This window comes from Diplodia seriata (genome assembly GCF_021436955.1).
Source record: "Diplodia seriata strain FDS-637 chromosome Unknown scaffold_9, whole genome shotgun sequence".
Classification (NCBI taxonomy): domain Eukaryota; kingdom Fungi; phylum Ascomycota; class Dothideomycetes; order Botryosphaeriales; family Botryosphaeriaceae; genus Diplodia; species Diplodia seriata.
This window is the reverse complement of record NW_027117316.1, coordinates 738917-870598: the sequence shown is the minus strand read 5'-3', so window position 1 is coordinate 870598 and position 131682 is coordinate 738917. Positions and strand designations below refer to the sequence as shown.

The following is a 131682-nucleotide window of genomic DNA, read 5'->3' as shown; positions in this document are numbered from 1 at the left end:
TTCTCGCTGTTTCTCCGGTTCGACGAATTTGATCACGGTCTCACTCGTCTCTCCGCTGTCACCCCTCCTGACCTTGGACTCAGGGACATGGGTCTGGCGAGCAGCAGTGCGGCGAGTCTTGTCTTCGGTCCCGAGCAGTTTCTTGACCATCTGCGGATCGCAGTAGAGGCTGTTGGAAGTCGAGGGCGTGTGGTGCGCAGTAAACATGGCGTGCTCCGGTGGCTTGCGTGCACTCGGGGATACAACTAGTTCAGCCCTGGCTCGCAAGACGGTGTTGCATTCGTTGCAGAAGGCAAACCGCTCGCTACTAACGCCTATATCGATCGTCCACTCCTCTTGTTAATCGCAGCGCTTGCATCCTTTTTTTTCTTTTTTTTTCTGGCGGAGATGGCGGCGCCCGCGCCTACAGCCATCTCGGGTCCTGCGCGTGATGGTCACGCGTGCGACTTGAAGCGCCACAGACGTCGAAGACTGCAAGAGACGCAGTGCGCAGGGCAAGGGCGCTTCGCGCGGCGCAGTACTCATTGAGCGAGCGCAAACAAGAACAAAACAGACGAAACTCTCACTGGCTAACGTGAGCAATTGGACTGAAACTTCTGTGGGCCTTGGGAATCCTGGAATCGACCCCAGCAACCAGGTCCGTCTTTCGCTGGGCAAGGCCGAGCACAGGCCGTCTCGGAGCTCGGTTGTTTTCGTCTTATCAGATTTAGTGCCTATGCGCTCCCGCGGGCAACAGTGTTTCGGTGCCCCGCCATCTGCTGCCCGCATCGCCCACTGCCTCCTGCCCTTTTCAACCCAGCAACCACCCGCGAACACGGCCAAGCCCACCCCTCGTAAAGGCCAAGCTGTGCCTGCCCGATGTTCGGAGAATGGTCACCAGCCCCGGCATACGAGGGAGCCATGGCGCCTTCGTCATGTATGCAGAGCTGCTTCACGGCGGCAAAAAAAATCTGACCGTTGCACTGTTGCTGCTGCTTTAGCCGCCCTGCCGCCTTTCACACGGTCTCGATCAGTGTCGGAGACCGGATGACCGACTGAGTTGCGCCTTCTGTTGCTACTGCAGGTGCATTGGTGCACCCCGGATTCGACCACACGACAGGCGCCGCTGACAACAGCACAACCATGGCTGCGAAGAAGGTACGCGTCTTCTCCCCGCATTTCCCCACGTAGCTGACCTCTTGTCTTCCAGGTATCTGGCGTGGGCTTGCTCGCGCGACTGGCCGGCTCGCTCGTCGACAAGGACTTTTTCCCTCTGCTCCTCGCCGCCCAACCCGAGAAATTCGATGTCTTCCTGCTGGTCGTCGGCGTGGTTGGCGCCATGTGCGCTGGCCTGCCCTTCCCCTTCCTGGGCATCCTGTTCGGCAAGCTGGTCGACGACCTCAATTCCTCCTCGTGCGATGACGCCCCCGACCCGGCCCGGCTCGAGCATGCTGTGCGCCAGAAAGTCGTCCTCGTCGCCATCGTCGCCGGTTTCAACTTCGCTCTGATCTATACTTATATGGGCTGTTGGACCCTGTTCGGCGAGCGTCTCATTCGTCGCCTCCGCACCCGCTACCTCTCTGCTCTGCTGCGCCAGGAGGCCGCCTTCTTTGATGGCATGCCCGCTGGCGAGGTCGCCTCGCGCCTGGACACCGACCTACAGACCATCCAAGCCGGTGTATCCGAGAAAGTAGGCATCTATATCGCCAGTTTGTCTTACTTCCTGGCTGCATACGGGGTCGCCTTCGTCATGGACGCCCGGCTTGCCATTATCCTCTTCTCCATTGTGCCGACGTACTGGGCGATGACGAAGGTGGGCAACCACTTCACTGTGAAGTATTCAAAGCAGGTGACTGAAGCCGTCGCCGAAGCCAGCTCCATTGCCTCGGAATGTCTATCCAACATCCAAATTGTGCATGCTTTCCGTCTTGAATCTCGTCTGGAGGGCATTTTTGCCGGCCATCTGCTGAAGGTGCAGCCCGCCGCCATTGGCCAATTCATTACTGCAGCCCTCCAGCTGGGTGGTCTGTACTTGGTCGCTTACACTGCCAATGCCGTGGCTATCTGGCAGGGTAGCCAGCAGATTGCAGACGCAATTGTCGACCAGAGCAACTTCACTATCGGCAGGGTATACACATGCATCCTGGTCCTGGTTGACGGTAAGCTCCAATCCTCCCTTGCTCAACGCTAATGTGCTGACGTGCGTGGTAGCTTCCTTCATCCTTACCCGGGTCGCGCCTTTCCTGCAGATGTTCTCTGGAGCTGCCGTGTCTTCGAAGAAGCTCTTTGAGACGGTGGATCGCAAGTCCAAGATTGACGGTACCTCCGATTTCCACGGCCAGATCCCGCCCAGTTTCGAGGGTGGTTTTGAGCTGCAGGATGTCCGCTTCCGCTACCCCTCGCGCCCGGATGCCCAGGTCCTCGACGGTGTTTCTCTAAGCATCGAACCCAAGAAAATCACCGCTCTTGTTGGTTCATCCGGCAGTGGAAAGTCTACGCTCGCTTCGCTGCTCCCGCGCATCTACGATCTCGAAGATGGCGAGGGCTCCATTCTTGTCGATGGTATGGACATCAAGGAGATGAACACCCGATTCCTGCGTAGCAACACCGCCATCGTTGAGCAAAACCCCTCCCTCTTCGACGTCTCCATCCTCGAGAACATCGCCTTTGGCCTAATCGGCTCGCCGCGCCGTGACCATCTCTGTCTCCAGGACAACATCAGCACAGGTAGCCTAAACGAGTGCGTTCAGAAGGTCCAGAACGGCTCCACCTTTGATATCGCTGCCGATGCTGCATGCAAGAAGACCATCCGCCTAGTACAGGAAGCCGCCTCTCGCGCTGGCGTCACCGAGTTCGCGAACAACCTGGAACACGGCTTGGCGACGCGGGTTGGTCCTGGTGGCAGGCAGCTGTCTGGTGGCCAGAAGCAACGTGTGGCTATTGCTCGCGCGCTTATCCGCGATGCACCGGTGTTGATCCTTGATGAGGCTACGTCTGCTTTGGACTCGTTTTCCGAGCAGAATATCCAAAAGTCGCTGGAGGAAACATGTCAGGGTAAGACCATCATCGTGATTGCGCACCGACTGGCCACCATCAAGAACGCGGACAAGATTATTGTCATGGCTAAAGGGAAGGTCGAGGAAGAAGGTGGCTACAATGAACTCTTGCAACGGGATGGCCTCTTTGCTTCCCTTGTAAAGATTCAGGATATCCAAAAAGAAGAAGACAAAGCCTCCACTCAGCAGCTGGTTGATACCGGCGACAAGGGAGAATCCTCCGCGGCTGGCAGCGGCGACGGTTACTCTTATGTCGAAAAGAAGGATTCGGACATGGGAGATGTCAACTTGGATTCTGATGATGATGACGAAGACCTCCCGCTACTCGATGCCCAGGTCAATCCAGAGCTTGCCATTGTCAAGGACGGCAAAGGAAAACACCAACGCTCCTTCATCTCCACCTTTATTGCAGTCACCGGCCTTGCTCGCAGATGGCACCTGTACATCATCGTCGGTGTCATCGCAGCCGTCATTGTCGGTAGCTCTCACTCTGCCGAGGCTCTGATTTTCGGTAATATGATCTCCCATATCAATCCATGCGAAGACGAAGCACTTGTCCGATGGAGTGGCATCTTCTTTTCTCGCCTCTTCTTCCTTCTCGCCATCCTCGAGTTCGGCGCTTCAGTCACGCGCGGTTCCGCCTTTGGTTTCGTTTCTGAGAAGCTACTGGTTAAGACGCGGATTTTGACGCTGCGCTCGCTCCTCCTCCAGGATGTTGCATGGCACGAGTCCGAAGGTCGCACTCCTGACACACTACTCTCGTACATCACCACCGACACCAACAGTCTAAGCGGCATGACCGGTTCCGTGCTCGGTATTTCCTTCTCCATCGTGGTCAGCCTGGTCCTCGGCGTGACCATCTCCCACATTGTTGCGTGGAAGATTGCCATCGTTCTCCTGGCCACGGTGCCAATCTTGCTGATGTCCGGCTACCTGCGTCTCCGCATGCTTGCGCGTTTCCACGAGAAGCACGCCAAGGCGTTCAGCACATCTGTTGGTGTCGCTAAGGAGGCGGTGGACTGCATCCAGACAGTCGCCGCGTACTCCCTCGAAGACCTTGAACTCTCCGTATACCAACGCGCTCTGAAGGAGCCTTACAATGCAACGATTCAGGGTATCACGATTGGAAACTTCTGGCTGGCGCTGTCCTACAGCATCAGCAACCTCATCTACGCGCTGGCGTACTGGTGGGGCGCGAAGAAGACGGCCGACGGTACCTACACTCAGACACAGTTCTTCATCGTCTTGCCGGCCCTCCTCTTCTCGGCCCAGAGCTGCGGTCAGTTCTTCTCGCTCGCGCCTGACATCTCTCGCGCTGGGGTCGGTGCCCGTCGTATCCTCGATCTGATCGATCGCGCACCGCGCAACCCCTCCGCGGGTACATACCAGGACTCTCAGGGTGGCAACGTTCTGACGTCGTTTGAGGATGAGTACGACCCTGAGCAAGATGGCGACGAGACCACCGGACTTGCGATGAAGCAATTCGGAAAGTCGCAACGCAGCCAACACCAGCAAGGAATGTCGGTGGCGTTTGAAGACGTACGGTTCGCCTACCCTTCGCGGCCCAACGTCGAGGCGCTTAAGGGGTTGACGCTCGACATCAAAGCGAACCAGTTCGCGGCGCTGACGGGCCACTCGGGATCGGGAAAGTCGACGACGCTGGCGCTGCTCGAGCGCTTCTACCGCCCGTCATCCGGCACGGTCAAGCTCGACGGCCGCGCCATCAGCAACCTTTCCTCTACCGACATGGCCTTCCGCGATGATGTCGCGCTCGTGCCGCAGGACTCGTGTCTCTTTGACGGCACCATCCGCTTCAACATCGCCCTCGGCGCTCCGCCCGGCGTGCGTGTCTCCGACGCCGACATTGAGGTGGCATGTCGCGCCGCCAACATACACGACACCATTGTCTCGCTGCCTGAAGGCTACGACACGCGTTGTGGCACCAAGGGCTCTCAGTTCTCGGGAGGCCAGCGTCAGCGTCTCTCCATCGCGCGCGCGCTGCTGCGTAAGCCTCGCCTGCTCTTGCTCGACGAGCCTACCTCCGCTCTTGACGCAGAGAGCGAGCGCATCTGGCAGATGACTCTCGACAGCCTCATGACTGGCGACATCACTGTCATCGTCATCGCGCATCGTCTCGCGACTATCAGGAAGGCGGATGTAATCTTCTTGATTGAGGGCGGGACCTGTGTTGATAAGGGTTCGCATGAGGAATTGTTTGCAAGGAGTGAGAGTTACAAGAATAGCGTGATGCATCAAACGTTGAGATAAAGCAGTCTAAATGGTCAAAGGATGCATGCAAACTCTGGAAGGGGGACTGGATTGGTTGGCTGATGAAAACGAAAAGATAGGAGCAGGGGCCTTTACATGGTTGAATCTCCGTACCTCGCCTTGGAAGAGCCATGATGAATGAGAGTCAATTTCCTTAACAATCTGTTATAGTGGTGAGGTTGTGATATTAGGCGATGGTCATCATCTCCCGCATCCAATTGACCAAATTATACGCGCGCTACCCCAGCGGATGACAAAAGAAGTTGGCCCTCCCACAGATGGCGAATTGTATTCACAGGTAGTTGAATCTAAAGTCTGGACCTAGTTGTGCTTTTCCAAAGGTCGCATCTTCGTCCGGATATTGGATTCAACTGTCTACGTAGGAAGAGTGGTAATGATGTCGATGGGGCTTAAAGAGCTGAGCCAATTCTTGTTACCCGCTGAGCCACGATTATTTCGACCGCAATCATTGTCCACATCCCCTGGCTCAGCGCCCATATCCACAATATATCAGCGCCACATTGTCCCATACTCGAACCTTCAGCCGGTGCCGTCCACGAGTGCGAGCAGTCATCACTATTTTGGATCATGGATGTTCCCGACACGTGCGCATGATTGCTTGTGTTGTTTGATTTAGAAGGAGCGGATGGCCGGGCCGTAGTGCTCCCTGGTAGTATGGTGGTACGACTGTACCTTTTGTGGCTCGTGGACGGCTCTAGTAGCACGTTGCGTGGAAAGGCGTCGACATAGTGAGCGTAAATAACCTGTGTACGATTTACAAGCCACCGTGGTATCGAGAGTGAGAACTGGACAGGTTTTAGCTTCCTGATGTTGAGTGGGACGGTATTGTGGCATCCAGCCTCGGTAGTGGAACGATGGGATTGGATCGAGAGCCGTAACTGGAGGTGTGATAGGTGCTTGAGGCGTAGGGCTTGTGGCGCGGTAGGCACGTCCGGTGCCCGTCGTTGAGGCAGGCGCGCGCGACGGGCAGTGACCCAAAGCCAGCCAATGACGTAAGCGCTTGTCAGTCGCACTCGCGCGCCTGCCAAAATTGATGCTTCGGAGCTTTAGGCGCCGGTGCCGGAGCACTTTGGCTCTGGGAGTCATTTCGCCCGCGCCCGCCGCGCCTCTTCCTCTTTCTCTTCCTCTCCACCACACACACGATGTCGATTCAATACCCTCCAAATACGACATCCAAACACAACTCAAGCTTCGCCACTGGCGGAGGAGGCCAACCGCCTCAGCGCCCTAATGGCGGCGGCCCCCCACAGGGGCATTGCTCCAGACGGTCCCAGTAAGTTCTTGACCTCACTCCACTGACCAAGCTCACTCCTTCACTCACCCTTCCTCACTTCACCATCGACATGCGGTCCTGTTCCACTTTTCTGCACACTGGAATCCCCTCCACTGCTAGCACAATCCCCTACTATTCTCTAGTCTTGCCACTGACATAGATTCTAGGAATGCCGGATGGAGGAGAAAATGGGCCAACCGTTGCTGCCGGTGCGGCGGTAAAAGGCACGGTCGCGACACCACCTGGCGCGACTGTGATCGGCAATGTTATCATTGCAAAGGCTACGGACACGTAGGTCAGCGGTGCACCGTTAATAGCGCCGAATGGTGGAATGTTGTCGATGGACTAGACCCCAAGGCAGCGCGGAAGGCAGCAAAGCCACCTTCCCCGCCTCCACTTGATGACGTTCCTACAGTCTCACCTCCGCGCACACAGCGCCAACCTGCTCCTTCAAACACAGGTGAGAGATTCCCCGCATCAGGTCGTACATACGCCGGTGTTGCTTCGGGTCAGCAACCTGCTGCCCCAAGACAGTCGCAGCAAGCGCCTCATCTGATGGACGCGTTTGAGCAAGATTTCAGGACTGCGCGAGCGGCTTACCAAGCCGAACAGCGGCGACGTGCCAGTCAAGATCGTCCGCCGGGCCAAATGCCACTGCCAGGCCAAATGCCGTTTCCGGCCTTCACTCCTCTGCATCCTCAGCCTGGGATGGGGTACCCTCAATACCCGCAACCTGCCCCGATGGCAGGTTGGCCGATGGCGCCGCCCCCATCATTCATGGGCGCGCCTGCACCTTACCTCTACGGTGCCATGCTAGGTCAACCCCTGGGCTACCCTCCGACCGCCCAATACCCTTACATGGGCGGTATGCACTATGGCGCCATGCCTCAACCAGGCGCAAGTGATCACAACGAGGCCCCGATTCCCAGTTGTGGCCAAGGCTACGTGGAGAGTGAGGATTCTGACCGCGACTAATCTCACAGCGGTAGAAATTGCGGTAGATGGCGTAGGAATCGCCGCGGTGGTTTTACGAACCAACAGCACCACGACGGTGAACCCCCCTCCCACCTTGGGGAGCACCAAGTTGGTGAACAGCAGCAGCAGAGCAATCCTGCTGACGGCGGCCATGACCAAGATACTGACATGGACGTCGACCACGAGGTTGATGAATATCGTGATGGCCCGCGGCAGTAAGTGGGAAGCCTCGTGCTAGCATCCACTACAGGGTGTTTCTTCTTGTTCTTCTTTCCTTCTTTTCAACCATTTCGCCGGACGTAGAGCTTTGCTCCGTTCATCTGCTTTGATTTCTTGTTCTTTTTCTTACGTAGAGCTTTGCTCCGTTCTTATGGACGTAGAGCTTTGCTCCGTTCATCTGCTTTGATTTCTACTTGTTCTTTTTCTGTTCAAAACGGATCGCTGGACGTAGAGCTTTGCTCCGTTCACGATTAAAGCTTCATAATGGAGTAATTGCCTTAAATTAGGGGAGCACGCTTTCTTATTCTAACCGGCTGTTATTAAGAGTCTAGGGAATATTATTTACTTAAATACCCTACTTTACAATATATTTACCTAAACACCCAGTTTCGCCCATTTTATAATTTATAAGGAAATGCATAAAAAGTTATGCTTAAAAGTAGGGTATTTGGGTAAATTTTATGAAAACTAGGTATTTGGGTAAGGGTATAGGTATTTCAGATATTATTTTCGAGAAACTGGGTATTTCAGTAATTTGCCGGTAAATTACGAACTTTACTTTATGCAAGGTCTATTATTTACCTAAATACCCACCTAGGTATTTGGGTAAGGGTATAGGTATTTCAGATATTATTTTCGAAAAACCGGGTATTTGGGTAATTTGCCGGGAAGGTAGGCTATGTGGGCGAGATCCTGAGTTAAGCCCGAGAGGGACTATAAGGGACCATAAGCAGAGCGCAACGTATGCGCAATAAGAGACCTTAGACCTTTTAGGAGTCGTAAACTGGCGGTTATTTCTAGATGCGGCGCTAAGCGTGTGAGTTCAGCGCGTTAGACGTTCTAGACTGGCGCAGGGACTCGAAGCTGGCGATGAATGCGCTCGGCGCTACCAGTCTGCAGATTCCTTCTGCGATGACGAGAAGATGCGTTAAATAAGCTTGGAAGGGTCCTAAAGAAATGGCATGGCTCTAATCTTGCTGTGGGATGAAGCGCTAGATCGCGCCTGCTGCTGGGGGTGAGTGAGATGTTGGTGAGTTCGTGGCTGTGGTGATTTAAGCGAAGGTGTGTAGGCGGCAGAGGAAGTTATTGCCACTCCGGCCTTTAAACTAGCATCGATCTCACCACCTCTACCACACCCGCGATCCTTTACATCAAGCCCGTATAGCCCTAAAACACTAGCGCCATTTGCTTATACATCTTTAAGCACTCTAACGACCTTTACGGCACGGCCTCTCTAGATAAAGGTTACGTAAAGCGCCTAGCCTTACTCTTATCTTACTCTTAGATCTACCTCGTTACCGAAGACACCTAACAACGTAGTAAGAAGGTTCTAGAAGGCTAGCGACTTAAGATACTACTTACTACTTCTAATAGATACCCTCTAAGGCATGTCTATTTTAACTCTTAGCTTACGCAGCTTAATCTATAGAATAGGGCGTGCTTAAACGTAGCGCTTAATTTGCCGGCGCTTAACTATAATGCGCTGCGATAGTCTACGGGAAATAATTAGGGGTTTAAGTGTCTAAATAACTAAGTTATCTTTAAGCTAAATCTAATCGCACCTACCGTCTAGATTATTCTAGCTTTTTTCGCAAAACCTATCTTATTACCGAGCATAGTGCTTACGCTCCATAATACTAAGCCTAATCTATTCTAAAAACAATACTAATAACTCGAATACGCTTAGTAAAGCCTTACTAACATTTTTTTTAGGTAAGCGAGGCCTTTACCAAGGACCTTCGCTGCCTAAGGTGTCGTTAACCGGGCTGCCTAAGGTATCGTTAACCGGCTGCCTAGGGTGCCGTCAACTGGCTGCCTGAGGTGTCATAATCTCGCTGCCTAAGGTATCGTCACATGCTACCTCAACCGAGGGCCTGCCACCCACCCTCCTACCTTTAACGGGCTGCCTCAACCCGAGGCCTGCCACCTACCCTCCTACCTTGCAGGCACTTTCAACTTAACTTAACTCCGCGGAGGTCTGCCACCCACCCTCCTACCGTGCAGACACTCTTAACCGGAAGCCTACCACCCACCCTTCTACCTTGCAGACGCTCTCAACTCACACCCTAGCTCGAAGAAACCACCACCGTCATCAACAATTTCATCCTTAAACCAACAAGCACGACCCGAAGTGGCTCTTCTAGGCTTATACGGAACAGCCTAGGTGCATCCGGATTTACGTAACGGAAGCGGATGCGGATGTCTAAAGCAGTGTCAAATGCTAAACCTCGTTATTATAGCTGACGGGAGCAGAGGTTCAGCCTAATACGAAAAAACCATTATCTTACAGCCCATCGTGTCTAGGATTTCCAATTAATCCACCGAACTGGATGAGTCAAACCATGCTTTAGCCCTAAGTTTATTGCAATCAATTCGCCTAAGACACACAATGTCCCGCTGCACATCACATGCCGTTTTCTCTAGGAATGGTGTCTACAGAATTAGCGGGAATGAGTATAGAATGACATTCAGTATTCTTCTGTCGATTGGTATCATCCTGTGTGAAACCAACATTGATCCAATGTACATATTTATATCAACTATAGCGAATTTGGATACCCGGAAACATCCTATTTCCCATCATATTAGGCTCCAGAACACTTCGTTGCTTCTAGCGCCAAACGCAGCGCACCCTCGAAAACAAGCCCAGCATCAGATAGGCCTACAGCGGTGGAAGAGCGGCAGGCGACAATCACCCAATTACAATCGAAAAAGCTGGTTACAAAGCTTAGGCTCGCCAAACAGAAATCGAAGGCAAGGAAAGACAAATGCCGCGATGGCAAGGGCTTGTATCTGGTTGTGTCTCTCTTGCTTGTCGCTCAGGATCCCCAAGTGCCTCTCTGCCCACTAAGCTTGACACATGTGTTAGAAGGCTGTACGATATCTCTAATCCCCTTCGGACCGATTGATAGCTGGCAAGGACCCTGTCGCAATCAAATCGTCAGTAAACACCTCGTAAGCGGATCGGGACGGGGCATACCTTTTCGCTGAACAACCCTCGCCTCTCCAGTGGTTGTGCCTGTTCGCGAGAGGCACGCCTCGTGCTCGGATTGCCTGGCCTTAGGTTTCGACGCTCTCTTGTGAATTCTCCGACTTGAGAGCTGTGGTACGTGTAGATTGCTCGAGGACGTGGTGCAGTAGGCGACTGTTGAACGTTCACAAGCAGGGATTTGTTAATGCTGATCACTACGTCGAGTATGCGCAGTTAGCTCTAGATCCGGCCGGCAATCGGTGCACCGACCACTGAACAGATCCTGGGCGTTGAAGAGGCCCGCTGCAGATCGTCGGAACTGCATTGAGTGCCAACAGACGCGAATTGAGTGTATCCGTTGGAGGGCTTGAGTGACGATGACTGCGTGCGCATATGCTGTGTGTTGCAGACGTTGCCGAAGAGAGCGCCCAAGGGGTTTGGATTGAGGAGGGATGACAAGCGGCGAGTGCAGTGGCGCAAAGGAGCGTAGGTAGAAGCGCTGCGGAAGGCCGGGGGGTGTCGCAAGTCAAGCGCCGGGCTGGCGGCTGCCTGCCCTAGCCGGTTTAGGCAGCCACCAGCGCGGCTGCCTACCGACTCACCCAAGCTTCCGTTCAACTCTGCGAAACCAAATCATCCCAAAACCATGCCACCAGATCCGCCCGACCCGCCTGACGAGGCCGAGCGCTCAAGCCCTCGTCGGCCTGCTCCTACCGGTGATCTGGGCAGGTTCTCCTACCCTCAAAATCAAAGTAGGTCACCCACGCAGAGGCCGGCATGCAGTACTGACTAAAATGCTTAGAAGAGGCCTCAAACCTCCGCTCCCACCTCTTTTCCAGCAAGAACTTCCGGCTGGACAGCCCAACTCCTCGCCCCGATCCCAGCGATCCTTCGAAGGGCAAAAATCTGGACGCGGTATCCGATTGTACCTCGTCAGCACCATCCAGCTACGGCTCACCTCCATTGATGTATAACACAAAGGTAGGCCCGGGTGGTGGTACCAGACTGCATGAGTCCTCGGCAGACGCTGAGCTCGTGAATCAACTGCATGAGTCCTCGGCAGACGCTGAGCTCGTGAATCAATCGCATCGCGTTTCGACTGAAACGACGGTGGAAGGCACTGGAAACGCTTCGCGGTCAACAAAACGCACTCGTTTCGCAAGTGATGTACAAGTGCAGACTTTTGACACTTTTGACAATTTTCGTTTCCCAAGTTCACCGCCTCGTAACGTTCCCGACCTCGGCTCGGAAGACGAACTCCAAGTGGGTCACCCTGTTCATTCTGCCCACAAACAGCCCCAAAGTGAGCCCACAGACCTCATTGCTGAAGGAGTTGCACCGGATGTCCATGAAGATGACATGGAAGCCGATGAAGATGACATGGAACTTGATGAAGACAACATGGAACTTGATGATCTTCCAATGTTGAGTACATCCGTGGATGAGCATGCCGCAGCGAAAGCAGCGAAGCGTGATGACGATCTTCCTCTCGAAGAAGAAGACGATGAGTATTCTGTAGAGTATGAAGATGATGATGAAATCATCGGACCTGTTCCCGAGTCGAGCCAAGACCCATCAGAACCAGAACACCTTGAACCTGCGGTTCAACAAGGGAACAAGTATGCAAAGCTGCTGACAATAAGCTACAGAGATATGCTCCGTGCCGTCTGGGAAGACGAGCGGGAGAAAAGAAGTGCTCTGGACAGCTGTCGCCTCGGCGATTGGCTGAAATTGACCACCCAGATCATGTGCACTTTGACGGGACCCATGCTGAATGCAATTATCTGCGGCAACATCTCCAAGGCCTACCACCAAAAGGAGGAGCCAGTAGCCAGCCAGATCGGTTTCTACAAAGTGAACTGTGCCAATCGACCCTCAATCTACAACATCATGCTGGTCGACAAGAATGGCAATGCACCCTCCGCGGGTGATCATCTTCGAATCTTGCATATGATGCGCGAATACGCTCGTATGGGTGTGCAGTCCGATCAGGATGCTGCTGCAATTGACGGTGCCAGAATGAGAGCTGACAGGCGGCAATCTAGAAAGATCGCGCCTCCACCTGCCCAGTTAAGCGGTAATCGGAGATACCTTCAACGCGACAACAACACTTCGGTATCAAGGCAAGCCAAGATATTACAGTTTTGTGACGCGCTTGAGCAACGTATGGAAGACGTTGATGACAAGATGGTGCCCCTGGCCCGTCCGCTTCAGTATTTCGGATATTCGAAGGATTCCGGCGATCGGATCGCGCAGCATCTCGGCCACAATAGCTCCAACCCCATCATGGGCTTGACCGAGGCTTGTGCCATCTACCTTCACGAGACAAAATCACTGAAGAAGCTGTACAGGCTCGATGCCTTTCCCATTTGCGTCTTGGGCCAGCCCAGCTGGGCTGTGCCGGCGGAGATTATATTCTCATGTATCGGTGATGGCTACATTACATCCGGTGGGGGGTTCGCACACCATAGTGCCGGTGAGAGCAACGATAGCGTCAACAGCGTGCCTTACGCGCAATGGTCCAAGCATTGCAGTTTCATCCTCAAAAACACGCCCTATAACACAAACATGGCGAGGGAGATGAAGAGCCTCAGAGTCGAGTACGAGGAAAGGAAGAAGCTCGAAGCAGAGATTGCCTACTGGGACGACATCATAGCACGAGAACCAGAAATCCGCAGAGACTACGAAAAAGCTCTGAAAGAGTGGGAAGAGGTGCGCCCCATCTGGCTACAATACAAAGAGCACGGCATCTGGTTTAAGACCGGTGGAAGAAGGGAACTCGATGTTCGGAAGGCATTCGAAAGAATCAACAACCTGGACGAACATGACGACATGCCCGACATTGAGAGATATCTGAGTCTCGACCCCGATGCTTAAGGATCGCAGGATGCCGAGACTGAATCGTAAATCAGCTGGCCCTGGTTGCTCCGGTGGAGGTCCAAATGTGCACCTCACGGAGAATGCATTCGCTCGCCTAAACACGCGACGAGTGAGAATAGATAACTGTAACTAAATATATTGTCATACCCATCATTGCTGTCCTTGTAAATTCCGTCTTACAATGTGTCGTCTACGCATCCGGTAATAGCGGACGACCAAAATGTTATTGGATTGCTAATTTTAGTTAAGAGTATCATTTATAGTTAGCTCTCCAACTAAGTTTAAGGCATAATGATTCGACCAACTATATTTTATAAAAAATTTTCTCTACGTTTTGTGCCAATTCTAGCAGTGATTAACGCCTAGAAAATTATAAGCTTATAGTATAATGGCAGGGTAAGTTGTATAACGATACCTTACTACAAAGATTTATTAGAAAATAATTCGAGTAGGGTATTAAATAGTAGCGCTTAATAAGCCTAAGAGCAGAGAAGTATAAAATAATAAGATAGGCGCTCTACTATAATAATAAAACGAATATAAATAGATAAGCGTTATCTTTAAAGAAACGAACAACAGTAAGTAATAAAGAGAAGCATAACTAGAGAATAAGAGTAGACTATATACGCATGCCGTGTTAGGTAACGCCGCCCCATAATAATGCAAGTTAAAGAAGTTAGTAAACTCTTCGGCGGATCCATTAGCTGCACGCAGTGCCAGCTTTAACAGAAAAATCTTAATTTTAACCATCACAAAGCATAATTGCAATAATGCCGTGCTCGGTTATGTTGTAAGGCGACAATACCATGCTCGGTCTTACTATAAGTACGCCAATGTTATCGCGAGGCCATGTGGCGCGGTTCTTGTTCTTTAAGATGTCGGATGTCGTATTAAAACCATAAGAACGGCGAAGAGAGCCACTAGCGCTTGCATTGAATAAAGCGAGAAGTCGACACCAAGCGTTCGCCATGGCGCATAGTTATAAGATAAGAGTACGATGTCTTTGCAGCTTTATCGGCGAAGTCGTCGTCGGCGGCGGCGGCGTGGGCGGGGTGTGGAAGAACACATACAGCGCAATGCGACGTTAGGACGTTTAAATCTTAGTAGCCACTTCCTGCCATCGCTTTGGCTGCTTTTGTCTTTGCAGCTACCATCGAATAGTCCTGTGCTGGATTGGAGATGTAACGGACGATTGCATGGAGTGCAAAATCGGTAATAAAGCTCTGTCAAGTGCGCACTTCGACAACGAATACTATGGCCTGATTCGCGGTCGCTTTTATTGGGCGCTGGTGGTCGAAATTTAAATGCAGCGTTTTGAAGCGCAATTTTAGCCAGAAAAGGACATTGTAAAAACTGGTCACTTCTTTTTTGTGATAGCGGCCATTACGGCACGCTGATACCCCGCTTGGGGCTGCAAAAGTGCTTGCATGGCTGCGATTTGGATGGTCAATTGTTGCATTGTTGTTACAACAGCCGGGAGGTGACACCAAAGTTTCGACTTAACGGCGAGTGTAAAGCAAGATGATTGATTGAAAAAGGCCAGGACGTGTGTGCTGCAGCTCAAAAATTGGCGACACGGTTGTATTAGATGCGCAAGTTCGACCACGGGCACTCTGCTGTCATTGCAGTATCGAGGAAAAGAACCCACAGGTGCGGAAACATGGCTATGTGGAGAGGGTAACATGACCAGCCACCACTGTCTTTCGATCTCCCGGTCGCCCCATTGTCATCGCAGGAGCGCATATGATATGTGGCGAATGTCGACTGTGATTAATGTCGACTGTGATTTGTGCTGCATGCGTTGCATGCGAAATTTGATCGGAAGGATCTTTCATGTACGGTCGCTCTGTTGCCGGTACAGTAGCGAAGAAGCATTGCTGATATGTTGCATTCGTAGCGAGTGTTGACTTAAGTCTGCATAGGCGACATGGTTGCATCAAACGTGAAATGGTCAATTGTAGTCGTAGAGCTGTTATTGATTGATTGTTCTGTTCCATTACAAGTTGAGGGAAAATGCCGGCATCCAGTGGTAATGTTTTGTTGACCAAGATGCTTGCTGCATCTGTAGAACTCCGCGCCATGGCTGTGTCGAGCGCGATGTACCAGCTGCGCAGAAGCTTCATCAAGCATACGAATGGTCTGCAGGTACTTTGCGACAAAAGCTTCCTCAGGTCGCATATCTCTTGAAATTCCATCTCAACAAGGCCTTCTGGTAGTCGGTCCCCAAAGTCGATACGTCAGACAACGTCCCTAAGCAATCAATCCACCGACAGGACATTATGAAACATGACGATTTTTGTTGATTCGCCGACGTGGTTTGGAAAGGCTGGCAAGTAATGCAAATCAAGCCCTGTTGTTTGCGCGCAAGACTGGGTGGGTCAGCAACATCGTAAAAGTAGGGTTTCACAGTAAAAATCGTAGTGAAAAGCAGTAGAATACCGTACAGGGCCGTCGGTTGGTAGGGTAGTTGCTTCCGGCCATTGGTCAGAGCCAGGGGCGAGGCTGGTAGCCGACCGGTGCAGGAACCACCCAGGGGGCACCAAGCGCCGCCCAGAGCCACACAGAGCCACCAACACCTGACAACCACTTCAACAACCCATTCATGCCATGCATTCCACCCTTTATGCGTTGTTTTGTCGATTGAGGCCGTCAGTAATCCGTTGTTTGTCGATTGAAGCCGTCAATCATCACTGGTTAGCGAGGAATCCGACATGCGACCGTCCATTTGCAGCGAGATTGACGGCGGGAATGCGAGGAGGCACCGGACGTCGAATTCATCAGCACGAGGCGGAAATGTCCAGAGCTGAGCGAAGCGCGAGACCTTGAGGCGTTTGTGAGTGCGCGTCGTGAAACGCGTCATGAAACGCGGGCGCGGTTGTTGCAGAGGCGACGCCAAGCCACTAGCAGCCATGACTAATCTTCGCCTCCAGCTAGTCCCCGCTAGCCCCAACGCCAAGGCCGCCAGTCCCCCGCCAGTCGTGCCGTAGCTGTGCAGAGACAAAAGTCATGGCCAACGAATCACAGTTTCGCAAAAATGATTGCAGAGCTGAAACGGTGGCATCAAAACCTTTCTCGCGTACAGCTCATTCGCGCAGCCGATGGCTAGCGTGGATCTGTTTTTTGCTCATGTCATGGGTAGTTGAAGCCATCGTCCGGACGTGTACGTAGAATTTTTAGTTCGACATTCTCGTCCGGACGATAGCTTCAACTACCTACGTCTTTTTCTCTCTCTAAGAATAAGCTAAGGCATAGTTACGCCATGTTCTGCTATTCTTCGCGCTACCACTTATGCATGTCATCACAAATACAAGTCTCGAAGAAATCCAGTCGTCTCGTCATCAAGTAGCTTACCACAAACACCAAACGCCTTGCTATGAAAGATATGGCAGTCATGCTAGAACCAGGCCAGAGTCCAAAGTGCGGGGAGATTGGGCCACTTTTCTTGCCAACTGCCAAGAATATCGGGCACACGCTCGTCAAAACCGATTCTGGCACTGCCTTGGCCTTGATTCCAACCCTGCGGGCCCTTCAATGCTCTTTCTTCTCTGGCGGCATCGTTGAGCCTGGTAGCTAGATCGAGAATGGCCTTGCCACCAACGAGAGCCTCTTCATGATTGTCTTTGATATCGACGTTGAAGACGTGGACGGGACGATTGAGTGGACTGCCTCTGTTGAGCAAATCATCGACGACGGCATCCCAGCAACGCTCCTCGCAAGTGATGACGACATCCACCACGCCGCCCTCGACTCCAATGGCACCCTTATCTTCGTTGTGATTGACGCGAGGTACACCGACGCGCCAGTCTTGCCAGCGTTCGGGATAGCGCTTGGTGTTGCGGTTGCGATCCAGCATGTTGAGGATACCGTTGGCGCGGTATAGACGAGCGTCTTTGCCCTCGAGTTCGCGATACATGGCGTCGTAAGTGGTGTTGTTGAAAGCGTAGACGTTTGGCTGGGATATACTGGGACCAGGGAGACGCACGAGAGAGCCGGTACCGAAGGAGATGACGGGGTAATGGGCGGTTGAGAGTTGCAGATGGGCTTCCATGGATCTGTGGAAGACAGGCGCGGTCAGTTTTGAGCACGCAAGACGAGACACGGGAAAGCAGAGCACATGCGAATGGATGCACAGATGTGAATTGATGGCGTGGTATATCTACAGGCTGTTTCGACAGGTATCCATTGCGACAGCCTCCCCCCAGACAACTGTGGAACATACCTATTGTTGTTGCTGGCGCACACGGTACAGAATTTAAGCTTGTAGCTGCTGTCAGGATCATTGCTGGGTGCGGACTGCGTTACCGGCGGAGCACCGTCAACGGCCACTACGGAGGAGTCGGGCGAGTCATCAGGCGGCGGCGGTGGCGGAACAGGCGCAGCCTTACCGCGCAGCCGTGGATCGGCAGACATGACGCTGTGGGTGGTGAGGCTATGTGACTGCGTCAGCGTGGTGAAGCTTGCGCGGTTGAGAAGCCGGACGGCGTGTTGAGGCGTTCAGAAAATTTGCGTATACGGTAATGTTGTCTCCTCATGGGGGTAGGACAGCTCCAATAAAGGGTATCATCATGAAAGGGGCGCGTTGGGGCGGCAGAGGGCGATGCGGGGGTGGCGGGGACACGTACCTGAAAAAGCTGTTGACGCGCAGGAATGGGACGCGCAGACGGTGGTGAAGTTGAGCGGCAGCGGAAAGGTCACGTGCAATGGCCCGAGCGCGTCGCTTGGGCCGGGGCGGCAGCAGTTACAGAAGCCTTGAGACTAACGCCAGGCTAAGGCGGGCAGCTGCGCGGGAGCCGACCAATGACGGAAGGGGGCGTTGCATCATCGCGGGCGCTGGAGAAGGCGGTCGCTGGCTGACAAAGGCGGGTCTGGGCGTCGAGTCCGTGCCGGGGCGGCGGACGACGAGGACGAGCGGTGGCGGGCACGACGGGGCTGGCAAGATGGTTTTTGTGGTGTGCTGGTTGTCAGGCGGTACGGTGCTGCGAGGCTCCTGATCAGCGGTGCTCAGCATTCTGAAACGGCCGATCTATTATTAGCCCCCGAACAACACAAGCCCGCCTGCGTCTCGAAGTCTCGGGGCGTCTTGGTCGCATCGCATGCCCTCAGCGCTTTTCTCAGCACCACCGCTCGAGTCCCGGCCACGTCCAGCCTGCCCCAGCGCCCGCAATCCCCGAGCCTCGCCTCGCCGACAAGCCCGCGCGGCTGTCACTGCTAGCGCCCGGCTGGAGCGACCCTTGGCCGCCTCCGCTCAGGCCTGACAGCCCACAAATCCATCACCACCACCGCTCAACACCCACCCGAGCCCTGCTGTCTGCCCTCGCAGGCCCCGGCCAACCCCCCGGCGCCGATTCCATTGGCCCCGTCCGCCCGCCTGCGCGACGGCCACGCCCTCCAGCACCGCCCCGCGCCCCGCGCCCCTCGCGCGCTGTGCCGACCCCAAGCTCGCGCCGCCGACAACACGCGCCAACCCTCGACGCCTCTCTACCGCGTAGCTCGCCGCCGCGCTGCTGCCCGTTGTCCTCCCAACACCTCGCCGCGCCCGCCTGCCTCGGGGAGACGAGTCGCAGCGCAGCCCGGACACCGGCACCACACACGCTGCGCGCACGCGCCATTGCTGCGTCGACCCGGCGCGCATTCCCGGCGCTCTCATGGCTGCGGTTGTCTCCCCTCAGACCTCCAAGGACTCGGCTTCGCAGGAGATGGCCCCGCAGTCACCGCCGAATCCGCAATCGGCCAATGCGCTGCCTCCGTTGATAACGTCTCCGCCCTCGCAGCCGCCCAATGCATCCAGCTCAAGACCCACCTCGTATGCCAAAAACCGCCTCTCTACCATGTCACAAGTGTCCGGTCCTCCTCGATCGCGCCCGCAGTCGACCGCTTACCCAATCTTCCACTCCAGCCTCAGCTACACCCTCGTCCGCGACTTCGCATACCCGCCCTTCAGCCCCCTGTTCTACGGCCCGCTGCCCGAACAACGCTCGGAGACGTCAACCCCCGTTAGCGAAGCACAAAGCAGACGCGTGTCGGATCCATCGCTTTCGTGGGATGGTTCGCGAGGTGGCTGGTCACTGGCGTCATGGGAGCCCCGAGGCGAACAACTACCCTCGACCAGCTTTGGCGACGGGCCGCCATGGAGCGAGGACGAAGACCTCCACAGCCCAGTGGTTACGAGCGCGCGCCACCGGAAACACAAGTCCAATTTCGTCGGATTCGACAGCGATCGGGGCCGTAGTGTAGAGCGGGGTGTACGGCGGGGCTCTTATCACTCGACAAATGGCGATGGTACCCAAAACTTTTATGTTAGCGACTTCGACGAGGCGGCGAATGGCCCAGGCGGTGAATATATTACTTATTCGGCTGGCGACGAGGGCAACCCAGGCGGGCTATCGGTTCCATCCGCGCAGGGCCGGCGCCCGAGCTACACGGATGAGGATGGGTTGGTTTACGGATCGGAGGACGACATGTCCGAGACATCGTCCCAAGGGGGATTTGCAGACGAGAGCCGGTACTCGCGGGATTACCAGTTTACCATAGCCTCCCCTGACGAAGAGATGCACGGCAAGGCCGTTGCATTGTTTGACTTTGAACGCGAAAACGACAATGAACTGCCGCTTACAGAAGGACAGATTATCCTGGTCAGTTACCGCCACGGGCAAGGCTGGCTTGTCGCACAAGATCCACGCACCGGGGAGTCCGGCTTAGTGCCGGAGGAATATGTGCGGCTCCTGCGGGACATCGAGGGCGGCTGGAACGGTTTGATGAACGGGGCACAATTTGCGGAGGATCACATGACTGAAATCAACAACGAAGCCGATGCGAATCATGCCGGTCTCACGAGCCCGCAGGGCGAAGCCTTGACGCCGACCCAAAACCACCATCATCGCCGTGACGCGAGCGGTCAGAGCGGGACATCGGAATACTACACGCCTGTGGTGAGCACATTTTCCACCAGCTCCAGGGACCTGCAAAAGTATCCTCAACACCTGCTTGGCAGTCAGGCAAACACCCCGATAGGAGACGGATCGTTTCCACGGAGAGGAAGTAAGGCGTCGACGCAACCGAACAGTCCAAAGAAAGAGGACCCAGAAGAGAAGGAAGGCAACAAGGAAAAGCGCGAGGAGGAAGCCCAGGCTGCTGGAAGCACCTAGGGACTGGTCGACGACGGTGATACCCAAAGAAGGCGGCTGAGGCTGCCAGGCATTTTGGTCTTGTTTCGAGTTGCATTAGCCGGAGTATCTGCTTTCGGAGTGTTGGCCAATTCCGCAGCAATGCTGTCGGTTGGTTGGTTTATATCTTGTCTTGCTATGTTGCCTTCATCAACTTGTCTTCAATTAAACCCTCGTTTTGTTTCCCACCTGCCGTTATCAGAGCGTTGTCTCACTGATCGGCTAGCGTTCCACGTTTTGTCTTCCAGCCAAGCGAGTCTCGTGCACTCCCAAAATATATCCAAGGTGGATCTGGGGCTCATCTGTCAGTGTTCCCGCAAGACTTTGCCCAGATTATTTGTAGTATAGTACTGATCGAGAAGCACAGGGGGCTGCTGGTGAGTCCAGCATTCAACTTGACAAGACATCTTTTCGAACTCATGGGTCTCGTCTACTTGACATGTTGTATGCCGCCATCGACATCGTACGGGAGGCCCTTCATCCGGAGTTACCTCCAGTTACGGACGGATCACATGAGTGTCGACAAGGTTCCTATCATCTGTTTGTGGGAGCAGCCATGTTTTGGTAAGGCTGACATACCCGCGTCAAGGCATGCGAGGTTTCCGTTTCGCAGAGTGGACGGCAAGGCTACCAATCGGAGCAGTACTCACAGGGGGCTCAGTCGGGTGGAGAAGCACGACGGCAACCGCCTATGGACTCACGCTACGCCTTTCCACTCCCCTATGGCGGCGGATGGTTCCGCGGACATCTTTCGGGTAGGGATGGGGGAGAAAGGAGTGCATGACTGCCAAGGTTCATGATCCATGAAGGCACGGCGTTGACACCAGATCCGACAGCGCAATCGGATCGGATTAAGCCGGTTGGATGGTTGGGCGGATGATTGGTTGCATAGACCATGGAGGGGTCACTGGAGTGGAGGACGTGGGCCTTCCAAAGCGCGTTAGTCGGTCTCGCTTGCCACCCAAGGACGGTACGGGAAAGCCTGGTCACTGACTTTCTTAGCCACAATTTAACCTTAATCCCAGACAGTTCCCGGATATACCGTACCACGTTTCCCCGCATACCCACTGGTGCCTGCAAACAATAGACACAGCCTTGTGTATGCATGAAAGCCACTCGGCTGGTTAATTAATTAACAAACAGACGGCGCCTTCTGAGATCCGTCTGCTCACCGGCCATGCGTGGCTGTTCCCTCCCACTTTCGCGGACTCGGCAGCTCTGCCAATATCGAAGGGATTGTTTCACGCCCACCGGGTGGGCTGAAGGACGGCGGTCCGAAACGTGGGCGGTTCCTGCTGATGCTGACCGGCCCGAGGCGGCCGTCGGGTGCGGCGGCTACCACATTGTCTGATGCTAAATTCCTCCAATCGGCCGTTTCTGGGGGCCGGGGATCGCGGCTTGTCAAACATGTTCCACCAAGTGCATGAGGTTCCGGGCCTCCAGACGAGGGGTCGACGGACATGCAGTCCACCACGGGCCTTTAGTGGGCTCGTATCGGAGCATGTTTGGGACTGCCCACAAGCCACCCCGGCTCGAGTTCCAGCCCGCCGTCGTATGTATGCTTCCCGCAGGAAGGTAAATTGAAAGGATACCATTGTGGACGCATTCTGCGCCCAGCGCCACCGCTTCGTTTAGATGGCTGGTGTCACATCCTGCATGCACATCCGCACTGCCACGGCCGACTGCCAGCCATTGATAAACCGGCATCGCCTCGCAACGAAAGTCAATCTGAAATCCAAAAGTTTCAAATCGTTGCATCCATGTTCAACCTGAAGATCTTCGTCACATCCCTCCTCCCTCTCCTCCCTGCCCTGGTGAGCGGATATGCCAATCCCGGCGCCTGCTCAGGGACTTGCGTAAACACGCACGATCCCTCGATCATCCGTCGCTCTGACGGCACCTACTTCCGTTTCTCGACGGGTAAGGCATCCGTTCCTCCATCGTCGTCTTGAGTGCTGACCCGGGCCAGGCGGCAAGATCGCGGTGCACACGGCGCCGGATATCACGGGACCATGGACGTACAAGGGAGCTGCTCTCCCGGACGGTTCGACCATCGACCTTGACGGCAGCGACGACCTCTGGGTAAGTCACTCGCAGTGTGAGAGCCGGCGATGCAGAGGACTGACTGGAGGACACAGGCGCCGAGCGTCCACCTGGTCGGAAGCCTGTACTACCTGTACTACTCGGTGAGCACGTTCGGCTCGCAGTCGTCGGCGATTGGACTGGCGCGCTCGTCGACGATGGACGTGGGAAGCTGGACGGATGTGGGCAGCACGGGCATCAAGTCGGACTCGACCAAGCCATACAACGCGATTGGTAAGAGGGTGGGCGCCGCCGTTGGCTCGGGAGTGGTGACTGACGCGGTGCGCAGATCCGGCCCTGATCGAGGCCGACGGCACATACCTCCTGACGTTCGGGTCGTTCTGGAAGGACCTCTACCAGGTGCCGATGAAGGGCACGCCGACGGCAGCAAGCGGCTCGGCGTACCAGGTGGCGTACGACGCGTCCAACACGGCGATTGAGGGCGCCTTCATCTTCAAGTACGGCAGCTACTACTACCTGTTCTACTCCAAGGGCACATGCTGCGGCTACGACACCACCCGGCCGGCGGCGGGCGACGAGTACAAGATCCTGGCGTGCCGGTCGTCCAGCGCCACGGGCGGCTTCGTCGACGCGAGCGGCAAGGCGTGCACCAGCGGCGGCGGAACGGTGGTTCTGGAGTCGCATGGCACTGTCTACGGTAAGGCGCGGCCCCGGCCCCGTGTGGGGCTTTCAATTCAGGCACTTCGGCGACGCAGGCACAGGGCTAACGCGCGGCACCACCACAGGACCCGGCGGCCAGGGCGTCTACGACGATCCCACCCACGGCCCGATTCTCTACTATCACTACGGTAAGTGGCAGCGCGGTGGTGTGGCGAATGCAGCTGACGTGAATGGAATGCAGTCGACACGACGATTGGGTACTCGGACGGCCAGAAGCAGTTTGGATGGAACACGATCGATTTCTCCAGCGGGTGGCCGGTGGTGTAGGCGCGGCGGTGCGCACGTTGAGCCTTTCTATGTATATACTTGTCGAAATTACATTACTATTGTTCTGTTGCGTGGCCGGAAAAGGAAACATGCAAGGCCAGTGCGCGGCCGGCAGAGACTGATCGGGCGCAAGCAATACTTGAAACGGACACCCAGGATGCAGGCCCGAATGTGCTTCATGCAGCCATCGGAAAAGTACACAGGTCCGAGACAGGGCTCCACAAACGAAACATTATAGGCAGCTGAAACTATAACAGCGTCAGCCACTGGGCCGGGCCCTGCATGTGGCGGGTTTCAAACGCTTACCGACCGCGGCCCGCAACACCACACTTCAACACGACCCGTTCTGGTACAATGCGTCCACCTCGCTGTACGTCGACCCCCGCCGCGCCCGCTCCGGGTGCAGGTGCACCACCGCCGGGCCCTCGCCCACGCTCGCCTTTGCTAGCCTCGCCGCCATTGCAAACAGCGCCCTGGTCTTCCGTGCCGCCGCCCGCCCCGCCTTGCTGATGGACGGCGCCACCGCGCCCTTGAGTATCTCCAGCGAGTTGCGCCTCGGTCGCGGTCGTCTTTCCTTGCCGTGCAGCTTCATCATGTGTTGCGTCGCCCTGAACCGCAGGCAGCGACCCGACTTTATCTCCGCCGCGACGCGACAAAGAGATGCGCGCGGCAGCTGCATGCGAGGGCTCACATCCGTTTGCGAGGACGCGACAAAGGCCTTGTGGCCCGCCATCGCATGCGGGTGACGCTCGCCCTGCTGCCTGCCTATGCGCGCCTGATGGCCGCCCACCACCACCACCACCATCACCAGCACCATGCGTTCATCTGCTCTGCTCGCAGCCGCCCTTTGGGCCACGCTGTCATGCGCCGTGTTCGACCCGAATGGTACAAGCAATCTCTTCGTCTACTACGCACAGGCATCCGGCCGCTATGCACGCCTGGACGAGCTTTGCATGCAGCCAGCCGTCGACGTGGTGATCCTGGGCTTCATCCGTGATTTCAACGCCATGGCCGGCTATCCCACAGTCGACTTTGGCCCCTGGATCTGCCCTGCAAAGCGTCCGGCCAATGCCGCAGTAGCTCCCGGCCTCGCAACCTGCCCAGGCCTGGCCGCGCAGGTGCAGAAGTGTCAGGACTCCGGCAAGAAGATCTTCATCAGCATTGGCGGATCCTCCTCCAACACCTCTTTCGACGGTGACGGAGGCGGGCAGGATGCGCGAGATGCCGCTCGCATGCTGTGGCAGCTGTTTGGAGAGGGTTCGGATGCCCCGGAGCTGCGTCCCCTGGGTAATGTCACTGTCGACGGCTTTGACATCGGTGCGTGCCCTACCTTCACCCCCTTGCCTCGTGCTCACTGCCGCAGATCACGAAGTCGGCTCGCCTTCCAACTACGACACCTTTGCCAAGACTCTGCGTTCTTTGCTTGCTACCGCCTCCAAACCCATGTGGATCTCCGCTGCGCCGCTGTGTGCATTTACTAACCGCTCCATCGGGCCCAAGACTCTCGCCCTCGTTGACTTCATCTTCGTGCGCTTCTACAACTCCAAGGACTGCTCCATCGGAACCAAGGGCTTCGCCGCGAGTTTGAACAAGTGGTACACCTCGATGCCTGAGCCCGAAGCCGCCTTCCCCAAGTTCTGTCTGTCCGGCCTGTCGTTCGATAACAACAACAGTGGCTATGTACGCCCGGAAAACTTTGCCGGCGCCATAGAACAGGCCCGCAAAGCGAACCTGCAGCGTTTCAACCCAAGCAAGTTCGGCGGCGTGGCATTGTGGGATGGCTCGCGCGGCTTGGCCACCACTGCCGAGAACGGACTCGACTTCCTCGCCTACACGAAGAATGTCTTGGAAGCTGCCTAGACGCTGTTTTCCTCCACTCGATTCGTGATGTAGCATTCTTAATCTACTCTCTTTGCAGTCCTTGTCGCCGTCAAGTGCCCTCATCCCGTTACTCCATCAAACCTCAGATGATTTTGTTGAAGCCGGTGCACGGATTCCATCAATCGCGGGGAATTGATGAGCGCCTTGTCAGATGGAGTCTCTTCATCCGTTCGTAACTGCCACGAGCCCATCCATCGCCACAAGAAATGCCGACCAAGCACCCCCGAGCTGCTCCGTGCAGCTCAACCTACCCCGACCCCGTCTCTTGCGTCCACCCTCTACTTCGACCCTGTTGCACCTCTCGAGATTCCCGTTGAGCGGGGTAGGCCCACACATAGAAGCTACAAACCGCGTTGCCACGAGCATCCCAGGCTGCAACCTGCTTGTAGCGACGCCGGCTCCCAGGAATACTTCGATGCCCACTTGCAGATACCCGAACGGCCAGACCGTATCAGGATTGGTCGGAGCCCGTCAAGCACAGAAAACTCGTATGAAACAGGAAGCTCGACTCTGCCAACTTCGACGGCGACATCTTTCGTCACATGTACGCAGCATAGCCAGGAGGGCTATTTCACTGGCCCGGAAGACGCGGTCACAGAAACCGAGGAGGAGCCGCCAAAAGCCGTCCGTTTCGAAGACACGGTTGCCGGCTGTGGCTACCCAGAGATTGAAGACCCCGTGGATCCCGCCCGAGTCCTTGGCCCAAAGGACCTTCGAAACCAACGCATATTCTTCTTCACTGTGGTTTTATCGTTGAACCTCGGGTGTGCCGCCATCGCTCTTTTTGCCCACGAAGGCATGTTTGTGTTTGTATTCATCCTTTTCATAAAAAGCAAAGATTTCCTGTCCGTCCTCGTCTCTGCCCTCGGGCTCCTCTTCCGCAAGATCTACAGATACTTCAAACCGTTGGCTCCAGTTCCTCAGCAGTGGATCCTCACACTCATTCCCGCCTACTCAGAGAGCGAAGAGCAAATTGTCAAGACGATATACTCCCTTCGAGACAACGATGTCGAACCGCATCGCCAGGTCATGGTTGTTTTGCTGGACGGCAGGCACAGGGACGTCAAGAGCCACATGACCAGGGTAATTAGGGAGTTTGAAAGACCGTACATCTCTCTGAAGCATAAGCGTGGCGTACTACAAATCAAAGCAGGCTTCATGGAGGACGTGCCCGTCATCGTCATCGAGAAGGTCAAGAACAGCGGCAAGAAGGATTCACTGGTTCTCTGCCATGACCTTTTCAACCATCCACGCCATAACCTGTCGCTGTACACCCGGCTGTTGAGGGAAGAACTATGGAGAGACGTGCTTCCTATCTTGACAGAAGGAGAGGATTTCCAGAATTTCGATATGGTACGTTCAATCTCAGTGGCGGTGCGATTATGTTGCTCACACTTCATCGCAGGTGTTTTGCACCGATGCCGATAGCACAATATACAAAGGCGCCGTGGCCTCCCTGGCCAACGCACTTGCCAGAGACAAGGATGCCATTGCTGCATGTGGTCTGGTCTTGGTTGAACTCGAACCTGGCTTCGAATGGTCGTTCTGGAATCTCTACCAACAGTTCCAGGTAGGTGGAGCATGACAAGGGGCAAGGTTTCGCTGACCAGCTCGAAGTATACCTTCGGCCAATACGTTCGTCGGAGGGCAGAAGGCTTCATCGGAAAGGTGACTTGTTTGCCGGGATGCATCACAATGATAGCGGTGCGCGAGGAGATGGCCGGCGCGATTCGAAAGTACGCGGAACCGATAACGATATACCCGGTGATTCATCATCAGGTTCAATATCTCGTGAGTAGTCTTCGAAGCGAGCGCCAGCATAGACACTGAGACAGTAGCGTCTAGGGCACAGACCGGAGACTCACCTACTCGATGCTGTCGCAAAGCAAGAAACTCCACACTCTTTTCGTACCCGAAGCCGTCAGCGAAACAGTCGCCCCTCAGTCACTGCAGCATTATCTGAGTCAGCGTCGCCGCTGGGGATCAAATGCGTATTTCAACAATTACTTCTACTGGATGGGCGAGGAGATGATCCTCATAACGCGCATTGCGGCGTCAGTAGAGGTCATTCGCCTCAGCTTCGTGTACTACCGTATTCTGAACACGATCTTGTTCGTGAAGGGTCTCACGCAGGGCTTCAGCTTCATCAAGATCATCCCTTTGCTGATTGTGAGCCAGCTTCCCACCATGTGGTTCATGTTTTGCGTGTTCTGCCTCGAGGATGAGCTGAAGAAGCGAGCGCATAAACTTCTCATTGGATATTGCATCAACAAGTGCATATCGCCGCTGATATCCCTCACTGTATTTACAAAGGTGGCTAGAAACTTGGGAAGCCAAGGTACGCAATGACCGGACTAACGTGGGCAAAACATCAAACTGACATGATTCCTCTTAGTCTGGGGCATGAGCGGTGTGACGGCTAGTTCCGCGCCGGCCGCTACTTCAGAAGCAGAACAGGCAGCCGACCTTGCCGCTGCTGAAAAGGGAGAAGCGGGCATTCTGACGCCAGGCGAACGGGCGCAAATCATGGAAGATGAACTGGACGACCCGCACGACGCCATCCTATGACGTCTGGCGCTCTCTTACTCCAGCTCTTGCACCTTCGCTTTCTGTAGCTTCGTAACGACGTCGAAGTTAACTCCGGTCTGGCGGCTACATATCGCAATGGCGTCGAAGTTCGCATCGATGTACTCCGGGGTCCACTGACCATCCTCGAGCTTGTCCATCCAGTCCAGATGCCCCTTCGAAACCAGTGGGTCGTAGAAAGAAAGACGAGCACACCCGAGGCTGCATAGCTTCTCGGCAAAGGCAACACCTGGCGAACAGGAAAGGACTGACTGACCAGGCTTGAAGCCCATGCCAACGACAAGAATGCGCGGGGGAACACCCTTCTGAACGGCGCTGGTGCGACGGTAGAAGCCGCGTGCGATTCTGCCGGGGCGCTGCCACATCTTTGCGGTTGCCTTTTCGAGAACGGGGAGATTCCTGTTGTTGGCAAAGAGGTAGAACGGGTTGATCGGGATGCAGTGCCCGCCGACCCCGAGCCCGGGGTGGAACGGCGTGAAGCCGTACGGTTTGGAGGATGCTGCCGCAATCATCTCCCGTGGGTCGACACCATGTGAACGTGCTGCGTCGGCCATCTCATTGACGTACGCTATGTTGACCATACGGTAGCAGTTCTCAAACAACTTCGTCATCTCTGCAACCTCAGGCTTGCTGACCGGCACGACCGCGTCAAAGACTCTGCTATATACGGCCTGGATGGCGTCCAGTGACTTGGGTGTCAAGCCGGAGATGATCTTGGGGATCGCCTTGGCCGGTGGCGAGACTCGTCCGGGATCGACACGCTCCGGCGACATGCCGCAATGGAAAACACCCTTGTACCGAGCGAAGAGATGGCGAGTGGTGCCAACGGACACACTGGACTCGATGACAATAACGCACCCGGGCCGGGCGTACGAGAGGACCATCTTGACAGCCGAGATGAGGTGCGAAAGGTCCACTGTGCGGTCTTCCTTCAACAGTGTAGGGACGGAAATGAGGTAGTGAGTCGCCGTGGACAGCATGGATTTTTCGGTGGTCAGCGTCGTGTTCTCCTGGCTCTTGAAGGATGGTCTGAGCTCATCGACACGCTTTTGCGAGATGTCGAATCCAACGGAACGGAAGACACGGCCGAATTCCCGCAGAAGAGACTCGCCGACGAAACCCACACCAACAACGCATATGAAGGGCTCGCTCTTGGCGACGTCAACGAAGTCCCCGCTGGGAGTGACGCGGTGGAGCGCCGGGGGAGACCTGTTGGAGCGCCGACGACAGTGAGTGTACGGCATGTTGTCAGGGGCAGAACTCAGAGCAGCTTGGTTTCACACGAGCTCGATGACTATTGACGCCTAGGCCCAAGTAACTCGCAAGACGAAGTGGGACGTTGATGCTGGAGTGCTGCCTTCGGACCCGAATAAATACTAGGCCTGGGGCTCGGCCTTTCAAGGTCCGTTTTGGAAGATAGCCAAGCACAGTCGACGTGAGAACAATAGTGGTGCCGGATCCCATTTTAACATCGGCTGATGATATTCAAACAAGGCAACGCCGTCTCGTGGCTGACCCAAAGTTGGTGAGATACATGGGTACATGAAAAGCCTCAGCGTGAAACCTGCGACCACAAGAGCATTGATGGAAGCAGTAAGAGAAGAAGGCTGACGTTCGTGGGTTTCTTTGTTGTCCATGGCAGCCGACTCATCGCTCACTGAGTGGAAATGCGATGCTGGAGATCACCATAGGTTCTCCGAGACTCTCCCGCGTGACGAAAGGTCCTTTGCGTGTGAGCATGATCGATTGACGCACAAAGAGTTGAGTGGACGCTGAAAACAGTGGGAGCAGATAGCCTCGACATTCCGATTCCGTTGGTTTGGGTTTCCGCAGGCGACACAAAGCTGCAGTCAACGAAACCGGGCCCCGCCAAGGAGCCTTTGTCTACCAAGAGAGGAATCTTCTCATCCGACCCAGTCCTGCAGGGTCCACTTACCTTGACAACCTGCTACTTCCTGCGCGCGTCATACAATGAGTTTTTGTCTTCCGTTCCCAGAGGACTTTCTTGAGCCGGGTCCCAACGGCTGCTTTTATCAATGACCCGGGGCCAGTGCTGCTTGTTTCTTGCTCAAGCCACTTTCGCTCCAACGGCACAGTTGGACCATCTTCACGGAGATCTTCGCAGTTTTGCCGCCAGCTGACCATCCCAACCATGCTGCCCAACAAGGCCTTCCTCGTGAGCGTCTTTGCCACTCTCGCGATCGGGCAGACCTCCATTGACACCCGCTCGGCTTCTTCGACCAAGCACGCAAAGCACAGCGCGGTTCGCTCGGTGACAAGCTTTCCGAGCATCTCAAAGAATGCCACCGCCAAGGTTTCCAGCAGCTCGATCCATGTGACCACCGTCACCGAGACCGTTGCTCTGAGCCTTGTCCTCGATATTCTCGACATCTCAGTCCGGGTTGCCGAGTCTTCAGCTCACAAGGGGGAAAGCTCGAAAGCTCGCCACTCGAGCCGACAGCCGTCGCCGTCCAGCAGTTCGCACGGCTGCTCAATCACGACCACTCCGCAGCAGACATGTGGAGGCCCTGGTACGACCACGGTGATTTCGACAGTCTCTCAGGGGTTCACTCTCGGGACAGCCTCTACGACGAGGTCTTCGACTAGCTCGACCCCACCGATCCTTTCGGCCACATCTTCGTCGGGTTGACCAAGAACACCGTGTTGCAATGGAGCGGAGGGAGGAGTAGCCGCAGCAAGCCCTGCCTTTGTTAGTGTTGATCGAGTCTTTTCTTGGGAATGAGATATGCTTGAGATCAAAACCCTTCGTTCCTGATTTGTATGGTATCTGGGTCAGTGACGTGCGTGTAGCCAGATGTCAGGCTTGCGGCGAGGTGCAGCATCGGTGTTGACAGAGGACGGCATTTGTGACAAGCTGTCGACCCAGACTGCTTGAGTAGAGCTTCACAACGGCAGAACGGCTCGGAAATAGGGCGATGTGAAGTCCGGTGGGGAGCCGAAGTCCTAAACGACGGGGCGAAGTTGGTGCTAAAAGCAAAACGCCATGGAAGCGCACTAACACGCGGGATCTGTTCCCACGCACGACACCTGCCGTGCGTGCCGCCTTGGCTTCTTGCTGCTGATAGTCTCACCTTGCTCCCGATAGTGGCTGCTGAAAAGCCATGGATCATCTCCCGCGCACATGTACATGTTGAGATAAGGTTCGATCGGCTAGCAGATGCGCTAGCAAGATCACTGACTCAACACCGTGCGTCTTGTAGATAGTGCGGCGGGGCTTTGGGGTAGTTTTTTAGTGGAGTTCAGGCCAGTTCGTCTGCTCCCGCCGGACAGTTTTGGCAGCCACTAATCTGCGCCTCCCTCACAACCGACGGCATCATGAGCCACCAAGCTGTCCAAGCGTTGCTTGCTTCTCCACGAAACGCCGATCGTCGTTCCAATCTCAACGGACCCATGTCAAGCATATCCCCCAAGACGCTCCACGGCTGCCCTGTGAAGAATAAGCTTCCGCGGATCTCTTGCATTTCCTCCTGCTCCTGGGCCTTGTCGAGGAAAATGGACTGTGTCGACCTCGCACGCCTGACAGGCGAAACATACTTGCCTGTTGCGGACTGCTTCATACCCCCGGGGTCAATCCTCTTACAGACTACAGCATTTGGGCAGACGACAGCCCGTTGTTTTGGACAGGTGGAAATGTCTCCTGGCGATTGCTGCAGCAAGCCGTTTAGGCCGCGGCGCTGGCACTATTCTGATAAGTACGCAACCTGACCCCCCACCCTTCTGCGTACTCCAACCGTCTCTCACTTTTTGTCTTTTGTGTCTCGCTCGTTCCCTTGCCTTTCGTTTACGTTCCGATCGAGGCCTATGAGAGAGTCACAGTCCTATCCAACATGTGGTTCCTTTTCCATTTGAGCTTCTGCCTTTTAGCTCTGGGCTCGGAAGCTCTTGCTGCGTCCCTGATACCCAACTTCAAAGACATGTTCCCGCACTTGGCTCCGCGGAGACTTGGTTTCCACTTCGGCGTCGGAATTGGAAATCTCTTTCATGGCGGCGAGGAGGACTCCAACCCGCTGGTTCAGGTTGGAGAAAGGATAGATGACCTGAACCTCCCCTCTCTCAAGCTCGGTTGCCTTTTCTCCAAGGATGCGCGCAACTGCTGGCGCGATCACTTTAACATTCTGACCGACTTCGACGCCCAGTTCCCCAAGAATGGAAAAACGGTCACCGTAAGGAAGTCGGCCGATCTGGCGCTACATGCGAGAGTTGACATAAGTCGTAGTATGACCTGGAGATTACAAACACCACAATGGCCCCCGATGGAGTGGAGCGTCTCATCATGGCCGTCAACGGTCAATATCCTGGGCCAACTCTGATCGCAGGTAGGCTTTCGTTTGCCACTGGGGAGGTCGTATACTGAGTCTGGACAGACTGGGGAGACACTATGGTGGTCAATGTCAAAAACAGCCTGGAGAACAATGGCACAGGCATTCACTTCCACGGCCTGAGACAGCTGAACTCGAACGGAGCGGACGGAACCAACGGAATCACGGAGTGTCCTATCGCTCCCGGCCAAAGCAAGACTTACACGTTCCAATGCACGCAGCATGGCACTTCGTAGGGCTGCAGACACGTCCTATGGTGGAATAAAAGCTGACCTGTGGCAGGTGGTACCACTCGCACTACTCGGTCCAGTACGGTGATGGCGTCCTCGGAGGCATCATCATCAACGGCCCTGCGGACGCAGGCTATGATGAAGACTTGGGCGTTCTCCTGCTGAATGATTGGTATTACACGCCTTCGTTTGCATTGGCCGAGGCTGCGGCGCATTCGACGACGGGACCGCCGCGGGCAGACAACGGACTTGTCAACGGGACCATGAAAAGCCCCGATGGAACCCTCGGCGAGTACAACACGATCCAAGTTGAGAAGGGCCAAAGCTACAGGCTTCGCGTTGCCAATGTTGGCACCAATGACTACTACCACTTCTCGATCGATGGGCACAATCTGACCGTCATTTCGAGCGACTTCGTGCCAGTCGTGCCCTTTACCACGTCTTCAGTCTCCATCGGTGTCGGTAAGACAACCCACCCGACCGTTTCCTTGCTCGTGACTGACACCTGATGATCCAAGGTCAGCGGTACGACGTCATCATCAATGCTGACCAGGACATCGACAAGTACTGGATTCGCTCCGATCCGGACGGCACCTGCTCGAACAATGGGAATGCAGGAAACATCAAGGCCGTCCTCGCCTACAACATGGCCCCGGGTAGCGCCGAGCCCACAAGCACCCGGCATGACGACATTCCAGATGCGTGCGACGACATGGCTGTCACCCCGACCGTTGCCAACACAGTGCCTTCCGACCGATTCGCCGCCGCGGTCCAAGGTCTGGAGATGAGCGTGGACATTACCCAGCAGAACGGGCCTCTGATCCATTGGTACATCAACGGCTCCGCCATGGAGGTCGACTGGAGCTACCCAACGGTGCAGTACGTGCTGGACGGCAACACTTCATATCCGGAGGAAACCAATGTTGTAGAGCTGGACGAGGCAGACGAGTGGTACTACTTCGTCTTGCAGACCGTGCAAGGATCCCCGGTCAACCTGCCACATCCCATCCATCTCCATGGCCATGTACGCGACTCTCGTACCCATCCAAAGAAACCTCGGCTGACTTGTTCACAGGACTTCTACATCCTCGGGGCTGGTCCAGGCGTCTGGGATGGCAACATCGACGGGCTACAATTCGACAATCCTCCTCGTCGTGACACGGCAATGCTGCCGGCGGGCGGACACCTCATCTTGGCCTTTCCCGCCGACAATCCGGGCGCGTGGTTGATGCACTGCCATATCCCGTTCCACGTGGGGCAGGGCTTCTCCCTACAATTCTTGGAGCGGGTGGATGAAATCGAGGACACGTTGGACGTTGATACCTACTCCTCTGAATGCGCGGCTTGGAAGGACTATTACGACGGAAGTCAGATATATACCCAGACGGATTCTGGGTTGTAGTTGTGGTGAACAAGGACGTAGAAATATGTAACTATTAGCTTTTGTTAGCAAGCCAACTCTGTCGTTCTGAGGGCGTAATTTTGTAAAAACAACATCGATTCTTCCAATTGCAGACCGAAGAAAGGATACACCACAAGTCATGATGTCTGCGTGGAACTTAAGCGGCAAGTGTATGATAAATGCAAGATAATAAAGACGTGAGGATGCACAAGCAACATGGAAATTTCCTACCCCCCGATGAATCAGTATCCAATTAGATCAACCCGTGTGAGCAACAAAGTACAGATCCGTCTTCGAGGCTGTCGATAAACCAAACATCTAGCAGGCTCAATCATGTTTGGTGGTACCCTTGCTTACGGTTCCTTCGGTGACGAACTTTGCTCTTGGCTTGGGCATGATGCGAAGGCAAAGGGCACCGACCAAAAAGCCTACAGTGATAAGATCCAAAATATGCACTGCCCACCAGATATGCTGAACGCCAGCGCTACACATGGTGACGTCTGATCGCCATTCCCCAGTGCCCTCGTCAAACCATACGCTCACTAGACCGGCATATCCGCCGTACTCACCCATCATGCTCCGGAGGGTCAACTCTCGGATACCAGGAAGATCATGATCTTGCGTCAGGGCGGCAGAGTGCTCCCACGGTGCAGCCACCCAGGAATCGCCATCTCTCGGGCGGTGATGGTAGACGTCACAGCCTTCGTGGTCGTGACCGTTTATGATCAGGCCATTGCGACCGATCCCACGAGCCGGGGCGCCAGCGTCGCCACTCATGCCGAATATGCCCTGCAGAATGCCCCCGGAAGCCGAATCGCTCAAATGGTTCTGCTCCTTGACACCACCACCCTCGTCATCGTTGAAGAAGTCGAAGAAGGGAGCGTCGACGCACACACCGGCTTCCTTGTGCAGAGGTATGTGGGTGAGCAGGACTGTGAAAGTCGAGCGATCTTCAACGGGGCGAGAACGACCGATGGCGTCGTTGATGAAGTCGTAGGTCTGGGTCTGAAGATGCTGATCGGCGGCAGGAGTGTCGAGATTCATGCTGTTTAGGATGAGCAAGCGAAGCTCCGGACGCGAATCGTCGACAGACTGCGAGGCGGTGACGTTGGCGGCGGGGAGACGGAAGGTTATGTCCCAGTTGACAGGACCGAATTGGCGCTCAAAACGGCGGATGCGGTCCTCGTTGATATCACCGGCGTAACCAATGTCATGGTTGCCGGCAATGTTGATGATGCGGCGCTTCCAGGCAGCGTCCGCCCCCAGATCCTCAGCGCGTGGAGTGGCTGTGATATTGTCGTCGACGCGGTGGCCGTGGCGAAAGACCCTGTGCCAGAAGCGATCGCTCCTCCGTTCGAACTCGTCGTCGGCAATCCATTGGCTGCCCAACAGATCGCCCAAGACAGCAGCGTGGGTAGGGTCGGACCACCAGTACAGAGTGCGGTAGATATGGGCGAGGTAGTAATCGTTGCCAAAGAGGTCGATGCGTTTACGGTAGCCGTTCAGCAGCCGCGGCACGTCGTCGCGCACCAGGGCGGTAGCGGCGGTGCGCGCGGCTGCCGCAAGCCCGAATTCGCGGGCTCGTGGGCCGAAGTCGAGGAGACTCGGGAAGACAGGAGCGTCGGGATCAGGCAGCGAGGAGTCGCCCTCGATCTGCGGGTCTCCGAGAGCCAGCAGGCGGAAAGGGGCTAGCTGGAGGCCGGAGGGCGCTGTGGTGTCGACATGATGCGGGCGGGGAAAGTAGCAGCGGTGGAACAGAGGGTAAAGGTACAGATAGAGAGAGGCCACGAGGGCAACTGGGAGGAGGCCGCAGCCAATGCGGAGGGCGGCGTCATGAATTGACATGGAGAGACATGGTGGTTTAGGGACGGCGTGCGAGACGCGCAACAGAAGATGCGGCCGGCCCACAGGCCTGCCACTCGGCGGGCTCGGTAGTGCTGCGCGACGCGTCAACCGCTCCACCGTACTAGCCGCGCCTTCTACGGCCGCCCACGCTCACCAGTTGCGCAGTCACGACGCCGACCTGCTGCAATACGAGCCACACCACGGCAGTATTGCCTGAGTACCCCTGTCATGGCTCCGTCTCTTCTTTTCCATGATGCATTGTTGCATACGCTTCGGCCAGGCGCCCGGTCGTGCATTCCTTCCACGCATAGACGGAACCCTCTAAGCGTACAGAGGAGATGGGGCCAACGCGGCCTGTCTGGGCTACGTCGGTACTTCATTTCTGACAGCGACAGAGGCAGAGATCGGATGACTGGAAAGGTGGTACGTAGAAGATAAAGTGCAGAGTTCCACAGCCAGAGAAGAAGCGCTAGCCACTAGCGCTGCAGATCAGCCGTTCATCGCGCGCCAAATCTTGCTCAGCCCTACGTCTCGCCCGCCGCCAAAACCACGTCTGCACCCACACCAGAAGTTCTTCATTGCCTCTCTCGTCCTCCGCCCCGGCCCGTCCCGCCGCCCGCCGCCGTCGCAATGCCTCTTGACACGTCATCCTACTCGCTTGCCCTTCTGCGTCTCGACGGTCGCCGTTGGAATGAGCTGCGTCGCATCCACGCCCAGATCAGCACCCAGGCCGCCGCCGACGGCTCGTCTTACCTGGAAATTGGCAATACCAAAGTCGTGTGCACCGTGACCGGTCCGTCCGAGGGCCGCCGTCAAGGAGGCGTTGCTGCTGCCCAGCGCGAAGGCGAGGCCAAGATCGAGGTCGAGATAGGGTTTGCGGGCTTCAGCGGCATCGAGAGGAAGCGGAGGGGTCGTGGTGACAAGTAAGTCATTGGCAAGCCATGATCCTCGGAGCACAGCCGCGCTAACAATCGCCCAGGCGTACCTCCGAAATGCAGCATACTCTGGTCCAAGCCTTCGCGTCGACCCTGCACACCCAACGCTATCCTCACAGCACAATCTCCATATCGCTTCACATCCTGTCCCAAGACGGCTCACTGCTGGCCGCCTGCCTCAATGCCGCCACTCTCGCTCTCGTCGATGCCGGAATCCCCATGAGCGATTACCTCGTGGCATGCACAGCTGGTTCCACCGCCTCTTACGCCACCAACGATGAGCAAGCCGACCCATTGCTCGATCTCAATAACCTGGAAGAACAAGAACTTCCATTCTTGACCATCGGCTGCCTAGGCCAGAGGGAAGAAGTGAGCGTGCTGGTTATGGAGACAAAGGTGCAGATGAGCAGACTGGAGGCTATGCTGGCCGTTGGCGTCGATGGCTGCAAACGCGTGCGAGACATCCTGGATGGCGTCGTGAGAGCACATGGGAAAAGGATGTTGGAGGCTACTTCGAGCTGAGGATTGTGCCACGGCATAGGAGGGCAAATCCACCGCCAAGCGGAAGGAATTACCAGGGTCAAGTCGAAGACGTTTCCCAAAAGAAGCCATTCCACCAAGCCTGGCCACCGAAGAGCTTCGGCGGCAGACGGTCGGCTTGGACGGTGCGTTGGTGATGAAGATGACATAGCCACCGCTCCAGGCCAAGCTTTCCGCGTGGGCAACGGCACGCTCAAGAGAATGTTAGTGCTTGCGAAAACAGACTGCTTGCTGGCAAAGAAGATAGTACGCCCCGAAGCATGCAGAGATGCAGGGCGCCGCCGAATGAATATTCCAAAGTTTCCAGTTCCATTTCCACCTGCCTTCAGCAACCCCTAGACTACATAAACATCTAGCTGTGAAGCACAAATATGTTGCGGTGATGTACACTTCGTCGACTACTTGAGCGCGACTAAAGAGAAAAGAGAGGCATGAACAACAGTGTGAGGTACTAAGGCGCCCGCTAGATGCTCAGATATAAAATCTTTGTCGCGTCCGAAACTTTCATGGTATCATCAACGTAGATGGTGGAGAGAGAGGCAGAAGAAAACGACAGCAAAGAGAAAGCAGAAACGCCAATCCCGATGCGGACAAATGATCTGGGACAATGACCGCGTGGAAGAGAAAACACATAGAAACCACAAACGCAAACCCCACTCTTTCTTGCCAGACGCCAGTCCCCTGTGTATACATGGCCGTGTGATGATCGAAATAACGTATGCGCTGTCGCCAAGAATGACTCTCTACCAGTTCTTCCCGGTCGCCCTGCAAGCCGCTGCTAAGTTGCATCGTAGTACGAGGTAAGGCTTTTCGTGTCTCCGCTCGTCGAATAATTTGTTCGCTTTTGATCGGAGTTACTCTTCATGTTCTCGGCGTTCTCCAGGTGCCGTCCGCGACCGTGGCGAACTTGACTCCGCGGCCCTTCCTTTGGATACCACCGTTGTTGATCCATCGGCTCAGGTTCTTGCACTGGCTAACGTCGAGTTCCTCGAGATCGCTGCAGCCCTCGAGAACTGCTTCAACGCCGGTGCCCGTGACACGAACGCAGCCACGGACAGAAAGATATTTCAGTTCAAGGAGGTGCAGGCTAATGCTGCGGAGAGAACTGTCGGACACGGCCGAACCGCAGAATGCGAGATTGAGGTGTGTGAGCATTGGGCAGCCCAGGGCGAGAACTTCCGTAGCGGTGTCGGAAAGGGCACAACAGAAAGACTGAAAGTTGCATTAGCGGTGATGTGATGGAAGTGCAGGAGGCCTCTGGAAACTTACCAGATCAAGCTCCCTCAGAGCCTTGGCTGCATTCGTCAAAAACACAATCGCGTTATCTGTGAGGTATGTGCAGTCTGCAAGACAAATCCTGGTGAGATTAGGGAATGGGTAGACGCTCCAGTGCTGAAAACCTTGGTCGGTGATTGTGGTGCATCTCGTGAGATCAATCGATTCCAGCCGCGTGGAGGCATGGACAGCAATGTGTGCCATTGATCGGTCCGTGATGTGCTTGCAGTAGCTCAGCGTCAAGCGTCTGAGCTTCGGACATCCAACGACGGTTCCTGGAGGCAGTTGTTGTACCTGTTGCTGCTGCTGACCCTTGCGACCGTAGCGACCGTTCATTTGAGCTTGTTGTGCCTGCATGTAACCGGGAGGCAAGTCGGGCACGACCCAACCGACCACGCGTGCCAAGAGGTTATCACCCACTTTACGACAGTTGCTAAGGTCAACCTCCTGCAATGCTTTGGCCTTGTTGACCATTTCAAGCACGGCTTGGCCAGTGATGTCCCACACACTCTTCATCTTCCATCTCTTTACGTTGGCACCGCATGTCGTTGCCAAGGCCGTGAAGCCTTCGTCTGTGAGATGGAAGCAGTTGCTGATGTCGACATACCGAGGTCTCTGGCCAACGAATGGGCAGATAATATCCGTGAGAACCCGGTCCGTGATGCGCCGGTTGTAGGGAGCCAAGTCCAGGTCGTAAAGAATGCTGGGCGAAGAGGTCAGGATCTTGAGCCAGTGCATCGAAACAGTGCGGAGGCGCATCAATTCCGCAATGTCGAGATGCTGAAAGATCTTCACTAGAATAATGTCTGGAAGAATGCCCTTTCCTTTGCGGCTGGGTCGCCGAATGATCTTCTGGCGCTTGAAGGAACTCGATCGCTCTGGCGTAAGGCGCTCTTCTTGCGTGAATATGGGAGAGGGAAGAAGCCCATTTGGTTTGTGAGACTCATGGTGGAGCTTTGGTGCATCCTGCGACTTAGGTGTCTCCTGGGCTGGCTCTTGCACCGGGGGAGCGCCTGGTGGAGGCGGAGCAAGCGAAGCTCTCCTTGACCGCGAGCGAGCGTTGTCGAGATCAACGTTTAGGAACGGGTCAGGGTCAAAGGGTTCAACGGTCAGGCCGTCGTCTTTGGGTTTGGGAGGAAAGCCGTTTTCCTTTTCGGGAAAACTGTCTGTGAAGGTAACGGCGGGAAGGCTTTTTCTGCGCGACTCGGGGGTACGATCATTGATGACAAGCTCGTTGATTGCGGGTGTACCATCACAAATATCGGGCATCTCCGTGTCCCTCAGGGCGGCGGCATCCAACCGGGCTCTCGCAGTGTTTTCTATCTGCTGTCGCAGCTCGGGGGAGCAGCGTTGCCACAGCTCGTTCAGAACATCGCCGCCAATCGCCAGACACTCGACCGAGGCGATCGAGCGTACCGTTGCGGTGCGTCGCGGAGCCAAGTCCAGACTGACAACCTCTCCAAAATACTGGCCAGCCTTGAGGCGGGCGATCACGTGCTGGATGTTTTTGGGGCTGGATTGCTTTTTCCTGGTTTCTTCGTCCGGCGGCGTCTCGGACACGACTTCGACTTCACCTCGCACAATGAAAAACACGTCGCGCCCGTGCGAACCCTGCTGGATGACATCGGTGAATGGAGGGTAGGTGCGGGGCTGGGCGTTGAGCCCCAGGAAATGCAGAATGTCGGACGGCAAGCTGGAGAACAAGGGCAGCTCCTTCAACAGCTGGCGCACGTTGACGGTCCCGCTGCCGATGGCGCTCGACGCGGCCGCCTCGGCGAGGCCTGGACTGGGTGACTTCCTTTTCTTGTTACTAACCACGACCTCCCCGTCCCTGATCTCGCCGGCGTCGCCCATCTCCACGTCGCCGTCGGTTGTGTCTCGCGTCCGCTTGCCGCTGCGAGACGGCCCTCGGGCATGCTGCTTGGAGTCCCTGAGCTCCTTCTTCTTGCGCTCCAAGATGGCCAGGCGCTCCTTGGCCTCGTCCAGGATGGACTGCTCGACCTCGGGGAACCCGGGCAGCTCCTTCTTAAGGTCCTCCTTGTTCAGGCGGACCACCATGGAGCGCATCTTGGCGACAATGGTGGCCGTGCGCGGGATGTCCATCAGGATACCAATCTCGCCGAAGAAGGCGCCGGGACGCAGCTCGGCGAAGGTGCTCTCGCCGTCACGCGAGGTGACGCGGACGCCACCGCGGACCAGCCAGTACATGGCCTTGGCCTCATCGCCTTCGGCTATGATGGTGTCGTGTGGCGAGTACAGCTGGGGCCGCAGGTGGGTGCCAATGGCGGCGAGGAACGAGTCGGGAGCGGACAGGAACAGCGGAAAGGAGCGGAGGCGGTCGATGAGGTCGAGGGGCAGGCCCTGGATGGTGGAGGCCGTGAGCGGTGAGGGTCGCACCGGCTTGGTGGGATTCGTCTCGGAGTCGAAGGCGCGTATCAAGGCGAAGGGGTCGGGAACAGGACCGCCGTTCACCTTGCTGGCGTGGACAGTCGGGCCTCCGGACCTGTGATGGCGCCGCATGGTGGAGGAGCGGCGCCGGCGCGCGTGTCGAATGATGGTGGTGGTGGGCGACGGGTGCACGGGGAAGAGTAGTCAAACGCGTCGGCGACCTTCCACCCTTTTGTCGTGTCGGTGGGAGGAGCTGGGAATTACGTAAGGCAGGCGGGAGGCTAGAAAAGTCGCATGGTTCGCGGAGCGCGAGAGAATTGGGCGGTGCGGCTCCGGGGGGCGCTATATACTGGTGAGGGTTTGTTGGACAAGAAGCGGTCAACTCGAGGTGGAGCGCCACATGCGCGGGGGGAAAGACAGGCCTTGCGGGTGGGGAGACGGGAGCTTCGGCCAGAGGCAAATTGCCAATCGCGGACCACGACCTACACGGCGACAGCTAGCGCAGGCAGACAGCGGCGCGCAACAGGACAGCAGCGACACGGCTTTCGCGCGAACGAGCGGCTGCTGGATACGCGCCGCGCCGGCGTGGCTTTCTGATGGTGAAGTGTAGAGCCAGCCCCACCGTGCGCCTTGGCTCGTGCCTGCTGGCTGCCTTCGATTGCACTTTCGAGAATATCGCTAACGCTGCCACCACGAGCGTCGCTGCGCGTAAAGGAGCCAGCCCTGCGCCCGCCCCGTCGCCCGTCACCGCAGGCACGCTCGAGCGCCCACCCTGCGAGCTGGCCCGTTGAAAGGGGCTTCCCGGCGTCGGTGCGCGCGGGTATGGGATACGCCCGCAGAACGTCATGCACAGTGCCTGAAGCTATACAGGGTCCGCCGTTGCGTGCCCTCGCGCGACCAGGCAGCCCGACAAGCGTTGTTCCCAGATCTTCCTCAGCGCTTGGCGGGTTGGCTGGCTCATCACGATCCGCCCACGCGCCGAGGATCAGCAGGGGAAACTGGCCCTGCAGCTCGACAGCAACGGCTGCCAGAGAGCCCGCTGCATCCGCCGTCCAGCACCACACACGCGCGCCCGCCATCTGCACCCTGCTGTACGCCTGACTCGCCACTCCCCAGCGCCGGCCGACCGCTGCCAGCCCACAGCGAGCCGAAATCCTCATATCCAGCCCATCCTGCCAGTCGCCGCCGTGTCGCACTTCTGCGCCCGCGCGCAGCACGCGACAGAAGATTTTAGCCCCGAGATCGACACGCTCTTTCTGTGGATGGTTGAATATAAGATCCGGACGTAAATGTGGGCATTGAAAACTTCCATCTACGTCCGGATCCTGCATTAAACTACACCTCCCGTGTGAGTACGAGGGTGGGCCAATTTCTCTTGTCACCCGCTGTGCGCGTGCTCCCCGATCGCTCCCGCTGTCTCTGCAGGATCGCGCCTCGCGCGACGCCAGCAGCAATGAGTCACGCAGAGGCTGACCCTGTCTGTGGCGGTGTCCGCTTTCGTCCAGCCCGTTGCTGCTGTCTCGTCGCCATCACGTATGCTACATAAGAGCCTGCGTTCGCGACTGTTGCTGGTGTCCGACAGTCGCCCGTTGCTGCACGTTTCTTTCATCCGATCTTCATCATGGCCTTGCCCCCGGGCCCAGGCTCGCTTGCGCGCATCCTTTGCCACGAGCACTTCATTGTCCTCACTCTGCACAGCTCGTCATCTTCCGCACCTGTTCCAGCCGAATTCCTGACTTGGCTAGAACAGTGCTGCGCTTTACTCTGCCAAGGTGTGTTGTCCATCCGGTTACGCTATCCATAAAACACGTCCCATCTAGTTCCTTGCGTCGGTTCTAGATGGGGTTGCGTAGGTTTGGAATCTACACATACATCCTGATAGTTGTTGCTTCAATCAGCGACGGGGGAAGAAGGTGGCGTCCTTCGCGGCATGCGGAAGGAATAAGTCTCTTGCACCCCACTCACTGTGCGGGCGGACCGAGCCAGAGCCAGTGCTCCGAACGCCATGTACATAGGTAGGGCGTGCACCGACCCTCACCGTTCGCCGCTTCGCGTGCTACAAAGCCAGCAGCCACGTGAGCCGGGCGGCAGCAGGACATGAAGCACGCGAACCTACGGTGAGGCTCGGCGTCCGTGTGAAGGGCTGCGTAGCTGTCGGGCGTTTTCCACCTGCATGACGCCGTGCTTCTGCTGCGCTGGCCCCATCCACCTACCGTCTCGCACCGCCAGCACGCTCCTGCCTGCACCGCAAGGAGCCTGGCTCGACTCTGCGCCAGACTCTGCTCGCTACCTCGTCGGCGCCCAGTCATCGTGTGCGCCATCGCTAACCATCGTCATCACGTGCAGAAATCCACGCCGCCCTCCCCCAGCTGCGCCTTCTCCAGCATCCTTCGGCCCTCGCCCCTGCAGATCCATCGGCGCTGAATCCTCAAACACTGCGTTATCTCATCGGCGTTGCTCGACAGCAAACCCCCGACTCCCAATCGCAGCAGCTGCCCGGTGGGCATGACGGTCAGCCGGACGATGACGATGCTACGCTCTCCACTCGCCTGACGTGCGGGCTCCAGGCTTTCCTGAAGCAACTGCGCATCCATCCTGTGTTTTCAAAGACCTCCGGCCTCTGGCTCAATGTGCGCTATGTCACGCGAGCCGACCTGGGAGCAGCCGAAAGCCTTGCCAGCCATTCGCCGCCTGCCTCTGCAAACGACAACGGTAGTGTCGGGCATCAGCACGCCCAAACACCGGCGCTGCCCGCATCCGCACTATCGGCCATCGGCACGGCCCTGCGCATCGCACCTGAGCCAAGTGCTGCTCCCGCCATCGTCCCGCATTCATCGCTCCAGCCAACGGCGCAGCAGTCCGCCTCCTTCGCCGCTGGTTCGTCAGGACCGCGAGCCAAGCTGCGCCCTGTGTCGGACGTCCTCGACCGTCTGCGCTGGGACGACAGCTTGGGCGGGACCGCCGCCTACGTCGTCGGCTACCGTGACCGTTTCGACGGCGTGCTGGAACTGTCGCTGGACCATTGGGTTGCGGAGAGCACCGCCGAGGACTGGATCCCGTTGCACCGCGTCAGCTACGTCAAGCGCCGTCGGGACGGCGTGCTCGTCTGGTGGCGTGAGGGGAGGGTGGACCTCATCTACGGCAGCGGGAACGGTGCTGCTTCTGACGCTAATGTAGACTGAAGCCCGGCAAGGGCATCTCTTCAGCAAAGCACGCTTATGTAGTGGCTCGCCACAGTGCCTGTCTGACGTCTTGCCTTGCCTTGCCTTGCCTCGGTTGGTGCAGCATGTGCGGAGAACGTGCTTAATGCAGCTGTGGAGCAATATGGAGAGGAGAGAGAAACGCGGGGTGGCACGCTGCACGCTGCCCTCTGAATGGCGGTTCAATGCACCTTTCAACATCGTCGTGCGGATCCTGGCTAGGTCACCGTCAGGCACGGACGCCATCGTCAGCAGTCTGATAGGCGACGATGCTTGCTGCAGTCGAGTGGGCGGCTCACAAGCCCAGGATCATATTACCAGGTGGGGTTAGCCCGGGACACGATGTGTCGATCTGCATTTTCGAGAAAGAAATCCGGGGCTGCGGAAACGAGGCTATGTGCTGGCAAATGCTCCTACACGATCTGCAGCCCATTGCATTAGTAGGGTACCCATCCATAGTGCCGGAGAGAACCAGGTTTCTTACCAAGATTTGCAGCTTACTGCGTTCATGACATGGAAATCTGAACAGCTGCTGGCCCACAGGTGTATTTGCATTCATATTTTTACGTCATATGCGTCGTGATTTACAGTCTCGCAGCTTCTGGCGATAGATGATGCTTCCTCCCAATGCCTAAAAGTACCAGCCTACCGCCCGCAGCGCCATTCATAGTAAACAGAGAAAAAGAAAAGGCTTTCATCCAGTTGTCGTCAAAGTGGAAGGAGAACGAGATGCGTATGTCAATCCACATAGAAATATGCAAGCTTCTTTGAAAGACACCCTGAACGCAACCCTTCTTGAAAATATCGGCCACCCAAGACAACCAAGAGGGTGCTCAACTGGAAGACAAACTGTGAAATATCAAAGGGGAATGCTTCAGGAAAACGTATTTCACCAAATGTTTTAACTCCTTGAGAAGATCGTTCGTCCAAGTATCGAAGAAGTGAGTGAAATGATGGAACCATGATGGAAATATGATGAAAACAAAGGCATTGTCGTAGATCGTATCAAATTTCTTGAGATGCATCAGTGTCAGAAGGCAGGGTCCGGTCAACGGCTTCTTCTTCGCCTGCGCTCGTAGTAGTAGTCATCATCGTCTCCATGGGTTGACCGCTCGTTTCTCTCTTGTCTCCTCTCGTACTTCCTCTCTGCCTCGTGTGCACCCACTGCACCAACCACAGCAGCTGCAACGGTTGCCAAGGTGTCACCTTTGGTCAGCTCGGTCCCCAGGAATCCTCCAGCCAATGCACCCATGGCAGCTGAGGCGACGCCAGTGCCATGAGGTGATTTGCTGCGGCGCGGGCGTCTTGATGTCGAGCTGCGAACGCTGTCATGGCGGCGTGGCTCGCGGCTGTAGGAAGGGGCGTTTGAGTAGGCGTCCCGAGCAGAGTAGCTACCGCGATATTCTTCTGCACGTGCCATTCGAACAGGCAGAGGAACAGCGTTTTCATGGATAGAAACCGCCCGTGATCTTCGGGAATATGGATACGGTGGCGCAACGTATTCGTCTGCCGATTTCATGGCGCCGGTGGCGGGTAGGTCTTGGCCCGGTGGATACTCATATGTATCCCGCTGATCCCTGAAGCGGACGACATCGTACGTGTCCTGGGCATGGCTCCTGCGGCTTGCATGGCTGCGGATACTGCTGCTGCGTCGTCCGCTGTAAGCCTCAGACGGGGTGCTGGGGCCGTCGGCGTCCGGGTCGTTGAACGCCTCGGTATCGACGTAGGCACGTGTAAAATTCCTGCGAGAGCGGCTTATCTCGTCCTCGTCCTCCGAGTAGTCATCGGTATGCGTGAAGGGTGCGCGACCGCCGTGGAGACCGCTGGCCGAGAGGGCGCGGCGACTGTACTTGGTGCGGGGCGGCGGTGGTCGGTATGGAACCAAGTCTCGATTCTGACGATCGTCCCTGTAGCTGCGCGGAGCGTCTCGGTAATAGTCCTGGGGGCGACCATCCATGCTGTAGCGGTCGTAGCGGTCATAGCGGTTCTGCTCCCGCCTAGATCTCCCTCTTGGGCCGCGCGAGTCGGCATAGCCGTAGCCGTAGTCGTCGTCCTCGTCGTAGTTTCCATCATAGCCGTAGTTATGCTGGGCAGGCGGTGGCTCGTCTTGTTGCCTTGGGTGATCTACCTGGCCGGCTGATTTGCGCCTTTGCCTGAGCTTGGACAATCGCTTCTTCGGGTTGGGAATCCTGTCGTAGACCTTGTCGTAATACTTGCTGTTTGCGAATTGCGCAATGGCGCCAGCGCCGATGTCCTTTTGAAAGTCAGCCCAAGCATCAGACAAGAGGGCGGGATGGGGCCAGGCGTACGACAAGTGCAGGATCCATGGCGCGGGCGTGGAGCAGCCGATGGCAGCAGAAGGGGATTGAGAAAAGCTGGCGATGCTTCGAAGGCGGAGCAGCAGGCGAGCGGTGGAGAAGTTAGCGGGCGGAGCTATAATATGAAGGCATCCATGGCTGCCCGAGACGGCGTGCAGATGATGACAGGCTGCAGCAGGCGGCGGGGGCGCAGGGCTGTTCGCTGATGATCGGCGTCGAGGTGCAGGCGGATCTCAACACATCGACCGGACGAGCCACGAAATAGGTGCACGCAAAAAGGGGAGGCGGGAAAGGCGGAGAAATACAAGCTCTTGCGCCAGGACATGGGCGACGGGTTAGGGCGACGGGTCGCGGGAGTGGCAGGCTGGCCGCGGCCGCCCTCCATGCCGCCCTGTCCTGGCGGCCAATCAGGGTCCGATGACGTAGGGCGAGCGCTGGCCTCCACGTCAGGTCACCCGCCACGGCGGCCTGTCTCAGGCACAGCAGCGCCGAACCACTGCAGTCACCGGCGGGTATCGAGTGTATCAGCCAAAAGGTTTGCATTTCTACCGCACCATCAAAGCAACAAGCGCCCCAGCCCCGCCGCACCCGCAGAAGTCCAGTGTGCATCTCAAGCGTTGGCGGCCGCCTCGAGCAGCTTGTTCTGCTGCTCGGGGTGCGTCTTCTCGACGTTGCCCTTGGCCATCTTCTTGGTGACCATGTTGCCGTCAATCTCGACGTCCTCCTTCAGCTCGCCGTCGGCAACCCGCCACTTGCCCGCGATCTTGAGCGAGCCGACCGGCGGCTTCGCGTCCACGAGCGAGTCGACGCCGCCGGCCACGTTGGTGAGGGTGAGCTTGTAGGTGGTCTGCACCACGGTCAGCAGCCGCCGCCGTCACATGGCCATGTCACCACCTACCTGGCCAATGGGCTTCTTGTCGGTGACGTTGTAGGTCGCCTGGGTCGACGCGTCGCCCGAGTCGAGCTCGTAGGAGACGAGGGCGGGGCAGAGCGTCTTGATCATGAGGTCGTGGTTGTGGAGAGAGGTGATGACCTGCTCCTCGCTGACGCCGGCGGGCAGAGGGGTGGAAACGCTGGTGTTAGTCATGTTGGAGGTTTGGTGGGGTGTTGTCTGTCGGAGTCTGTCGGAGGGGCTGCTGCTGCAATGCCATCGCAGCCGTCGCCATTTATACGGATGGGCTGGGTTGAGGTCGCAGAGCCAAGCTGACGAGTCCGGCGCGCAGGCGCGAAGTCCGCGAGTGAGGTCGAGCGTCAGCACCAGCTGTGCTGAGCCACTCACGGCTCCCCATGGGGTGCTGACGGAAGCTGTGGATGGCTGAGGAGGAGCTCTGGTCGGCTCCGTTCGGCTCCGCACTCCTCGAGCACCACCCGTCGTACAAACGCTCCTCCAACAGCTGCCCAGACGTGCCCAGTGCCGCTCGGCCGACGAGTCCTCCAGTTCCTGCTTCCTGCTTCCCGCCTCCCGCTTCCCGCGCGACGGGCGTTTCGCGGCACACGCACCCCAAAAATAGCGATGCTGATCGGCCGACGGCACTGCGACGCCCTCACGCCGCGGGCCGCGAGGCTGAGTGTCAGCGGCTGCTGAGAGCTTACATACGCCATCCAGTTACCTACTTACACGCGGCCTGTTTCTCGGCCCAATTCTCCAGCTGGGTGAGGCCCTGCTTCCACTCACCACCAACAACCACGCCAACCCTGCAGCCTACCCCGCTCTCCGCCTCCGCCTCCGCCTCCGCCTCCTGTTTCACCATCACCGACACAATCCTCGAGCTCGCCGTCTTGGGTCGGACCGTTGCGGGTCATGCCGTCGGACTGCCGGTCCGTGAGATCATTTCGGGAGTATAGAACGGCACTCTTGTCTGTTGCAAAAATAGAAGGCTCTGCGGAAAACGGAGCCGGCTTGTGCTAGCCTTGACAGCCCCAACAATTGACCCACCAGCTCAGCGGTGGTGCTCGTGGCTGGTCTGTCGCCAGTTGAGCTCATGCGCTAGAATCTACTTGCGGGCGTCAGCACCTTCCACGGGCCGGCATTATTCGTAGATGGTGCTTACTGCGTCGCAATTATAGCTGCTGAGATAGAGCTCGCCGCGAGTAAGCCGTAGGTAGAGATATGCCCTTCCAGCCCTGCGCCATGTTCCAGGCTGATCGACAGACCCTGAAACTAAGGGCATCGACCGCCGCTTCGATGCTCTGACCGTTGACAGGCGTGCTCCCTATGTATGAGGCGCGGTGCATCAGCGATACCCACGTCAATTGTCTCGTTTTAAAAAAGCGGCGGCCACGTATCCAGCCAAGTCGTTGAGCATTTCAACCTCGTTGCGGCTGGCACTGAGGTCTGGATAAGCGCTAGGGAAGCCACCCACACAGCCGTCAGCGCCTTTCTCGTTACATTGTGATCCTGTCTCTATGCGGGATGGGCTCCGCTCTATCGCGTGGCAATGAACAGCAGGCATCAAACACTGTACACGTTAGCTGGACTGTCTCGTGTAAGTGGATGCTACATGGCAGCTCGTCAGGAGCCATGTGACCATTCTGCCTGACCCTCCGTCCTGATTGCACAGAGTGCTGTGATTGCTGCTGGCCCTCTCACACCAAGAAGTACCATCCCTCATACAGACCGCAGGGTCGCATGAACACTCTTGCAACAGAGCATTCAATGCTTCCCAACTGTACTCTGACTGCACTGGAGACCTGCGGTCCATCTCGCTCCAACAGGTGTGTCGACGGCCCCCGTCCACTGCGTTGGACCGCGGCGTTTTTCGCCATGTCTGTTTGCATTATCCTTCTACTTGTGGTTCTGCGCCGCTTCCCGTGATACCGAACGCAATGCCGTTCGTATAGCCTTCGGGGGTATTCTCGCCGGCGGAGCTGTTGGCGGCTCTTCGTGATACCGCGCTACTCGAGCGCTTGGTTTAGTTTCGCCATTCGATGCTGGCATGGGAGTTGCTTCGATGGAACAATAAGTGAGTACAACCGGGTTGGTGCAGTCTGTCTGAGGCATGCCGGCGGCGACAGTGATCGTTATGATAAAGCGGCGGCGGAAGGTGGGTGGCATCCTGAGAGCCATCGTTTTAGCGACCGATGCTCTGTCCAAAGCACTCAAAGAAGCGTAGGGGAAACATCATGGATATGCGCAAGGGCAAAATCTGAGATGACCTCGACGGCGTTCACTCGCCTTGCTGCCGGCGCCGTGACGCTTCATCGGCTATCCGAAAGGGCAGCCTCAGTTCTCTGCGCTCAACCAACAAAGCCCGCACCTGCTTAAGGCGGCAATGATTGCCTGAGATGCTGTCGGAGATGTCGATCGATATGATGGTATGCTTCTGGACACAGACCTCGATTGTGGGACAGCGAGCGGTGCTCACGCCTTCTGTTGGCCATCGCTGCTTCAATGCCATATCCAGTACGGAGGGTCTGAGCTCCGGCGAGACGCCTGTGCACATGGCTTGCACGGCTCTAGATTTGCAGTCGCTCCATCGGTCGAGGTCGGTCGCCGCTTAACATTCCCGAAACCGGTTGTATGTTTGTGGGTCTCCCCGCTCAAGGAACGTAGCGTTGGGTATGTGCTTAAGAGGTGCCTGGCGCTGCTGCTCGCAACGCACGGCCACATCTTGGAAATCGAGCGATGTGGAGATAACTGGCTCCGTCGGTGGGGTCTGGAATGACGCATTCTGGCAACTGCATGAAAGGCGATACCCGAACCGTTGAGTGGAGACCACCGCTTGGGCGTGGGACCCGGGCCTCGAGACGGTGCAACACACCGTGAAAAGGCATTTTGCCACCGCCCCTGCCCCATATGTCAATCCCGGCCAGCAACGGTATTGAAAAGCAAAGAAGCTTCATATCCCCGTGCCCTTTGCCTTCGGTTCTGTGAATGTACCGGCGCAAAGCATGACCTTTAGCTAGACAACCAATGAGAGTCATTGCCCACCGTCGCATCACTGCCCCATCTTATCACCCTTTCGATAGCTGTTGCTTTGTCTTTTGCTTTGAGTGTCTTTATAGTATCACTGCCTTCACCAAAGGATGGTCACTGCGGCGTGATGAATAGCAGAACAAGGTAGATTTCGATTAATGAGTTGGTTTGCGCAAAATCCGGCAGTTCACAAGCCAGGACTTGCTTTCCAGCAACTGCAAGACGTTGCTCTTTAAGTGGGAGCTTGAGTGGGGGGGCAATAGAAAGCTGTGCGGGCCTGCAGGAACGTATTCATGCTTGATATCATGGACTTTTTTCTGGACAGTTCCAGACGATCGGCAGACGCTCTCAGGTCAGGGACCCGATCCAAGCACAATCCACGGTGGATGGCTAGGAGCGATGAGCAATCAAGCTATATAGCCGGCATTGAACTGAAACAGGCTCTCGGCGCTTGCAACTCACCATACCCGAGGGCTCGGATACCGCCACTTAGAACTCTTGACCGCGCCTAAGGGGTATCAGATTCCTCACAGAGCACACACTTTAGATTTTCGTGCTCGTCCAGGCAGCGGAGTCTTCCACATTCTGCGTCATGTTCTATCGTTTGCTATAGTGTAAGCGTACTACCAGGAAGCCAATGGCCGGTAGACCTAGGACAGATGCTGCGACAACTCTACGCCGCCGGTCTGATTCTTTGGATCACGATAGAGATCATAAAAGAGGCCGTGCTTGAACGGGTCCACGAAAGTAGCAGACCCGGTGTTGCGAACGCCGCTTGTTTGGCTCCTAGGAACACGGGTGTTCTTGTTCGTCTGTTTCCTCTACCTCGATCGATCCAGACGCATGGGGGGACTGGCGATTGGAACGATCATATTACCGAAGTCGAGGCAAAGCCAACTCGCCGGAAGGAGCCACTGTGGAGCCCGAGTATCGGCCTGGATACCGGGCAAAGCCACTTCGGGGCGCCGTGTCCAGAAATGATGCTGGGCAGTAAAGCTATGACCGTGCAGCTTTCGGCGCGCGCGATCGTCTGCCTACTGAATCTAACGGGAGCACGGCCTACAGATCGCAACTGACCGAGTTGGCCCCACAGCAGGGCAGCCTTAGGGCCTGCCGTGTGCTGCACAAGCACGAGGTCGGAACCAAAACAACGAGACGGGCTTGCCTTGCGCGACGCCGAAGCCCGGCCCCTTTGGAGACTTGTAGCGTAGGAAGAATCCTGCTGTGGCAACGGCGCCCCCAACGCGGGTCGAACATACCGCTCTACCGTTGCATGATGCAGCATATCTCCGCGGATAGCCTCGCGTAGTACAAGTTGGATCGGTGACACTGTGCGGCAAAATCCAGATGCCTGTGGGCATTTGGGGTCTCGCGGCCGGCAAGGACGCCGCGCTGTAGGCCACTCTCGGTCTGGCGCGCATCTGGTCGAGCGACTGGGGGGATGTAGACGATTGCTTGCTCTCGAGGCCAGCGTAGACGCAGGAAGCAGCGAGACAGGCGAACAAGGCACAGATCGTAGGCAGATGACTCCGTGGCGTGGAACACCTCAGCACCGAGAGCGGAAGCGGTCTCCGGAGCACACTCCAGGCTCCCTCCAATTTGTAATTCTTTCTCAGTGGCGATAGAAGATCGCCAGCCCCTCTGATCTCGGTGGGCGGCCAACCATCGCACCTGGCTCCGTAGCAGATAAACAAGAGGGTGCCGTCAGTCGGAAGCTGTCCAATTGCTTGGCCGGCCGCGGAGCAGAGACTTGGCGTGGTAGCGGACGAAGTCCAGACGGAGACGAGGGTGATAGCTGCGCGGAGGGCAGGCACTGACAGCACTGTGCCCTGATAGAAGCAGCTGCTGGCCAGGCCCGCCATGGCACAGCGAATAGGAAGGCCCGGGAGAGGGTTGGGACTTACCGTGGGAATAGAAGACGCGCCGGTCGGCAGGGCGGCTGTCAAAGCTGTCCTCGGCCGCCCAGGACGGGGCCAGTGCCGGGGACAATATTGCGCGCACACGAGGGTACAGCTGCCACGCAGACAAGCTTTCCGGGCTGCCATGGTGCTGTACTGCGTGCGGTGCCGCGGCACGACCGGTGGGCTCCCGAGGCGAGGGCAGGCCGAGGGCGGGCTGCTGGACTCGGTCAGTACTCGTGCTAGCAGCGCAAACACCAGCGTTAGTAGGGGCCGGACCGGGCGTGAAACCCCGCAACAGCTCCTCTTCAAGACAACGGCAGAGCGATCGGGCGGCGGGCGCGGGCGTGGCTCCGGCCCTTCTTATCGTCTGGCCCGCCGTTGAGGCCACTGACGCGCGCCTCATACCGCCATCGCGCCCCACTAGCCCCTGCCGTCGTTCTCAGCGCCAGTGCCGGACCCAGCAGTGCCCCCTCCTGCCACCCGGCTCGTACCGCCCAAACAGATCCCTCCGCTAGCCTACCCGCCAGACAACCCTCGTTTGACGCGTGCGCGCCTGCTGTTGACCTGCTCCCCCCGTCGCCGTCTTGTTGGAGCCCGGCACCGCGGCCATGACCAGACGGTCGGCCGCTCATCAAAACTAATGCGACAGGCTTTCCGCCTGGGAACTGAGCATTGCTAAGCATCGTGGACCCCATTGCCTCCTTCTCTACCAAAGCCCGCCCCCACCAACACAGCTCGTGCTTCTTTGCCCAAATCATCCATCGCCCCGTCCCGTCGCTCCTGCGTCCATTCCCGGTGCCGTGCTGCGACCCAATCCAGTAGCCATTATACTTCTCTGCTGGCTTTCTCCTTGGGCCCGTTTGGCCGATGTCAGCCAGGGGATATGGAGCTGTGTGATGCCTGCTGCCATCTTCTGCCAGTGATCCCGCCGGTCGCCAAGGAGGGCTAAGGAAGTCTATTTTGATAACTTGGTCATGGAGCCTTTGGGGCGATCGGAATTGCGAACATCCACCCGCCCTGCCCGTGCTTTACTCCCCGACTAGCATCATCTGTACTGTTTGTCTGGAGGCACAGCATCGAGCTCGTCGTGCCGCAGTTGGCTCTGCGGCTGTTCCAGTCGCCAATGCCCCCACCCCTCGTCGCCCGGCGAGAGGAAGTCCATCTGCCCAGTGTGCGTGCTGCTCTCGGCAAACCCGGGGAAATGCGAGAAGCTCATTCGAGACGTGTCCGGCATCTGCGACGTCGCCGTAACCCATGCGTTCGGCGCCAAGTTGCCGTACATGGCAGGCGCGGACCCTGGCAAGGACGAGCCACCCACATCCAACTGGGTGTCCTGGCTCGGAAAGGGCCACGCGCTGAGATCGCCTTGCGGAGGGAAGAGTCCGTTAGCTTCATTGATAGCTGAGTCAGGATGACTGTCTGGTAGCGACGCGATACTACCCACGCTCAATCGCACTTGAGACATCGAGCCTGATCCTTCCGATCTTCGCATCGGCGGCGTTGGCCGGTGATCGGGTCGTTGCCTTCGTTTGGGGGCACTCTGGACCGTGTCCTCCTCAGTGCTCTGGCGCGATGCCGGCACGACCGAAGCCTCCCGCTGCGGGCTTGACTGTGATATCTCGGCTAAGACGTGCTGGAGGACGAGACACATGCGTTCCGCTGGCGCAAAGATCGCAGACATCTCTTGGAGCGACACGGCCATGCACTTCAGGTACTTCAAGATTTGGTTCCGCTCTTTGACGTCCTTGACAAAAGCAAGGTCTGCGATCAGCGTTGTGCAAGCAACCCCCTGCTGCATGTTAGCCCTGGCCTTCCGGCTGTTGCATCCGCCACGCGCTTACCGCAGTTTGCATTGCGGCGCAGAAAATCTGCTTGGCAGTAAAACGCTGTCTGTAATGCCAGAAATTCTTGACAACGGCTATTGCGTGGCCGGTGCAAGCTTTGCGAGCCGACGCAACAACGGCATCTCCGGACAGGTCTTTGGCTTCCGGAGACACCGAGTCTTCGTAGCGCGCAAATGGTCGCCGGATTTGGATGTGAACCGAGTGGTACTGCTGGTGCAAGACGAAGAACGATCTGGGGGCGGTTTGGATATTTGCCGACTCCCACTTCAACGCTTCCGGCAACCGAGAATACCAGCCATTCAATTCCCGGTCCAGAGCAACTAAGGATCTATAGTCAGTACGGTCGAAGCTTCCACCTGCCACCGCAGTCGCCTCCCTATTTTCCGCCGCCTTGCCTGCAATCTCCATCAGATCGATCAGCGCCTCGTAGATCTGGGTCTCGAGGGATAGCTCTGGCCCGTTGGGCAAACAGGCGCCGAGCCGCTCAAACCGCTTGGCCAGGGTATAGACCTCCAGGTCGGAGCTCTTTATCGCCGTCGGTCTGCCCAGGAACAAAGACCAGTACTTGTCGAAGATCACACTACACAACATCAGCATGAGACGGAGGCAAAGGCTGCAGAGAATCATACCAGGCCCATAAGGTCATGTGCCGCACGTCGACCTCGCGCTCTGACAGCCCTGACGAGCGCGTTTCCAGGTGGAGACCAATGTCAAAAGCTAGCCTGACGCCCATGCCAGAGTAGAGCCAGCCGGTGTGGTCGCGTCCCACGCTACACTCGCAGTTCGCAAGGAGGAGGAGTGCTTGGACCTGGGGTATCCCGCCTGGTCTCTCTAGCTCAACATCGAGCATGAACTTTGCCTCGCGGTGGAAAGTACTCTCTCTCGGCTCTAGCGCAATTCTTTGGATGTCGGATCGAGTTTTGTCGGCATAGCGGAAGCCGACAGCAAGAATACAGATGTGGAGGAAAGGAGAATAGAAGTGCGGTGAGCCATGCTCATAGTCCTCTAGGAAAGCGTCTTTGTGGATGACGTGCAGAACGGCATTGAAATGTTCCCAAAACAGATCCATGAGGTACTCATGTGTCTCCTGCGAGAGCAGTCGGATCGTCTTGGTGGCTCGCCGTGCGTGCTCCACAATGTCCGAGGATTTGGAAGCTGTCGCCTTGTCTGACGGAAGGTGGCAATTCATGAGCGAGCCAAAGAAGCGCACGCTTCCACTGGTTTGGTCGATGCCTAGATGGCCCTTGGGGGCGAGCAACTGGCTGACCAGACTCTGACTCTCGTCCGCCGGGTCCAGCAGGCGCGGAGAGGAAGCGGTTCGCGCGGCATACAGAAAAGGAACGGACTGGTCTGCGGCGTCGTCTGACTCGCTGAAGGAGGCATTGTCGAAATGGGGCGGTTGGGCGGGCTCCTGGCGAGCGTCGTTTGCGCGTCCAGGCTGCGGCTCCTCGGATCCAGGAAGTCCAGGCCTGATGCGTGGAGGGTGGATGACGGGTGGCGGCTCTTCTCCTTTACTCCTGAGCAGGTCCTCCAGCACGGCGATTCGTTCCGTCAACGAGGCCACATAGGCGCGAGATATCGGCCTGTTAAGGTCAGAGCATGTTCGTCACCGGGAGAGAAAGACTTACTTGCGGCGCTCGTCGTCGTTCCGGATGATGCATTCGGCGCCGGTGCGCTTGCAGTTGAAACACTCGGTCTCACCAGGGCGCACCACGCACTGGAGGGAACGGTCAGCACGCAGGACGCATGAGGGAGCAGGGGAGGCACGGACGCGGATGCGGCGGTCGCGACAGGAGGCACAGGCTATGGAAGCGCGATGGCGGGGCCGCTTGCTCGAGGCGGCGTGTTGCTGGTGGTGGGAATCGACGGGTGCCGCAAAGGCGGCCGCGTCGGGGCTGGCGTGTGAGCGTGAGGTTTGCATATCCTGGGAAGGCGCTCCTGGAGTGGGCTGGAGGGCTGACAGCTGGGCGGGCTGGGGCATAGCTATACAACAATGCGGCTCGGGGAGCGTCGCCACCATCTGCTGACCGTCCTGGTTCGCACGCGGCGGGGCCCCATGGGGGGATGTCATTGCAAAAGGCGACGCCCTGGCGGTTGGGCAAGCCTTCGAGGCGGGAGGCAGACGGCAGCGCGCGCGCAGATTGGCCCTGCCCAGGTCCGGCGATCGGCGCAGTGAAGCCCGGATCTCCGCAGGCAGACAACGTGGGAGCGTTGACGGGCAGGTGGCGAGCGCAGATGCAGGGCCGCGCCGCCTCAGCGTGCCAGGACGGCCGAGCCTGACTAGGGTTGGCGGACGGCCTCCGCCCTGCTGCTTGTCCTGCGCTTCCGCCTTTAGGTTCCGCGCCGCCCGGGGCCCGCAGCCGCCATTCGGCTCGCTCGCCGCCGCCTGCCATCGCGCTGCATCCACGCCCGCACACCCCAGCAGCACGACAACAAGCTTCCCATGCCACGCGCTGCCAACAGCTCGTCGATCCCAGATCAGCCCACTTTCATGATTCATGCTGCATGCTCTACACACGCCTATGTCCTCGGCTCACGCCCACGCGACGCACCGCCCTTTGATCGCCCCACCGTCCACCGTCCATCGCCACCGCAAACCCACCACCAACCTCACGCGTGCCCGCCGCTTGAACCTTAATCCAAATAAGCAGTACCGTCTCGCGTGCAATGCTTCTGGAAGGGATCGGCGAAGCTTTTGGAGTGCTATTCCACGTGGCAAAATACATGGATGGCCTACTCTATCGTCCTTGGTTACTGCAGCCTCGCCTGCCTCGTCTCCTGGCCTAGATCGGACCCCGTCAGCTTCCACTGGCCCATCATCTGTCACGGATTCCGCTTAGACATGCCTTCAACACCGCCGCGGCGCTGAACAAACTCCGAAACCCACGTCTTTACAAATTGCGCCTCCCTCGCCTGCGCATCTGCCACCGGCGCCGGCGGCAACTCCGTCGTTGTCTCGTTCGGGAAAAGCCCGTTCTCATCCCAATGGTGCACCGCTTTGCCCGTGATAAGGATGAACGGCTCGCTGTCCGTCGACGTCCGGTTAGGTGCAGCAAACGCATGCGGCGTTGCCGCCCGCCACGGGTCCGCCTCTCCATCAATGATGGCGAGCCGCGGGTAGCTGATGCCGTATCCGCCGTACTTGTTGATTGCCTCGACGTCTGCCGCCGTCGTGATGTTGAACGCGTCTCGGCAGATGATCGCGTTGTAGTCGACGTCAATCAAACGCGAGATCAGAGGTAGCTGTGAGCTTGGCACTCCGCTCCCTGTAGGCGGAAAGCATGTTGTGAGCAAAGCCAACCACTGGCGCGCGGAAGAGCAGCCGACTAACCTGTTTGGAGATAACCCCACCTGTCATTGCCACCGTCAGCACTTTACCCCTGGAAGCCGCCCGGGTCGTCAGCCACTTACTGCGTGCAATACTGGTACGGCCATGCTCGCCACGTTTGCGAAATGTCATCCTGGGCATAGAAAGTGGCGTTATGGTTCGAGAAGCACCCGTCTTGTGTTTCGCTACACTGGGAAACCTGGGTCAGATTTACATAGCCGATGTAGTTGAGCATTCTATTGCTGAGGCTCAAAACTTCATCGGCATACCCGCCGACGCGGAGCAGCTCCTCGACGTCCGGCTGCAGCGTAGCCGTATCGGGGTACAGTGGCGAGTCCGAAGTCAGGTTGCTGCAGTACTCAAACACCGACGGATCCGACACGGCGGGATCCCAATTGAGGCTCTGCCAGCCAGCGATGCCGTAGCTCAAGACATTGGCAAAATCATCATCGTAAGTCAGGTTACCTAGACCAAAGGCGCTCTTGAGCTGATTCTTGTGCTTGGTATTGTTTTGGTCAGTCAGAATATTGTCCACAACGTGCGTCAGCTTCTGCAGGGTGCTAATGCAGTCCGGAGGCCCGTACAGCCTCTGGGCTTCGTAATACTGCCAGTAGTCATAGATGGCCTCTGTGACGCCCGACGAAGATATGGCACCCCAGAAGGTTTCGGGATAGAGCTTGCGAAGGAAGGCCACGAAAGCGCCGGCATAAGAGCCACCGTAAGCGATCCAGGGGGTGCTGGACGGACCCAGGTCATAGCCTTCCAGGCCTTCGAACACGACGTGCTCTGCAAAGTATTGCGTGTCTTTCAAAGCCTGGGCAGTGGTCAAGAAGCGCAGGCTCTCGGTGGTCAGGTCCGACACGGGCCAGCTCTCGCCGTAGTAACGGTGCTCCAAGATGACGCCGAGCCCGCCAGTGGCGTTGGCTAACTGTGCAACAATGCCCTTTTGCAGATAGGGAAAACGATCCTCGCCGCTAGTTTCGCCACTTGCGAGGACAATGACCGGGCCTCCGGGTTGGTAGTACGTGGCGTCGAACCAGTAACGGAGCGGGAAGGTGCCATTGGTGTGCGGTGCGTACAAAGAATCGTTGTGAAAGTGGTCAATCGGCACGGAAATGTTGTAGGCAGGATACAGAGCGGACGGGTCGACGTCGCGGCGGTCGAACTGGGCAGGCTCATGCAGAGCGCGAATCTGGCTGGCGGTAAGCAAAGGGGAGGTGGGGCGGGGGGCCGCTGAGCAACAGACCTGTTTACGCAACTCGCGGATGGGCAACGATGTGCGCAGGGCGCGTGCCTGGCTTGACAGGCAGAGCAAGCCGACCAGAAGATTCAGGAACATAATGATGGGTGAGGGAGCAGCTGGCCGCGGAGGGCAGAACAGACGGAGCGCACACGATGGGGTTTTGTAGCTTGCGAGGCGAGAATGGGGCCATGTTGGTGACGCACGGCAGCTGCTAGTAGCAAGATGGAAGGTGGGCGTCAAGCTTTTGCCGAGCGGGCAGGTGACTAGCCGCAGCAAGAAGGTGGCAGAGCCCTGGTGCAGATCCGCGGAGCGCCGCAGGAGCCCTCGGTGCCACTGCCCGAAGAGATGCATGCCTCAGGCATCGACAGCGACAGCGGCTGCCTTTCTCGGCCGACGCGCCGCTGCCTTCCTCGGCCGCTGGACACCAAGGACGGGAGAGCCGCCACCGGCCCGAAAATGCTCTGCTTTGGCTGCTTTCCATCCATCCATGTCGGCTTCTGCGGCGATCGGGGCGCTGCGTCGGGCCGCTCACTGCTCCCCCGCATCCCCGCCTGTGGGCAATTCCTCGGATATTGCTTCCCACCCATCTCCCGCCCTCACCTCCGCATCCAACTCTCCTGCATCAGCTTGCTTTTGTCGACCTCTGCCGTTCGCCATGCCCGTTGCTTCACCATTTGAGCCTCTCCGCATCGAGCAAACGGATCTGTTGACTTATCTCTTTCCGCCCGGTCGACATGTATCTGACAAGCCCGTGTGGGTTGATGCCGCCAATCCCGAGCGCTCCTTGTCGCCCAGCCAGATGCTCCAGTGGATAAAGAAGCTGGCCATCGGCCTGGACAAAGTCGGCTGTGCCCGCGGCCAGGTGGTTTTGATCTACACCCCTAACCACATCTTTGTCCCAGCTGCTTACATGGCTACCGTTGGATCTGGGAGAATCTTCAGCGGGGCAAATCCCGCTTATTCTGAGCTCGGTACGCTAACCGTTGTTGAGCGTGGACCGTAGAGATGTTGATGTGCCACTCAGAGTTACTGCACCAGTTGAGGGACACTGGAGCCCAGGTCCTCCTGGTGCATCCCTCCCTTGTCAAAACCGCGGTCTCCGCCAGCCAAAAGGCTGGTCTTGCCACCGACAGGATCTTTTTGTTTTCCGACCAGGAGCATAGACCCGTGGGTGGAGTGCGTGATTGGAGGGAAATGATTGGGTCTTCCGAGCAGGCGGGCAGCTACCAGTGGAAACGCATGGCTGGAGATGAGTCCAAGGGCACCGTGGCCACGGTAAATTACTCTTCCGGCACCACAGGCCTGCCCAAAGGAGTATGCATATCTCACTGCAGCCTCATCTCGAATGCAGAGCAAGCAATGTACATGCGCTATGCATTCAAGGAACGGGCGCCGGAAAGATGGGCGGGGTTTCTCCCCCTATACCACGCCTATGGACAGCTTTACGTCAACATCTTGGCCCTCAAACTCCAGGCAACCGTGTACATCATGAAGCAGTTTGTCTACGAGGATTTTCTCCGGGTCCTTGAGACGTACAGGATCAATTCCTTGCAGGTCGCGCCGCCTATCCTGGTGATGATGAGCAAACGTCCGGAGACATCGAGATACGATCTCAGCAGCCTCGAGGAGATTACGTGTGGCGCTGCGCCACTCTCCAAGGAATTGGCGGATGACATTGTCAGGCGCTTCAAAGTGACCCTGAAGCAGGGCTATGGCATGACGGAATTGACATGTGCGGCCATTGTTATGCCCGGCGGAGCCGATGAGGTTGAAGACAAGTGAGCAATCCAACCGGCGCATGCATGCTGAATACTGCTGACCCGGTTCGAAAACAGCACCGGTTGTGTTGGCCAGCTGTGCCCCAACACTGAATGCGTTCTCCGGGATGACGATGGGAATGAGGTCTCCTCTGGTCAGCCTGGAGAGATGTACATTCGCGGGCCGCAGGTTTGCTTGGGATACTGGAGAAATGACCAAGCCAGCAAGGAAACCTTGAGTTCCGATGGCTGGCTAAGGACTGGTGACGTTGCTGTGGAGAAAGACGGCTGGTTTTGGATTGTTGACAGGAAAAAGGTATCCACAAGCCCCCTCACAGCGGATGACTAAGAAATTGGCCCTCTGAGCTCACCGAAGACGATACACACATCCTACATAGGCAGTTGAATACGTGATCCGGACGTAATTGTGTGCATTCAAAACTCACATTTACGTCCGGATCTTGTATTCAACTGCCATATGATGATGCAGTATCTGTGTAAGGCAGATGCGGGCAGATCAAATTTTTTTGGTCCTCTGCTGTGTCCTCACATTGGAGTACCCTTCATGAGTAGTGACGCTAACTTCAAACAGGAGCTCATCAAAGTGAATGGGCTGCAAGTGGCTCCAGCCGAGCTTGAGGCTGTCTTACTCGAGCACGAAGACATCGCTGATGCTGCTGTTGTAGGCGTTGTATTGTAAGCTGAACTCGCCTTTGTGACCCGCTGAACGCATGCTGACTGCGTCGGAAGACGCGGCGAAGAGTGGCCACGAGCATACGTGTCACTGAAGGGTGACAAGAAGGAAACATCGACGGAGAAGCAGATTCAGGACTGGATGAAAGGCAAGGTGGCCAGGTACAAGCAACTGGTCGGCGGCGTATCATTCGTCGATGAGGTGCCGAAGTTGCAGAGTGGCAAGATCATGCGTAAAACCCTCAGGCAATGGGCGAGCCGTGATGCGCCGGCATTGGAAGCCAGGGTAACAGCAAAGCTATGATCCGACCAAGGCAATAATGTCAGTGAGCCGCCACAATGCGGCGGATCGTGTTTGCTTCCCTCGTAACACGTACGCCTGAAGTGTAAAACTGCAGCCTAGCTAAATACTCAATTACATTGCCCTTTGCCAAGAGTGTCCCTGCACTTGGGTACGCGACCAACATGATTAAAGAGTTTGAGAGCGTCAAGCTCGGATCTTTCAGCAGACAAGTGCTATGCGAAAAGAGTATGGGTCACCATCTGCAAAGGACATTTGGGAACCAATCTCAGTGAACTTGATCTGCTGGAGTTGGGGTGCTGAAACGTGAGCGGCGCAGTGCAGTACAGTTTAGTGGCGCGGGCGAGGGAGAGTAAGCACTCTAATCCAACCACGAAACCACTCGGGCCTGACTTGGTGAGAATTTGACCTAAAGAGCCGGCAACACAAGAAAACAGACCCTTCTAAACACGCAGAATCTAGTCTATTGGCGCGGATTCTCACTTTTGTCCAGCTACGTTACGCTCGTTTTTGGGCCTAGAGGCCAACCAAGAACGCCGTCCATGTGTCCACCAAGTGGTTGTTATTGTTTGAAGTCGCCGTGGGGTTGTATTTGCCCCGAAAATCCAATATCGTTTCCCGATCGGCAGTGAAAATGCAATCATTAGATCTGCTGATAGAAGAAGGGACCATGGCTCTCATAACTTCACTGGAAATTTGCTCCTCAGCGCCTCGCCATACTTAACGAACAGAACCGGAATGGGTATCAATGCAATGGCAACGAAACCGAGCAGCGAGTTGCCCCAGCCCAACCCGAGGGCCTTGTACATGGGCTGTCCGGCAAGGGGAACAAAGGCGCCAAAAAGTGATCGCAAGACAGTATTTGCAGCCATTGCAGACGCAGCATGCATGGTATAAACGTCTACTAGGTACGTGTTTGGTGCCATCTATATGAAATTTGTCAGCATGGTTTTCCAAGGCTTGGGTGAATGTGAACTTGGCCGTGAACCTGAGGGCGAGTGGGATCACTTACGAAGATCAGCATCAAGCCAAAACCAATGAAAGTGGTTCCAATGATGGGTACTATCCAATGGGTATGCTTCTCAACGGCCCATCCGTACCAGAAAAGCCCTATCGGCATCGCCGCTGCGCCTGGAAACATGAGTGGCAGGCGCTTTTCGGGAGTGAAGGTGCCCTTTGCAAGCGCACTGCGCACGCTTCGGTTACCCCAAACAGTATACACCCATTGGCCGGTAACACTGCCAAGCCCAACTCCAAGGTAGGTCAGGCCAGCAGTGCCGGTATTGAAGTTGTATTGCTCCTTATAGACAAGGGTGAAGGTGGTGAAAAGGATGTAGAGGTAGGCGTAGGCAACGGCGACGTAAAGGGAGAGGAGAAAGACGATGGGAGACCTGAAAAGCATCTTGGCCGGTCGTACAATGCTGAAGAAGAAGAGGTCGCGGGGCGAGAGGCCGGTGTCGAGCCTGCTACGAAGTGCCAAATTCCCAGTCTCCTTTTTGAGGCGGCGCACCTTGCGGTTGAGGATGGCAATGGCATATGTCTCTGACATGAGAACCAAACCACAGACGGTGACGACTCCGGCAGCGATGCTGACCACATAGAAAGTCCAACGCCAGCCGGCAGCTTGTGAAAGAAAGCCACCCGACAGAGGGCCTACCACAGGGCCAATACACGGGCCAGCGACCCAGATTGCCATTGCAGTGCCCCTTTGCTCGCGCGGGATCAAATCGGCGATTGTGCCTCCGCCGAGAGTAAGAGGGCTCGCGCCAACGCAGCCGGCCAGGAAACGAAAAGCAATGAGCATGCCGAGGCTGGTTGAGCGTGCGCATGCTACGTTGAAGACGATGAACAGAACGTTGCATGTGTGGTACAGCGGGAGCCTCCCGTACATCTCGGACAAAGGTGCAATGATCAGAGGCCCCACGGCGAAGCCAAGGACGTAGACGGACACGACGAAGCCAGACAAAAGCTCGCTGGTCGAGTTAAACTCAGCCATGAGATCGGGGACCCCTGGGGCGAACATGGATGATGCCAGCGGAATGAGGAAGGTTATGAGAGACACAATGGCGACGGCGCCCCACTTCTTGGCCTTGGGCCAGTTCATGGGGTTTTCTGGGTCGTCTGGGCCGTCCCAGTCGACAACGTTTGGATCTGGAGCGGGTTGCCGTTCGTCGTCGGGATCATTGATGGAAGTGGCGGCGGAAGCTTCGCTCTGGTTTTCCAGGTCTGCATCTTTTTTGAAGCCTGAGGCAACGGCGGCTGCCCTGCTGGCCGAAGGAGAACGCTTCTCAGGGTCGGTGCAGATGCCCAGATTGGTGGGGATGTCTGCGTCGTGGTTTTCTTCGGCAGCCAATTCCACCACGTCGCTCTGCTCGGGAAGCACAGCGCCCATGGCAGCGAGAAGCGGAGTGGTGAGCGGGAGGGATTACAGGGCTGAGTCTTGGGTTGGACCTTCTGGGCAGAGCATGCAGCATGCAGCAAGCAGCAGGGCACAGGCGGGTCTTGAAACAAACAGCGGGACAGGTGCTGGATGGAATTAAGGCGGCGCACCGAGGTCTTAACGCCGGACGGATTATAAAGGGAAAGCGTCGGACGAGGGTGAGGGGTCACGGGCCGGGGCTCCAATGAGTGCCCCAGGTGCGGGAGGCGGCAGCCGGGTGGGGCTGCTGGATAAGTGAGTACTCGGTAGATGGAAACATGTCCCCATGTGCGCCGATCAGCGCGTCGTGGGGCCCCAGCATTATTGCCGGGCGCGAAGGAAGGCAGTGAGGGGGCGTCGCACTGCAGGAAGGAGCGTTGGTTTGTTTGCATGCTCGTTCGTGCAGCCGAGGTCAGCCCATGGCTAGCTTCTCAGTGCTCTTTCCATTCCATTGTATTGATGACTCGCTTGCTCGCCCCTCGCCTGACCCTCGTCTGACTTACACCCTGATGACTATCTTCCCAATCTCGCTTTGCTTTTCCAACCGCGCAAACGCCTCCGCCGCCTGTTCGAACTCGTATTCCACTGCCACCACCGGCCGGATCTGATGCTCCTCTACGAATCTCACAAACCGCTCGTTCATCGCCTTGCTTCCGGCCCCAAGCACTCCCCTGACTGTCCCCGTTGTCAGCATACCTCGTGTCTTGGCTTCCGGTGAACTTACTTGTCTTTGCGCCGAAGAGAATGGCGGGAATAAGATCCGCCTGTTTGGATTCCGTCAGGATTCCCATGACCGACACCAGCCCGCCCGTCCGCGCACTGCGCAGCGCCTCCTCAATCGTCCCAGCACCGCCAACCTCCACAACATGGTCCACTCCGCGCCCGCCCGTGATGCGCAGGACTTCGTCTGCCCACTTTGGCGTCTTCCGATAGTTGACGACGTGTGTTGCACCCAGCTTCTTGGCAACTTCCAGCTTCTCGTCTGTCGACGACGTTGCTATTACCGTGGCACCTGCAGCCGACGCAAGCTGGACACCACTTAGCTTTGCACGCGTCTTGAGGCGAGGAAAGATGCCGACTTACTTGGATGGCGAAGCAACTCACTCCACCCGTTCCCTGCGTCAACACCGTGACTCCTTTGGCTGGCTTGCCAACGCCGCCTGGCGCCTCGAAGAGAGCGTTGAAGGCAGTGAGCCCCGCCGTCACCATGCCCGCCGCCTCAGCATCACTCAGCCCCTTCGGCCCCTCGAGGATCCTTTCATCGTCCAACGCCAGGTATCGGGCCAATGTGCCGTTTGCCTCTCCGCCACCCATGACGGCGTCAAAAACATAGCCATCGCCGACGTCGCCGTCCATCCAGGTGTTGGCATTCACAATGACCGATGCCCCGATGTGGTTGCGCCACTTGGATGAGGCGCCGGCGGCGACGACGGTCCCGGCCCCATCACTGCAAGGAATGAGGTTTGGTGCTGTCTGCAGAGGGTACGCTGCGCTATGATGAAAGACCAGGTGGTCGCGAAAGTTGAGTGAAACGGCCGTGATGCGGACAAGCGCCTGGCTCGGACCGGGCGTCGGCGTGGGGAACGCTGATTGTGTGAGCTTCGACGCACTGGGGATGACCCATGCCACATTTTGCTCCTTGGTTGCCATTTTGCTTGAAGGGTTGGTTGCAATGCGAGGCTTGGAAACTGAGAAAACTGATCTGGCGCTCCAAGTACTGTGTCCGGTGTATTGCCTTTATATTCCAACACGCACAGCTGTCTCTGAACCACCCAATTTCTAAGCAAGCTGCTGATACATCGCCAACGGCATGAGTCGACAGGTATGGCGCCATTCAAGCCGCAGTCGTTTCCAGTGCCTGGTTTTTCCTTTGGGTCGTGAGGGACAATTGTGTTGGCTTACAAATTACCCCGCGACGCTAGGCTGGGTCCACACCTGTGTCATCAGCAGTGGTTTGACCACTCAATGCTAAGGGGACGGACAGAATCGATCGGTGTGAGCTGCTGTTGGTTGACAAATCAGACCAGTCAGACGCGGAATTTCCTTGACGTTATTTGTGAGCCGCGGAATTGTGAGAGAAGATGACATTCCCGGGGCCTATTCACCTCGAACCCTAGATTTTTATCTCAGCCTCCTCGGATGATAAGCATGTCTTGGCGTCGAAACATCGGTTTTCGTGCAGAAAGTAACTTTGTTCGGCCATCGTCGAAGGCTTATGTGCCGTAAACTCTTCTCACCTAGCTCAGGTCTGCCAACTGCCGCCATTTCTCTGACTCCACCGCTTCCTTCTCAAACCAACACCTTTTGGATTCGATTCGCTTGAGATCTAGGACAAGGCTCTCTGAAAGTCAGTTTTGGAGGACCCGGCAGGATGTGCGTTTCCCAAATGCCAACTTCCCTGGCTGTGAAGGCGGCTGAGGAGTCACTGGGCACGCTGCACACACTTCACTAGCTTTTGATGGATGTCAAAGATAATGTGATTTTGCAGCAATGATTTGATCGTGGTCTCAGAATGGCTATGATGATGATGATGATGATGATGATGTGGCATCTGCCATCAATGCATTTTCATGATCTCGAACTGTGGTAGGTTGAGGCCACCTCACAGGAACTAGCCGCATAATTCACACCGAAGCTCTTCCGTCACGGTTCGCTGAGATTTCTATGCGGATGCTATCCTATCGCTTTGCAGCCGCGGCCATCAGATCTTCTTGACCATGCTTGCTTCCTGTTTGCCTAGCGATAACGCAAGTGTGGTGAGAGGCATGTACATATGCGGGATTGATGGGAGCATAGATGTCTACCGCAGTCGGCTACATGCGTGCGTTAGTCTAGACAGGGCCGCATGAATACACAACCCACGCATCCAGAACCAAGTCTACGGCCGGCCGACGTAAGGGAGCCTGGGAGAGCTTCATGTCCAGACTCCGCGAGTCCATGGTTTGAAGCCGGGGAACAGAAGAAAACAGACTTCAAATAGCAGAATGGTCGTTGCTCGCAGTATAGGCAGGGGCCTAGTTTACAGGCAGCCTAGAGAGCGTGTCGAGTGGTGTCGCGTTAGGCGAAATATTTATGGCTATGCGCGTGGCGGGGTAGTAGTCGGCGAACGTGCTGCCGGTAGACGCTACTGCATGTGGTAATCTCGATGCGGGTCGTACCATATTGACTGGCGAATAGGCGAGGGCCAGTTCGCTTTGGTGGAGAGCCCACCAGTTAGCACGTCCGGAAGCTCCGGCCAGAAGTGCGTTTACCATGCGCATCCAGACGGCCTTCAGCGAGCCGTGTGTCCGTTCAACAGCGGCTAATGACTGATGCGAGCGGTGGGGGCTACGGGCAATGTGATATGCGACGTATGCGTACAGAGGACGAGCTGAAGCGGAAGGCCATAGCTGCAAGGCCCCTGACGGCAGCGTGCCACTGCCTATTTACCGGTGCTGTGGATCCACTTTGTCAGTGCTTGCTGTTTGGTGTAAGAAACCCCAAAGGCGGTTGAGTGCCTCGTGGTAAGCCGCTCTCAGGGTCCAAGATGGGCCGTCTTCGATGCTGACTCGATGAGCCAGGATGTCATGTCTCCAGGCCTGGAAGGGGTTCGGCCTCTCTTCGCCTAACTCCGACACGATACGTGCCTATCCAGTAGAGCCATTCCTGCAGCTTTGAGTACAACAGCCGGAATGGGTTGGGTGCGCATGCACGGACGATTATCTATCGGTTCAATCAAGTACGAGGACGATGGTAGGCCAGCACCATTTGCGAGGAGTGTTCGAAGCTTCAAATCCGCGTGATTGGTGGCTGCGAATCAGATTAAGCACGCGATATATTCCCTGGTGGATTTGGATACTTATACACTCAGCCCTCCTTCGACTAGAGATCTTGGATACGCGGCAGGTGCGACATTCTGTTCTAAACGCAGCTCGCCGAGGCTTGCGATTTGAGGGGCAGGGCGAGCTAACAAAGACAGCCGCAACAGCTTCACACTAGGCGGGGACAGCGAAGAAAAGCTCATTGTTGTAGCTCGTGGCAGCCTGCATTTCGGAGTCGAAGGTTGTCTGGCGCCTCAACAGCAACCAATGAAGCCCAAGGAGCAGGGCCTGTCAGATAAGCAGGCCCTCAGCTGCACGGTCTGGTGCTGGTGTGCGTCATCTTCGAGACCACCACCCAAGCGCGAGGACGCACCGCAGCACCGTACCTGGCGCGAATCACGCATGTATCAGAGTGATATGCGGAGAGGCGAGCTTAGAACCAACGCCCTTGACGACATAGATCCTCGGCCAGCAACACCAAGGTGGACCAATCAGGGCCTCGGGCCGCACCGGGGTGGATGATCTCATCGGTTTCATCCACGGCCATGTGGGCAAAATCGTTTCGGAGGGATGCAGCGGCAATAGTGGCACCGGCTGCCTGGTTCGCGCCTCTGCTGGAGGGATGGAGAGGATCTGCGGCGAGTGGGCCCATGAGACAAGAGCTCTTTTTACTGTGTCACGCCTGCAGGTCAAGCTTGCGCCTGGGATGATGAAAGGCTGCAGCTGAAGACGGTCCAGCTTCCAGGTTCTCCAAAGTCGGTCCGAGCAGCGTCATCGCTCGCGTGGGCCGTCGGCTGAAGAGGCCTGACGGGCTGGCTTCATCAGGCGCGAACCTTGGCAGCGCAGCAGCGGCAGGCGCGAGCAGCTGCGAGAGCACCAGCCGCATGCGTCCGCTGGCGCCCGCTGGCGTCCGCAGGCGGCCGCAGGCGGAACTTTTCAGATTGGCCCTCGTCAGCGGGTGTCGCAATGCGCGTCTAGAGGAACCGCAGACGCAATGCGCGCGCATCAAGGAGCGCGGCGACGCAAGATTTCGTAGGCCTACGTCATGGACCAACGGCCGGGCTTCAGACCCTGCAGCGCCCGCCCACGATGATCTGTGGAGGCGCATCGTCGCGTCCACGGCACGGCAGTCAGCTGGCCTGGCGCAGCGCGAATGCGAGCAGCATGAACGCAGCGCCGCCGGCGCTCCTAACCCGCGCGTGGCGTCGCGGCCAGCCAGCCTGCTGCGCGCTGCTAGTGGCCGTGCCATGGACGCGACCCTGCTCGCCCGCTGCAACCTCTGCAGTGCCGCTCGGTGCCGGACGTAGAGCCAAATACAATCCTCTCAGCCCCTGGGAGCCTCACTGCGCGCTGCCTTTCTCTCCCGCGTTGCCAGCCCTGTCCGCCAACCCTGCTTGCGCGCGTCGCCCGTGTCAGCACCCACAAACCCGCGCGTCGTCATAGCCGGCCGCCGCCCGCCGCCCGCCGCCCGCTGCCCGCCGCCCTCATTCCACCGAGCCGCGAAGTGAAACGGAGCGCAATTTGGCAACGATGCCGATGATCGAGGTGAGTGCGATGCCTGCCCGATGCCCTGGCCCGATCCCATCCTGCGGCCCGCCCGCACAGCAGTGCGCGACAGAGCCAAGGGGCGAGCGGCGCGAGGTGAGCGTGGGCTTTGACGTCTGGAGGCGCGGGCGATTGGCTGGGCTGGGCCTGAGCAGCCCAGAATGCAGCCGCGAGCCTGCCCTCCGGCCCTGGCGATGTCATCTCGTGCGCCTAATCGCACCTTCCCGGTGCACGTCATAGCCACCGCCCAGCTTGAGCTCGTCCCTCGCGCGTCTTTGTCACCTCTCCCCCCAGCTGCACCCGCAATTCGCTCGCAGCGCCCGCCTCCCCGCCCATACGCTCTTCCCGCTGCACCACTTCTCAACGCCGCCCAACCGACCTGCCTTTTCTCCGCTACTCTCTCCGCTCTATTCTCCGCCTCTTCAACCGCTCATTGACGTCGCGCCCTGCGACGAGTCCAGCTCACTGAACCATGGCCGCCATACAGAATTTCAAGAACTTCCTCCGCCATGGCAAGCAGGCACGCGCCACGCACTCGCCGCATGCTGAGCCGACCACCAACGTGTCCCCCGTCCACGCCCAGCAACAGCGGTACAACAACTACACGTCGCCCCCGCCGCCCGAACACCATGCCGTCACCGAGCCCAACGTGATGGAGCACAAGCCGCTGCACGCAAACGTCCCCGAAGCAGATTATTCCGCCGCCGCCGTCAACAACCAAAACCAGGCCGCTCGCGCAGGAGATGCCGCCGCTCGCGCCGCTGCCGACCACCACAAGGCACAGGCCGCTGCCAAGGCCAAGAAGGAGATCGACCCGCAGGTCCTCGAGCGCATTGTAGCCGAGGAGCGGGAGCAGAAGGGCAAGCTGCCGCAGTACCCCGGTCTGGAGCGCTGGATATTGCTTGAGAAGATGGGCGACGGTGCATTCAGCAACGTCTACCGCGCAAAGGACAGCCAAGGGCAATACCCCGAATCCGCGATCAAGGTTGTCAGGAAATTCGAGATGAATTCCAGCCAGGTATGTGGCATCCTCGCCAGTTTCGCTGTTTTTGCCTGCTCCGCACATCACGTGTGTTTCGTCGTACCGTCCGCTTCTGCCCAGCTACGCTTTTCGTCCCTCTTTTGCGCGATTACGTAGCCAACGCGGTGGAATGCCTAGGGCGACAAACACCTCCATCCGGATTTCAAGAAGGCCCCCAAGACTGTGGAGGTGCGCACTCCTCCCATACAAGTCTTCGCCACCACCATTTCCATTTTGTCTTTCTTTACGTAGGTTGTGTCGCATGACAGATGCTGACTCCCGGTCGCAGAGAGCCAACATCCTCAAGGAGGTGCAGATCATGCGCCAACTGGACCACCCCAACATCGTAAAACTCATCGACTTTTCCGAGTCCCGACAGTACTATTACATCATCCTTGAGCTGTGCCCCGGTGGCGAACTGTTCCATCAGATTGTTCGCCTCACGTACTTCAGCGAGAATCTTTCTCGGCACGTGATCATTCAAGTCGCCAAAGCATTGGAATATTTGCACGAAGAGGCTGGCGTCGTCCATCGGTTCGTCTTTTCGCGGTCCCTTCGCTCCTATGTTGGCCCCACGAGAGCTGACGTCATGATCACAGTGACATCAAACCCGAGAATCTTCTCTTTTACCCCGCCCCCTTCATTCCGACCAAGAATCCCAAGCCCAAGTCTACCGATGAGGAAGACAAGGTAGATGAGGGTGAGTTCATCAAGGGCCACGGTGCCGGTGGCATCGGCACCATCAAGATCGCCGATTTTGGTTTGTCCAAGGTTATCTGGGACAGCCAGACTATGACGCCATGCGGTACCGTCGGTTACACAGCCCCTGAGATCGTGAAGGATGAACGCTATTCGAAGAGTGTTGACATGTGGGCCCTTGGCTGCGTGCTTTACACTCTACTTTGCGGATTCCCGCCCTTTTACGATGAAAGCATCCAGACGCTGACAGAAAAGGTCGCCCGCGGCCAATACACTTTCCTGTCGCCCTGGTGGGATGAGATCTCCAAGCCTGCGCAAGACCTCGTTTCTCATCTGCTGACCGTGGACCCTGAAAAACGTTACGACATCAAACAATTCCTCAACCACCCATGGATCCGCGAGTCGGAAGAGGAAACGCAGGCCGCTGCCGACGCACCACCACTCGCAACGCCTCTGCTCAAGAAGCAGCCTTCGGACCAGTCTGTCATGCAGCCAAACTACGCTTATCTGGATGACGTCCCTAGCGCCGGTGGCAGGCGCATGGACTTCCGCTCGCCGGGTGCTGTCAACCTTCGCGAAGTCTTCGACGTTAGTTATGCCGTGCACCGCCAAGAAGAAGAAGGCAAGCGACGGAAGAACTTCAAGCAGGGTTACCGCGGCGGAAATGCAATGACCAGCCTTAACGTGCTTGACGAGGAAGACATGTACGATGACGACGAGGATGGACAGAGTGCGCCGTTCGCTGCGAGCCAGGCCGATCCTCCGGCCAAACTGCCGAAGAGTCAAGCCGCTGACGTCAGCGCGATGGAGCAAAAGATGAAGAACACTACTCTGAGTGCAGCGGCTCAGGCTAGGCAGCAGGCGGGGAATGCAGCCCAGCAGCAAAAGGGTTACGGTCAGCACTCTCCTGCCGTTGCTGCTGCTGCACGCCGCCAGGTTCGGAATAAGGGTGCATTTGAGCTAAGCTTGGACAACGCAACCCTACTCAGTAAGAGACAAAGGAAGCCCGAGCCCAGTGGTCTGCGGGAACAGATCACTGCGACCGGACCCTGATCATCTTGCATCATTCCGCGTTGCTTCCCCGATCCAGCATTCGATGAGCAATCAGACACGTAATGGGCAGTTCTGGGTAATAGACTTTTCAGTGGGCTGGAAGAATCTAGGGACCTTCCAGTCGTCGGTTGGACAGGCTGAGCCTTGCAAGATTCGAGGACGGATAGACAAAGCACTCAGCCACATGTTTTTCGTTTTCAGGAGTTTGTGTACCGCCGCCATTGGGCAAGTTCTGGCTACGCTTGGCATTTTCCTCTCCTATTTTCCACTCATGATGTTTGTTTTTCATGGCTGATGCGGCAGAAGAAACGGGACAACGAGGCAGCGAAACGACGGGTTTCAGATTAGTTTGCGTGTTCTTCGTTTTTGAGCATATTTCATTTCGTCCAAGATGGAAGCTTTCTTTTTCCTTTCGATATTCCCTACGTGGGAGCAACAGTTCCCAATCGCGTTCCAGAGCGAGTGGACGTTGCCTGTCATGGCTCGCTTCCGGGCTGGAGTTCGCCAGTTCATTGCATCCAATATTATCAACTCATGGACCGTGGCCCAGCAGGTGACAGAAGATCAAACCCTCTGAGCTCCACCGGCAACACTACCACTCTTCCTACATGGGTAGTTGAATCCAATATGCTGAAGTAGATGCGAATGTTAGACGCGCGGGACAATCCATTCAGATATTGGATTCAACTACCTACATAAGTATGGTGCAATATCTGTGAGGCAGATGCGGGTAGGCTCCGTTCTTTTGTCACCCGCTGTGGTGGTGCTTTCGATAGGTAAGAACCGGTAACCAGTCATAACACGAAATCCGAAGGCGAAACCTGATCAAGAATTGCCGATCCATCACGTGTTTTGATGGAATCCATAAGCTGGTTCATAGGCAAGAACCGAGTAGGCGGCGAGGATGTCGCACATCCCAAGGAATTTGTTGAGCGCTTTGTAAAATCCATGCCCTTCATCCACAGACGGATTATACTGTCAGCAAATGATGACGGCACATCAGCACCGCCCTGCCATTCTCGCTGAGTCCTAGAGGCTGGAAGTGCCAGTGAACGATGGGCTGTCAATCACCTTCGCGTAAAGTTAGCTTGTGCCTTGATCGCAATGAAGACCCGTGAATCGCTGACCTGAACTCCCGCTTTGCGCCCGTGTTCCTCTCTAGGCGTCGTCTTTTGGCTTCATCTTGGTACCCGCGATCCTCCAGCTCCTCTTTTATCTCGTGATCGATCTCCTTCCGCGCGCGCAGGACTTCGTTGAGCTTCGGATAACGCTTCATGCTGACGACCGGGTGGGCCTGTATGCAACGCAGCTGTTCCTCACAGCGGGCCACCGTATTCTCGAGGTCCTTGCGCTCGTAGCCTTTAGGATGTGAAAGCCTTTTGCTGTTAAGCTCGGGATAGAGCAGGCCGTTGCCATTCTGCACGCCCTCGAAGGCTTGCCTGTATGGGACGAAAGTTGGGAGGTCGTCGTGAAGTTGGGCGTCGACGCTGAGCGCTGTCTCATGGCACCAGGCGCGGGCGACGTTGCGGGGCGTGTAGCCACCGCCACCCAGGATAAGCAGGGGCAAACGGAACGACTTGACATACTCTACGCATTTGCCGTGCGCGCGAATGTTAAGGTTGAACTTTCCAAGACGATCTCCGCCCAGACTGTCGGCACCACACTGCAGCACGATGGCTTCCGGTTTGAATATTTCGATCGTGCGGCCAGTGATACGCTTGAAGAGCCATTCGTAGTCGCGGTCATCGATTCCGTCGTCCAACGGCACATTCAGCGAAAAATACGCCCCTGGTTCGGAATAGCCCTTCGGGCCTGAATCGTCTGGGCCACCAGTGCCGGGGAAAAACTCGCCATACTTATGGTACGATAGAGTCATCACGCGATCGGTGTTGAAAAAGGCGGCCTCCACCCCATCACCGTGGTGCACGTCGATGTCAATGTACAGGACGCGGACATGCTTTTCAAGTAGATGCTGGATGGCAAGCACGATGTCGTTGACGTAGCAGAAGCCTGACGCCTGACGTTTTTTTGCGTGATGCAAGCCGCCAGACCAGCTTATGGCAATATCACTTTGTCTGCTGCTCACAGCGTGGGCGGCTTCCAGGGTGGCGCCGGTGTAAAGCGTCACGTAGTCCCAGATGCCATCGAAGATAGGGCAATCATTAAACTCGTCGGTGAAGTCGTAGCGGTTGAGCTCCTCCTCGTGCCGCTTTTGCGTTTCGGTGTCTGATTTGATGTACTGCAGGAAGTCGAGATAGTCGTTGTCATGGAAGCGAGAGATCGCGTCCTTGGTGGCTGGCAGCGACTCGTTCAGATCCATGGCGTAGTGAAGGCCGTATCCAAACACCAGCTGTTTGGTCAGCTGCAGCCGCCATGGCTTCATGGGGTGCTTGCTGCCAAAGTGGTGCTGCTCGACCTCTGGGTTGTAGTGGAAAGACACGGTGTAGCCTTGCGGCCGCTCGATGCCGTTCTGCTCGGCCTCCATCTGGTGGACTCGCTCTTTTTCCTCCGGGGTCAGTTGCTTGTAGGTGGTGTACTCGACGCTTGTCGAGAGTGGCGACGGATCTGGTGCCACCCAAGCTTGGACGATCTCATTGTTGTTGAAGGCCATGAAGCCTCTGAAGATGGCCGCGTCTCTCTCACAAAGGGCCAAGCAGAATGTGAGATGATGGTTTAACGATGCACGGTACGGTGGCCCCACCTCCAGCTTTCAAACTCGTAGCTGCTTTCACGAGCTGCCGTGCAAAGACGGGACTTGGCAAAGCGTGACTTGCGGACGGTGTGCTCGGCGAAATAAGGCCCGTACAACTGGACAGAATTCGGTGGCGGTGGACGGGAGGCAGTGAAACCGCGGTGGCCAACAAAAGTGCTGCACGACTGTCGACGAGGGCTGGCCTGGGAGATGCGACAGCGGTGGTGGGTGGGATCTGGGGGATCGATCCGAAGTGCAACGAGATTGGCGGGCCGCTGACAGACCCTGGCTGAGCCCCGCCAAGTCTTGCTTACTCAGCGCCGTTGAAAGTCACGTGCTGCCGCACCATTACCTAGGGCCAGCCGTGCACGCGACGGCGATCCACCGCCTCCGCGCAGCGCTTCCGTCGGCGCTCCAGCGACCACAATCTCGACCCTGCTCCGAACGTCTGACAAACCGACACAACGCACCCTGCTGCTGAGTGCACGTCCATCTCACTTCAAGCCAGTTCGCCAACCACGTGCCATCACGGTCATCCTCTTTCCTGCCGAGCTCGACAAGTGTTGCAGCGCTTTCTTGCCTCGTTGCAGCGGGCGCGCTCGTGACTTTAGCCTGCGTGTGTTCCATTAGCTTCCAGCATGGCTTTAGCTGAGGATGCCGCCTCCGTGCTTGAGCTCTTCATTCACGATGGTGCGCGCTCTCCAGACCACATGCCGACAACGAACTGACTTTTGCAGTGGCCAACTTACCAGCCGAAATAACCCATCTGTATGAGGAAATGCAGGCCAAGGAGCAGCAGATTCAAGCATGCAACAACATCATCGACGCTCGCGACGGCAGTCTGCAAAAGTTTGTCAAGCTCAACGGAAGCTTGGTCAAAAATCCCAAGGAAGAGCCTTACAACAAGTTGATCCTACAGAACTACGAGAAGGCCCAGACACTTCAAGACGAAAAGGTCCATCTGGCAGAGAAGGCGGCTCAGCTGGTAAGTCTGTCTGGGAGAAGAAACATTCAAGGGCAAGCTGACGCAGGTGAAGCTGGATCGTCACGTCAAGCGGCTGGATATCAAGATACGCGATCTGACCAACGACGGGTCCATACCGCACGATCCCCAGCTTCCGTCGCTCCTGCGCGAATCTCCGGGGAACCTGGTTGCACCCACGTCCTCGGCAGCCACAGGAACAAGCACGCCTTTGAATCCACTCTCCATTAACGCCCATGCAGGTTCACAGCAAATAGCTAACGCTGCCATCGCGCGTCTGGCAAGCGCCGCCGGGCAGACGCGGAGTTTGAGTTCCCCTGCAATTGGTGGCTCGGGATCGACTATTCTAAATCAGACGCACATGTCCAACGCGTCAGCGATAGCCGCCATGTCGGCCAACAACAGACAACGCGAGATGTCTGTTGGTAGTGACAGCAAACGTCGCCGCCTCAACGCATCGCTCGGCTCACTCCCCTCGGCAAGTTCCTCTCTAGCTAGGCAGTCGTCGATAGGTCCAGGGACGCCAAAGGCGGGAACGCCTGGCGGCAGTCGGGCGGGCAGCCTGGGACCCAGGCCAAGCACAAAGAAAAACACAAAGATAGTGCTGCCCGGGAAAACGAACCGGAAGAAGATCGGCAAGGCGGGCATATCGAAGAAGTCGGCGCGCCGGCTCATGGGCGGATCGCGAGCGTCACCGTCGACAACGGGCGATGATGAGAGTATGCTCAGTGATGCAGAGGTGTCAGATGAGGACGCGTCGGCACTGGGGCACGACGGAGCGGCAGACGACGACCCGCTGGACCTAGAGGAGGACGCGGACGACACGCAGTACTGCATCTGCGAACGCGTCAGCTTCGGGGACATGGTGGCCTGCGACAACCCCAAGTGCGAGATCCAGTGGTTCCATTGGGAGTGCGTGGGGCTGACGCAGGAGCCGAAGGGCGAATGGCTCTGCCCCATCTGCGACCCCAACTCCAAATACGACAAGAAGAAAAAGAAGCTACGGTGAGGGTGGGGGAGCTGAAGAAAGCGCGAGGATCGCCTCGCTCGCTTAGCGCAAGGGCGGCGGGAGGCCTGCTTCTGGAAGGCTGGGGCGGCGCCACAGAGAGCGGAGCCCGCCAGCGGCACCGCAGGCCTGTCGCGGGTGGGTGGCGGTAGCCTTGAGGCGCAGAAGCGTTGTACCTATCTTATCGAGCAATGATACGAAGCGTGGAGAAATACGGACTGCCCGTCACGCAGCTCTGATGTGCCGCTAGCTCCCGGAGCGAGGGTGCAGCGGGCGGCTTTGCAGCGAGGATTGCGGCAGGGATCCCCAGCAATTTCCATCTAGCGCGCCTTACCGCCCTGAGCCGGCGACGGCCTCGCCCATCTCTCCCCTTTCCTCTCCTTCATTCTGCTGCTGCATCATCCCGAGGCGCCGCCTGCCGCTGAAGATTGACGCGCAGTAAGCATAATCCCGCCGCCGACTCGCTCCTCCCCTGCGCGCCGCGTTCCCATTGGCTGCTGCGCCGCCGTCAAGCGCCCCTGACGCCGCGCCGCTGCCCTTCGACCTTCGACTAGCTCCGCCCGGCGCGCCGGCCAGACGCCTGCGCCAACGCCAAAAAAGTGCACAGGGGCCTGCCACCCCGTGGAGCACCCCCTTCTGGTCGTGAGCGACAGCTTCGCCGAAGCTCAGTCCTTGCGCACTTGAACATCGCATCGCAATTCCTGCGCATCCGCCGTTACCAAGCGCGCTACCGCCGCAAGTGCTTGTTGTTTGCCTGCGGACCGCCCCCGACGCCCGCGCCGCCCTCGAACGCCTTCTCAGGTCTCACCTGCCGAACCATCTCCCTACGCCCTCCGTTCCATATCACGCGAGCCTCACCGCCGCTGACACATGTCGCTGCCCTCGCGATAGCATTCGCCCCCCAAATACTCGTCTCTCGTTTTACTTGCCGGGCCTCGAACGCCGCTTAGCGCGTCCGTTGCCCGTTTCGCTCCCATGGCTGCTCGCAGCGGGACGCTCTCTCCCATCTCCGTCGACAGCGCCAACGATTGGTCCCCTGTTTCAAAATACAACAATATTGGAAGTGGCGACAGTGCTTACTCGCCCAGCGTGCCGCCAACGCCGCGGAACCAACTCATAACGCCGCCGACCTCGGTCACCAGCTCGACTGACGGCATGATTCCCAATGGCCTCGGCCGCCCTCCGACGTCCAACGGTCAACCCTCGCCGCCCAGCTCCATCGCCCGGTCCAGCACCGGCGATGGCCTGTACGCCGGAAGCTCGCAGGATCGGGAGAGCATAAGCAGTCGCAAGGCTTTGATGATCGAGGAATCGCTGGCAGAGCACTACCACGTCTTGAAGATCTACCTTGGTCGTTACCTGCTCGACGAGAAGGGCAACCTGCGGCCCAACCGCGCCAGGGACAAGCTGCTCCGCCTCTCGTCCGTTCAGTTCCAAGAACTCAGCACCGACGTCTATGATGAGTCGCTTCGTCGTGAGGACGAGCGCAAGCGAGGCGGTCCCAATGCACCGGGGAACGACACCCCCAAGTTCCTCCCGCCCAAGGACAACTACCACCCCAAGCGCAACCAGGCCCGCCAAAAACTCTCCACACTACCCATCGACCGCTTCCGCCAGCTCGCAACCGACGTCTTCTATGAATTGGAGCGCCGCTTTCCGCGATTCCGGGCCGAGGAAATGGAGCGCCCAACAAGCCCTACAGGCAGCATAGCTAGCAACCGGAGTCGCGGCCCCGGAAGAGGCCCGATACCCAGTACTGGTAGCATGGGCAGAGGGCCTCCCCCTCCAGGTTATCGTGGACCACCTCCTGGCCCAGGTTATCGCGGCCCTCCTGGTCCTCGGGGTCCTCCCGGCCCTCGGGGTCCTCCTGGTCCAGGCGGCGAGTTCGGGCGTCCCTTGCCCAAGACCTTTCAATCAAACACTATCGTGCCGAACAAAGGAACCATGGTGGAGGATGATGATGACAACAGTGGGGCGGAGGAGGATGACGACGATGATGCCTTTGGCCTGGAAGATGCAGCGAGGAGATCAAGCAAGCGGACTACGAACAAGAGCATGGGCAATGTAAGCTACCCGGCAAACGTGGACCTCCCTCGGCTTGAAATACGCTAATATCCCGCAGGAAAAACTCATTGCAGACCTTACGGCTCAAGTCGAGCAATTGCAGGAGAAGGCCGAAGGTCTTGAAGACCAATTGAGGGAGCGCGACGAGGAGGTCGAAAAGCTCAAGAATGCGGAGAACAATGGGGGAAATGTTTGTGGCCCCCAAAGCTAAGGAGAAGAACAAAACTGACTTGGCGCAGGCTACGGAGGGTGACAAAGCGGAGTTTGCGGAACTGCGTGAGGACCTGGAACGTAGACTGGACGAGGCGCAAAGCTCTAGTGATTCGCTGAGGTCCGAATTGGAAAAGACTCGCAACGACGCGTCGGAAACCGAACGCGAACTTCGCTCCCAGCTTGAGGAAGTCCAACGCGGTGGCAATCTCGGCGGCTCTGGAGACAATGACTGGGAGCAACGATACAAGCAACTTGAGCGCGAACTCGAGGAACAACAGCAGGTTACCGATGAAGTGCGGCGAGAAGCGTCACAGTTCTTGCAGGAAATGCGGGCGCTCTCAGAGCGGAGCAATGCATCTCTGGAGAAAGAGGAAGGACTTGTGGCCGAGATCGCAAGACTCGAAGCCGAGGTCAAAGAATGGAGGACGAGATATGCCCGTTCGAAGACGCAAGTTCGCCACCTGCGAGCATCATCGACGGGCCTTGCAAACCTCACGGAGGACGCCTCAGTCTACGCCCGGGATGGCACCATTGTGCAGCCTGATGGACTCATTAAGGACGTCCATCTCACGAAGTTTCAGCTCAGCATCGATCAGCTGCTGCAAGCTGCTCGCAAGTCGAGCTCGGAGGCCGTTCTCGACTGCATGAAGGAAACCGTATCATGCGTCAGAAGCATCACCGCAGATGTCGATGCCGCCGGCTCTCCTACGAGCGACGACGGAGAAGATTCGGTCAAGAGGCAGCACAAGCTCAAGTCTCGTGTCTCTGCTACCGCGAACAACCTTATCACTGCCTCCAAGAATCATGCTGCAGCGCAGGGGCTTTCTCCTGTCTCTCTGCTCGATGCTGCCGCGTCTCATCTGACAACATCCGTTGTCGAGCTCGCAAAAGTTGTCAGGATCAGGCCCACTCAGCCTGGGGAAGAAGACTATGAGAACCTGGACGTAAGGTCCAGCCGTCTCAGCGCAAACTACTATGGCAACGGCGCCAGACACACAAGAACTGGTAGCAACCTCAGCATCGATTCCGCAAGGTACAGTCGCAGTGGCACGAGTTCCCCACGCCCTTGGTCGATACGTCGGTCTGAAGGTCCCAACGGGCTCTCGAAAGGCTCCAATATTAACACTGTCCGCGAAAGCAGCGGCCTCGAGGAAATAAAAAATTACCTGGAGGACCAAACAACCGACCTCGTCAACAGCATTCAACCTCTTGTCCAAGAAATTCGGAGCACCCCTGCCGGAGCCCCTTTCCCTCCCCAGTCCGAGCAAAACATTGAGCACCACGTCAACGACATCAATCGCACCGTCTACGACATTGGCTTCAAGACTCGCGAAGCTGTGAGCAACACACGCAACAGTGCACTAGCCAAGCACGCCACGCCTGTCACGGATATTCTCGAGGAGTGTCGTGAAGGGCTATTATCTGCGCTTCAGGAGGACGAGGCTGGCAAAAGAGAGAAGATCCCCCCTCTCGCGTTCAAGATTGCGAGAGCAACCAAGGTTAGTGCTTGCCATGAATAAATTCTGCGGTGCTTTAGATCTGACGACCACCTACAGGAACTCGTTCTACGGGTCGAGAGGATTGAGAACCGCGAACTGACGGCTGACATGACCGTTTCGAATGAATTCTAAGCGCCCCCGTGTTTAATTGACTTGTCGTCCTGTGCCTCCTCTTGAGGACTTTTATTTTTAACTCTTGGTGCATCTATATCAGCGTAGGGGCACCTTAGGGCCACGCCCGTTTTGGCTTTCTCTCAATTTTTTACTTGCATTTGGTAAACATATGGCGGCTTTGCTGGCATTTTCAGCGCTGGTTGGCTCGGTGGGGCGCTGGCATTTCCTTCTGACGGGTTCGTTTTCTTTACAGAAAACAGTTTCTTTTCTTTCATTCGTCAGGACCCAGTAACGTAGAGGGGCATTCTTCGACCTGTACTTTGATACCATTTCGCCGCTTCGCTTCTTTTTGTCGTCATGACGGCGGTCGTGCTCTCAAGCATTCTGCTTTAGGATTCCTTTTACGCTGGTTACAAGCCCTCTCTCTCTCTCTCTCTCTATTGGATGACAGGACCAGCCATTGTCTGTATATGGCTCCTGTGCCTCCGCTTCAGTATTTCTTTATCACATGTATTAACGCAGGTCGCAGTGCGCGTCACGCGGTTTACGAACCATTGAATGGTTTCTTTTCTCTTTTTTGCGAAGTAATTAGGCTGGCGATGCAAGATTGGAATTATCCGTACCTCGTTTCTTTTTCTTTTTTTACCCGTCGGTTATCACGCCCTCTTTGAGACGGGACACGGCAATTTGGGAGGGGTCCATCGTTAGATACTACGCCCGCGTGTACTTCTGAACTCGCTACTTGTTACCTTTCCACATTTGCTTGTACTCTGACAGCCGCTCTAGGATTGGAGGTGATGACACGCGAGAGGGACGTCGGCCTACTTGGAGAACTTTCTACAACGTCGGTCCTCTTTTCCCCCCTGTTGTCAAGAGCATGACTGTTACATTCCAGGGGATAACCGGCAATTTCGGAGAGCGACGTTTTTGGCAGTGTCGGCACATGGACAGCGATCATGGCCTAGCGCTCAACAAGACAAGATTACGAAACATGCAATTGAAAGACTGAGCACGCCATCATTCACAGCCACATGGGCGCCGCCAAGGGCTGACCGTCCGTTGAGACAGGTATCAACTAATTATTCCCACTTATGGCACCAGCCAGCGCTTCACCCCAAGTCTGAGGAGTTGCATCTGTCAGCGACAAAATGTGACTACACAACAATAAAAAAATCCAAGATCCGGCCAGGGGTTTACCATTCGGCCACGGTATCTAGGCCTTAGAGGTAGACGGTCGCGCTCTACGTTTGAACCTTCAAAGCATGCATTTTTGGGTATATTGAATATCTAAAGTAGGCGAGATTCCACAAACTTTTGCTTCCCGTATCATACACCGCCGGCATATCCTGCTCTTCCTCTCCGATATGGAGACCACCCATTTGGCCTTGGTACTCCTATCTACCAAAAACCTTCAACTCGATGGGCCTCAGAACTGCGTAGCTTACGGCAGCGAAGGCGAAGCCGAGCTCGAAGCCGACGTCACCACCGAAAGGTGCCTCACCGGCGTGCAGGGCAATCTTGCCGACGTACCAAGTCTGCGACATGCCAGTCACCATACCGGCGACGCCAAAACCGAAGGCGACGACAGCGGCGATGCCCGGAGGCAGCTTGGACGGCTGATCGTAATGCTCCGGGACGTAGCCGGCGATGCCGCGCTTGAAGAGGAAATGGTCGGTCACGGCGATTCCCTCGTAGATCGCAAGCCAGTAGCCAATGAAGTTCATGACTGTGAGGCTGTTAGTGGAGTTCCGAAAGGTAGCATAAGAGCGAATTTCTGTTGGAGCGTTCGCATGTGTGGGCGACGGAAGGAGCACAAAAACCTACAGTTTTCAAGAATGCTCTCGAAGTGCGAGTAGCCTGGGATGGCGATCGCTATGTAAACACCAGTTCCAAGCAGCGTCCAGAGAGGACGAGGGACCGATTGCGCCCAACGACCAAAAACTTGCATCGTAAGAGCGATTGAATAGATGTTAGGGCCTTTTAAACGTCTTAGTTAGCGTACATTTCGCAAACAGTAGTGGTTGCCAAACTCACAGTTGTTCGCAACGATGGAGAGGGCGAGGATGACCAGGCAGAACTTGCCGAAGCCGCCGAGAGGAGGGAACAATACGGCGGCAAGCAGGCCGCCCGTGCCTGAGTTCGAGTAGCCAACCTGGTACCTGTTGTCTCCACCATTGATAGCGGTAGCAGACATGACAGCAATTCCCAGCATCTCGGTAAACAAGAGCGGGAAAATCAGGCCGGCGGCGGTGGACAGAAAGACCTTGCGGCGACTTTGGCTCGAGGGATGGTAGACGGTGTAGTCGGCCGCGTAGCTTGCCCAACCGGTGGCGAAGCCATACACCGTCACGCCGAAGCTCAAAACGCCGCCCATCTCCGACTTTCCAACCCCCCAGGGAATGTGGACGAAGGCGCCGCTGTGAGCAAAGGTGCCGAGGACAATGAGGAAGATGATGAAGGTCGGAATCCAGCTGTAGAACTCGTAGGCGTGGACGACCTTGTAACCAAACAGGGTCACCAAAAAGGTGCAAACGGCAATGATGATGATTCCGGCCCAGCCAGGGACGTCGTTGTTGACAGCGTGGATCAGCTCGGCACCGACTATGGAGTTCACGGCGGACCAGCCGATGCAAGCGCAGACATTGAAGCAGGCAACTAGGTCACGCGTTAGCCGGCCGCATGTCGAATGAGGTTGCACACATGCTTACTGAGTTTCACACCCCACCAGCCAAACCAGAATCTGGAGAGCACCATCTGACGCAGGCCAAAGACGGGGCCGAAAGATGAAAACCAGCAGACGGGGAGGATGCCAAGGATATTGAAGAACAAGCAGACCAGCATAGCATCAGCGACACCAAGATAGAAGAGAGACTTGGCCAGCAAGCCAATGGCGAAGGAACTGACAACCATGTTGGCGGAGAGCCACTGCGGATGCTATCAGTCACTTGTCTGTGTAATGGCGTGCTTGGAGCATTACCATGGTGCCGACATTCAAGAGCGAGCGATCGGTGCGCTCGTCTTCGGGCACGCGCTCAATGCCTCTCTGCTCGATGTTGAAGCGGCCGGCCAGCCTCTGGATCTTGGCGTACAGGCTGTTGCCATACTCGAAGCTCTCGCCAGGCACGGCGCCGCCGTCGGTGGTCTTGTGGCCGGAGGGGTCAGAAGATACCTCGGCGTCGGCAGCCTTCTTCTCCACGTCGACGTAGTCCATGGTGGTTGATGAGGGAGCACAGGGAAGGGCGACGACTCGGGCGAAGCTCCGCAAAGGAGTTTAATCTTCGTTGAGAGGGGAACGACGTGGCCGGGAGGAGAAGAGTCAGGCAACGGCACGGAGGACTAAAGTATGGGATACGCGGCGGGCAGCCACGCAGCCCAGCCGAACATTTGGGGCGCACCGCTGATAAGGCCGAGTGCCGGACGCAGATCCGCAGAGTCGCATTTTGGGTGGACTAGGGCCAGCCCGAGGCGTGTTCGCAGCTAGTCGGGGGCACGGTGCCAGGCAATCGACGCGGCCATGGCGAGAAGAGGAAACACGGCCGGCAATAGAGTCCGGAGAGATAGCGATGTACCAGGCTGGCGGGCACCAGTCGCGTGCGCCCTGCATGGAATGCGGAGCAGAAGACGGCAGGGCGCAGTGCAGTGGCGTCGGACGATAAGGTTAGCCCGGCAGGTTGACGGTCCAGAATGTGTCGTCAGGGCTGTCTGCTGGCGGCAAGCTTCGCAGGGAAGGCTTGTCCGTTGATAAGGCGGCCCCAAGTCTTGGCCCGGCAGTTCGCAGGCGACGAGGCTGGAGTGGAGGCGCTGTTCTGCGTCGCTTATCGACAGGCGCGCGGGATGGTTGGCGGCGTTGGCCGAGCAGAGGCTGCGCTCCCTATCTCAAAGCAGTCGGCGATGGCCGCTGTGCCACCAGTGCCAGCAGTGCCAGCATCCCGCACTGCTGTCATTCGCCTCTGTCATTGCCTCGGGCTGCTGGTCTCCCCGGACTTGACGCACTGGCTTCCACCGTCCCGCCCGCCTGGCTGGGTACAGCTGCGTTCGCCGGGTAGATCATGCCCCTCGCCGATGCTGCAGCCCTGCATGCAGGGCCTGGCTGCGTCATGTCTTCATGCCGCCCTCGTTCGTCTCAGTTCGACAGATAGGTACGGAGCAGAGTCTGGGAGGAATGCCGGCGCGGGAAGGGATTCCGATGGAGAAAGACGTTGGCGCGAAGGATGAGGAGTCAGCACTGCCGGGGCGCGGGACCCTTGGCGTGCCTGCCCACGGGCAGTCCAAAGGGTGCCTGGCCCTGTCGGCATCCCGACGTGCGAACGCCGATCTGCCGCTGCTGACCGCCTTTTGGTGGCCCGAGCGCGACGAATTTCCATCGCGGTGCGGCGGGGAGCAGCCAAATGTAATCCGCATCTGCTTCGCTGTGACTCCTCGCCGCCACCAACCCTCCCTCCATGGTCGACAGATAATCCTCGCCGCCCACTCGCCCGCGCTGCATCGCCCGCAACAACGCTTCAGCCCCTCCCTGATCCACCGCCGCAATGTCCAAGAAAGAACAGCTCTACGACAAGTGCGCCGAGCGCCCGCCCGAAACCATCTTCTTCCAGGAGGACCTGTCACTGTTCAACATCGCCAAGGATGTCGAGGAGCTGGCTCGCATCTGCCAGGAGCTCGTCGACTCCCACCTGTTCGAGCTGCTGGAGAAGGGCCACAACAATTGGGACCGCGTGCTATGTTGGAGGCTGCGCTCTCGCGAGGATGCTGCAAAGTACGTCATGCCGGCCTACACACGGAACTCGCTACGTGATCGTTAGCTGACATGTCCACGAACACTGTAGGCTTCGTGGTATGGACCCGAACGAGCGCTTGGTCTATTCGCACATCTCTTCGGCCGACAACCAGGGCATGTGGACGCGCACCATCAAGGCCAAGACAAACTTCCACCAGACCGTGATCAACAAGGCTCTGAAGTCGCTCGAGGGCAAGCGTCTGGTCAAGTCCATCACCTCGGTCAAGCATCCGGGCCGTAAGATCTACATGCTGGCCCACCTCACGCCCTCTGAGGAAGTCAGCGGCGGCCCTTGGCACACCGATGGCGAACTGGATATCGAACTCATCGAGCAAATATCTACCGTCATCCTGAACTTCGTTGAGCAGAACAGCTGGGTCGAGCAAAAGCCCCACCACGTCTCTAAAGCCGACATCAGGAGGAAGAAGGAGCAAGCCCAGCGCAGCGCCAGCAACGCTGTCCCCGAGGCTCCCAAATACCGCCCTGCTCTTGGCCGCAACGGTGGCCTCCTACTCCCCCATCCGCCTGGCTACCGTAATTACCCGACCGCTTCGTCCATCCTCGAGTTCATTGAGAAGTCTGGCGTCATCGAGGGCGTGGTTATCCGCGAGATGGATCTGCGGTCGCTGCTTGACAACATGGTCTTTGACGGCAAGATCGAACGTATGGGAGCCATGGGATACCGTAGCGTGCGCGGCGCCATGGAAGCTGCCAACGATGCTGAGCTGGCCGAGGGCTATGGCAATGGCCTGACCCAGGCACCCTGCGGCCGGTGCCCCGTCTTCAACTTGTGCGAAGAGGGTGGTCCCGTCAGTGCCAGCAACTGCGAGTACTTTGAGGAGTGGCTCAAAGTGGCTTCGTAGCAGGGGCACAGCCTGTTGTTCGAAATGTGAGCACCCTCGCCTGCGCGAGGGGACTTCTCTTCCTCCTCAGGACTTCATGGCCTGATCAATTTTTCAGTTTGGTTCGGATAAGCGGTCAATCCGACTTGCATAGCGACGGCGTTTGTTTCGGGAGAGCTGTGTATTCACACGTTGCTCTCGGGATCTTAAAAGGTGGGGTTCTGGTCTTTCTTTCGCATGGAGATATACCACGGTGGTTCACCATTTGGGGGCGGTAAAAAGCGACGTGTCTTGCCCAAACTTGGCATATCTTCCTGTTGAAGATCGTATGCTAGTTTGTGTTCTGATTTTTGAACAAGTGAAAAGCCAAGCCTCAATTGGAATATTTCTACGATTCGATCCCTCCCTCTGGGCAAGGAAGTAAGAAGTCTTGAATATCATCACCAAACAAGGAAACGCCACTCCGATACAGACCTTCAACCCCAGTTGGCGAGACCCGATCTACCTCGTGCAAGATTCTCGCAAAAGTCTACAACTTCGCCATCTCCATGCCTTCAAAAGCTATATGCCGCAAATCTCACATCTCTTGTGCTTCTTAAAATCGCCCTGGTAATGGTCCAGATGGTCCTGGCCATCGAGCCTCTCGCCTTCCTCGGGCACGCTGCCCATCCATGACATCCTCTCGCCCGTAGCTGTCACCGAATCGTAAAGGACGCCCTTGTCGTTGAGCTCCTTGGTGACGTCTCCGACGTCAACGTCGAGGTAGTGGCGCAGGAACTCGCCGACCTCGGTGTTCTCGTGATTACCGACCAAGGGCGCGGCGGCGCGCGGGTCCGAGGCGAAGATGTTGACGTCGGCGGCCGAGTGGCCGTGCGTGGACCAGCCCGTCTGACTGCGGCGGCTGATCATATCGGCGAAGGTGTAAGGGGAAATTTCCGGGTGCGAGATCAGCAGCCCGACCTCCTCCGACGTGGGGTCGCCGATTCCCAGACCCTCGCCCAGCGCCTTCCGCACCCAGGCGGCCGTCTCATCGGCAGTGGGCTCCGACAAGAGGAACTTGTGGTAGTTCTGGGCGAGACGCTCGGCCGAGTGAGAGGCGTTGGCTAGGACACCGGGGTACCAGAGGTACTCGGGATAGGATTCGTGCAGCTCTGCCGAGTAAAGTTAACTTTGCAATCCTAGGGAAAGGGTAGGGATCTCGTGATGGAGAACGTACGCCGCGCGGCCGCAAGACCACCGGTCTCATGGTCACTGGTGCTGACCATAACACCCTCGGTGCTGTCGTTCTCAAGGAACTCAAGGACACTGGAGAAGGCCTTGTCATATGCCAAGACCTCGTGGACCTGGGCGGCAGGGTCGTTGCCGTGGCCGGCGTGGTCAATCCTGCTTCCCTCGATCATAAGGAAGAAGCCCTTCTCGCTATCGCGCGTAGCGGCGCTCAGCGCCTTTAAAGCCGTGCGGGCCATTTCGTCGAGGGAGGGATAGATGTCCCCCTCGTTCCTCCTGTCGATTTCGTAGGGGATGTCTGTATCCGCAAAGAGACCGAGCATGGGGAGCTCGACGGCGCTCCCCAAGCGGAGGCCATCGAAATCCTTGCGGCTGTCAATATAGTTGAAGCCGTACTCCTTCTTGGCCAGGGCAACAATGTCCCTATCGTCGCCACGGCACGAGCCCTCGGTCGAGTTGGGCAGGAAGTGGCAGCGGCCACCACCAAACATGAGGTCTACAACGCGGCCGAGCGGGTACTCGCCAACCATCTGCTCGGCGATGCGATCCTCCTCGGAACGCATGTTGACGTGGGCAGCGAAGCAGGCAGGCGTGGCATCGGTAATACGGGTGGTAACGACGAGGCCGGTCATGTAGCCGGCACGCTTCGCGGCCTCCAACACGGTGCCGCAAGCGGAGTGGTCGGGCAGGACGGAGATGGCGCCATTGTAGCTCTTGAAGCCGCAGGAAAAGGCGGTTGCGCCAGCGGCCGAGTCGGTGACCAAGCTGCTGGACGAGCGGGTGCGCGACTGGCCGATCAAGTGCTGGTCGATAACCAGGGTGTCGTCCCAAGGCTCGGCATTCTGGTACTGCTTGAAGCTACGGGCCAGGGATAGCGACGTCGGGCCCATGCCATCGGAGACCATGAAGACCAGGTTGCGCTTGCCCGACGGCCTCGGGGCTGGCTCCTTTGTGGTGGCCTGCTTCTGGTACACGACGGCCAGCACGATGACCACGGCGGTGGCGATCAGCGCCCAGGCAAACAGGCCGAGCTCCCTCCATCTCTTCCACCCGCTCCGGGGCTGTTCGGCGTGCTTGCCGGTGCGCTCGCCGGTGAGCAGCGCGTCTTCCTCGGCGAGGTCGCGGTCGTTGGAGTGCTCCGACGACGGGCGCTGCGACAGCAGCGGGCGCGCCATGGTCGGTGGGTGCGTGTGCGGGTGGCTTCGTGGGGCGGCAGGCGGAGAGGAGGGCCGGGCGGGGCGGGTGAGGGTGTGGAGAGGCGTGGAGAGGCGTGGAGGGAGCTCGTGGTTCAAGTTGGCAGTGTGAGCTCCGTCGATCCTCCTTGGCGGCCACGCGGAGGCATCATAGGACCCGCCTCCCGCTGGTCATCACCCCGGCCCTGCAGCAGCGCCACGAGCCCGCGGCCACATGCTCGTTATTCCTGCCGCAACCATGGCCGTCGGCTGTGGGTATAAGATCAAGCCCCTGGAACGATCGTCTTCCCCGGCCACATCCCTGTTGTCTCCACAATCCTCCAGTCGTCCGATCTCCTTCACACAGCCAGGTACTACGGCGTCGCTCGCGACCACCGCACGCAGCCGCTGCACCGACTTGCCCTGACCTCGCAAAACAGGCACAAGAGACATGTGTAGAAGGACCGACTACCGACTCCCCTGCAACCACGTCGAGTCTAAAGTCAGACTGTGTCGCTACCGCTGCTACTTGGTGAAACACTCGGACCCGCGGAACCACTACACTTGCGAAATAGAGACGGAGCCGTTCGAGAAGCCCGACACAGGCATGACCCTGTACTTCAAGAGATCTGTCATCTGGGTTGGCGCGGGCTTAGGCATCAGAAAGAAGCAGAAAGTGGTCGAGAGCTTGCGGATTCGGTACGAAGAAGAATGCGATGAATGCTGCCTTTGACGGGCACGCAAGATAATGAATTATACCAAACATTACTATTAGCGCTGTGACCACCCAGCCAGCCCCCGACCTCCAGATTATCAAGTATTACTAAGTACAGTTACAGTCCCAGGACTCCCAGGACAGAAGTCGTGCGTGTCCGCCTACTGGCTCACGCAGCCGCACTCGCCGTGGAGAGTGACGCCCAGTCCGACGAAGAGCTGGCCGAGGCCGGGGAGGACGATGTCCAAGCAGACGTGGATGAAGCCCCAGGCAAGACCCAGAACACCGCCGACGATGCCCTCGACGACGAGCAGCAGGTTGGCGATGACGCTGATGACGAGGTTGATGGTGAAGCTGAGCAGGGTAAGGGCGACTAGACGCTTGGTTAGCTGCTGCGACCGGAGAGAGGAACAGCCGTTTGCACTTACCAACTCCGATGATCTTGACGACGCCGTTAAGAGTAAAGAGGATCTCCAGCACGATCTTCACGACCAGGCCAACAACAACCTCGACATCAGCGCCGGCCTCGCATCCGTGAAGCTTGGCGGTGGCAGTGGTGATGACATCGCAGATGGCGTTCAGTTCGGCCTTGATGGCGACGATGGCGGTAGTCCTCAGATCGACATCGAGGTCAAGCCCTCCGGAGAGGCCACCGCAGGTGCTGTTGATCTTGGCCGTGTGCAGCTCGACCTGGGCTTCCAGCTCAGTGAGGACACTGTACACAGTAACCTGCACGTCGGCCTGAACATCGGTGCGAGCAATGAGATCACTGCTGGTGTCCTTGGTCGGAGCAGCGAATCCGCCCAGGAAAAGGCTGGAGAGGGCGAAAGCGGAAGCAATAGAGAACTTCATGTTGATGGTCGAGTGAGTGAAGAAAGAGAGTGAGTGTCTGGTGTCTGGAACGAGGGAATGGATTGGTTGAGTGATGGCATGGAGAGAGTGGCCATCACTCACTCTTTATATTCGTCGATGGCAGTCTTCTAGATTCTTACCACCACTCCTGCAATGAAAGACTGTCTATTGCCCAAGTCCATCTGAGGCAGAGAAGATGTCGATCGTTGAGCTTGCTGGAGGAAGGATGTCGTGGTTTCTGGATATGATTCGCCTGTGTCGTAGTCCTGCCACGTGAGAGGCGCTACTGTGCTTCTGGAAGAAGCTTAAGTGAGCTGCTCTAACGTGAACTGGCGTGCTAGATGAGATTGAAAGCACGAAGGCAAGGCCCAAGGCAGGGCGGACAGGTTTGGCGTGGGTTGGATGGCAGTAGGCGGTGGCATACTTGCCGGAAGAGGATAGTTGGGTGTGGTTTAGGGGCTCCTGCTGTGGTCGTATACGGGTTGCTAAGACACAGCCCTCGTGACTGAAGCCTCGCGACACTACTGCTCCGGCTCCTGCGGAACGACACCAGCCCCTATGCATGGGCACGCTGCGGGAACGGTCAAGGGCTTCGGCGCTTGCTCTGCTGTGCACGCAGCTTGGAGTACTTCGAAGCGCGGTGGAGTAGGCCAAGGTTCCGGTGCAAACAAGGCAACGCACAGGCAAACTGCCCAAAGATGCACGCTCGATGCACGGTGCATTGGCGCAGCCTCACGAATCCTACGCCCTCACTCCTTTCATCGATCAGCATGCCGGTGATTGGCTGCCAGCGTCAGCCAGAATCTGGGGCCAGGCGTCGGGCGTGGCTTGCACTGGCTTGCAGAGCGCTGGAAGAAGAAAGGAGAGTCGCGGGGGTGTTGTTCCGGGGATCGGCGCAGGCAAGCGAACGACTTCATCGCATCCACCAGAGCCGCATCGTCAGTCACCGTCGCCCCTTGTCCATCGCAGGACACCATTGAGATACGCATCTCTCCAACGTCGCCGCAGCTTTGAGTGCTGACACGGGTGTCGTCACCATGTCAGAGGCCCGCTTGGGAGAGGGCTGGAACGTGGTCTCTTCCGTTCCGAGCTGGGTGGCGGATACGCAGGCACGTTTTGAAAAGCGCCGAACCGACTTCAGGCCCTCTAGCTTTGTTTTCCCGAGCACAGCTCCTCTCTCATTTGCTGGCTGCTGTAGCCATGGCCGAGTCCTCCATTCCCCAGCACCAATCGAGCCTAGCGCCGAATTTTTCCCTCCTTATCTTCGACTTCAAGTCTACGTTTCCAGTTAGCTGCGCTTGGTCAGCTCAGACCCGCTTGCCGCAGCTTTTTCCTTAGCCTGTCCGCTCGTGTTGAACCACCATGAGTTCCTCCCCATCTCCTGTCCCTGTCCGCCACCATGATCCAAGTCCAAGGCATCCCTCACGGCGCGCCTGTTTCCTCTCTGTTTGCCGTGCAGGAGACGCCTTCTGCTGGCCGGGCCGTGTTCGCAACCTCGGACATCGTGAAGGGCACGCCACTGTGGATAGCAGACACTCCAAGTGCCAATGTCATCCTGCGCGAGTACCGCAGAGAACTGTGTGCCTACTGCTTCACGTATAACCGTGGCCGCGAATGGAAGATCCGTGACAATTCCGTAGGCTTCGCATTCTGTTCCGTCTCCTGCCAGCAGCAATGGATGGACGCATTAGGCGAGGAAGGCGTTCAAGCCTGGAAAGCGGTGGAAAAGCTCAACAAGGGCTGCTCGAGAGAGAGGGAGATGGTAGATGCCAGTAAGTCGATTACAGCACTTTCATTTCCTGTTTTGCCCCAACTCTTTCCGTCGTTCGTCCAAACGTCAACAAGCAAAAGGCAGGAAAGGCCGTTGAAATATTGGTGGCCGAGATGGCAAAGGTGGGCCGGCTTGTGATTTTTGTTTTGCCTAGTGCATCTCCCTTTGTCGTCTGCAAGGCCTGATTGGGTCGTGCAAGCTGCTCACGCGGTATAGTCTCAGCAATCCCTACTGAGGACGACATCAAAGCTGCTTGGAGCGCTGCATCCGCAGCGACCCTCCTTATCCTCGCTGCTCGAACAAGTAATCCTCCACCAAACAAGCCAGCACGACGGGCACTGGCTACCACCATACAAGCCCTAGCTGTGCCGGACGTCCTCTCCATGCTCCTCTCCGGAATCCTGGCACGATCACGTGATCCGCATACATGGACCTCTGTCCTCGCGCTTTGGCCGAACAACCGGCCGTACAAGTCAGCAAACGACCTCAAAGAGCATGTGGGCTCTCTTCTCCAGCTCGTGGCTGTGCTTCCACCGTCCCTCCTCCCGTTCGCGACTCCGGAAACGTGCTACATGCTTGCTACACGTGACAGCATGAACAGTTTCGGCATCCGATCTCTGGACGACGAGGGCGCTGAGTTCTTCGGCTACGGAGTGTGGACTAGCGCTAGCTACTTCAACCACAGCTGCTCGCCGAATGTGGAGAAGAAGAGGGTGGGCCGAGCGTGGCATTTCACAGCGTGCAGGGACGTCCGGAAAGGCGAGGAGCTGTGCATCACGTACCTGAGCGGCGAGGAAAGAGCACTGAACACGGATGCCCGGAGAAAACTACTGGCGGACTCATGGGGGTTCAAGTGCGTTTGCAACAAGTGCACGGCTACTGGGTACTGAGTGGAGCCGCCAGCGCTGAAGAATGGCCAGGATTCTTGTTGCGGGGTACGAAAGCTAAACGGCGGAGCTAGAGATGAATCCAGAGTGTACTTTGAGAACAAGGTGATGATATCCATCACATCCGCGTTCAGCTGCGATGCGCGCCACCCCAAGTGAGGGAACCCTCTGCAAAGCCCACCAACCACAACAGGTACGGACTGGCCGCGACCCTGTACTCGTGGCATGATCCTGCACCCCGCAATCATGATCGCTTGGGGGGTGTCACGGTGAGCGTCGATCATAGCTCCAAAGCTATTATCCCGCCTCTAGCGAGGAATGCGGTCGAGCGAATCAACCACAGCTACCGTGCACGGATGGCTGCGGCTTCCCGCAAACGATGATGCAGTTTGACGTCGAAGGTGCGGTACAACGGCGTCCCCTATTGCCTGAGCTGCCTGTGAGGCAGCTGATGGAGCGGGGAAGTTCTTGGGGGCGGCGCTGCTACGTCATGGTGTTTTCCCGCTATAGCGCAGCATGCGGAGCAGCTGGCGATAAAGAGGCAGCGGTCTCAATCCTTTCTTTGGTGTGCTAGAGGATTACCTTTCCACCAGGGCGGAATCCGCACACCCACAAGAAGCAGCATTCCTCAACGAAGCGCGACCATGTCTACGTAGGCCGCTTCTGCTTCCGTCTTCGGCACGCTTCGGGCAGGACGCTGACCACCCAGCAGTGGCAGGGACGACACCATTGCCGGAGCCAAGATCCAGCCGCTGGACTCTCCGACCAAGTCCAACGTCGGCCACGACTTTTCAGACCGTGGTGCGGCTGGCACGAACCATAGCATCGACCAGACGCGCATCGATCCCTTGGGCGGCCACGGTAAGAAGCGGAGAGCTGGGCACCAGCCACCCCGTTGGTGCAGCGGATAGGAGGCTGACAGGCGTACCAAAGGCCAATACCAGCACCCAGCCCCCCACGCGAACAGTCAGGGCGTCGTGGGTCGCGACGACGCCTTCGCAGGTGCCAAGCTCGCGCCGCTGGAGGGCGACAAGTACGGCCACACGATTGCAAAGAGCTCCGGCCTGGACGACGAAGCCGTCGATGGCTCGAGGATCAAGCCGCTGGGCGAGGTGCGTGAGCAGATGCAATAAGTAAAGTGCAGCCAGCCAAGGCGCCAGCAATAAGGTTATGAGACACGACGGAACGGATATGATCTGGCGGATGATGGTGATCGCCTGCGGCGCAAATGCGGGACTGGACGGTTAAAAATAGGGAGTAGTTCGTTCTTTCAATCAAGGCACTTGGCCGTAAGCTTTAGTCAAGCATTTGCTCGAGCATGAGGCATCCCGTCACAGCCACGCCGGTGGAGCCAAGGCGCGGCGAGGCGGCGCTGTAGCGTGTTTATTGCCTGGCATCGAGTAGACAGGTGTCGTCAGCAGCTGTTTCAGAGGCTTGGCCGCACGCTCTGCGCATAGGGAGTTCCGGCGCAGGGATGCGAAACGAGATGATCGTCATTTCCACGCTGCGGCAAACCTGCCACGCCCGCCACCGCACACATGCCGATTTGCGGCGGGCTGGAGACGCGGCGGGAAGCCGGCACGGACACGCAGCAGTCGTCGCGGAGGGCTTGGCTGCAGTCGATCGGGACAGGTGGCGGGGTGGGCTGGATGATTCGGGGCTAGCTCAGCCAAGGTCGGAGGCTCAACAGGCTCGACGCTGCCGTTGCATGACAGCTGGAGGCCGCGTGGGCGGCGAGGGCTCGCGGGAGGCGCGTCACCCTGTGCGGAGCACGCGAAGGAAGCAGCGGCCGGGGCTGCTCGGCGAGGCGCGCACGCTCGGCGGCGTGGGCGTGCAGCAGCGGTGGCGGCCTGTTTGCTTCCTGTCCAAATTGTGTGGCAAGGGCAGAGGGCGCTATTTTGGGAGGCCTGGCACGGGGTGGGCCGTCAGGCCTCGAGATGCGGCGCGGCGGCGGGCTTCCGGCCAGGCGTCGCCGCCAAGCAGCCCGCGCTGGCCGGACGCGACAGTCGAGATTGCAGTGCCGGCTGGCCGTGCAAGATAGACTGCGAGGAGCGGCCTGGGGCAGCGCGGCCGGTGCGCACGCAATCCGGCGCATCCCCAAGAGGCAGCGGCCCAGGGCCACAGCCGTGCTCGCAGCGTGCGCCGGACGCGGGCGGGCGCGCAATTGGCTCGCCCAAAGCGGCGGGCAGGCCTGCGCGGCCCAGATAACAGCCGATGATCTCTCCTTTTCGCTGCTGCGCTGCTGCCCTCCGCCCAGCTCGACCGCCGTGCTTTCGCTGCTCATCGTCTCTGCGGCAATTAATCGTCAGCCTGCCAATGCGGAGCGCCTGAGCGGCCGCCGCCACCGCCGTCCAATCGTCATTCGTTTTGCGCGCGCTTGATCCCTTCCCTACGCACTGCAACCGCGTGCGGCCCCGGCGCCCTAGCACCGCACCCCCGAAAGCTTCCACGCACCACACTCCTCCGTCACCCTCCTCGACCGTCTGCCGCCCCCGACAGCAGATTGCCATTACGACGCCGCCGCCCAACCCAGCCCGCGCGCCCCCTCCTCCGTTTCACGCCGTCCACTCACCAAGCGACTGCCGCCTGCGGATCTAGTCGCCCGCAAGGCCCACCGATCACCTCTCACCGTCTCGCGTTTCAGCCTTCAAGATTCGGGTACGCCGCGCCGCGCGCATCGCTCCGTCATCCTGCTGACTCCCGCTTTTCTAGTTCCGCAAGAACTCGGTGCGAGGGGAAGCTGGCGAGCCTCATGCTCAACCCGGAGCCATGAAATCGCCTCTGTCCTCTCGCTTCCAGAACATGAACCCCATGAAGCTGCTGCCGCTCAAGACCAGCTTCTCCTACGAGCAGCTGCCTGGCTACGACAATGGCACGCCGCTCAAGAAGTATCGCTGGCGCTCGCCCAGCCCTGGCGGCGACCGCTTCATCTTGCCGAAGCTGAGCTTCTCGCGAGCCATTCTGTTTGCCATCACCGCCATCTTCTGCATCGGCCTGCTCGCAACCGGCGGCTACAGGCGGCATCAGCGCATGATACACCAGCAACCACCCCCACGCGAGCTCTTTGCGTGGGAGCACTTTCCAAGGTGCGACATGCACCGCCCTGTCTTCCTTCGAACCAGCTCTGCTGACGCTCTACAGATTAAATGGCTACTACAACGGCCTGCGCACCCTCGTCTCCTACAAGGACTATGTCCCCGAGCAGGCCTTTGTGCGAGCCGAGTCCGAGGCGCCTCTGGATACCTTTGCCTCGACCACGCAGAAGGCCAAGGCCCATACCGGTCCCGAGCCATCGCCGTCCGCCAGGCCTTTTCCTTTCAATCCTTACCCTGAGTGGACGTCCCCCGAATACCTGAAGGAGTATCACCCCGTGGAAGAGTGCTACCTGGACGAGGGCCTGAAGACCCCGACTCCCGACATCTACGCGTACCCTGGCATCCCTCAGAACACGACGAAGCCGTTCTTCGGCTCTTATGAGCAACTCGGCATCTCTCGGGACATGTGCTATGAGCGCTTCGGTCGAATGAGCCCCTACGGCTATGGCTATCCCCACGAAGAAGGTGGTGTCGGCCTGGCCGATAACTCGGAGAATGTGGGCGCCGAGAGAGTCTGGGCCATGCTCAACCAGAACAAGGTTGATTGGAGAAACGTTGATTGGGGTCGCGCTCAGAATGCCTGCTTCGAAAAGAACAGGGTCCGCTTCGAGAAGGGCGCCACGACCAAGGATGGCCAGAAGCCTGCTCCCGGCAAGAAGCTGAGACAGCGCACTGCCTACGTTCTGCGCACCTGGACCGGCTACCAATATACGGAGTGGCAGCTGCTTAGCTTGCGGGCAATGATCAACGAGCTGTCGCTGAAGTCGGGCGGTGAGTACGACGTTCATCTGCTCGTCCACGTCAAGGATGACAGCATTCCCATTTGGGCTTCCGACGCCATCTACCAGCGCACGCTCGAAGAGAACGTGCCAAAGGAGTTTTGGGGCATTGCTACTCTCTGGTCAGAGCAGCAAATGCGTACATACTACCCTGAGCCCTTCACCGACAATCTCGAGAATGACTCTGGTCTCCCCGTCCACAGCGTCTATCGTGGTGCTCATTTCGCTCTGCAGTGGTTCTCGCAGCAGCACCCCGAGTATGACTTTTTCTGGAACTGGGAAATGGATCTGCGATACACCGGTCACTACTACGAGTTCCACGAGAAGCTTGGGCAGTGGGGAAAGCGCCAGCCGCGTAAGGGCGCCTGGGAGCGTAGTTCCAAGTTCTTCATGCCCGATGTCCATGGCACCTGGCAGAACTTCACCGAGATGGTTGAAGCGGAGATCGCCGCTTCTGACACGCCTCCGGTATGGGGACCACCGAATTTCGAGGCTAAAGAAAAGATCCCTTCACCCCCCGGCACTACGCCTCCCACCTCTTACGAGCAGGACAACTACGAATGGGGTGTGGGCGAGGATGCGGATCTTATCACCTTCAACCCCTTTTTCGACCCGGAGAAGACCAACTGGGTGTTCCGCCATGACATCACCGGATACGATCTTTCCCTCCCACCGCCTCCCCGTCGCGTGGCCATCATTACCGTTGCGCGTCTTTCCAAACGACTCCTCAACCTCATGCATGAAGAGACTTTCCGCCTTCGTCACACTATGTTCCCGGAAATGTGGCCGCCGACTGTTGCCTATCACCACGGTTTGAAGTCCGTCTACGCCCCGCACCCTGTTTTCTTCGACCGCAACTGGGATCTCGACTATATGAACCAGATTTTCAATTACCCGAAGAAGGAGATCGACAGTCCATTCGGTTGGGGCGAGCACAACCTCCTCGGAAGCTCTTTCTACTACAACTCCGGCTTCTCCGGCGCTCTGTGGAGACGGTGGCTGGGTGCCTCCGAGAATGAAGAAGGTGGGCGCTACGAAGAAGATAACGGCAGCGGCCGCATGTGCTTGAGTGGCATCCTGTTCCACCCCATCAAGTTCGAGAGAGGAGAATAAGGCACCCGATGTCTTTCTCATGCATCTTGTCTCCTCGACTTTTCAACGAACCTTTATAGACCATGTGCCGCACTGCTTCGAGTTTTAAGCGTCTCGAATTCTCAGTCGAATAGGTTTTCCTTTTACAACCGCACCATCGGGCCGGAGTTGGACGGCGTCTCCTCGGTTTCGAAGTTCTCAATATTATGCCAACATTGGCTGGGAAGGGAAACGGGTCTTGGCAAACACCTGCTTGCATTTTGCGGAATCCGCACACTCAAAGGTTGGCTAGGAAGCGCGCGCTTGTATTTCGGATCCAATGCAGAGATAAGGATACAAGGCCTCATTTCTTCTTCCGCTTCTCGATTCCCCATTTATATTATTCCGCCTTTTCTCGCTCGGCTCTCGGACGGAGGTCACAGTTTGATTTCTAATTGACTGACCCTCGCCTTCCTTCAACGCATGGGAGTCAAACATCTTGGGTTTCTGTTTTTCTGTTTTTCTTTTGGCTCAGTCTCTCCTTATAGAGTGTTTCTCGACATATCCGCTTGCTTACCGTTAGAGTTGGAAATTCTTCTTCTCTTGCCGTCCACTCAAAATGGATGTGCACGGGATAGCAGCGACTAAACGGGTCATTCCTTTCCGTTGTTGAGACATCTAGATGTATTGGATGCGAAGACAGCGGCAACACTCAGGCATTTTTTGAGCTGGCTGGGCCGCTGCCATGTGATGAGTCGAAGGCTTGCTGGGGTAGGGTTTTGTGGAGGGGGAAGTAATGAAGAAAACGACTGGGAAGGAAAGAGCGGGAGACCAATCAACGGATGACGGAAATACAGAACGGGTTCTCTTTTTCTACTCTTACCACCGACGAATACCTCTTAGTGCAATTACCAAAATTGGGTGGTATGTATACAGCAAGTACACTGTTCTCAAAAGGCTTGGGATTTGGATGGAGGGGATATGTTAACCGACCTTCCCTGTACATACACAGTGTTCAAATTTTTGTACTCCGTTTGTCTTACTTCCTCGCGCGATCATTCCTCTTCGCACTTGCTAGGCTACCATGTAATTTTCGGGCCATTATGCCCTCCTAATCGCCTGCGCGTGCTTACCCGAGGAAGACTTTTGGATAGCTTGGTGTGCAATAGATCGACAAGGTTTGATAGAAGCGATAATTGCATGCAACAGTTCCAAAGTAGATTGAATGGCTTTCGTGCATGAAGGGCCTCACGTTCTGCCGCACCGCACCCCATTATGCCCTCAAGCGGGCTATTTGTGAAAAGCGTAGAATGCCAGGGATATTTAGAACTGCACCATAACCAGACCATTTAAATCGCCGCACGTCTTAACGAGTAGGCGTTTGATACGTCAGAAAAACGCGCAGTACAAGACTTTCCCGCGTGATTCTCAACCTTCCGTCGCGTGCATCGGAAAAGCACTCTCGGACCTTTTCGCGTCCCCTTGACAAAGGACTGGCAGAAGCGCCTTACTAGCAGCATTCATGACGACGCAGCGTCATGGCAGACTATTTTCACCCGCCAGGTACCACTTCACCGTGCTATCAGTTTGGTGATACGTATCGAAAAGGAAGAAGGTAGGTATGTTAACGCGCCATTCCAGGCTTTTAGAGGAGTGGTGGATGCCCCAAAGCTGTGTCTCCCACATATTGCTTCTGTTGCCCTCCAACCCAGCCACTGCTCAGGTCTGCTGCCGCGTCTCCACGTGGTCACGCCTCGCCAGAGCCTGGTCAATCTTGCGCTGCCGGCGGTCTTCCACGCGTGTCGGGATGTTACGGATATACTCAACATAGCTAAGGCGTTGTCCCTTGAGAAGCGTTACGCCATCTTGCAGAAGACCGTAGCCCAGTCCAACCACTAAACCCATCTTCGCGGTGCGAGCAATCGTGATGGGCGGAAACCGATCTAAGAGGCCAGTCAGAAGGTTCATGGCTTAGAGAAAGGGTCGGGAAACTCACTCCACAGACTCCACGCACCCGCTGTGCCCAAGCCGGCCACGACAGTGCTGCAAAAATCACCTCTGCTGTCGCCCAGTCCACGAATACGATCAATGGCCTCCTCGCACATGAAGAAGCCGCTGACCCAGACGGAAAGCCTGGCGCCCATGCGCAGGCTTTCGCGCACACCGCCTAGCATTGCATGGTAGTTTTTGCTTTTATGATATAGGTACCAGCCCGTGGCGTCCGTAGGCAGCCGGTGCGCATTCTCGGCACGGTAGCGCAAGCTAGCTGCCTGGCTGCCGTGAGCCAGTCCTAAAGTTATGCCGGAAAGGAAGGCGATAGTGCCTGCGAGAGCGACGCGGACCTCAAAGAGCGTGGATAGACGCGCATTTTCGTTCCGGGTGGGGCGTGCGGGTGCGGTTTGGATAGGCGGCGAGGTCGCCGGTGCAGTAGGCACAGGCGGCGCAACAGCGGGCGCTGGTGGTGGTGCCGGACCGGCGGGGTCCTGTTGCGGTTGCGTAGAGAACGGGTTCTTCCAGAAGCCCATGGTGGCAACGAGTTGGCCCAAAGACAGCAAGCGAATTGGGCGCGGATGGGTGGATGACGGAGCGTGGGGATGCAGTGCAGGTGCGGCGAGTCCGGAGCTCGTGAGGGCGGTGGCAGAAATTCTGACTGGGTGCGCTCCAAGTGGGATGTCGCAGCGCTACGACTCATCGCCCGTCCGAACACACCTCTGCCACCTGCGCTGCCGCAACCACACCAATTGCACCCGCTCCGCTCGAGCAGAAACACACCCCGCCTCCTCGTCGTCCTCAGTCCTCACGCCCTGCCAAAATGGTCGGCCAACGCGGCCCTGTGCCGGTGCCGCAGCACACCGATGCCACCCAGCTGGTTCTTGACCTGCTGAACGAGAAGCCCACCCTCTATTCGAACAAGGACTTGGCCGGCTTTTCGCAGGTCGATGCGAAGGCTGCCTTAGACCGCCTGGCCTCGCGCTCCATGGTCACCTACCAGACCGCCGACTCGGAAGTGGCCGTGCTCACCAAGGAGGGTCAAACCATAGCTGACGAGGGTAGCCACGAGTGGAAGGTGTGGGACGTGGTGAAGCGGAACGGCAAGGTTCCCATCAAGGATCTTCCCGTACGTGAAGACTGAGGGTTCCGCTGGAGGCAACTGAGTACTGAGAAGCGCAAACAGGGCCTGGCAGCCAACGCCGATGTCAAGGTCGGCCAAGGCAACGCCTTCCGCAACAAGTGGATCAAGAAGGACGGCGATACGCTGATTCCGCTGGTCGACGAGGTGCAGGACACCACGCGCGCAACCCTCCAGAAGGTCGCCGAAACCGGCACCACTGCCGACGCGAAATTGTTGGCCGACTTGAAGAGGAGGAAACTTGTGACCACCACAAAGGTCTTCACCTACACCGTCGAGAAGGGCCCTAAGTATGCCCGTGAGGTGCCCGTCGAGCATACCGACTTGACTGCCGATATGCTTCTCGACGGCTCGTGGCAGACCGCAAACTTCAAGCCCTACAACTTCAATGCTCTCGGCGCTCCTCAGAATGCCGGCGCATTACACCCTTTGATGAAGGTACGCGCTGAGTTCAGGAACATCTTCTTCAACCAAGGCTTCGTCGAGATGCCCACCTCTCGGTATGTCCAACAACGAATGTGAGGATTCCTCAAGCCCTACTGACGCACCCCCCAGCTTCGTGGACTCCGGCTTCTGGAACTTCGATGCTCTTTTCGTCCCTCAGCAGCACCCTGCCCGTGATATGCAAGATACCTTCTTCATTTCTGACCCCGCATCTGCCGACCCGCCTCGCGACGACCCCGTGGCTGAGCAGCAGATGAACGAGATGGAAGAGGGCGGCCGCCACCTTTACGCCACTGCCGACGCTGAAGAGAAGATCAAGCCTCGCGACTATGAAAAGTACTGGAACGACATCAAGGCCGTGCACCAGGACGGTGCCTTCGGATCTGTGGGCTACCGCTACCCCTGGTCCAAGGACGAGTGCCTTAAGCTTGTCCTTCGCACGCACACCACCGCCATTTCCACCTGGGTGCTGCACAGGCTGGCTGAGGACCCGCGCCCGGCACGCTACTTCTCCATCGACCGTGTCTTCCGCAACGAATCTGTCGATGCGACTCACTTGGCTGAATTCCACCAGATCGAGGGTGTCATCGCGGATTTCGGTCTGACCCTTGGCGGTCTGCAGAAGTTCCTTGAGACCTTCTTCGCACAGATCGGTATCACCAATCTGCGCTTCAAGCCTGCCTACAACCCTTACACAGAGCCGTCCATGGAAATTTTCGGCTACCACCAAGGCCTCGGCAAGTGGGTCGAGATTGGCAATTCGGGCATGTTCAGGCCCGAAATGTTGCTGCCAATGGGCCTGCCCGAGGACCTCCGCGTCTACGGTTTCGGTCTGAGTTTGGAGCGACCGACTATGATCAAGTATGGCGTCAGCAATATCAGAGATTTGCTCGGCCACAAGGTCGACCTGAACTTCATTGAGAGCAACGCTGCAGTACGCCTGGACAAGAACTAGATTGGGTCAGTCGACAAGACTTGGCAAATGGCCGTTATAGGGTCGTTCCTAGCGAATCAAGTGTGCCTTCGAGGATATGGCCACTCTAAAGTAGAAAACCCGGTTCAATACAGAGGCACAAAAAAGAAAAGAGTCGCTGTGCGTGGAATCGAGACCAATAAAGACACCTTACAACCACGATTCTGCGCCGTCTCTGAGTGCCCTCCAAGTGTTTTATATGTCCAAATGCGCGGTGGGCTTGACCAAAAAGAACCAACTTCATCGTGCAAGAGCTGCCGATGTAGTGCGTGTTGAACCATCAGACGCATCAAGTAGAACATGAGAATGAAAGCTTACAGCAAGACTCAAATGCCAATTGTTGCGAGGACATATATAAAACAGATGCTGTACTTCACCATTATAAATCTGTGGCCCCCCTTGGTATCGATACAGAAAGGACTGTCCTCCCCAATTGACTTAGAGCTTCGCCTTGTTATCAAATAAGTGCAAGTTGACCGGCGTTACTGCCTTGCCGGTCTGGAAGAAGCTGAGGATGTTCTCGATGCCCAATCTCTCGAAGCCGATGTGACTCTCAACACTGGCGCCAGCGGTGTGGCTCAGCACTTCGACGTTCTCGGCCTTGGCAAGCTTAGGGTGGACGTTGGGCTCATCGTAGTGAACGTCCAGGCCGGCGGCCTCTAGGTGGCCGCTCTCGAGGGCCTGGACAAGAGCCTCCTCGTCGATGAGCTTGCCACGGGCAATGTTGATCAGACGGGCGCCCTTCTTCATGGCGCGGAACTGGGAGGCGTTCAGAATCTTGTCGCCGCCGAAGGGGGTGGCGACAAGCACAACGTCGGCGACAGCCAGCATGTCCTCTAGCTTGGGGTAGAACTTGGCGGCGACGCCGCGCTCGAGGTCCGAGGGTAGCTGGCGGATGTCGTTGTAGAGAATCTTCATGTCGAAGGCGCCGTGGGCCTTCTGGGCGATGCGGTAGCCGATCTTGCCCAGGCCGATGATGCCCAGCGAGAAGCCGTTGGGATTGTGGGTGATGGCGGCAATGTTGCGGTTGGCATCCTTGAAGCGCTCCGGGTCGCCCGAACGCGCGCTGAGCGCCGACCAGGTGAACTTGCGGAAGGTGGAGAGGATGAGCCAGATGGCGGCGTCGGCAACGGACTCGGTGCACGCTGCGGCGGCGTTGCAGTAGATGATGCCGGACTTGGCAAGGCGTTGCGTGTCGACCCAGTCGAATCCAGCACCGGCCGAGGCGTAGATCTTGCAGGACGAGGGGAGGAGGGAGCTATAGCCGATGTCAGAAGTCTATGTTGCAAGTGGTGTGGCGGGAATGGTTTCCCGATTCGGCCGGACACCTGAAGAGGAAGTGCACAACTCACATGAGCTCGTCGTCCCAATTGCCCATTTCGCCGCCCGTGTTCCAGAAGGGCCGGTACATGGCGACGAAGTCTCCGAACCGCTTGTCCTGCAACGCTTGCTTGAACTCGGCGCGGTTCATGCTGTAGCTGCGGCGCACCTCAAACTTGTCCTGCAGCTGCCTGTAGAGCTCATGGTTCCACTTGATGTCGTCGCCGAGGTGGAGGACGATTGGCTTGCCCATGGTGTCGGTGGTCTGAGGTGAGCCGGTAGCAGACTGCGAGGAAGCTGGCAAAGAGCGAGGCAATGGCCGCGGATGGACTGGCGACTGCGCAGGGCCAGGCGCATATAAAGCAGCGGCGGAATCCGTCTTCCTGCCATGAGGTTGACTTTCCCCACGGGCTGCACCTCCGCATCCCGCATCCGCAATCCCAGCCTGGGCGCGTTCAGATCGCCCCGGGCAATGCGCTCCGACATTCCCCAACGCGCCAACCAAAAGCCGACGCCAAGCCGCAAGACGCCGACCTAGTGGACACTGGTGCTGGCACGTGACGGGCCTAAGCGAGGGCCGCAGCCCGCAGCCCTCAAAACTCTGTCGCTCTCTCCGCCCCTCTCTTCTTTTCTCTTCAGAAAGTTGAAATTTGACACCCACGAAAATTTGACACCTTGCTCGCTTTGCAGGCGCCCTCGCGGTGTCTTGTTCAAGCGTGAGCCTGGCGTTGTATTAGCTGGGGAGAGAGACGCCCCCCGCTGTCAAGAAGCAGCAGCTCTGATCCCGTGAGCCGTTGACTCCCGTTGAAGCGGTACATCCTTACTCGAGCTTCTCCGAAGCTTAACTCCGTTGTCCACGCGCCCGCCACCGCCTGCTGACTACGCCTTTCCTGCCCGTCTGCTTTAAGCCGCATCCACCTCCAAGCCTCACGTCCCTGCCTCGCTCCCTCGTGCTTCATTGCGACGCTACATTGTCCTACCGCATCATCCCCCCGCCTCTCCTAATCAACCGCCCTCAAGATGGATGCGTGAACTCAGGTCGGCAAGCGATTGCGCGAGCCGGCCGTCTGCCCGCCCATCCCTGACGCACCTCTACTTTTGTCGGACTTCCGTAACCCTCTACACACTACCTATCCGTTCACAATGGCGACTCGGCGCGCTGCGCGTGCGCGTGCACACACCGAGGCATACTCGTCTACCACGACTGTCGCCACCCGCCGCCGTGCCAAAGCACCCGCGAAGACCGCTCGTCCGCCCCCGCCGCAGCACCTCGACGAGGACGATGACACGGACGAGACGACCGACAGCGAAGCCGATCCCTTCCCCTTCTTCGTGCTGCCTGCCGAGATTCGTCTGCGCGTGTACGAGCTGCTCCTCAGCGTGCCGGGCGTCGTCGACTTGGACCCGATGAACTACCGGACCATACTGCGGCGCATGCTGCCCGTGTTCCTGACCTCGCACCGCATGCACGAGGAGGCCTACCGTGTCTTTTACGGCACCAACGTCTTCCGCCTCTTCCCCCTGCACGGTCGCTTCTTCCACACCAAGAAGCCGCTTCTTGCCCGCCTTCCGCCCCGCTACCGAAACAGCATCACCCGGCTCGAGCTGCGCCTGGGGCCGGGCTGGCAAGGTCCGCTGCCGAAATGCTGGGACCTTTCGCCCGAGGGTGCGGCCCGGCTAGGGCTGGCGGACCTGCGCGAGACCCGCTCGCTCAAGGTCTTCGTCGAGTGCGACCCGGCCAGCGACGAGATTTTTCGCGGCTTCCGACGCAGCGACGACTTCTTCACCGCCTTCTGCAGTGGGCTGTTGCGCGATCTCTTCCCCCGCGTACCCAGCATCGAGGAGGTGCAGTTTGACGGCTTTCCCAGCGTGAAGAAGGACAGCCCCCTCATGACGGAGCTGCTGCGCCAGGTCAGGGGACACAGAAAGCGCGTCACATATGGCCCGGAGCGCGGCTGGGCGGACAAAGTGGCTGAGTTGGAGAGTGGTATTGCTCGGCTGCACCTTTGGGCCGGGAGGTATGTCCGTGTGTGAGATATCCGCCTATGTGTATCAGTTGCAGGGACAGGGTGCCATCTTAGCTTGCCCAGTGAACCAAGACATTATTATGTTCACCCCAACTATGTTGGCAATGTACCTCAAAATTCATGTGTATACCCGAAGAACTCAACGAGTTAAGTGATTCCCATTGTAGAAGCCCAAGACTCTGAAGGGCAGAGGCAAAAGCACTAGGGTCCACTACGCCCGGCTTGGGGACTATGTCTAACGTGACATGTGGTCCCTCTTTTGTTTGCCAACGCCAGTATGGTATCGCTCTCAAACCCTAACCCGAAATATGCCAAATAAGAGACGCCGCCGCCGGGAGTTATTCGAAATGCCAAGTGGCAATCTCAAAGATACCAGCGCCAGCACATATCCTCCCAGCCCCATACTCCCTTCCCGTTCTGTTATTCGTCAACTGCTTATTGAGAAAAAAAAAATAAAAACATCAAGAGGCTTCAGCCTCTGCTTCAGCCTTCATTGCAGCTTCGCCTTTGGTCTCCTCTTCTTGCCTTTCCTTAAGGCCTTCCTCCTTTCGCACTCCCGGCTCAGCATCGTCCATCTCAACATCCTCAGCCGTAGTATCTGCAGTGGCCGTTGTACCGGGCTGTGGGGTTGGGCTGCCCCCGACAGGGGCAGTGGCTGGCTGTTCAGTCTCGGGTTCGATCTTGGGCTCAGGCTGTACCTCTTCGGGCTCAGCTCTTGCAGGGGTCTCTTCAGCTGCTGGCGTAGCAGTCGCTGCTGGTGCAGCCGGCGGAGAATCGGGAGGCGTGAGGGCGGTATGAGGCTCTTCTGCTGCTGAGGGAGTCCTGGCAACGCCTTCTTCGGTGGCCGCGGCAGGGGCTTCGGCAGCGCTAGACATGTCAACGTCGCCATCGGCGTCGGGAGCTTGTGCCGTTCCTGGTTCAGCAGCAGCAGGAGTCGGAGACTGAGCGGCTGAGGCGGGTTGACTAGCGCTTGCTTCAGCAGCAGCCGTAGGGCTCGCGCGCCTTGAGGATTTCCCCGTGTCAGGGGCGCTGGTGTTGCTTGCTCCAGCACCATTTGCGCTACTGGGCCGAGGAGTATCGTCGCCGTCCACGGCGTTCGCGTTTTGGTAGTCCATGATGTTCATCCTGCGCTTCCTGCCCGGTTGCTTTCGCACGCCCTGCTTTTCATTTTCGCCTTCGTCCTCGCTTTCGCTGAACTCTCCATCCTTTTCCACCCGTTTGTCCCAACGGTGCTGGGTGAACCTGGAATCCGGATGCTCATCCTCGTCTAAGTCGTTCATTTCATCTTCTGCCTCATCGTCCATGCCAGCCATAAGCGGTGACCGTGGGACATCCGTCATCTGCACCGACGGAGCAAACGCAGTGCGCTTGATATTCTCGATAACTTGAATGCGGATCTTATCAAGGTACTCTGGCGAGTTGGCATTGTCCATGTTCGAGGGGCGGACGTCGAGCTCGAAGTCGGGAGCGAAGTACTACACGCAGGTCAGAAGTGAACAGTAGCACTGATGGGGGTCACTTACATCGAAATAATCGTTGTACGGAAGCTGAGGCCCTAACTCAGACCCGACGAGTTGGCCCGTCTCGAACGCCCAAGTACGCGCGACGTTGCGCATAGTATAGCCGCCTCCACCGAGGACAAGAGTCGGGAGATTGAAGCTCTTCACAAACCTGACGCAATTTGCGTGCCCTCTCATACTGAGATTGAAGGCGCCCAACCTATCGCCAGACAAGCTATCTCCTCCACATTGCAGAACAACAGCCTCCGGTCTGTACCAGTCCATAACAGCCTTAATGACAGGCTCGAAAATGCTCTTGTAGGTCTCGTCGGTGATGCCGTCGCGCAGTGGGAAGTTGACGGCGTAATGCTTGCCGTTGCCGACACCAATGTCGCGCAGTTCTCCAGTCCCCGGAAAGTATTCGCCGTACTTGTGGAAGGACGCGGTCATGACGCGGTCAGTTGTGTAGAAGGCTTCCTCAACACCATCACCGTGGTGGACGTCGATATCGATGTACAGAACGCGCTGCTTGAAACGAAGGAGCTCGATGATACCGAGCACAATGTCTGGGGGAGAGCGGCATTAGCACGTCGTATGGCCCGGCACTGCTAGCGCTCTATGACAGGAATACATACCGTTGACGTAGCAGAATCCACTGGCTTCGCTCTTCTTGGCGTGGTGGAGGCCACCGGCCCAGTTCACAGCGACGTCGCACTTGCCTCGGTTGAGACGTGCGGCACCTTCCATGCTACCACCCGCACTGATACCACAGTATTCGAACAGGCCATCAAAGACAGGGCAGTCGTCACCGACGTTGAATTTGCTCTGCTCCTTGGCAAAGTTGTCCATGTTGTCCGGGGTGACCTTCTGCAGGAAATCGACATACTCGTCGGTGTGGAACTGCGTCATCTCGAACTTGGACGCGGGCTTCGCGCGCTGCATCGGGCGTCAGTGAGGTGTCCATCGTGTACTGGAGCAGCTGCAGCTAGAAAACGCTCGAGGCGCGTTGAGACAACCCGCAGAGGCGCAAGGTGGGGAATGGCTACGTACGTAGATTTCAAGCTTCGTGTAGAGACCGTAGTTCATGATCAAGCTGTGGGCCATCCTTATGCGGTGCGGCTTCATGGGATGGCCGGCAACATAGGCGTAGTTGCCCACATCCGAGTCGTAGAAGTACGCGACCTTCTTCGGCTGCGAGCTGCCGTTGATGTTGAAGTCATCGAGCGGGGGAGCACCGGCGCCCACCATTGTTGCGGCTGGCTGGTGAAGCGAACGGGAAGACGAGGGCGAGGGGCGACAGAGCGACGAGTCCAGGTGCGGGAAACGGCGACGGCGACGGCGCCGGTGGAAGCTGTAGGACGAATATAGAGAGCGAGCAGACGAGCGCAGGCGCAGCCAATGAAGCGCGCCCCGCCCTAAGCGGTGAACGGCGGCGGCGGGCAGGTTTCGCCGGGCCTCCGATGCGCGCGTCCTGGCGTCAGCTCCGCCGGATGGAGCTCCAGCGCCTCACTGCAGCACCAACATCACCGCGCTGGTCCATCTCCCATCCCGCTGCCAGCCCCCGACTCCTGCCCGCAACCTCCCCCACCGCCTATCCGACCTTCCCGTTCCCGTAAACTCGCCCCACACACATCGTCACCCAGCATGGATCGCCTAAACCGCATGCTCGCCGCTGCGCAGGGCATGAGAGATGCCGGCCCAGCTCAAGTACGTCCTCTTCCTGCCGTTGTGCCCGCCTTCCCTTTGCTGCTCGCGCAAGATGGACCCTTTCCCGTACCCCGACGGGTGGTACGCGGACTGGTACTTTGTATGCCACCGCAGCATGGCTTCGACATGCGCGCACGCTCCCCGGCCCCAGCAAGCTAACCGCCGCCTTCTGCAGGACACGAACCTCATCGACAACTCGGAAACTGTCTACATCTCGTCCCTCGCCCTCCTCAAGATGCTGCGGCACGGCCGCGCCGGCGTGCCGATGGAAGTCATGGGTCTGATGCTGGGAGAGTTTGTGGATGACTACACCGTGCGAGTAGTCGACGTCTTCGCCATGCCCCAGAGCGGCACCGGTGTCAGTGTCGAGGCCGTGGACCCCGTCTTCCAGACCAAGATGATGGACATGTTGAGGCAAACGGGACGGTAAGGACGCATTCCGAGGCGGTGCACCTACACGAGTTGCTAACGTGATGCAAACACCAGGCCAGAGACTGTCGTTGGCTGGTACCACTCGCATCCTGGGTTCGGATGCTGGCTTTCCAGCGTCGACATCAACACCCAGCAGTCTTTCGAGCAGCTCACTCCTCGCGCCGTCGCCGTTGTGGTAGACCCCATCCAGTCCGTGAAGGGCAAGGTTGTCATTGATGCTTTCCGCCTCATCAACCCGCAGACCCTTATGATGGGTCATGAGCCGCGCCAAACCACGTCCAACTTGGGTCATCTCAACAAGCCGTCCATCCAGGCACTCATCCACGGCCTGAACAGGCACTACTACAGCATAGGCATCAACTACAGGAAGACGGGTCTGGAGGAGAACATGTTGATGAACCTGCACAAGCACGTCTGGACCGAGGCATTGGAAATGGATGACTTCAAGCAGGATGGCGAGAAGAACGTGGACAAGCTTAAGCGACTGGTTAGCCTCGCTGAAGGCTACGAGAAGAGAGTCAAGGAGGAGACGGAGCTCACCAAGGATCAATTGAAGACAAGATATGTCGGCAAGGTGGATCCAAAGAAGCGTAAGTCTTCCCTTCTAGTGGCTGCTCCCAGGGCTGTTCTGACTTTATGTTTACTTTCACAGATATCGAGGACGTCGGCCAGCAGCTCATCGAGGACAACATCGTTGCAGTGTCCAGGCAGATGATTGACAAGGAGGCCTGCTTACCCAAGAACGCCGGCGCGAACGGTGCCGTCAACGGTGAGATGGAGGTCGATGATGAGCTATGATCGATGACTAGTCTGCTTTTGTAATATACACCATTGTGAGGTGCTAAGGGTCCGGAGTGCACAGGATAGATTTGACTCGCGTGGCTATCCGACGGTTCCAAAATTTAGACCTGAACGAATGTAAATGTCACGTTTGCATTCACTTCCTGAACACAGCCCAACTCAACGCACTACCGTGTATCCCCTACAACGGACGGCTAAGGTACCACACGCAGATGTTTTCTTTCCCTGTCTTCGGCGTCAAACCTCTGTTTTCACGGTCAGATCGACAGCTTGGTAGCCACAATGGGCCATAGGGTCTCTGTGGGAATCCATTAGTTGTTGACCGCACTGGACGGCCTGACTTGTTTTTTCCTAAATGTGAAAGGTATGCGTGCTTCTGTCCACCCCAATCAGATCAAACGCAGCCATGGAGTCTATGAGCGGAATCCTTGTGACACGGCTTAGTTCGAGCCTCGCATCATCAAGCAGACCTCCGGCGTATGTATACATGGGCGTTGTTGGGAGAACATGACTATGACAAAGCCTGGGATTATTGGCATACGCCTTGATGAAAGGATATGAGAGCAGAAAGTGTGGTATGAAATAGAGGGAGTGCCAGGGACGACCCCCTTGGTACAGATCCAAAGTCCAGGTTGACTCATGCGGCTCTGCAAGCTCCCATACCAGCCCGGCTCCGTCATGCTCACCAGCATACAAAAGTTCAATGAACGCATATCGCCCAGTTCTGACCAGTTCTGACCAGCCAACTCAAATTGCCACCACATACCAAAGATACGATTGGGTAAGAGGCAAAAGAAAAGGCTGGGCCCAGCCGCGAGTCGAACGCGGGACCTCTCGCAGTTGAGGGTAAAGCTCCCAAAGCGAGAATCGTAACCACTAGACTGGATTGGGTGAGTTACGGACGTGATGCTGAAGAGGGAGAGGGATTGATCACTTACCCACTAGGCCCCTTACTTGCTGATGGGTTGTACAATGACCGGATAGGATTGTCTATGGCAGTCCACCCATCCGGGTTCCGGGACTTCAATGTTTCTGGGCCCAGGCTCAGCCATAGGCGGGGCTGGGGCAGCTGGAGGCGTCAGAACAGGCAAGGACATGGCACCGCCTCCGCTGCTGCCTACAGATGATGAGATTAGATATTTGTCACGAATTTAGTGTCGGAGACGGATAGCACGGAGTACCCAAGACTTAAGCTTTGAGCGGAAGCGAAGCGAAGATGGGAAGTCTGGATGCATGGATTGGAGAGGTCGCATGAATCATGGACCGCATGCAGCTGCAAGCAACGCGGCCCCGCCGCATCTCAGCGAAAGCTGGTACAATGGCCCATCGTCCATCTGCGTACTGCAAAGCCTAACAGAGGCTTGGGAAAGGAGACCAAAGGGGCAGCCGTCAATTCCATAATCAATGACGCAATCCCGAGCGGGGTGCGCTCATCGGAGACGAATGACTCGCGTCAGCTTGGTGATAAAAAGAAAGCTCCCGCTCCACTGCCACCCGCCACGCGCCACAGCACTCCCGCATTTCTGCTACTGACCAGATCGAACCCCCGGAACCCTCTAAACTGAGTTACTTCCACTTGCTCTCCGCCTCGTTCTCGTCCTCGCCGCCTTGGGCGCTCACACGACCATGACGACCATGGGCAGTCTTTTCACGCGCTTCATGCGCCCATTCTCCTCGGGTCCGCTGCGTGCGGTCGAAAACGGCGCCACCGGCGTCGCTAGCGGAAGCCACCAGAAGGCAACGATTGCGGCTGGCTGCTTCTGGGGTGTTGAGCACACATACCGCAAGTCCTTCTCGAACAAGGGCCTCATCGACGCCCGCGTCGGATACATCGGCGGCGATTCGAAGAACCCCAGCTACAGGCAGGTTTGCGGAGGCGACACTGGCCGTAAGTAATCCCAGCAGAGGTTGCCTGCGTGGTCATGGTAAATGATTGCTGACGCCGACGCCTGCGGATAGACGCGGAAGCCCTGCAGGTCACATTTGACCCGGAAAAGGTCTCCTACAGACAACTCATCGAATACTTCTACACCATCCACGACCCGACGCAGCTGAACTACCAAGGCCCTGACCACGGGACCCAATACCGTAGCGCCATCTTCTTCCACTCGCCGGAGCAAGAAGCCATCGCCAAGGACGTCACCGAGCGTGCCAACAAGGAGTGGTGGGACGGCAAGATTGCCACACAGCTTGTGCCTGCGGGTGAATGGTGGGACGCCGAGACGTACCACCAACTCTATCTTGACAAGAACCCAGGTGGCTACGAATGCCCCACTCACTTCATCCGGAAACTCCCGCCGTTGAGCCAGCCGGAGAGCTCGTGAGTAGTAGGCGAGGATTCAATCGTTCTGTAAATAGTTCAATGACATGACGTGGAACGAAAGCATGCGGGATTTGGCAGCATCGAGTCTGTGAGCATGAAGGTCACGGATATTCGCATCGTCAAGCAACCGACTGTTTGATAGGTACTTGATAATTCATTCGGCTATCGTCATCGTCGTTCATGCCCAGTATCAACCTCGCCTCCAAGACGCACAACCAACTCCAAACGCTCCCCAATGTCAAGGCAATTTACTTTACTGAGGAGGCAAGGTCTCGAATGTCTGAGCGACCTCCTTCTCCCAAGCCAGCTTCGCCTTGCCAAAGATTTCGGCGGCGGGCTTGAAGCTCTTGCTCTCGTCCAGCAGGCCGGTGCGGAGGATGATCTTGTCGCCCAGAACGGTCTGATGGTGGTAAGGGTGGGTGGTACAGTTGGGGCAGTAGTAGCAGTGCACTGGCTTGCCCGATTCGCCGGTGTAGGTGTATGACTTGAGGTCGTCACCACCGGCGGTGAACTTCAGAGCACTCTTGGGAATGATCTGGTTGAGGGTGAAGGCGCTGCCAGACAGGTACTTGCAGGTGTCGCAGTGGCTGTGGTCAGGTTAGTCCGTGACAATGGCAACCTCCGGCAGGCGGAGCGGTAGGTACGTACCAGAGGACGTGCGAGGCCTGGTCTTGCTCGAGAGAGACCTCCCACTTGGTCTGACCGCAAAGACAGTGTCCGTGGTAGGTGGTCATTGTGGTTGTAATTGGTTGAGGGGGACGCGTGTTGCAGAAGTCAATAGAAGGGAGGAATTGGACTAAGGAGCTGGAGCACAAGGGAGCGTCTTGGGCAGTCCTTAAATACGCCGCAGAGCCAGGCGTTGCTTTGACAGCACTGGGGCCGGAGCAGGGAGACCTTCGCAGCAATTCTGCCACTCAAGCGTCGTGGGCGGGAATTGTCATAGCTTTTGGATCCATCGACCCGCAGACGAGCGTCGATCGGATGGCCAGTATTTGGAAGCGCGTTCTTATGACGTTAGCGCAAGGAGGGGCAGCGCGCCGCACGGGCCAGAAGGCGCGGGGTTGGCTTGCGGCGCTAGCTCTGGCTGCCACTGGCTGCTCCTGCTCCTTCACTTTTGACCACTGCGCCCGCGCGGCCCCGGCGGTGAAGCAAGTCTCCAAGGAACTGTTGTTGATCTTTATCCGCGAATTGCTGCTCCATCTGCGCCGTCCCGTGCGTCCCGCCATATCCGCCCTCCGCTGCGCCAGCCGAGCGAAGACAATCCCGCCCGACTTCGCAGTCCCCAAATTGCTGCGCGCTCATGGCCAGGCGGTCGATGGCAAACCATGCAAGTCGGGCCCCGCACTGCTTCTCTTCATTCGCTATCTCAAACACATGACCCACCGAATGCCGGCGGTTGCACAAGCTCCCGTCCCGACAATGGCTCCACGTCCGATTCTCCGCCCGCATACACGATCACTTTACTGCTCTGCCATCTGCCCTGCAGCTGCGTCTTCTCAAGAAGAGACTAGCAGTAAGCTCCGTCGGCACTGCAGCAGGCTCAGATGCTCCCGAGCTACCGCACAAGCCATCAAGTCACAGCTCTGGCCAGACCATGGTCCTTGAATAAGCTCCTCCTGCGAGTGCTCTCGGCGGACGTCACATCTGAGTGCATGCTTCGTTCTCCCAGACCAGTTTAGCGTCCCCTGCCACTCTCGCCTATCCATTGGCACCTCCTTCAAGAAGCAATGATAAGGACGGGTCGCTGGATAACACCACGTTCAAACCCCATGTTGCTCTGAATCACGCGAGTCGACTGCCTTCTAGGTTGGTCAGTAATTACAAATTTTCCGCTCCCGAAAGCGCCCAACAATTCATGTCGTCAGACTGGACCCTGGCTTGCCTCTACAGAATTACTGGGGCTTTTTCTCAGCAGGTATGGGCTTCACAACCGGCTTCCCTAGCTCCCCAAGCGACACACGGTGGAGACCCTCTCTTTCTAGTCCCAACACCTTTGTAAGCGCCGGCTTCGTCGCATGCGAGCGACGTCAGCTTGCGGGTATCTAAGGGACTGCGCGACGTGACGGAATGCTCCAGCAACCTGGAAGGGAGACCCCGTGGGTATCCGCACAGGCAGATCTCTGGACTGGTCGCATATAATGGGCATTACGTAAGTGCGATCTATGACCAAAGCTATTTCCCTGTTCTATTCAACCTCCAACAACTGGTACTTCTGTCCGTTCCTCTCCAGGACATCTTCTATTCTTTCCATGATAGCGAGGACCTTCTCCTCCTCAAGCCTTTGGCCAACGACTTGCACACCAACGGGCAGACCTTCCATCTTGATGGCATCATAGTGAGTGTAAGCGCCCTTCGCGATACCGTTGAGCTTCTTGAAATTAAAGGACGCTGGCAATACATCAAGAACACGGTCGACGTGCGTGACGGGGATGATACCGCAGGTGTAGTCGAGCTTGACAACCAAAAGTCAGTCAAGAGACCATGGAGACTAGGAGCCATCCTCGGACTTACCAAGTTGAACAAGAAAGTGTATCCGCAGCTACTCACTGCCTCCTTCATTCCATCGTGAGGAACAGCAGGTGTGGCATTCGGTACCGTCAGCAAGAAATCCATCTTCGCCTCTTGTTCCCACCAGTCATGCCACTTGGCTTTGTACGCCTCTCGCTTCGATACCAGCTTCCAATGTTCAAATGCGCTCTTCTCATGCCAGCCATGGAGAAGGTCCGCCCACATGGGATCTTGCTTGACATACTTTACCCACAGGTAATGCAGATACTTGAGCGGGCGGGGCAAGTTCACGTAGAAGGCCATTTGGGCAGCACCGGCGTCATTCCACTCACCGGTGCGGAAGAAAGATAGGAAAGTGCGGCAGCCATCGGAGTTGAGCAGGTGTGACGCGATCTTCAGAGCCTCGTAGGGTGACGGCGGTGTCACGTCGAAGACGTCGTGGCCTTCGGCGCTGAGTGCTGCAGCGGTCTGCTGCAAGGCGCGAGCACAGGCGGGACTGGGATCGACAACGCCTTGCGAGATGTCAAATGAAACCGACCGAGTGCATCTGTGGCTGGGCGTCACTCACCATCAGTCCTCATCACACCCACTCGGTATTTCTTCTTCTCCAAGTACTCTGCGGTAACGTTTTGCCGCCACTCAATGGGGTGCACGGTGTGATCGTACTCCCAAGGCTTCATACGGATGAAGCTGGCAGTGAAGTAGTGCAGGTCATTGAGGGTGCGAGCCATAGGGCTGAAGACGCTGGCAATGCCTTCCTGGCCCGGCATGCTGGTGTTCATACCCATCTTCGGCCACCGGCCAGTGGAGCAGCGTAGCGAGTAGCAACCAGAAAAGTGCGCGGGAGCTCTTACCGAGCCTGCAACGTCGGAACCGATGCCGATGCGGCTGCCACCGAAGGCAAGCAGAGCAGACTCTCCTCCGGTCGAGCCGCCGGGCGAGTACTTGTGGTTGTGGGGGTTGGTAGTACGACCCCATACATCATTGGTGGACTCGAAGGACAAGAGGGTGACGGGGAGATTAGTCTTGACAAAGGGAACTGCACCGGCATCTTTGAGAATGCGGACCATGGATCCATCTTTCTCGTAGGGCTTGCCAGTGTTGGACGAGTAACCGACGCTCACGTCAAAGCCGCCGACGGCAATGGAGTCTTTGAGGGAGACTGGGATGCCGGCAAGTGGGCCTTGGAGGTTAATCTCGCCCCTGTCCAGCCACTGCTCAGCGTCGGGGAACAGGATCTCGGTCAGGCAGTTCGTCTTGCGTTGGGCGGCAACTGCAACCTTGGAGTAGGCACGCAGGACATCGACGGGGTTGGTGACACGGCCGTGGACTTCTTGCACGAGTTCTTGGATTGGTTTGCGCAGGATGGAACGTTCCGAGGGCAGCAGTGGAGACTGGTACTCTGCGGGTAGGTTTGCGATCTTGGAAGCGCGCTCGGCCTGCTTGCGGCGGCTGGCAGGGTCAGGGTCTGTGAGCTCAGCGGAAATGCGGGGAAAGCTCCGGGGAAGCTCGGGAGCAGTGCTACGTACCAATCACGCCTGTGCTGGAAGTAATCGAGAGGATACACCATCTTTGCGCGTGCAGCCGGAGAGGGCACGAATGCAAGCACGCGGAAAAGGAGAGAGAGAGAGACAGAGAGGAGGAGATGGGCGAGGAGTGGAGAGACGGTTCCCGTCCGCCGGCACAGCAATCAGCGCAGCTTATCGTCGGCTCTGTCGGCTGCACTCTCCCTTTGCAGACTAGGCAGTCGCGTGTCGTCCCCCGCCAGGCGCGTCCTTGCGCGACCTGCTGACCCTCTCACCTCTCCTCTCTCTCGACCATCGCCCACGGACTCGGCCTCTCTGCCGATGGAAGCCTCACGTCGGCCCGACGCCCGGCCAGCGGCAGCCCGGAGGCGGCGCAGCACTCGGCCGGCGGCTGCCCACACAACACGCAGCGTCCAGAACGGCCGCTGTGGGGCGTGACGCGATGCGGGATCCTCGATTCATCCAGCGCATCCTCCACTTCATCTTTCAGTGGCCAGATCCCCCGCGCCATCTCCATCGACGCGCCAGCGGAAGCGACTGTGAGACATCCGCAGCGGTTGCAGAATCATGTTTCTGAAGAAGGTGGCTGAGCGGCGGCAGATGCGACAGAGCCGCACGCGCTCGAGTGGCTGTCGTTGGCTGGCGCTGGCGCTGCGTGGTCAGAGCTCGCATGCAAGGCCGGCCAGAATAGCCGCCCGCTCCAACAGCCTCGCTATTCGCCCGCCTGCTCGCTTTGGATCCGCAGCGGCTTGCGGATCGTCTTGACGATCGCTCATTGGGTCCACGAGCGTCTGGCCGGTCGCTCTTGAAACCGCCTGTTCTACAGTTGATTCTATCTGCCTTTGCAAGAATAGAAGTGGCCAGTGCGTCTTGGACCATCTCTAGCTGAAGCCATGTATAAAAGATGCTGATACTTTGCTGCCAAACACTCTCCAGCCCAACAATCAATCATCTCATCCTGCAGTCTCTTCATCGCTTTCCTACTTTTCGTCTATTTCACTGTTTCATTACGTCGGTCCTTGCTTGCATTCGGCCCAAGTCATTCCCTCTATTCGTAATTGCTTTGAGAGCAGTCCACCCTCTTCCAGGAGTCGATTTCCTGTACCCTTTCTTTTTTTTCCCCTCCAAAACTCCAATTCCCTTCAAAGTCCACCACTTCAGCCAAAATGCCTGTTCCTGCCTACGGCGCTGCTCCCCTCAGCAAGACCTTTGCTCTGGTCCGCGTCCTGGAGGTCATTAGTATGATCATTATAGTTGGTGTCGCTGCCAACTTCGTCAACGATATCGTCTCAAGCGGCATTGACCCACCAAAGGAGGTTGTCGGCACTCTCAGTGTTGTAAGTCAACTTTTGCCGCTGTGTCATGACTTCACCATACTGACCGCACCAGACCTGCATTGCCACACTTTACTGCCTGATCAGCATTGCCTTCTTCTGGTCCGAGGCCTACCTCGGTCTCCTGGTAATGACGGGCGTCGACTTCCTCCTGCTCATTGCTTTCATTGTTGTCGCCGTCTGCCTGGGCAAGCCTATCTCATTCCTCAACTGTTACGTCGTTCAAAGCACCTCCGAGTCCGTGACGGCCTCGAACGCCTACACCTACTACCAGTCGGTCAAGTCGAACCTGAATATGAGCGGCGCCGGCCTGAACCTGGCTGCCTTCGCAGGTGCGACCAAGACCAACTGCTTTGAGACCAAGGCTATCTGGGGCCTGAGCATTGCACTCTGGTGAGTCAGCCACCATGGCGTCTAGCATTCAAACAGTGACTGACAGTGCCATAACAGCATCCTTTTCACAACTTCCTCCGTCCTACTTCCTACGCTCTTCATGAAGAACAAGAAAGCCAACGCTGCTCCTCCCAAGGCCGAGGTGTAAACGGATCACGACTCCTACGCAACCGTCGCGGCGCGACTACACGCCTTTGAAACACCTGTCTCACTCAACAAGATTGTCTGGATCCTGCATGTTCAGGAGTCGGACGCTTGCGCTCTTTGTGCTTTCCTTTTCCTCGTTTTCCGTCGGTTTTTTATTTTTCTTTTTATGTTTGGTTTCTGTTCCGCCAACTAGCATCTTTTCAGCGCGCATTGACCGACATTGAATGTCTTAATGTAATGATGACTACAAAAATTGGAAACAAGGAGTTTGATCTCTTTTGATTGTGGCACAGTCTCGTCACACCTAAGGTGTCTTTTCACTATTGGTATCGTGCTGCATGGATGTGCTGACGAAAGGGCTAGTCGCCTACGCACCTATTCCTTGTATTTCCTCCGCTTGTCCCGCGCGCAAAGCAGTGCAATAACGGGAACCAGCAAAAGCTGAGCCACGACCGTCACAAGAACCGACACGAACCCATTGGCGAAGCGGGGGGCCTCGATTGCAGGGAATTGCAGCAGTTGACTCCAGGCAGCGATGGCCTGGCCGACGGCGTTCATGCTCGCGGTAACGATGGCACGCTCCTCGGCATCATTGGCCATGGTCACGGTGGCCCAGCCCATGGTCAGTGGGCTGACGGCGCCCTCGAAGCCACAGACCACGAAGGCGGCGATGCGGCCGGTCTCACCCACGTCCCACGCCACCAGCAGCGCGACGCCGACCATGACAGGTACTGTCACCACCAGTAACGGGATCCAGAAGCGGCCACCGAGCCGGTCCGCGGCAGCGCCGGCGCACAGGGCCGCGAGGACAGACAGCGCGGTCGCGATCGTCGGAAGAGTGTTGACGCGGGAGACGGAGTAGATGGCAGGAGATTTGGCTTTGAGGTAGAGGCTGAAAGGCGTCGAGTACGGCTGGAAGTTTTGGTCCATGAGCGTCCACTGCAGCACAAAGAGATACCAGTGCCACCGCCCGAAGACACGCGCGAAGATATCACGTGAGACATGCAGCTGCGACGGCGCAGTCAGCCCGGTGAGGCGCCGCTGGGAGAAGGTGTGTTCTTGCGCCGTGAGGAGGCGGGGTTTTGCGCGCGATGGGACGTCGGGGAAGATGAAGAATCCGCTGGTGATGGGAAAGATGGTCGTTAGTGTCGTTGAGACGCCTTTAGGGGCCGCTGAAAGAGGTAGAAAACATACAGAATGGAGATCGGAAGGGTAATGATGGCGTCGACGATGAACAGCCAGCGCCAGCCGGACAGTCCATGGGCGCCGTTTAGATTGGTATAGGCGGCTGCCTGCAGGTATCCAGCAAACATGGTGCCCAAGGGACTGGCGATGAAGAACAGAGCCACTCGTCGACCCACTTCCCTTGGCTTGTACCACGATCCAATGACATAGATGACACCGGTAAAGCTGCAGCTCTCGAACAAACCGACTAGGAAGCGCATGGCATATACCGTATCAACGTTTTGGGCCCAGGCCAGGCCGAATGTTGCGAGACCCCATCCAACCTCGAGCGTAGGCAGGACAACGTTGACAGGATAGCGGGTGAGAAAGTAGCATGCAGGGATCATGGAAGTACAGTAAGAGGCCCAGAACACAATAGTGATGTAGTTGAGTTGGTTTCCGTGAAGATGGAGATCTTCCTTCATTCCTCTGCAAGTCAATCATCAGCAGGGTGGATACAACGGTCGTATAGGAGGCGTACGAGACGTAAGCGTTTGTGATTGATTGCTGGTCCAGGTACTTTGTGAAGAAGGATAGGCAGCCGAAAATGAGAATCATCAGGTCGAGCTTCAGCACAAGCTGTTTCTCCAGGCTCGGCGTGTCCTTGGAATACCAGTGAGTCCAAGTCATGAAGCGAATCCATGGCCCTTCTCTTTGTTGCTCGGCAAATTGCTCGCTCTCTGGTTCTTCCACCACAGCCTGGGACGCATGCTTCTCCGGGTCCGTCTTCATTGTGGAGGTCTCCAAAAATGTGGCGCTTCAAGGTCCAGCGGTTGACAAAGGAGCAACGAAGGAACTCGTTTTATGATAGAGCCCATGCTTTTCGGCACATTGGCTACGTTGCCGTGGAGGAATTGTCCAGGTTGTGGTCAAGTGTAGAATCTTGAATCACATCATCCTGACCCCACTTGGGCTCATCGAACCGCGACCACGCCTCAGCCGGTGATGAGATGAGCACATCAGCATGCTCATAAAAGGCGACTTTCCTCACACTGACATTACCGTCTCGCGGTCGCCGAGCCGAATGGCGCGCGAGCCCATCACATGCGCCAATAGCTCGTGGGAAGTCACGATGATTAGCCGCAACCTCACAGGAACCATTGGTATGTAAGTGTCCGTTTGAGTGCCGGAATGAATGCTCGCCAAAGCAAGAGCGTTGCCTCTCTTGAACGACATGGATGCTACCGGAGATGGCCGAGTAATGGCTAGGCAGGTTTCGGAATACAGAAGGTGAGCACCGATAGATGCCAGACAAGCCGAAGAGGTCATGGAAACGAGTCCGACGATCTAGACCGCTTCAGGCTTATCGGCGGGCTGGCAAGGAGCGAATAACGGCGCAACGGTGGTTGAGGTCCCTTGTTGATCATCGACCAATCGTGGCCTTATCGAGACGGCCCAGCACGTGAATGCGAACATGTCTTGCCCATTTACGTCGTCCCTTCACTCGCAAGACACGGCGGCGAGCAGAGCGGCGGGCTGGGCGGCGGGCTGGCGGCAGCCGACGCAAAAGGCCAGTCGACGGTGGTGTCCGCCGACGGAACAGCCAGGTACGAAAAAACGAGCGTGAAGCTTGCGATCTGGGGCCTGGCGCGATGCAGGGCTCCGCTTTAAAATTCTCCACCGTTGCCGGCTGCAGTCCAAGCTCCTTGCCGCATCGGGAATGGGCGTCGGCCTTGGCTGCAAATCAGGCGGCTGCGACGCGCGCCCCTCCATCGGATGCGTCTTGTCTTGCGCGAAGAGATGAATTTTTTCGCCCATCTGACCCGCCGTCTGCCGTCTATGTATATGTCTCGCCGCTCGCACTCACCGCACCGCTCCAGGCTCCGCCGCCAGGATCGCCGTCGTCACTCGCCAATCGCCAATCGTCCATCGCCAATCGCCCCTCCGATCCGTGTCGCTGGCAGTCTACCCCAGCTTTGTGCACCAACGGCGCCGCCCCGCCTCGTCACCAGACCTCTGCTAGTTCCCGCCAATCCGCCCGAGGCTGATCTCTGACGTCTTGCATCGCAACTGCGCCTCCGCACCTGCTCCCCTCCGCTTCGCCTTCGATCGCATCTCCTCCGCCCTCCCAAGCTGCGACCACACGGGGATACAGCCGCCCAAGCAACACCTGCCACTCGCCCGCCATGGCGATGATACAGCGCGTCTCGTCAATGGACGCCATAAATACCTGGAGAAGCCGGTCTGTCTCGCCCTCCGGCAGTGAGCGCCGCAAACTCAGTTTCAATCCAGTCCAAGCAGGCGCATGGGGCCCCGCTGCCCAGGAGGAGCTGCTTCCTGCCTTCGAGGTGTCCAAGACTAGGCGCATATGTGAGTTCGCCCGTCCGACCCGCCAGCGGCGGAGCTGACTGTTGCCTTAGTGCAGGTTTCTGCTGCCGTCATTTACTGCTTGCTGGCCGCTGGCATTGTCTTCGGCTATGCTGCAATCAAGCCTGTCTTGATCGCTCAGGGCGTATACCGAGATCGCTGTACAGACAGTGAGCTCGACCAAGGCGCGCGGGTATGCTATGAACAGGAGCTGAGGTACGTGGCGCTATTCCGGATGCGCGGCTCGCCGACGTCGTGGAATACTAATGTGTAACAGGCTCAACTTTATGTTCACCGTTGCCGCCGTCTCGACCAATGTCTGCGCTCTTCCCGTCGGCACCATTCTCGACCGTTTCGGCCCCCGCGTCTGCGGTCTGATTGGAGTCGTGTTCCTAACGCTCGGCGCTCTTTTCTTCGCCTTTGCTGCTGATGTTTCCTTCGATGGATACATTCCCGGTTATCTTTTCATGGCTTTGGGCGGCCCGTTTGTGTTCATCTCTTCGTTCCAACTCAGCAACACCTTCCCCCGATACTCGGGCCTCATCCTAGCTTTGCTCACAGGCGCCTTCGATACCTCGTCGGCCCTTTTCCTTTTCTACAGGCTGCTGTACCAAGCCACCGGTGGCGACCTCACCCTCAAGAAGTTCTTCTTGGTTTACCTGGCCGTGCCTGTATATATCCTTATTGTACAGATGACCCTCATGCCCAGCAAGTCTTATGAGACCGTGGGAGAACTTGCTAGCCGCGCCGACGATGCCACCACTGACTACCACGACTCGGACGAAGACATCCAGGAGGAATCGATTGTTCAAAGGCTGCGCAACGACCGACGCGCTCGTCGCGAGAGCCTTGCCAGCGAGATCACGGCACTGCTGGACGGAAAAGACACCACAACGCGCGCCGAAGAGGAGGAGAAAAAGAAAGAGAACAGCGGTGTTTGGGGGGCCCTCCACGGAAAGACGGCTGCGCAACAAATCCTAACTCCTTGGTTCATTCTCATCACGCTCTTCACCGTCGTCCAGATGACCCGCATCAACTACTTTGTCGCGACCATTCGATCGCAGTACGAGTATCTGTTAGGGGACTATCACGAGGCGGTGAAAGTCAATTCTTTCTTTGATGTCGCGTTGCCACTTGGTGGTGTTATCAGCGTCCCCTTTATTGGACTTGTGCTCGACAACACCAGCACTCCTTTTGTACTGGCCCTGCTAGTAGCCTTTGCCACCACCATCGGTGTTCTCGGCGTGATTCCTCAAGTATGGGCGGCATATGCCAACATCTGTCTCTTCGTCGTGTACCGGCCGTTCTACTACACCGCAGTGTCGTAAGTATTCTCCCTCCGACCCAGAATCTATGCTTGCCTCCAACAGCTCCAAAAACTGAAAACTGACTTATCTGTAGAGATTACGCCGCCAAAGTGTTCGGATTCGCCACCTTCGGAAAAGTATATGGCTTGATCATTTGCTTGGCCGGCCTCCTTAATTTCCTGCAGTCCGGTCTTGATGCCCTTACTCACCGCGTCTTCCACAACAACCCCATTCCCGTGAACATTATCCTGTTGAGCGTTGCATTCTTTATTGGCCTAGCTCTTGTAACATTTGTCACCTGGAAAAGCAAGGTAATGCATCGCGATCATGTCGAGGAGGATGCCGAAGACGCACGCGAGATTCTCATGCCCGGGGCTGAGATGGGCTTTGAGCGCATTGATCATGCAAATGGTACCCAGAACGGGGACGGAGAAAGCCCTCGCCAGGGGAGAACTGGTTATGGAACCTTGGACCAGGGTGTATAAGATATTGAGGAGAAGTGAGGCATACTTGCTTCGCAAAGCAGAGGTATAGTCATTTGTACCAGTCCAGGCTATTGGGCCTTCTTGCCTTATCACAGAAAGGAGATTGGGCAAACTTGATAATCGGTTAGCATGGTTGGGATACGCGCACTAAATCTTTTGCTGTTATCATGATTCGGTGTGTAGATATTCTCATTCGGTGCAGCATGGGGTTGGCACTGACTTCTTTCCTGTCTTACAGCTGCTTGATGCATCTTCTTGTCGTATCATTCAAGTCGCATCTATTTATCACTGCATCATCGCCCACTTAGGATTTTAAAGTGTCATAGGTAGATTGTGATCTGGACAAAGATACATGCTCATTCCTGTTATTCACCTCTATTTTACTACGCTCTCGAGTACTTCACTCTTCCGTAGAAGTTCCCGTAGATACGGAGGAAACGAAGGCTTTATAGAAATAACTATGGTTAGTATCCTATGTTACAACTGGTAACAGTCTGTGTGATGAATAGAGGCGTAGACATTATTTACTACCTGAACTCGTATATAACTACTGCAACCTAACGAGCTCATTTATTCCTAGCTGTAAAGAACTTTACAATAGTTTCTAGATATATTTCTTGCTTTACGGGTACCAGGCAAGTAACATCTAATATGAAAAAGTCTCTCTTGACCGATGCTTAACTAAACAACTCCCAGCCTGTATTTACTACGTTTCTATGCGATAACCTTACCATACCAGTCATGCTCTATATAATTTCCTGTCGACCGCAAAATATATTCTTCCGTATCCAATATTCTGCATGTTATTATCGTAAATGTTGTCAGTCTCTTGTTTCATCTCAATACGTAGACGCGTTATAGCACACCAACACCTTATCTCCACTTCCCGCCATGACTACACCAGTCGACTTTTGTAATTCGTTATGCGCATATTGAAGAAAATAAAAAACTTCATGAAATCATAAACGGGTGAGGACACAGACACCTCTTGATCAGTTTCAATATTACAGTGTCCGCGCCAGACGTCCCACCATTGGGAAGGGTATGCTGTAAGACAACAAAAAAATGGAAAGATCTGCATCGTTACCGCTGCACCAGCTAAAGGCTCGGAAGTGACAAATACTGAATGCCCCCTATGAAGAGATGCAGTGTACTTGCTCCTACATGCGTGCAATGAGAAGTGATGGATGTAAGGAAAATGAGATCGGAAGGGAAAGCCGAAGTGCATGTGGCCAGGCAGCTGTGCTTCCGGCGGATCGCTGGGCACACGACACATTCACAGCCATGCAGGGATAGGCATCGATCTTCAAACATTGAGTGAGTGCCAGCACTTCGATGAGGTATTTTTTGGCCCAAGAGGAAGCCGTCGCTGGCTGGGCGGACCGTGGCGTTGGATTGCGCCCAGTGTTTCGCAAGCGGAGAGGTGAAGCAAGCACCGCGGCCTCGCCATCCTTGTGTTGCAAGGGCGTTGTCTGGTTGCGCCCATGGAAATTGATTGTGCTGCCCTTCGATCCCTGCTGCTACGAGAGACAGTGAGCCCGAGGTTGCATAGCTCCACCGCGCCAACGTTCCAAACCGCTGCGCCGGAACGGGCGCACGAAGGCCGGGTCGGGGAGAAGCCCAAATGGCGCGTGATGGAGGGGCAGGAAAAGTCTGCCGCGCTTCTGATTTCCAAGCCAGGAGGCCTAGCTTAGCCGTAATCATGCAATAACACATCCATTAAGATCGGGCACGGATTCCATCGGTGGCGACTCGTCATTCACGTAGACGGTATTGGCCGACACCGGGCCGTTGTGAGCGTGACGTTCTTGTGCATTCCCACGAGTCGGGATGCTACGGATTCCATGGGCGGGTGTCAGACAGGCTGAGCTGCCCACCATTACGCGCAGCGTCGACGAGTCTGTGCTGCCACCGTTGTCTCAAGTCGCGCAGGAACACTTTGCTCAAACAGCCGTTTCCCACGTCTTGCCAGTGATTTTATGCATGTGAGAGAGGAGGAGGCATAGGCTGGCTGGATTGTCACTGGCGCTGGGGCGGACAATCCATCAAACGAGTGCTTCCTGTCCCCACTTCCAACAAGTCCCACAGCGCCTGGGCAGTCCTCAACACACTCCCAACCGCTGACGATCCACAGATAATTTCGAACATCTGCGCATCCAGCTCTCTCTCGAGTCATCGCCCCGAGTCCTCGCCTTTATCACCGAGCCGGAACGGGCTGAAGCTCCCCATGTCCCAATTGGCCATGACTCCGCAGAGGCACCGGCAGTGATGAGCATAAGCAGGTACTTGGAAGCGTGCCATATCGAAGGGAGGACCTTCCCCGTTCGTTTCGGCAGCTGGTGGATGGGTCGAGCAAGACCGGAAGTAGCGGAGCACTTCCCGACAGCGATATACGAGGCAATACTGCTGATTGAAGGCTAGTAACGTACCGTATGGAGGGGCGGCGGTAGCCTCATTGAGCAAGCCAGGGCCACTGTAGCCGCTCACCATTAGATGCGGAGCCTTGCACGATGACACGGTCAGTTTGGATGTGTCAGTAGCCTCTACGGATATCAAAACGTGACAGTGTTCATTGAGGATCACAGAAGGTAGGGGGCGAGAGGTGTTCATATATCTATCTCTAAGGGGCAACGATTTCTACCGGTTATTCGCTCGTGGCAGTGCTATAAAAGGGATCGCATATAGTAGACTAATGGTGTTTCGCTACCATCACCGGTCAAGGATTTCCCGAACGTCTAGGAGCAAACTCCAGGAGGCTGTCTGTGCGTTTACGGACAGTGAGTGTAGGGTGCTACGACCACAACGTCGAAAGAATCGGAGGGTAGAAAACAAGGCTGCGCGAAGCCCACGCACGTCCTGCCAGGCGGACGCTTCTAAGCTTGTGAGCCATGCGGCACTACTTACGAGAGTAGCGGTGGAGCAACAGCAACGAACGCATGTGAAATTATGCGATGCCACCGTCTTAACAGAGGTCAAAAAGTGTGATGTTGCGCAGGCTGACGACGCGCAACACCAATCAGGCGAGAAGCGGTCTTAAGAGCCATGTTATGTGCCAGTGTGGTTGGACCGCACGATTCGGCATCAGGACTGACCGGTTCGTTTACACGTTGTCTGTGGAGTTGGCTGGCTTGCATATACGTTGGGGATGGTATAAAGGAGGCGGAGGCTTCAAAAAGGCGGAGGTCCGCCCGAAGCATCACCACAGAGGATTTGTTCTCCTTCGATTCCGGGACCGGTCCACGACGACTGCCCACAGGACCAAGAGGCTTCCAGCCTGCCTCCAGGACACCTCTCTTCGGGACGCTTTGCAGCACGTGCCGTGCCGGCGACTGCCTTCACCGGTGCGGACAGACAATCACATGCGAAGGCTGCGGAAGCAGCAAGCAGCAAAGGTGAGATTGCAGGGGCGGGACAGCACGGCAGCGACCACAGCTCATCTCGTCGCAGAGGATTCCGATGCCACTGGTCGGGGAGAGGGAGAGTTGTCGCTCGCTCGCGTCGTGCAACAACCAACACCAAAATCTCCGACGCCAAGCACCGCTGCCCTCTCCACCACCACCCCGCCCGCCGCCCGTTCTCGCGCCCGTTCCCGGCTCCCGGGTGCTGTGGCGGTGAGGTTGCTGGCTTGCTCTCGCCACGGTATTTCGATCGGCCAATGCTGCACCGCTCTCAGCCTCTGCGTCTGGAAAGGCGCCCTCACCGCTCACTCGCACGTCCCGGCCGCGGAGTCAGCCCTAAACACCAGTGAGGGGGATTGGCAGCGAGAGTCGATTGGCTGCGGCGTGGGTGATCACAGCCCTGTGGAGGATGTGAACCTGGATCTGCTGGTGATCGCGGCCTGGAATGAGTCACTCTGCTGCCACAACGTCGACGACAGGCACCGTCGCCCTCGGCGAAGCGTCACAGGCCGCGGCCCGGTAGCCGCCCCGCCGCGAGCTTGGCCGTGGATCCAATATCAATAAGGCTCCGGGCCCGGGATGTGTGGTGGAGAAGGGCGCGGAGCCAATATCGACAGGGCCAGGCGCGCATGAAGTGGCAGCGGCGTGACCGGCCCATCACAGCCGCATGGGGCAGCGCGTGCAGCAGGACACCGGTCAAACGGTATTAACAATCAGGCCAGACGGCAAATATCAGTAGGGCGTTCGGCATAATCAGCTTTGGCATGGCGCTAGGGCAGCGCTGTGCCTTGGCGTCGACCGAGTTTCAAACGAACAGCTGTGGGGACGAAGCTCCAACGGCCATGGCAGCTGACCGTAGCTCCTGTTGCAGGGCGACGCTCGTTCGCTCGCTTGCCTGGCCGGGTGGGGCGACCGGTCTCGAAGGTCTGCTCTGCAGCCCCTGACTGCTGTGCGGGACGTTGAGATAGGCAGCAGGTGGGGACGGCTGATCGCGCGCAACTTGGGGGAGCCAGTTGGAGTCGGCCCGGCGGGCATCATGCAAATGGATCCTGAAGACGTTCCCGCCGACCAGGACGGCCCAGGGCGCGTGCGCTGCTGCTGCTGCTGCTGTGCTGCTGCTGTGCTGCTGCCGTGCTGCTGCCGCCGCCGCCGCTCCTGCCCCCGCGCTTCCGCCCCGACTCGATTCGACTCGACTGACGCGACGCGACTCGACGCGACTCGACCGGGCACCACGGGCTGTTGTGCAATGCGCACGGCGGTCGCGGCGCGGAGCCGGGCAGGCGGGCGATGACGCAGCGGTTGGCGACGGGCACCCAGGTGCGGGTGCAGGTGCAGGTGCAGGCGCAGGTGCCGGCTGTGCGCAGGTCGGTCGCATGTCGTACTCGGTTGGCGGGCGGGAGGCCCGTGTCGTGCCGGGCAATGGACACCACACACGGTCGCCCCTAACGCCCTGCTCTGCTATGATCGCATCTTAAGCCTCCACAGCCGTCCACATGCCCTGCTCCGGCATTGCTCATCAGACGCGGCACTATTCACTCCCTGCCAATACGGCATGCCCTCTTCGGCCGTGCCAGCGCTCGCTTGCCGCAACTGACCGCGCCATGCTCCCAAAGTAGGGAACACGGCTCCCTTCGAGCGAGCGCAGCCATGCCGCCTCCATCAGGCTTGTCGGCCGCCCCCGGCCAAGGCATGCGCAGATCCACGTCTATATGCGCAGGGGCCGCCATCCCAAACCCTGTTTCACCCAGTGTTTGAACCTCCATCATGCCAAAAGCGTTGGCGAGAGCCTCCAAACACCCATCGCTCCAGCGCGTGTTCATGTGCTCCGCTCACCTCATGCCGCATTGCACCGTTGCTTTTGATTCATCCTTTTCCGTTTCGTTTGCTGGGCTGGCGGATGCCCAAGTCAGAGCCCGAAACCATTCCATCATAGTCGTACCACCCCCCCGCTTTCCTAGGCTTGCTTGCAATCACTTCACTCCTTCCGGCGCCGCCTTGCTCTGTTTCCCTTCTCTGCACACTATTGAAACCGGGTGGTTTGGGTTTTAAGCATGGAAGCTTCAAACCTTGTCCACTGGCAGCCGGCTCGCGGACGAGACATTCAATAAAGTGTTGGCCGAGGTAAAGACAAGCATATAAAGGAGACGAGAGACGGCATGCTGCTGACTCGGTGTGCCCCGGCAGCCCCGACGGCGAGGGAGAGGTCCACTTGGAGAAGGAGTGAAGTGGCCCGATGGATTTCCTCCAAGGGTAACCTGAAAGTACTGCCCAACACGACACGGGAAACAAGCTTTGAGGTCGCCAATGCGGCCGCGATGGTTTGTCGCCTCACGCCCATGCGCCCTGACTATCCTCAACGCCTTTGCTGCGAGCGACCGTCTTCTGCGCCCCTCGCTTGCGTCTCTTCCTGCCGTCCACGGGCATTTTCAATAGTGCCGAGGCTTTGGCAGAACCGGGATCGGGAGCATGCCGAAAGGAACAAAAGTACAAAACAACGATGCCGCGGTCGCCTGCTGCTCCTTCGCACGTAAACTCACACTGCAGACGGGAGCCCGGGCGTAAACAACAAGCCATCACCGGCGCTAATCGTGCCGTGCGTTTTCTCGCACGATTGCCGGCCGGGCAGGGATAGGCCCCATCATATCAACATTCCGGGTCCGAGCAGCGGAGGATCACCAGGCCTAAGCGACCTTTGCTTTCCTGATCTGGGCTTGACGGCTCTATCTGGCTCTCATGCGGCAACTGGCTCGTCCCATGCCAGCAGGACGGCGGGGCCGAAAGAGGCACGGCGAGAGACCGAGGGAGTTCGCTGCGGCGCAGGAAGCACGACAGAGGGACAAGAGGCGGACAGGAACCAGGTGTGCGTGCAGGTGCGCATGCGGGTGCGTGTGTGGTGAGAGCTCTCACACGCCAATCCCTACTGTCTTTTGCCTTCACTTCTTTCCATTTTGCCTCTCTCATCGTCTTTGCCGCTTGGCTTTGCTGTCATTGGGCACTGCAGACCCGTGCACACGGCAGTTCGACACGAATGCCGTGCTCCGCACCGTTGGGCGGGGGCCTCCTTTTAGGTTTGCTGTCAATCCGGCTTCTCCATCCAACGGCTCCTGGCGCCGGCGGACCGCCAACACACTGCCGCCCTGCAGAAGAAGCTCCAACGGCCGCACTCCCCGGCCCCCCCTTCCCGCAAGACAGGTGCATATGCGGGTGAGCACCGCGCAACGCAGCAAGATGGCTAAACAGGCACGCAGGTGCTTCCAACGCGTGCCAACGTCTCGAGCGCGGCGGGGCGACGAGTCAGCTGGCCGGTGGGAAGCGTTAGGCTCATTGTGGCTAAAAGTGGGCGGGAAGCAGGAAATCAAGATGTGCGTCTGCGAATAAGCAGGGACAGGAAACAGAACAAACGGTCGAGAACACGGCGGGGGTCCCGCATGTTGAAACAGCAAACACACACGTCGCGCGCCTGGGGACGCGAGGTGATGGTGTTGCATGTCGCGTCTGGGCCGCCTGTGTGTTCGTCGGGGAAACCGCCATCGGCCAGGCAGCCAGGCCTTCTTTGCTGCTGCGAGTGACGGAGCATTTGCAGGCAGGGGGCGTGAGGCGTTGCGGCACGCTTCGGTGCCCGTCTTTTTGCGCCTTTCTTTTGCGGCCTGCCCTGCTCCGAGGCCCACGTCCTGCTCTGCCTCTCTCCGCCCGCCGCCAAACTAGGCGGGCGCATAAGAATGTAATTATTCGCAGCTCCGCCGTGCGTGCGTGTAGAGCTGAGCGCTGTAGCCAGCCCGGCGCTATCTGACGTGGTCTGCCCCGTGCACCCGGCCGCAAGTCAAGCCACTCTTTGCTGCTCTCCGTGATTGTCTCCAATAATGATCCCCGCCGCCACGCCCGCCACGCCCGCCCCGCCGCCTGCGCTTCTCGTCTGTTTATCCTGGATAGGCAAACGCGAGGGAGCATGTTGCATGAGACGCACGATTCACCGTGACATCGTCGGCCGTATACGCAGCGCAGAAGGACCAACACGCAACGCGAAGGCTTTTTTTCTTTCTTTCTCTCTTTTCTTTTCCTGCACGCGGGCTGCCGCCGAGCGTGCGATTCTTGCAGAGGCGTGCCTGGCGCTATGACTGTTCCTAGTCGTACGTACCGGCCGGCGGCCGGCCGGTCGGTCGGTTCGCCTTGGCGAGAGGTGATTCCGTGTGTGTCGGGCTCGAGTGAGTCGGAGCGAGGCCGCCGGTGAGTGGGGAGGAAGAGCGAAAAATAGAAACCATGTTGAAGAAGAGCGGCCGAGCGAGCAAAAGGCAAAGGTGCTCGGTCAATGGCGCGCGTCTACGGGCCATTTACAGTGGCACAGTGGCT

At 57.3% G+C, this 131682-nt stretch overlaps 41 protein-coding genes and 1 non-coding gene across 42 annotated transcripts in view; 21 read left to right on the top strand and 21 right to left on the bottom strand.

Moving 5' to 3' along the window:
- The window catches only part of SLS55_008692 (uncharacterized protein), a gene marked incomplete at both ends in the record, with an annotated part of 549 nt that extends 399 nt beyond the window's left edge, over positions 1–150 (bottom strand). The window contains one exon of the mRNA XM_066780099.1: positions 73–150. Within this exon, the coding sequence (XP_066629328.1) occupies positions 73–150 (78 nt within the window). The remainder of the gene's footprint in view (positions 1–72) is intronic.
- A 972-nt stretch (positions 151–1122) lies between these two features.
- On the top strand, positions 1123–5303 carry SLS55_008691 (uncharacterized protein; the record flags this gene model as incomplete). Its single annotated transcript, XM_066780098.1, has 3 exons — positions 1123–1137; positions 1190–2138; positions 2191–5303. The coding sequence occupies 3 exons, from the start codon at positions 1123–1125 to the stop codon at positions 5301–5303; spliced, it is 4077 nt and encodes a 1358-aa protein (XP_066629327.1).
- Positions 5304–11536: 6233 nt separating this feature from the next.
- On the top strand, positions 11537–13636 carry SLS55_008690 (uncharacterized protein; the record flags this gene model as incomplete). The annotated part of the gene is made up of 2 exons (XM_066780097.1): positions 11537–11541; positions 11599–13636. 2 exons carry the CDS (start codon positions 11537–11539, stop codon positions 13634–13636), a joined length of 2043 nt encoding a protein of 680 aa, XP_066629326.1.
- Positions 13637–17033: 3397 nt separating this feature from the next.
- Positions 17034–18049, bottom strand: SSU72 (RNA polymerase II subunit A C-terminal domain phosphatase; the record flags this gene model as incomplete). Its single annotated transcript, XM_066780096.1, has 2 exons — positions 17034–17691; positions 17859–18049. The coding sequence occupies 2 exons, from the start codon at positions 18047–18049 to the stop codon at positions 17034–17036; spliced, it is 849 nt and encodes a 282-aa protein (XP_066629325.1).
- Positions 18050–19467: 1418 nt separating this feature from the next.
- Positions 19468–20784, top strand: NBP2 (HOG (high osmolarity glycerol) pathway protein; the record flags this gene model as incomplete). The annotated part of the gene is made up of 2 exons (XM_066780095.1): positions 19468–19476; positions 19507–20784. 2 exons carry the CDS (start codon positions 19468–19470, stop codon positions 20782–20784), a joined length of 1287 nt encoding a protein of 428 aa, XP_066629324.1.
- Positions 20785–22562: 1778 nt separating this feature from the next.
- Positions 22563–23832, top strand: SLS55_008687 (uncharacterized protein; the record flags this gene model as incomplete). Its single annotated transcript, XM_066780094.1, has 6 exons — positions 22563–22722; positions 22772–22884; positions 22941–23118; positions 23174–23542; positions 23631–23693; positions 23747–23832. The coding sequence occupies 6 exons, from the start codon at positions 22563–22565 to the stop codon at positions 23830–23832; spliced, it is 969 nt and encodes a 322-aa protein (XP_066629323.1).
- An 815-nt stretch (positions 23833–24647) lies between these two features.
- Positions 24648–25692, top strand: SLS55_008686 (uncharacterized protein; the record flags this gene model as incomplete). Its single annotated transcript, XM_066780093.1, has 2 exons — positions 24648–25149; positions 25196–25692. 2 exons carry the CDS (start codon positions 24648–24650, stop codon positions 25690–25692), a joined length of 999 nt encoding a protein of 332 aa, XP_066629322.1.
- Positions 25693–25864: 172 nt separating this feature from the next.
- Positions 25865–28281, top strand: SLS55_008685 (uncharacterized protein; the record flags this gene model as incomplete). The annotated part of the gene is made up of 5 exons (XM_066780092.1): positions 25865–25881; positions 26103–27066; positions 27119–27283; positions 27559–28051; positions 28109–28281. The coding sequence occupies 5 exons, from the start codon at positions 25865–25867 to the stop codon at positions 28279–28281; spliced, it is 1812 nt and encodes a 603-aa protein (XP_066629321.1).
- A 14-nt stretch (positions 28282–28295) lies between these two features.
- SLS55_008684 (uncharacterized protein) lies at positions 28296–29543 on the bottom strand (the record flags this gene model as incomplete). Its single annotated transcript, XM_066780091.1, has 1 exon — positions 28296–29543. One exon carries the CDS (start codon positions 29541–29543, stop codon positions 28296–28298), a length of 1248 nt encoding a protein of 415 aa, XP_066629320.1.
- A 3020-nt stretch (positions 29544–32563) lies between these two features.
- Positions 32564–34271, top strand: lcc1_2 (laccase, multicopper oxidase, benzenediol:oxygen oxidorectuctase; the record flags this gene model as incomplete). The annotated part of the gene is made up of 4 exons (XM_066780090.1): positions 32564–32606; positions 32685–32871; positions 32922–33331; positions 33388–34271. 4 exons carry the CDS (start codon positions 32564–32566, stop codon positions 34269–34271), a joined length of 1524 nt encoding a protein of 507 aa, XP_066629319.1.
- A 327-nt stretch (positions 34272–34598) lies between these two features.
- Positions 34599–36116, bottom strand: SLS55_008682 (uncharacterized protein; the record flags this gene model as incomplete). The annotated part of the gene is made up of 1 exon (XM_066780089.1): positions 34599–36116. The coding sequence occupies one exon, from the start codon at positions 36114–36116 to the stop codon at positions 34599–34601; it is 1518 nt and encodes a 505-aa protein (XP_066629318.1).
- A 630-nt stretch (positions 36117–36746) lies between these two features.
- Positions 36747–37573, top strand: SKI6 (Exosome non-catalytic core component; the record flags this gene model as incomplete). The annotated part of the gene is made up of 2 exons (XM_066780088.1): positions 36747–37039; positions 37096–37573. 2 exons carry the CDS (start codon positions 36747–36749, stop codon positions 37571–37573), a joined length of 771 nt encoding a protein of 256 aa, XP_066629317.1.
- An 879-nt stretch (positions 37574–38452) lies between these two features.
- Positions 38453–41386, bottom strand: SLS55_008680 (uncharacterized protein; the record flags this gene model as incomplete). The annotated part of the gene is made up of 2 exons (XM_066780087.1): positions 38453–38803; positions 38861–41386. The coding sequence occupies 2 exons, from the start codon at positions 41384–41386 to the stop codon at positions 38453–38455; spliced, it is 2877 nt and encodes a 958-aa protein (XP_066629316.1).
- Positions 41387–45502: 4116 nt separating this feature from the next.
- SLS55_008679 (uncharacterized protein) lies at positions 45503–46781 on the bottom strand (the record flags this gene model as incomplete). The annotated part of the gene is made up of 2 exons (XM_066780086.1): positions 45503–46708; positions 46764–46781. The coding sequence occupies 2 exons, from the start codon at positions 46779–46781 to the stop codon at positions 45503–45505; spliced, it is 1224 nt and encodes a 407-aa protein (XP_066629315.1).
- Positions 46782–47382: 601 nt separating this feature from the next.
- On the bottom strand, positions 47383–47859 carry SLS55_008678 (uncharacterized protein; the record flags this gene model as incomplete). The annotated part of the gene is made up of 2 exons (XM_066780085.1): positions 47383–47619; positions 47671–47859. 2 exons carry the CDS (start codon positions 47857–47859, stop codon positions 47383–47385), a joined length of 426 nt encoding a protein of 141 aa, XP_066629314.1.
- Positions 47860–53634: 5775 nt separating this feature from the next.
- On the bottom strand, positions 53635–59100 carry SLS55_008677 (uncharacterized protein; the record flags this gene model as incomplete). Its single annotated transcript, XM_066780084.1, has 8 exons — positions 53635–53978; positions 54129–54378; positions 54431–55013; positions 55063–56016; positions 57309–57699; positions 57765–57784; positions 57845–58953; positions 59008–59100. The coding sequence occupies 8 exons, from the start codon at positions 59098–59100 to the stop codon at positions 53635–53637; spliced, it is 3744 nt and encodes a 1247-aa protein (XP_066629313.1).
- Positions 59101–59659: 559 nt separating this feature from the next.
- Positions 59660–60786, top strand: SLS55_008676 (uncharacterized protein; the record flags this gene model as incomplete). The annotated part of the gene is made up of 2 exons (XM_066780083.1): positions 59660–59975; positions 60029–60786. 2 exons carry the CDS (start codon positions 59660–59662, stop codon positions 60784–60786), a joined length of 1074 nt encoding a protein of 357 aa, XP_066629312.1.
- Positions 60787–61326: 540 nt separating this feature from the next.
- Positions 61327–61758, top strand: SLS55_008675 (uncharacterized protein; the record flags this gene model as incomplete). Its single annotated transcript, XM_066780082.1, has 2 exons — positions 61327–61457; positions 61512–61758. The coding sequence occupies 2 exons, from the start codon at positions 61327–61329 to the stop codon at positions 61756–61758; spliced, it is 378 nt and encodes a 125-aa protein (XP_066629311.1).
- Positions 61759–62432: 674 nt separating this feature from the next.
- Positions 62433–64147, bottom strand: SLS55_008674 (uncharacterized protein; the record flags this gene model as incomplete). The annotated part of the gene is given in 3 exon segments (XM_066780081.1): positions 62433–62681; positions 62768–64123; positions 64139–64147. The coding sequence occupies 3 exon segments, from the start codon at positions 64145–64147 to the stop codon at positions 62433–62435; spliced, it is 1614 nt and encodes a 537-aa protein (XP_066629310.1).
- A 526-nt stretch (positions 64148–64673) lies between these two features.
- Positions 64674–65824, bottom strand: SLS55_008673 (uncharacterized protein; the record flags this gene model as incomplete). Its single annotated transcript, XM_066780080.1, has 4 exons — positions 64674–64849; positions 64899–64938; positions 65116–65202; positions 65258–65824. The coding sequence occupies 4 exons, from the start codon at positions 65822–65824 to the stop codon at positions 64674–64676; spliced, it is 870 nt and encodes a 289-aa protein (XP_066629309.1).
- A 4167-nt stretch (positions 65825–69991) lies between these two features.
- srk1 (MAPK-activated protein kinase Srk1) lies at positions 69992–72292 on the top strand (the record flags this gene model as incomplete). Its single annotated transcript, XM_066780079.1, has 3 exons — positions 69992–70537; positions 70830–71074; positions 71140–72292. 3 exons carry the CDS (start codon positions 69992–69994, stop codon positions 72290–72292), a joined length of 1944 nt encoding a protein of 647 aa, XP_066629308.1.
- A 1067-nt stretch (positions 72293–73359) lies between these two features.
- HOS2 (histone deacetylase) lies at positions 73360–74903 on the bottom strand (the record flags this gene model as incomplete). The annotated part of the gene is made up of 2 exons (XM_066780078.1): positions 73360–73363; positions 73420–74903. 2 exons carry the CDS (start codon positions 74901–74903, stop codon positions 73360–73362), a joined length of 1488 nt encoding a protein of 495 aa, XP_066629307.1.
- Positions 74904–77947: 3044 nt separating this feature from the next.
- On the top strand, positions 77948–80880 carry SPA2 (component of the polarisome; the record flags this gene model as incomplete). The annotated part of the gene is made up of 4 exons (XM_066780077.1): positions 77948–79036; positions 79095–79226; positions 79276–80748; positions 80806–80880. The coding sequence occupies 4 exons, from the start codon at positions 77948–77950 to the stop codon at positions 80878–80880; spliced, it is 2769 nt and encodes a 922-aa protein (XP_066629306.1).
- A 1376-nt stretch (positions 80881–82256) lies between these two features.
- FCY21 (Purine-cytosine permease fcy21) lies at positions 82257–84073 on the bottom strand (the record flags this gene model as incomplete). Its single annotated transcript, XM_066780076.1, has 5 exons — positions 82257–82588; positions 82687–82839; positions 82897–83517; positions 83571–83787; positions 83840–84073. 5 exons carry the CDS (start codon positions 84071–84073, stop codon positions 82257–82259), a joined length of 1557 nt encoding a protein of 518 aa, XP_066629305.1.
- Positions 84074–85391: 1318 nt separating this feature from the next.
- Positions 85392–86502, top strand: RPC34 (34-kDa subunit of RNA polymerase III (C); the record flags this gene model as incomplete). The annotated part of the gene is made up of 2 exons (XM_066780075.1): positions 85392–85618; positions 85689–86502. 2 exons carry the CDS (start codon positions 85392–85394, stop codon positions 86500–86502), a joined length of 1041 nt encoding a protein of 346 aa, XP_066629304.1.
- Positions 86503–87042: 540 nt separating this feature from the next.
- On the bottom strand, positions 87043–88883 carry PHO8 (vacuolar alkaline phosphatase; the record flags this gene model as incomplete). Its single annotated transcript, XM_066780074.1, has 2 exons — positions 87043–87632; positions 87698–88883. 2 exons carry the CDS (start codon positions 88881–88883, stop codon positions 87043–87045), a joined length of 1776 nt encoding a protein of 591 aa, XP_066629303.1.
- Positions 88884–89756: 873 nt separating this feature from the next.
- On the bottom strand, positions 89757–90447 carry SLS55_008666 (uncharacterized protein; the record flags this gene model as incomplete). The annotated part of the gene is made up of 2 exons (XM_066780073.1): positions 89757–89968; positions 90024–90447. 2 exons carry the CDS (start codon positions 90445–90447, stop codon positions 89757–89759), a joined length of 636 nt encoding a protein of 211 aa, XP_066629302.1.
- A 1399-nt stretch (positions 90448–91846) lies between these two features.
- On the top strand, positions 91847–94238 carry SET6 (Histone-lysine N-methyltransferase set-6; the record flags this gene model as incomplete). Its single annotated transcript, XM_066780072.1, has 4 exons — positions 91847–92219; positions 92435–93071; positions 93818–93966; positions 94108–94238. The coding sequence occupies 4 exons, from the start codon at positions 91847–91849 to the stop codon at positions 94236–94238; spliced, it is 1290 nt and encodes a 429-aa protein (XP_066629301.1).
- A 1636-nt stretch (positions 94239–95874) lies between these two features.
- Positions 95875–98092, top strand: SLS55_008664 (uncharacterized protein; the record flags this gene model as incomplete). Its single annotated transcript, XM_066780071.1, has 2 exons — positions 95875–96191; positions 96247–98092. The coding sequence occupies 2 exons, from the start codon at positions 95875–95877 to the stop codon at positions 98090–98092; spliced, it is 2163 nt and encodes a 720-aa protein (XP_066629300.1).
- A 1677-nt stretch (positions 98093–99769) lies between these two features.
- On the bottom strand, positions 99770–100224 carry SLS55_008663 (uncharacterized protein; the record flags this gene model as incomplete). Its single annotated transcript, XM_066780070.1, has 2 exons — positions 99770–99993; positions 100047–100224. The coding sequence occupies 2 exons, from the start codon at positions 100222–100224 to the stop codon at positions 99770–99772; spliced, it is 402 nt and encodes a 133-aa protein (XP_066629299.1).
- A 638-nt stretch (positions 100225–100862) lies between these two features.
- FRS2 (Phenylalanyl-tRNA synthetase, beta subunit, cytoplasmic) lies at positions 100863–102579 on the top strand (the record flags this gene model as incomplete). Its single annotated transcript, XM_066780069.1, has 3 exons — positions 100863–101168; positions 101226–101680; positions 101736–102579. The coding sequence occupies 3 exons, from the start codon at positions 100863–100865 to the stop codon at positions 102577–102579; spliced, it is 1605 nt and encodes a 534-aa protein (XP_066629298.1).
- A 456-nt stretch (positions 102580–103035) lies between these two features.
- SLS55_008661 (uncharacterized protein) lies at positions 103036–104170 on the bottom strand (the record flags this gene model as incomplete). The annotated part of the gene is made up of 2 exons (XM_066780068.1): positions 103036–103855; positions 103950–104170. The coding sequence occupies 2 exons, from the start codon at positions 104168–104170 to the stop codon at positions 103036–103038; spliced, it is 1041 nt and encodes a 346-aa protein (XP_066629297.1).
- An 890-nt stretch (positions 104171–105060) lies between these two features.
- SLS55_008660 (uncharacterized protein) lies at positions 105061–105951 on the top strand (the record flags this gene model as incomplete). Its single annotated transcript, XM_066780067.1, has 1 exon — positions 105061–105951. One exon carries the CDS (start codon positions 105061–105063, stop codon positions 105949–105951), a length of 891 nt encoding a protein of 296 aa, XP_066629296.1.
- A 454-nt stretch (positions 105952–106405) lies between these two features.
- On the bottom strand, positions 106406–108691 carry RPD3 (histone deacetylase; the record flags this gene model as incomplete). Its single annotated transcript, XM_066780066.1, has 4 exons — positions 106406–107419; positions 107468–108009; positions 108079–108379; positions 108494–108691. 4 exons carry the CDS (start codon positions 108689–108691, stop codon positions 106406–106408), a joined length of 2055 nt encoding a protein of 684 aa, XP_066629295.1.
- Positions 108692–109202: 511 nt separating this feature from the next.
- RPN11 (multicatalytic endopeptidase) lies at positions 109203–110380 on the top strand (the record flags this gene model as incomplete). The annotated part of the gene is made up of 4 exons (XM_066780065.1): positions 109203–109250; positions 109326–109576; positions 109637–110172; positions 110235–110380. The coding sequence occupies 4 exons, from the start codon at positions 109203–109205 to the stop codon at positions 110378–110380; spliced, it is 981 nt and encodes a 326-aa protein (XP_066629294.1).
- Positions 110381–111185: 805 nt separating this feature from the next.
- SLS55_008657 lies at positions 111186–111276 on the bottom strand. The gene has a single exon. It is a non-coding gene; the product is annotated as a tRNA-Pro (tRNA).
- A 742-nt stretch (positions 111277–112018) lies between these two features.
- Positions 112019–112707, top strand: mxr1 (Peptide methionine sulfoxide reductase; the record flags this gene model as incomplete). The annotated part of the gene is made up of 2 exons (XM_066780064.1): positions 112019–112271; positions 112343–112707. The coding sequence occupies 2 exons, from the start codon at positions 112019–112021 to the stop codon at positions 112705–112707; spliced, it is 618 nt and encodes a 205-aa protein (XP_066629293.1).
- Positions 112708–112959: 252 nt separating this feature from the next.
- SLS55_008655 (uncharacterized protein) lies at positions 112960–113440 on the bottom strand (the record flags this gene model as incomplete). The annotated part of the gene is made up of 2 exons (XM_066780063.1): positions 112960–113293; positions 113355–113440. 2 exons carry the CDS (start codon positions 113438–113440, stop codon positions 112960–112962), a joined length of 420 nt encoding a protein of 139 aa, XP_066629292.1.
- A 1451-nt stretch (positions 113441–114891) lies between these two features.
- On the bottom strand, positions 114892–116784 carry SLS55_008654 (uncharacterized protein; the record flags this gene model as incomplete). Its single annotated transcript, XM_066780062.1, has 4 exons — positions 114892–115158; positions 115254–115672; positions 115783–116666; positions 116744–116784. 4 exons carry the CDS (start codon positions 116782–116784, stop codon positions 114892–114894), a joined length of 1611 nt encoding a protein of 536 aa, XP_066629291.1.
- A 1122-nt stretch (positions 116785–117906) lies between these two features.
- Positions 117907–118615, top strand: SLS55_008653 (uncharacterized protein; the record flags this gene model as incomplete). The annotated part of the gene is made up of 3 exons (XM_066780061.1): positions 117907–118077; positions 118130–118467; positions 118525–118615. The coding sequence occupies 3 exons, from the start codon at positions 117907–117909 to the stop codon at positions 118613–118615; spliced, it is 600 nt and encodes a 199-aa protein (XP_066629290.1).
- A 374-nt stretch (positions 118616–118989) lies between these two features.
- Positions 118990–120570, bottom strand: SLS55_008652 (uncharacterized protein; the record flags this gene model as incomplete). The annotated part of the gene is made up of 3 exons (XM_066780060.1): positions 118990–119622; positions 120069–120267; positions 120320–120570. 3 exons carry the CDS (start codon positions 120568–120570, stop codon positions 118990–118992), a joined length of 1083 nt encoding a protein of 360 aa, XP_066629289.1.
- Positions 120571–121964: 1394 nt separating this feature from the next.
- On the top strand, positions 121965–123937 carry SLS55_008651 (uncharacterized protein; the record flags this gene model as incomplete). The annotated part of the gene is made up of 4 exons (XM_066780059.1): positions 121965–122148; positions 122199–122361; positions 122423–123469; positions 123547–123937. 4 exons carry the CDS (start codon positions 121965–121967, stop codon positions 123935–123937), a joined length of 1785 nt encoding a protein of 594 aa, XP_066629288.1.
- Between the last annotated feature and the right edge of the window lie 7745 nt (positions 123938–131682).